This window comes from Micromys minutus (assembly GCF_963924665.1).
Source record: "Micromys minutus genome assembly, chromosome: 14".
Classification (NCBI taxonomy): domain Eukaryota; kingdom Metazoa; phylum Chordata; class Mammalia; order Rodentia; family Muridae; genus Micromys; species Micromys minutus.
In genome coordinates, this window is record NC_137983.1 from 45232905 (window position 1) to 45377083 (window position 144179).

At 45.3% G+C, this 144179-nt stretch overlaps 1 protein-coding gene and 1 pseudogene across 2 annotated transcripts; both read right to left on the reverse strand.

Annotated features, from left to right (window-relative positions):
* Positions 1-30312: 30312 nt before the first annotated feature.
* LOC308429641 (large ribosomal subunit protein uL14-like) lies at positions 30313-30710 on the reverse strand (annotated as a pseudogene). Its single transcript has one exon. The product of its transcript is annotated as a large ribosomal subunit protein uL14-like (transcript).
* Positions 30711-36610: 5900 nt separating this feature from the next.
* On the reverse strand, positions 36611-74962 carry SFRP1 (secreted frizzled related protein 1). The gene is made up of 3 exons (XM_080928396.1): positions 74167-74962; positions 69445-69522; positions 36611-39929 (listed from the first exon to the last, which is right to left on the reverse strand). Exons 1-3 carry the CDS (start codon positions 74708-74710, stop codon positions 39607-39609), a joined length of 945 nt encoding a protein of 314 aa, XP_080784522.1. The 5' UTR covers positions 74711-74962; the 3' UTR covers positions 36611-39606.
* Between the last annotated feature and the right edge of the window lie 69217 nt (positions 74963-144179).

Consider the following 144179-nt stretch of genomic DNA (forward strand, 5'->3'; position numbering starts at 1 on the left):
TAATTACCAACATCATAAATGAGCAGCCACATCTCGAGAATGAGAGTCCCAGAGCACCCATCAAAGAAGAATCCATGTCCCTTAATGGCAGGGGTGGAGCCAGGTGAACTTATGATGTAAACTCGTGTCCTGTTAGCAGGAAACCCAGCCCAGGCCAGGCCTGCCAGACCATCTGCCAGAGCTTGCCCCAGTTAGTCACCATATCTCCTCCCTCAGGGCTGCTTTGCAGAGCTCACACAGGCCGACTGCTGACTCAGACAGTTCTACAGCTGACAGATGCACCAGAACTTCTGTATGGATGTTTGTGAAAGCATGCTCTGTGCGAAATCCCTTTTCTGTACCCTGACGGCGCTTACCTTCAGGTAGGGTTCCTCTTTACTGTCTCCTGTGACCTAAGACCTCAGAATGGTAGGCAGCTGACCCTTCCTCAGCTGAATTGACACCAGATCCTCCAGGCCCAGGTAGCTCCAGCATTCCAACCAGCTTCCTTCCTGATATACCCCTTCAGGCCACATTCTAAGAAGAGGCTCTGTTTCCCTGAAACAGTGTTAGCTTTCCTCTGCAGAAGCGGCTAGGTCTAGGTTCTCTAGAACCACTCACTGGGAAGTATACAGTTCTTCCTATACCCAATGCCCCAGGCTCAACCTGACGGGAGGTCTAAAGGGAGGGAAGGAATGGGTCCTGTAACTAGAAGAATGGCTCATTCTGTCCTGGATGTGTGGTGGCAAGCAAGCGATTCTCTCTGGCCCCAGTTCTCAGCTTGTCCAAGGAAAGCAGCCACGCTTACGTCACAGCCTCGCTCACTCATTTATACTCTTATTAGGAACTGAGTGGGTGCCGGGTGCTCCGCTAGGGATTTGGGGAGCTGCTAGAACATATGAGGCACACACACATAGGCTCTGCCTATGAGCTTCCCATATAGTTCTCAGAGAAAACTAGTCCCCCAGTTGGATATGGCACCTGGAACCCACGAAGTCACCTCTCATTATTGTCTGTGGACTCGGCCTGCTCTCTTGTGCCAGGGTGTTATGAACAGCTTGTTAGGACAGAGCAGGCCATTTTGTGGAGAATATTGGGATAATAGAAATGTCAGGGCAGATTTCATTGTGGCCTGAATTGGAGACAGACCTACTATGCATGTCCTGAGTAGAAATGTAGAGTATTTCACCACTCCCAGTCTCAAGACCACTAATGTGTGACAGCGAGAAGGTTCTTGCTGAGGAGAGCCCAGAAGCAAGGGGACGCCATTCAGGGCTCTCAGCCTTAGAGAAGTTCTGCCCTTGATCCAGACTGAGCAGGCTTGCTGACATAGGACACACAGCTTATGGTAAAGAAGCCAGAAGCTGTGAGGTGACTGAACAGGCAAAAGTGTTTTCCAGGTAAGCCTGATGGCCTCTGTTGGATACCTGGTTCCCATGGTGGAAGGAGAGAACCAACTCCACAGGGCTCCAGTCTTAGAAGAAAGGCAAGAGGGCTTAGGTAGCTTTCAAGGGGCAGGCAGACAGGGTCCCCGGTCTCTTGTCAACTGCCCAGGCAGTGACAGCACCAGTGGCAGAGGTAGCAGCAGTGACATGAGTCTGATGTCTTAGTTTGGGTATTACTGCTGTGAACAGACACCATGACCATGACAACTCTTATAAAGAACAACATTTAATTGGGACTGACTTACAGCTTCAGAGGTTCAGCTTATTATTATGGCTGGCGCTGGAGGAGCTGGAAACTCTACCTCTTGTTCTGAAGTTTGCTAAAAGACTGACTCCCACATGGCTAAGAGGAAGGTCTGTCTCAAAGCCCACCTCCACAGTGACACACTTCCTCCAACAAAGCCACACCTACTGATAGTGCCACTCCCTGAGCCAAGCATATTAAAATCACCATAGCTGGCCAGCCAGGTGGGTTCAAGATCTAGTGGTGAATGCTTTAGGAGAGAGAACTCCTTCCCAAGTGTTAAAGCTCAGTAAAGACAATCACTCTCAGACGATCCTCGGTGAAATAACTTGTGTGCTTTATTTCATGTGAACAGGGACTATATAAACATTGAGGAAAGGGGTGGGGTTTAGGATAGATGTTTTCTATTGGCTCAATTTGAGATGCCAGTGATTCTCCATTAGCATGGGAAAGGACAGACTCCACCCATTAAGTGACTACCCATGGTCCTCTTAATGGGGTGTCTTGGGTAGGAAGAGACTAGACTCCTGCCAATCTCAAGTCTCGGAGATTCCTAGGATCTGAGCCCACTCAACCTTACCAGTTCTGTCTGGTGGCATGGCTCACTTGCCCTACAGCACACGACAGACAGAATAAAATGAAACCTTTAAAAAGAAAGAAACAAACCTAACCGGACTCCCAAGGAACAGCTTACCCAAGAGCGACAGCCTTCGGCTTGCCTGTTGCCCACACGCCTGACTCTGTCGTAGATGCATGGGTCACCTGTAGCATGGTTTTCATTTCATGGAACCCAAAGCCTGTCAGCTTTCCATCCACTGCCCCAAGGAAAAGTTTTCATCAGTTTCTAAAAGGTCAGCATTTCCAAACTTGGCTATTGTACAAGCTCTATGACTGTTGCCCTCTCCTCCACTAAGGGAGTTGCAGTCTTTCACGCTGAATTCTTTCTATTCTGTGGAGTTTCCTATCTGGGAGTTTAGGCACTTTTCTTTTCTTTTTCTTTTTTTTTATGTCTCATGCAAACTTTTGTGATACATCTTGGATGGCTGGATGATCACTGGATCAACTTGAGGTCACTTCTGATGTTTTGCTCCCAATCCTAAGATTGCTGAGTTAGACTACAAACTAGCTTTGAAGGGTAAAGAACGGGGACGCAGGTCTCAGACTGCCTTACAGGCACACGCAGGGGTAGAGCTGGTTCTAATGGGAGATAGAGCTGGTCGTGCCAACTTTTCTAGACACATGAAGAAAACAACTGGTTGAGCTGGCAGGAATTGTGGGCAGATTCTCAGACAATCAGTTTCCTAGACCCACCTGGTCTTCGAGAGCCTTGAATATGTCACTGACCTCCTTGGTCTTATCATTCATCCCCGCTAGTAAATCACAATGAAATTCAAGAATCATTTTCATTCAGTTGTGAAAGTCTATGGCTCAAATACAAAAGACCCGGATCTCTCGAGTGGAAAGAATTACTGACTGCCACATGATCTGGTTGAAAGCCATAAAGAGAGAATTAAAATTCCATTCTCCAAGGCATATAAAGGTCAGAGGTCTCTAGCCCATGACCCCCCTCTCCAGCACCTTTCACAGACTCCTGCTAGTACTGGAAGGCCCTCCTCTAGCCTGGGACTCTGACACAAAACATTTGGCTTTGCTGGGATTGCTTAATGCATAAGTTACAGGAAACAATGATTAATAGTAGTCATTTTGTGTGTAGACTCATCAGTTTTAGAATGGGCCTCCTAAGGCCTATATGGAAACCACTGAAATAGATAAAATGGATAAGTTCTGCTCTTCTTCACCAAGGCTTGGTCCTACCTGGTGAGAGCTACCATCCAAGCTCAGTGGGAGCTGAAGAGCTTAGTCCGGTTCATGCGAATGACGGCTCCCAGGAGAGGTATGGATTGGCAATGTTCCCCCATTAGCTCAGGAAGTCAGCCCTGTCAATCTACTGCCTAGCTTCAAGACGCATAATCAGGAGCAGATGGCTTATTCTTTGACATGGGGGTTAAAATCAGGGCCCTCTTGTCTACTACCACTTTTCTCTTGGGATGAGAAGAGGAATGTAACAGAGTTCAGTCTGTTCCCAGCAGAACCCCAGCCTAGATGAGGGAGAGGCAAGCTGTACACAGACTGACACTGGAGAGGAAGGCCTGGAGCAAAACTGGCTGGTATAAAGGTCCAGCATTCACAGCTAGCTGAGGTCTTGGGTCAGAAGAAGCATACTCTCTGCAGCTGACTCCAAAGCATCCTACCACAGGTTTGTTAGTCTAGATGGAACAATATGGATGTGCAAGAGGCAGTCTATATATAGAGTTACTTGAAGGAGTTTGGGGAAGTGGTGGACCTTTCCAAGTTGGCCTAGGATTAGTGAGATTTTCTGGCTTGATCTTGGGGCAAGCTCAGGGATTGGTGGGTCTGGATGTCATCTGGCAAGGAAAGACAGCTTATCAGAAGCTCGATTACTCAAGGTCTTCTAGAAATTGCTAAAATTAAAATACAACCTTGCTCCCCAACCCAACAGTGGTCAGAAGTGAACTTGGCAAAATGTAAGAAATGAAAGACCTTGCTCGACGCTAAGAAACAGCCAGCCATTGGCAGCGAAAGGGAGTAGAAGCAGGCACTGGCCTTTTTCACTTCTGCCCTGGTCATTGTTGGAGACTTAGTTGTGCTTCTGATCAAGACAGTCCTTCCTTGACCCCATGGAAAAGCTACAATGGTTTAGAGAAAGAGAAACTTGACAAAATCCAAGATCACTAACTCGAAGATTGCATTTTCTACTGGGTTTTCCAAAACTCAGGGCTTCCATGGAGAAGATGGAGGTGAAAGCAATCTGGAAAACTTTTCTCCTTCCATGGTGCTGGTTTGCAATGAAAACTTATGTGGCTTTCCAACAGAATACATTCCACCAGTGCCCTTGGATCAAAGGCTCCAGAGTATGTCTTCTGTCACCCGGCATGAGAACAATTCTTGTTTGCAGGCTTTAAAAGCTCCACACATTCCCACATCCAGGCCAAGGTCACATGCTCACAGCCCTCCATCTCTTACCCTACATATCACAAGTAGGAACTCTGTTGCCTTCACCTCCCTGCTCATCTGTTCCAATCTTCCAATTAGTCCATGAAGACCCACCTCTTTCAGAAGAATGACAGCTGACACTGCTGTCCATCTACTCTGTGTCTCAGTGTTGGTTGTTCTTAGGAGAACAAAAAGTCCTACAGCAGCCCATAACTCAGTTTTACGATGCCAAGGAGTCCATAGGCTCTGAAGTAACAAGTCAGTCCACCCCATAAATTTTCTAGAATAGATTTCATATGAACGAGTGGATTCCAGACTTAGGAGTCAAAGGTTGAGCGGCCTTTCTAGGAGGAAATTGCCACCTGGGTGGAATATAGTAAGGTAGGCAGTGTTGTACAGTGAGGCTCCTACCTAAGAGTTCTTGCTTGTTTTGCTTTGGCAGACCCTAGCCACAGCCTTATCCAGCTCTCTAGAAGGAGCTGCCTAAATGGTTTCTGAGTCTATGGCTAATTTGTATCAGTGCAAACTGCACAGCACATCACTCAGACTATGAAATGATAGTCATTCATCCGAGGCATCCAGTACATAACCTTTTCAACTCGTGTTCTAGTGCCATCCAGCTTCTAGACATCCGTCTCTTGTAGACACCCATCTATGGCCAGCAGAAGATGAGCTGAGCTTAGCTTTCAGATGAGAATTCTGCCTGTGGCCTGGGAAAAACGCCAGCAATGTTCCTTTCCATTCTGAGCCATGTGCTAACAGTGAGGCTGAAATACCCCCTGGCATCTCGCTTCCACCTCATGATGAAGAAACCCTGGGCAAGACTTTGAACCAAGCCAAAGGACGAACCTTTGGTTCTGTTGCCTGGGATTCTAAAATCCATTCCAGACACAAGTCTCAGAAGCCCATGAATGCCAAATGGCTTCTCAGCATCACATCCATCTTCATTTTCCTTGACCCGAACGAGTACCCTGACCTCATGGGCTGCCCACACACTTGTGGAGAGCCCATCATTGAGGAACTGAGCCCTTACTCATGCCATTAAGAGTTTCCAGACAGTGCGTAAGCGTGGGTAATTCCTGCAGCAAGCAGGGAAGCCTCAGTAGGAGTGGAAGTGACAGGGTGTTTAGCAAATGCTAAACTCAGGAAGCTTGAAAGGTCTCCCAGCATTGTTCAGTAAACATTGTGGATGACGGAGATGGTTGAGTATGAGATGAAGAGAAAGTTTAAGCACTCTCTGTGGGTAGGAGAGCCTTTGCCATTCTGTCCTCTTCTGCCCACAAGCTGGGAGGACACGGAGTACCCAAACCATCAAACCAGAATTGACAGCCATCACCAACCCTTCCTGAGGCCAAGTACTAATAAGGAGCCCCTTCTTTGCTCACTCCAGCAGGCTGACTGTCTCTGCCACTGTCGCTCTGAGATAGTAAGGAGCACCTGTAGCTACTTTTCTGTTGCTGTGATGAAACTCCATGACCAGAAACAACTTATACAAGTAAAGGATGATGTGGATGGGCAGTTCCAGAGAGTCCACCATGATAGGGAGACAGAGCAGCAAACAGCAGGCATGGTAGCAGGAGCAGGAAGTTAGGAGATCACACCCTTGACCTCATGCACAAAGTCAGGAGGATGAACTGAAAGGAGTGTGATGCTTTTAATCTTACAGCCAGAGTCTATGAAGGGCATAACTCACGCAAACAATGGCAGTACCCCAGGCTCAAAATGACTGCAGGGCACACTTGACTCGAGTCCTGCCTTCCAAGATACCTAAGCTGAACTCATGTTGAGCAAACCAGCACAGAAACCACACACCCCCAAGTGAGCACCAAACTTCTTAATGATACCACAAAGTTACCTGTGTGCCTTACAAAGGGGCAATGAAGCCTAGAAAAAGTCAAGTCACAGAGTTTACCTCTGGTAGAGCCAGAGGGGTGAAGAATGGGAGCAAAGGAGACACGTTATGGTACAAAGCACGTTGGGAAGACCACAAGCTCCACTGCTTTACCCAGCCCAGCATCTGCCCCATTCGCCTCTCTAAGTGTCCCTGTTGCTCATGTGCAGCTAATTTCTTATGAGGCTCCACTGTGACCAGGAGAAGAAATGAGGAGTGAACCTTTCTCCAAAGAAGGGAAGCCAACCAGCCAGTTTGGAGCTAATCCTGGCAGAGTTACCTCTGCCTGAGAGTTTGGAAGACTTTCTTCATTTTTGGCTTCATGGGATGCGCATTGGCTAACAATCTTGTCAATGCTTCCTTTATTCCTGACTTCCACGAGCAGAAGGCTAATAGGCATGTCTTGTTAGGATAACCTATGCCCTAAATACCACACTCGAACACAACACAACACACACACACACACACACACACACACACACACACACCCCACACAACACCAGGAATAAAACATCACACACACACACACACACACACACACACACACACACACACACACCATGCATAAAACATCTCACACACATACCTCACACACCAGAGCACACAAACCACACACACCACCCCCCCACACACACACTTGTATTACTATTTCTCCAAACAACTGAATGGCTAAATACCAGGGTTCATCACAGGCCCACCTCCCACAGAAGACCTTCAGCTGTCCCTTCTAGCACTGGCATCTAGAACTTAATGCCCAGGAGAGTAAATAAAGAATCGGCCAATAAATGTACAGAAAACAAGAGAACCAGATATGGCAGCAGCATGGGGCTGGGCCATTGTTTCCTCTGCTTACAAACTCATTCTACATTCCTGGCTATTTTGCCACCTCTGTCCCAAGAGTCACCCTCAGGCTCCCCATTAAGCAAATCAGAAGTGGCTGCCAGCACCCACAGGGCCCTTCTGTGAGGCATCAGAGCCAGCCAGCATCCTGCACTTTGCTCCTTCTCCTCCAAGATTTGCCAAGCTCCAGGCTTTCTCCCCAAGTTGGCCTTTGCAAACCATCCCACCCTTCAATGGTCTACTCCTCTCTTGCCTCCTCCAGCCCCAAGGCATTTCTGTCCTCCGACACCTCCTGGCATTTTCAAGTCTCCAGCAGGGTTTTATCCTCTTGTGCCCAATCAGATCCATCACTTAGACCCTTGATCCGGGATGCAGAGACCACAGCTGTTCTTTTTTGCCACCCCGCACGCAGTGAGTTAGCTGGCCAGCAAGGGAACATGTGTCCTTTGACAATAAAGTCAGACGCAGAAATCACTACCAGTGGGTTGGCAGTGTTTGGCTCTTTCTGGAAGGGCTGTTCCAAACCTGTACTGAATGTATCCCAGAGGCCCAGAGACCTCCACTGAACCCCAGAACCTGCCTGAGTCTGCAACAGATTCAACTCAAACCTCACAAGTCAGACTGCCCTCCTTGTTGTGTTAAAGTAAATCCCAGGGACATGGGAAGGAGGGATTAGCAAGCAAGCAAGCCTCAGCCTCACTGTTACACACTCAACCAGTTAGGGACGTCCACAAACTAGGCTCAGTCTTCTCCACATTGAAGTTATTTTTATAGTATATTTTTTTAAAAAATCACCATTTGTGCAACTGCAGCTGCTGGCAGGGCCTATCTGAAGCCTCCACATGTGGGTTTGCTTGCATGGGCTAAGCGATTTTAATTCTGTTTTGTTGTAATTTCACATTTTATGTGTGCTCCTTCTTTCATAGGACTCTTTTTTCAATATTCAGAAGTTTCTGTGAGGGAAACTGAATTCTAAAAAGCCCCAGAGAGGGGGGAATGTAAGGAGACAGCAAGAGCAGCCATGACACGCTCCCATCCACCACTGGGCTCTGCAGGTAGCAAGTGTCCCTAGAGCAACATGTAGACTGAAGCTCCAAGCCTGTCACCATATTGTCAGCTCTGATAACAAAATATCAGAGATAGTGAAAAGACTGTCTTATTTAGTCAGGCTTTCTATTGCTGTGGTAGATCACCATGACTGAATAGCAAGTTGGTTTATATTTGGTTTACACCTCCACAACACCAGTCATTATCAAAGGAAGTCAGGACAGGAACTCAACCCGAACAGGAACGTGGAGGCAGGATCTAATGTGGAGGCCATAGAGAGGAGCCATTTTACTGGCTTGCTCCATGTGGCTTGCATAGCCTGCTTTTTTATAGAACCAAGACTACCAGCCCAACAATGGGCCAAGCCCTTCCAGAACTATCCATCACCAATTAAGAAAATACTTTACCAGCTTGCCTATAGCTCCATCATATTGATCAAGGCTCTGTCATATTGAAGCATTTTCTCAATCAAGGGACACCCCCCTCCAGTGACTCTGGTTTGTGTCAAGTTGACATAAAACTGTCCAGCACAAAGAGGAAAGATTTGTTTGGCCCACGGTCTTGAAGGTTTTAGTCTGTGGTCAGCTGCTTCTGTTGCTTTAGGGTCTGTGGAGACCCTACTGCTTACCTGACACTGGAACTTAGGAAGAAAAGAAGAGAATGGAAAGAGAGAGAAAAGGCGTGTTCCCTCTGATGGCCTTAAACATCTGTATAGACCCCTTCACAATGTCCCCACTCACTCACAATTGTGCCACCCTGGGAACCTCAGGCACATCCAAGGTCCAAAGCACAGTGAGCTCTTAGGCAGGTGATGGGATTTTTGGAGAAAGGCCTGTTTTTTAGCTGTTGTATATTAAGTCTCTGTTTCCGGAGTTTCATGTTAATACATGCACAGATCATGTAATACTTAAATTGGGCTGAACACATCAATCTACTCACTGTTTCCTTATGGTGAAAACATCTGTAATCCTTTCCTCTGGCTCTCAATATTTGGAGAACATGCTCCTCGAGTTGGGAGATGGCTCAGTTGCTGGGCACGGCCGTCACGCAGAAGGGGAGGACGGGAGAAGTGATAGTGGGTAGTCCCACAGGCCTGGCCACTTCTCCACTGCCGCTCTCAAGCCCACAGTGCAAACCCCAAAGCAACTCTGTTTGGGGGGAAAAAAAGGAAATGGCTTTTCCACTTGCTGCAGAAGAGCCAAGTTCTTCTTCCTTGAGCTGAACCTACTGTCATGGCGCCAACAATTCAATGGTCCCGGGCTCAGCTGATGGGTGGGGAGCAGCTTGTTGCATCGAGTCCAACCAGAATTTAGCTACACTGGTCCCCACTGTAATGTCACCAGGTGAGTCAAGTGTGCTTATCTTGACTGAACACTGGCATGTCACGACAAGTACCAGGCGTGTGAGCCAGGCAAAGGTGCGTTAGAATTTGTGCTGTATCTCAGAACAGTCACTTTCACAAGGGACAGTGAAAATGAGACACTCACACACATGCCACCCCACACCTTCCCACACCAAAAACCTGTGCCTAAAAATCAGCTCTCTCCAGCGCGGGTGTTCACATCATCCCTCGGCCGCTGGTTATGAGTCTTTGGGATTTGCCATGTTCTTGGTTTACAAGCAGCTGTTGTAATGAGCTATACGAGCCGTTGCTGGTTCTGCACTTTCTCAATCAAGCATAATCCCAGATAGCAAAATGGCCCTTATTCCTAATAAGAGTCTTTAAACATATACAAAATAAATCAATGAGCCCAAGTCCTCAGATCAGATCTCTTATGTGCCTTTTCCTCTTTGGGACAGAGCTTGTGCTAATCTGTTGTTACATCCCGTCATCCTCAGGGTCGGTAAGAACCTAGGGAAACCATACTGGTGAAGTCAGTTTGTTTGTCTGTTTGATTATTTACATATTTGCGGTGCTGAAGATTGAAGGCAGAGCTTCGTGTATGTGAAGCAAGCATGCTGTCACCAAGTGAAATGTTCAGCCTTTGGAGAGCCCCATCAGAAGTTTTAACAAGTGGACCAGTGAGATGGCTCATCAGGTAAAGATGCTTGCCTTGCAACCTGGTAGCCTGAGTCTGATCCCTGGAAAGAGAGAACCAACTCCACAAAGATGTTTTCTGAGCTCTGCGTGTGTACTAAGGGGCCACTCGAATACACACGCTTACACATACACACATAAGTCATTTATTCACATATCACAGATGCTACTAATAATAGCAATAATGAATACTTTTTCATTTTGTTAATTTGTTAAAGTTTAAACAAATATCCTAGGTTTTTGTATGGTCTAATAGCTCATCTTGATTATCAACGGAACTGATTTAGAATCCCGTGAGAGATTAGCTAGACATACCTCAGGTATGGCTGTGAGGAAATTTCTAGAACGGGTTGACTGAAGATGGGGAAGACATTCCAAGGATAGAATAAAAAGAGAAAGAAGGGTTCTGTAGGCTGACTTGCTCCTCATGACTTCCTCAGCCTGCTTTCTAATAGAACCCAGGACCACCAGCCCAGGAATAGCACCATTCACAATGGTCTAGGTCCTCCCCCTATCAGTTACTAATTAATTGATTGATTAACTAATTAGTTTAATTTTCTTAATAAATTAATTAATTAAGAAAATGCCGTGCAACTGGATCTTATGGTGGCATCTTCACAATTGAGGCCCCTTCCTTTCAGATAAGGACAGCTTGTATCAGGTTGACATAAGACTAGTCAACACATCAAGTAACCATAAACTGAAGACTCCAAAACCAAGAACCTGAGTAAATCCTTTCTTAGGTTGTTTCTGCCATGTTTTATTGTAGAAGAGGAAACAAAGCAAGCAATAAGCACCAGAATCAGGCAAAATTCAGAAAAACCTAGGTGTGACCTACATGTGGGAAGACACAGGAAGGCTGATCTCCAGTCCACAATCCACAGCTCAGCCTTGCACTGATTAGAGACTTATTGACTGATGCCTAGGCCACAGCAACCGTGCAGAACAGGGAAGTGTTGTTCCCTCTGTGCTGGCTTCAAAAAGCATTGTCTTCACCAAGACTGGAAGAAACACATTTGTTAGCAAGGCTCCTCAGCATCTTGAGTATAGCTGCGTGCAATACAACAAAAGGCCATGGAAATTGTTTCAGTCAAACTGGGCTCCTTGGACCCATGCTGGTGGGCTGGTAGACCTGGATTCTATAAGAAAACAAGCTGAGCAAGCCAGGGGAAGCAAGCCAGTAAGTAACATCCCTCCATGGCCTCTGTATCAGCTCCTGCTTCCTGACCTGCTTGAGTTCCAGTCCTGACTTCCTTTGGTAATGAACAGCAATGTGGAAGTGTCAGCTGAATAAACCCTTTCCTTCCCAACTTGCTTCTTGGTTGTGGTGTTTGTGTAGGAATAGAACCCTGAGTAAGATACTCACCAAGCTGTGTATTGTACACAGAGATCACAATGATCAGAAAATCAACAGAATTTTATGTCAAAGCTTTCTTACAATGGACCAGTTGGGTCACCAAAACCCCAAAGTTCTGTGAAGCTATTTCCCTAAGTTAGGAATTAGGATACCTATATCTATACATATTCACAACTAGAAAATTTCTATATTCCTATATTCACCCATAGAGTGAAGGCTATTATAGCAGGGAAAGCTAAGGAGAAGCCAACATACCTACCTACCTCTGCCTCCTGAAACACTAAATTGGAGGTGGTATCATTTCCAGAGGGCACAAAGAGACCCATACCATAGCATAGATCTGAAAATGTAAAGGTGTGGTTGCCACACACTTCTCTTTAACTGAATTATTTGATCCATACAAAAGGAAGATAGTTTTTAGAAAAATGATAGATTATCATATACCTAATTAGATGGCAATGTTAATATTTGTTTCATTGACAGAATAAGTTAACATCTCCCACAGAGTCTGTATATAGCCATCCCAACTCTCAGTAGACTTTCCCTTACTGGTTGGCATGGTATGCCCCCAGCATTGTGTTCTACCATATGTGGTGGTTAATTATGGTTGTCAACTTGACTAAATTGGAAGAGATTTAGAAAATGGGTAAAGTACACTTCTAGGCATGTCTTTTCAGTGTTTCTTAGAAAAGATTGGCTTGTTGGTCAGCATGGGCTAGAAGCCAGGATATAGTGGGGAAAAGTAGGAATTGAGCTGGAGAGGTGGTTCAGTGGTTAGAGCACATGCTGCTATTGCAAAAGACCCAGGGTCAAGTTCCCAGCACATACATGGAGACTAAAAAACACCTGTAACTCCAGCTTCAAGGGGATCTGGTAACTTCTTCTGGCCTCTGTAGGCACATGGACACATGAGATGTTCAGGTAGACAAGTAGGCATACATAAAACAGGAAAGGAAGGGAAGGAGCGAGAAGGGGAGAGAAAGGGAGAGGAGGGGAAGAAAGAAAGGAGGAGAAAAAGCAGAAGCTCAAAGGCCCAACCCTTACTGAGCAGGTGAGTTTCTTTGTGAAGATCACCTGTGGACATCAGACTCCAGGCTCACCCGCCTTTGAACACAGCCTGGTATCAGCAACTTTCAGCTTTGCCGTGGAACTGCGCCATCGGTCCCTCCGTTCTGGTGATTCCAGCTAAACAGTAACTGGTTTCCTAGCTCTCCAGACTGCAGATGGCCTTTTCGGGGAGGGGGATCATTCAGATTCTGGTCACATAACAATGTGCTATGTGAACCATGGTTAGAACCTGAGAACTAGTCTGGCAGCAAAGTCCCTCACGCAATAAAGTCAGCATGCGTTCCCACAATGCTGTTGTGGCCGCCCTGATATATAATGGAGTAGCCCTTTCCTAGCTCAGGAACCAAAGGCAGCTGAAAGTCACACCCTGTGGAGCTACAGTCCTGTCCTCCAAAGGGAAAGCATTCTCCAAGAAGGCGGTAGAGTCAGAGTCAGGAACAAAGGCAAAGGGGTGAGAATGAGAACAGGGGTGGAGCTCCAAAGCACCACCAGAGAAAACCTGCTTTCTGTTCCTGCCTCTTCCAGAACAGCTGGTCTGGGAGTGTTAATCCCCTAGAGCAAATGTGACAGAACTCCAGTGAACTGCAAATGGAGGAGGAGACCTCGCTTTGCTGACTCCCCCTGACAGTAAGTCAGTCAGTAGATATCTCACGGAAGAGATAACAACTCGATGTGGGATGCTCTAAGAGGCAGGCAGTCAGTGCGGGCTGCAGCTGGCAAGCATGGCTTCCCGTCTGTCTTCATAGGCTCTGCTGCCCTTACCTCCCCTGCATCATACACCGTGTCTCGTGGCTGAAGCCCAGGTGCTGACCTTCGGCTGCAACGGAAGTTAGAGAGGCAATACAAATTCTCCTCAGACCTGTTAATCAACGCTTATGAGTGCTTAGCTTCACAAAGCCACAGCGCAGAGCTCAGTACACACCCTGGCAATCCTGCCCCTCTGACAGATGCTCCCTGTGATACTGCTGCCCCAAACCCCTGACCTGTCAGTCCAAATAGGCACAATGGGCTGTCTTGGTCCAGCTGGAAGCTCTGGTTGGCGTCAAACCTGCAAACATCAGCAAGTTGGATCTGAAACAACGTGGCCCGCGCTCACTGCATATTCATGCAAAAACTTGCTTGCTAATGTTCCCTTTAGGTGTACTCAAGTATATTTCCCTAAGAACCAACTGAATTTTGCACCATGCCCTATGATTACAAACCATCAGCATTGCTTATCATCCAATAAAGCCAAAACGCCATCCAGCCATGAAACAACATATACAAACCAAAAGCCGAAGGGCCCACAGTTCGAAGTCACAAAAGAAGAAGAGTTGTCGAATCTTTAAATGGAATCGTGTCGGCCTACAGGTGAGGATTCATGAGGAATGTCTCATTGTGCAACAGGAAGCAGAGGCAGGCTACTTGAGGAGGAAGGAGACTAATGAGGGCCGGTGTGAGCAAGGAAGGAAACGCGTGTGTGCGTGGAAATGACGTGATAAAACCGACCGAAAGTCAGAAGATTTCACTGTTGTTAAGTTTGCAGCCTAAATGAGTTAGTTCCCATGTTGAAATGGAAGCACACTGAGCCCAGAGAGTCTCTAGGAGTGATGTCGTGTGTCCATCAAGGTCCTGAAGGACAAAAGGCCTGAGCAACCTCGGAAGTTTAATTCATCATGCCTACAGGGTCACCAACAGCACTTGGCTTGAATGAAAAATAACCTTTACTATGCTCAACTCATAAAATGGTAGGATCACGTCAACATTGCTAGAATGGATGGCTAACAACCCCCAGAAACCTGTGTTCATAATCAACTGAGTCCCCAGTTCCTTTTTTAAAAAAATTTTTTTTCTTCTTGGCTTAGATTTGTCTTTAAAAACAATACCATGTAAAACAGATTGGTTAGATAGTTTCCTCCTTTTACAAATGAAGACTAGGAATTGTGAAAGGAAAGAGGAAAGGAGGAAGGGGGAAAAGGAAGGGAAGAAGGAAGGGAGGGAGGAGATAATGCCACACTAGTTATAACCAATGTAACCACTAGATCCCATCAGTCTGTCCCAACCAGTCACCCCAGAAGCTCCCAGAACACAAGACTGTAGAACTTGAAAAAAATTTTAACTAGGGTCATACTAGCTACATTCTAAACCTAGAGTCACAAAAGTTATGGTTAGCATTCTTGACCGCAATAGCAGAGTAGCGAGGTACATGCTCTGGAGGACTTGGTTCACATAGATCTCCACCCTACAACACTATGACCTAATCCAGAAATACATACAGCAGTTGGTCCAATACAAGGGAGCCTCACCCTTCCACTGGGAACAGGCAAGTTCAGAACTCAGTGTCTGGGGTTCAGGTAACGCTTCCTGCCTGGCCAGTGGAAAGTGCCAACAAAGCACACCTGCCAGGAAAGAGCAAGGCCACAGTCCCACTAGTTGGGTCCCTGTGAGCTTCTTGCAGAGTGTAGAGTGAGAGAAAGACAGGGAAAGGGTGGCAGTGAGGAGGAGAGATGACCATTAACTTGTCCTTTGTCTATGCAAGCAGTGACACCTCCTACTAAAACTGCTTGTGTTACTGTACAGAAGTCAGAGGAAGAAGTGGGGTTACAAATTTAACAGAGAAAACCACCGATGCCCAAGGTCTCTTCTCCCCCAGAGAACCTCTAAGACATTTTCAATGTCCCCTTTCATGCCTCCTTTGACCTATAAATGCAGGTTGGTTTTTTTTTTTTTTTTTTTAAATCCAGACCAAGTGTTATGTTTATTGGTCTGATTTGTCCCCTGAACATTTTGTAACAAGCTTATTGGGCTCTAATGCTCTTTCCAAACACTGTATTTATTGCTGGCTGATTGTCCGTTGGACATTTGGGCCATTTGTCCCATCTCATCGTTATAATACCACAATGGGCATGTGTAAGTGTCACTCTCGAGGGCCCAGCTAGTTCAGTCAACAGAAATGAGACTCTTCAGTAAGACTCTTTTCTATCACATTTTGAATTTCTTGTCTTTTCGTGGTTTCTTTAAACGTGATAGCATCGTGATAAATGACATGTACATTTTAAAGAAAAGTCTTCCTAATGAGTTATTTACAATGTCAGACAAAGTTATGTTCCTGTCAACAGTGTGGGCAGAGCATTGCAAAAGCTAGCCCACGTTTTAAAGCATTTTTCCGATTAATGGGAGAAAATGGCATCTGGTGATTTTGGCTCCTGTCTCTTGGCTGACAGCTCTGCCCACACTGTTGGCCAGTTTTTTGGGTCTCTTGGTTATAAGCAGCTTCTCATTTTAGTTGGTCTTTTTTCAGCTGAGGTGTTAGTGCATTTATTAACTTGATACAGTTAAGGCTGTGTGTTCTTTGCCATGTTTTAATTTCAGGCTTTATCAGAAGGGAACTTTAAAACACAGATGCTTGGGGGTTCGTTTGTTTAGCTGTATCTCTAAGTCTAAGGGCAGCTGCCTTTGCATTTATCTACCGTTGGCTTCTGGGTTATATTATTTACTTTGTCAAATACTTGATTCAGGAAGTAGCTGTCTTCAAAATAACCAGGAGGCTCCATTTCCCAGTCCCCAGGAGGTTGCTGTTGGCAAAAGTCTGATCATATCTACAAACTGAGCTGGGTGCGGCACCTGACTTCCTGAGTATCTACACCTTCAACCTCAGAAGTCCTGGCTACCTCTGAGGTTCTTGTTTCTTGACTATTGTTAGATTCAGCAACACCACCATCCTATTTGGTAACTGGCCTCAGCCTGTCTGTCCTCTCCTTGGAAGTTAACCAGCTTGACCAAGACTCCATTAAGAGAGCCACTCCCTGATGCTTCAGCCTGCATACAATTTAAGGTGTGACGTCACAGTGCTGCTAGGCTGAATGGAGGGCCATGTTTCCAACCTGGAGTAGTATAAACATGTGCAGGTATAATGGGGTGGGAAATACTAAACTTGGGGTGGAGGCTGACTGACTTGGGACCAAATTATGTGGACAAATTGTCTATAAAGGAGCCACACTGGCTTAATCACATCAGGAATCTGGGAGATTTATCCATTCTATATTTGCCAGAGCCGCTGTGTCAGACCCTATTAGAGACACTGTATATGCATTTGTGCACAGAAGGCCCCATGTCACTTGAGTTCTTGTTGTTCTGCAGCCCTGAGGCAGAAGAGTGTGTTTTCCAGAAGTCCAGACAACAGCTGGCCAGGACCAGGGCCTATGGTACAGGATGAAACTGTGGGACAGGTTGTATCAAACACGTCAATGAGGCCCAAGGCTGGGGTCCCCTGCCTGAAAATAAGACTGTAGGACAAGAAAAAAAGGAAAAAAACTCCTGCCCTGTGCCCAGCTCCAGGGCACAGACCAAACTCTGTGAAACAGACAGCATGTTCCCTGCCCCCAAGGAGCTCACAAATGAGTTCTGACAACCATTCACCCAGTGGCTCATTCAGCAAACACTCCCTGAATGGGTGTGTGGAAATCACCTCAGCTAGCTTTTCATCCTAGCAAGCTGGTGCAAACGGGATGCCTAGCCTCGGCAGGAGCAGAGCAGGAGGAGGCCTGGGGCGCAGCCAAGACGTCCGCCCTGCCTAGGCTGGCCTAGATAAACAGGAGAGTTATGACCACACTTGTCTCTTCAGTCCAAGGTCTGCACTACATTCTCTTAAACACTGTTAATTCCCCAGGTCCTGGCCCTGTGGCTGGCCCAGGCCCCAGGCCAGCAGGCCTTGGCCATAACTTTCCAAACTCAAAACATCCACTCAGGGCAGATAAATCTCTGCTTCAGAAGCCTGGCGAGGAGTATGAGGAAGGTTCACTTGACTCATCCTGTGGATGGTTATGGTTTGATAAAGCAGAAAGTGCCTCTCAGTGAGTCAGAGACCTGGTATCTCAGCTCTGCTGCTAAATCACTCGGTGACCTTATAAAGCCACTTGTCCCTGTGAGACTCCCTTTCTTCAAGGGCATGGGTACAGGTTTGACTCTCTTGGGGGGGGGGTGGCTCTAGCTGTCCCTGACATTGCCATATTCAGTTTTCTAGAGTTCAAAGATTAAGTGCCCAAAACTTGGTGTCTTGGACTACAGGAATGTATTGTCTTCCCCACAGGCTACAGGGAAGAATCTGGTACAGGCTTCTCTTAGCTTCCACTGGTTTGCTCCTAGCCCCTGCCTTCTCTCTCTCTCTCTCTCTCTCTCTCTCTCTCTCTCTCTCTCTCTCTCTCTCTCTCTCTCTCTCTCTCTCTCTCTCTCCCTCCCTCCCCCCCTCTCTCTCTGTATCCTCTCCTCCCTCTCTATCCTCCCCCCCGACTCTCTCCCTCTCTCCCTTCTCTCCTTCCCTCCCTCCCTCTCTCCGTGTCTCTGTGTGTGCATGTCTATCTGTCCCTGTCTGTGTGTCCCAAGAATTTCCCTGTGTCTCACCCTCCTTCTTTTCCCTCATCCCCCCTCCCTTCTTCTTCTTTCCTTTCTGAATGGTTGTTTTATCCTGTGACAAGTTCTTACTATGTGGTCCAGGTGGCCTCTCTCAATCCTCCTCTCTCAGACTCCAGAAAACCAGGGTAAGTGACATGTGACGCCTCAGTCAGCAAAACATTCTCCCCACAGGCTCTGGTTCACATTGGATCAGGGACTCATCCTATTGTAGCACAACTCGACCACAAATAATCATCACTACAATGACCCTATCTCCAATGAGGCCCTGTTAAGGAACCAGGGGCTTAGCACTTCGATGTATGAATCTCAGGAGAGAATAACACAATATAATGGCTGATCAAGACCTCCAGCTTCCCAGGTAGCCTTAACTATAGCCATCATCAAAGCCACAGTAGCACTGACCGAGAGATAACGGGCTGGGTGAGGCAAACTCAGGAGGCCAACACAGGGCTGGAAAGCAGGACTCTGGCTGCCTCCCACCAGATCATGCCTCCAGGATGAATACCCCGTCCTATCTCAAGGAAAGAAGTGGGCACAGAGAGAGATGTAGAGAGGAAGGGAGGGAAGGTACCAAGGAGACCCTGAGGTACTTAGGTGCTTGTTGAAAGGCTAGTTGGAGAAAAGACTAAGCTTGTCTAACTACTATCCAGAGCCGAGTTGAAATGGAAGGATGTGTGTGGAGTTGCACTGTATGGAATCCTGCCTCAGTGGTCATGTGATGGCTCACGTATGGTATTCAGTATTATAGGGTTCTGCACAGAAGCCAAAGTTCAGGCAGCGGCTCAAAGCATTCCAGAGAGAAGGGGAGACAGAGACCGGCTAAACAGCCACTGAGGTCAGCCGACTGAGGCCCAGTGGTCCCACAGCTAACTGATACAGGCCTTTCTGTTTGCCCTGTTTTTGTTGGACTGCAATCATTTCTCTGTTAAAAGTTGGTCACGTTCTTGAGAGCCATCTGAGCCTTGGGTATTATTCATAGAAAGGGTTAGAATTGTAAATTTAATATTTCATTTTAAAAATTAGTTTCATAATTTGGATGTCACAATTTCTAGTCAGGTTTAGACGATTTTCACTATTGAGTGTCACTTTGGCTTAGTTTTTCACGTATCTGGAATATACTGTGAATGCTCTATAATTGATGTCTTGGCGATCCTTGTCTTTTTTCTTATATTCCTGACCCAGACCACAGCATATCAGCAACCACCGGGCTGAGCAAAGAACTGGCCCTGGGAATTAACGGCAGTTCACCAAACTCCACCCCCCGGGTCACCGATGGTCTTTATCATTTTCTCATTCTACTTAGTTTAATTTTCTCTTTCCCAGATTCATAAGGCAGAAATCTACAGCACTGATTTTCTGTCTCTTTTCATAGAAATACTTAAAACTATAGCCTTCTCTCTAAGTCACACACTATAGATGCATTCTTGAAATTCTGTTTTTTCCAGGACTTATGAATTCGGTTCATCCCCCTACCCCCGCCACCACCACCCCTGTTTCTCTGGTGTACAGTGCTGCTGGTTCCCAAGGTGTGACCACGCCTATGTTCTCCTCTGAGCCTTTAGAGACAGTTCACACTGACTGTGATTAAAATTCTCACTAATGGATGATCCTCTGGCTGGCTTTACTCCCTCCACTCAGCGTTTTTGGACCCTTCTCCCTGCCTTCTTCTTAGACAGCTCATTACTTTGAATAATCCCTCTTATTACCTCTGCTTAGCCTCCCCTGAGGTACCTCTTTGTTTAAGGCTTACAGAGGCCTACCTTCATGTGACATGGCACATGACGAAAAGTTAGAGGCTTTCCGAGGCACGTGTAAAGTTGTGCTGCTGTGGTCATATACAGTCCACACACACGTGCTGTATGTTTCACAGTGCTTTATTAGGAAAGTGCTGAAAATCTTAAAAGAAAGTTTAGAAAGAAGACGATGGCTTGTATGTGTAACGGAGCATTTCCAATCCTGCTACCTCCCACTTCCAGGCACATCTGATCCCAGTCTGCGATCAGATTCCTTCTGCATTTAGAGATTCTGCTAACGTTCCATGCAGAGCAAGTCTCTTAGAGAAATTCCTTTTTTTGTCTGAAAAGTCTGACTTCACTTTCTATCGAAAGATTCTTCTATGTGGAGAAGTGTCCTAGGCTAGCATGCTCCTCCACACCTCCCACATGTCAAAGGTATCTTCTGACTTGCGATTCCTGACAATTAAATAGCCTTAAGTTGCTGTCTGATCCTTGACACAGGGCGTGCCATCTTGCCTCGCTATGTGGAGACACATCTTGATTACATTCATCTTGTTACATTCTCTTGTTCGCTTCTGACTCCTACTCTCTTCCTATCTGAAACTAGTTCCCCTTCCACTTTTACAGTGTGTGTGTGTGTGTGTGTGTGTGTGTGTGTGTGTGTGTGCGTGTGTGTATGACCCAATCAGCTTAATTTGGATGGCATACAATACAGAACATTGCTTAGGGGTTATTTATAGGAGATGAGTAACTTGGCAGCCTACCCACTGAAGAAAATGCCTTCATCTCTCTTAGCAAACATTAGCTACCTAAAGGTTCTCAGAAAAGGGTTGGTATACATACCACGTGGATAATCTTCATGATCCATGAGTCAACGGACATTGAGGTTGACTTCGTCTCCTAGCTATTGTGACTAAAACAGTGAGCATGTATGTGCGTGTATCGTTGTAAGAGGGTGTGGAGTCCTTTGGGTATAGCTAGGTCATATAATAGTTCTGCTTTTTTTTTGAGAACCTTGTTATGAATGACTGTCTTCCCTCTTGAGTAGTTCAGCAGCCCGCCTCCTTGAAACATGATGGATTTGTTTACACTCCCTATTAGAAGCAAGGAGTCGGGCATCAGATTGTCACCTCCATATCTAGCTGCTCCCTACCACCTGGCAACTCTGCAAGTGGCTGGAGGGAGGGGCTAGAGGGAAGACTAGAGCTGGAGCTAGTGGCTACAGGGAGGCCCTCATCCCTTCCGAGCTAAGGCTTTTCAAGTGCTGCAGACTCCGATGAGCAGTGTCCACACCCTGTAAGCAACCCCTCCCCGAGGCTCTGTAAGGAAGCCTAATGAATGAATTGGTTCTCCAGAGAGAACTTCAGTGGGCTGGTGCCTCAGTCTGTCCTTAGGACCTTGAGAGGAGCAATAGATGCTGCACTTCTAGATGAGTCTTAAGACTGATCTTCCCGTTTCTGTAGAGAGCGGCTTTAGATTAGGATCTTGACAGAGATTGCACGGAAGCCACAGATTGCTTTTGGGAAGATAGACACTTTCAGATACTTGCAGCCCACAAGCAGAAGAGACCTTTTCTGGCGTCTTCCATTTCTTGTGTGTTTTACAGTTTCCTTTATGGTGTTCTTCAAATTCCTAGGTTTATTCTGAGGTATTTTATTTTGCTTTTTTTGTGCCAATTTTCAATGAGATTATTCCTCTGACATTTTCTCAGCAGGTTTGTCATTGGTTTGTTGTCGTGGTGGTTTTCCTGCCCTTGAATCCATTTATGTGATGAGTTCTAATGACTGATTTAATTTGATTTACATCCTGCATCTCAGGAATTAAACTAAGTAGATCACAGAGAACAATCATATTGATGCATTCCTTTAACGTTAGCTTGAAAGTATTTTGTTGAAGTTTTTTACATCTATATTAATCAGGGACTCTTGGTCTACAGTTTTATTTTTTGTTGTGGATTTATCTGGTTTGGATATCAGGGTATTGCTAACTTCATAAGGGGTGTTTTACGGTCTTTCTTCTTTCCTATTTTATAGACTATCTTGAGAAGAATTGGCATTAGTTTTTGAGGGTCTGATAACATCACTAGTGAATCCACCTGTGCCTGGGAACTTTTTAGTCAGGAGTCTGTTACTGATTCAATCTCCCTGCTTGTCATAAATCTGTTAGGCTCACTTATCACAGTTTGTTTTCATTTTGTTAGGTCACATGTATCTAAGACTCCACCCACTTCTTTTAGATTACAGATTTGCTAGACTGTGTGTTGTTTGTTCTGGATTCTATTGGTGTCCTTACCAACGCTTCCCCTTCCTCCTTGAGTTGCATTAACTTAGGTGAGCCGTCTGTCTCTTTCATAGTTCAGTTTGTCTAGGATTTGTTGGATTTTATGTCTTCAAAGACACAGTTTTTTGTTTTGTTTTGTTTTGTCGGTTCTTGTGTTTCCAGTTCATCCATTTCTACCTCCTCTCAATTATTTTTTCCAACCACCGATTTTTATTCTGGCTTCCTCTTGTTTTTCCATGGCCCTAAGGTGCATCATGAAATTATTTATTTAACTTTTTAAATTATTTCTTAATGTAGGCACTTAGAGTTATAGACTTCCCTCTTGGGACTGATTTCATTGAGTTCCATATGTTTTGGTGTTTATTTTTCTGCTTTCTGCTTTTCTCAGTGACCTTCAAGGATTCTTTTTAATCTATAGTGTTATTCTCCATGTGTTTTTACCCACATTATAGCTTCTCTTGCTGTTACTCTAGTTTTGTCCTGTTGTGATCAGATTAGATGGGTACAAGGAATTATTTCAGTTTTCCTGTATTTGTGAGAGCCTGCTTTGTACTCAAATACATGATCAACTTATGAGTCTAGTCCCTGGACTGGTCAGAAGGATTCATATTCTGCCGTGTGTGGGTGGGAAGTTCTGCAGATATCTGTCATTGGTCTACACTGTCATTTCATCTGCTGGTTTTTTTTTTTTTTTTTTTAATTTAGAGTTAAGGTTGAAAGATGTATGTTAATTCCTATACATTTTGTTGGTTTATAGTGTTCAGTGTCTCTCTGTTTTTCCCTGTCTTGAGTATCGTCATGGACAGTTTATGAAGCCTTTTCTGCAGCCTCATGAATGCTCTTTTCTCTTCCCCTTCCTTTTCTGCCCAGGGTTCTCCTTCAGGTGTGCACTGTAGAACAAGATTAGTGCTTGTGACTTGGAACATTGTCCTTTCTCCTTCTATTATGACAGACAGCTTTGCCCAGGTATAGAAATCTGGGTTGGCAGTGGCTGCTTCCAGAACGTGAAGTTCATCATTCCAAGGCCCCCTGGCTCTCGAAGTCAAATGTGCTGTTCTGATGGCCCTGCCTTTACGCATGACTTGGTGCTTTCCCTCTTGTTTACTTTCTTTATTCTCTATATTTAGTCGCTTAATTATAATTTAACCAAAGGGAGAGTTTTTTTTTTTTTTTCTAGTTTTGTGTTTGATCTTCTGGATGGCTTTTCCCCTGATTTGGGGGAAATTTCTTCTATGATTTGGGCACAAAGCAGGTCCTAACAGATTTGTCAAATTATACCTGTAGAATAAAATTTGACTCCTGTTCCTGTACTCCTAGTTTATAGTCTCCATTCTAAGTGCCGCCATAGGTCTTGAAAGCTTGCGCTCTACAGAACAGCAGGATGTATATTTTCATCTCTCTGCTTTTAGACAGTAAAGGAAGGATGAAGGCGCTGAACGCAGAGTTCTCCTCCATCCACTGCGAAGTACAGGACTGACTGGGGTCAAGAGTCCTTCTTCTCCAGGTTGAGGGAGCTCCACTAAAGTCCCAGAAGAGGAGCCTGTCCTTCCTGACTTTCTCCTGAGAAAGGTGCCTTGTTAGGGGGAGCTGGTTCATATTTCAAAAGGTTCTCTTTGTTCCTTATTTTTGGTCACATTTTTAAATTGCTGTAGCAAAATGCCTGACAGGAGTAAGGAGAGAGGATTTCTTTCATCCATGGATAGACCTGCTCCAGCCCACCGTAGCTAGAGCAGACTTAGAAACTAGAAGTCACACTTTTCCTTTCTGATACTGTTGAGTTGCTGTTGTTGTTGTAGAAAGTCAATTTAGCTCTTTTTATGTCTGAACCCCTTCATCATCTTCACATTCGCCAAGGTCTCTGAGAATACTTAACACATTGATAGATGGAGCCTCCTTCCTTATTGCCCCTTTCTATTAAGAATGTCATAGATACATATAATGTATTTTGATCAAGTTAACCCCCGTTTCCCCATTACAGTTTTCCTCTATCATGGCGACCATTTTCTCCTCCCAACCTCATCTTCTCTCTTTCTTTTTTTTAATCCACTAAGTCTGCTTAGCGCTGCCAGAATGTGAATGGGTATGTGATCAGCTACTGAAGCATGGTTGGCATCTCATGTTTCATTCCTAAGGAAAACTGACTCCCTCCCCCAACAGCCGTCAACTGGGATGGGACCCCATGGCCACCTTCTCCCTTCCTGTTAGGATTATGTCTGCCATGTCTTGCAGATGCTGTCACGACCTCTGCGGGCTCATCTACGCAACTGCTCTGCCGTGTCCAGGAAACACTGTCTCTCTGTAAACGGTTTTTCTGATTTTCATGTTGAGGTTTAAAGTCACCAAGCTAACACAAACTCTGTGACTATCACTCTCCTGGTGTCCGTTGTGTGTTAACCATGTCACATTTCCTAAAATTAAGTGTCACGGGTTGAACAAAGTTTCCCCAAAGAGACACACTCAAGTCCTTGGTGCTTGTAAACATGACCCTGTTTGGAAATGGAATCTCTGCAGATGTAATTAGGTTACGATGAAGTCATATTGGAATGCAGTGGACCCTGACTCCAGTATAGCTGGAGACCTTATACAAGAATCAGAAAAAGAACGGCGCATTGCGAGGGAGGAAAAGACTGGCTCTCTGCCTCCACATGTCTTCCTGCTGGCCACCAGCAGGTAAGATGTGGAACAAGGGAGAGTTTCTCCTTTATACAGTCCCTAAAAAGCACATCCCTGACAGCATCTTGCTTTCAAGACCGCTAGCTTTCAAAGTCATGAGTCAACAGATTTCTAGTGGTGTGAGTGGTGTAAACCACCCGGACTGTGGTTCTTCATACCACAGCCTTAGACAATCGGTACGCTCCAGGCTAGATTCAAACTTCACCACTTTTTCCATTAATTCTTTTTTATTGTTCCAGAATCCAATCCAGGATAGTGCCCTGGTGTCAGGCCTTCTATTTCTCCCAGTCTTTTATGGATAGCTGCACAGTCCAAGTTGTCCTTGTTCTTCATGATCTCCAAAGGACTTCTCAGTCTTTTGTAAATGTTCCTTGGGGAGTCTTTCTCCATCGTTTGCCTCATGGAATCCTGTACTTGGATGACATGTTGGCCATGAAAGTGAAATGTGGTCTTGTGATGTGGTTTTGGTGGATGATTGAGGTTAATGTCCTGGCAGCATTAAGCTTAAGACTTTGCTGAGGCAGTGTGTGAGCTTCTCTCTGTATTTCCCCACTATTCCCTTACACACCCTATCTTCTGGGAGTAAGTTACCCAATCCAGATAGCACCAAAGAGGAGAGAAAGAAGAACATTTTTAATTTTTCTGATCTTGTCATGTCTGTCATTTCTTGGAACCTGTTTTCTAAGTTGTGGGTCATATTTCCTTGCTTTGTAAACCCAGTAATATCATGAATTCTATCTTCCTGAGTGTTAAAAGTTATGTTGCATTACTTTGAAGAGTGTTGAATTTCATACTGGCATTGTGTAAGATCTTTTGTGCACCAAAAACTGTTTAATCTTTGTGACATTTTTTTAAAATCTATTTTTCTGGGTTGTTTTGGAGATGTTAGCCACTGTTCATGTAATCACCTTCACAGGATGGAACAGGGTTTCTCTGCAATGTCTGCAGTAATTGTGCCTTAGTTACTTCTCAGACACGGTGGTAAAACAGCATGGCCAAGTCAAGTTAAAGTTTATTGGGGTTTATGGTTTCACAGGGATCTGAGTTTATGATGGTAGTGTGGAGGAGTCAATAGCAAACCAGGAGCTCACATCTTTGACTTGCAAGTAGGAAACAGAGAGCAGCAGGAAATGGCACAGGCCTTTCAACTCTCAACCCCACCTCCAAAATGGCATACTTCTTCCAACAAGGCCACACCTCCTAATCCTTCCTAAACAGTGCCACCAACTGAAGATCAAACATTCAAATGAATGAGCTTGTCAGAGACATTTTTTTTCTACCCACAATGAATGGATGGCTCCCTTGACCTTCATGAACCAACAGCTCCTCAATGTTGTTCTTTTTCCTTATGAGTTAGTTTTTGCTGGTCTCCAGTGTCATCCTACACATCCTATCACTTAAGGTGACTTCTATGTATACTCCTGGGGTTTCCTCCAACTGTTACTCATGTCCAGTCTCTGCCTCAAAAATCTCAGTGACATCAGCCTCTAGAATCTCAGCCTCTGTTTCCTGAACTACTTGGGCCAGCTGGGATCCACCTCCAGTCCACTCTGCCTGAACATGGCTTCCAGGAGCCAGAGCAACCAGGCACTCTCTCCTTTCCTTCTCTCTTGGGCTGCCTGTACCAAGTGTCTGACAATATGTACATGTTTTCTCCATGTTTCAGTTATTTGTGGCAGAAGAACAATTGCAGACACTGTTAGCATTTGCTGGGCAGGGGTCCAAGTTTTCCTAATCTCAGTTTTCCTCTGCTCTTTGAGAGGGTACCTACTTGCTATAATTCATAGTCAGACTTAGGCAGCCTGTAGCGTCTTCTCGCTTCTCACACATGTTTGGAGCCTTGTGTTGTTCACAATTATTTAGATTCTCCCTGTTAAGATAATGTGTATTTTCCATCTCCTGTCAGGACAGGTCATTTTTCTCCAATTCGGGGGTGGGGGAGCTAAACAGAGAGGGCTATAAGAAAGTCCTTCTTAGAAAGAGACTTAATAGAAGTTTGTATGCATGTCTGTCTTTCTTAACACATTAAAGGAAAGGGGGCACTGGCACCAGGGCAGAGGCAAGGAAAAGAGGTCCCAATGGGTCCCAAGAGATAGTCCTAGAGCTGGAAGATGAGCACACACCAGTGGGACAGCCATAGGGCAGAGTATAGGCAGTTACTTAGAAGACCCAATGAGGAAGGCCTGCTCTAGGAGGCTGCAGGAGGAGTTATGGGGCCGGAAACAGCAGCTAGGCTGAGCCAATCTGAAGAGCCACATGCATGGACACTCCTTCTGGGAACAGTGACTCTAAAAGGCAGATGTAAGCAGAAACCTTCAGAGCAGAAACTGAAGGGACACTTTCATGTCCCCTGTATAAGAGAATTACCCAGGCAGTGGATAGGTGTTCAAAATTCACAGACATCTCAAAGGCAAGAGGCTGTGAGTTCTAGCACATCAGAGGGTGTCCACTGGGATGAATTCAGGTCAGGTAGGGTGGAGAGTTTCAGATAATCCCCCTCATTCACACCTTCCCATCTTCCTTGCAACCCCCAACCTTACCAGCATGGGAGAGAAACATTGGGGGAAGAGACAGGATGAAGGCAGAGGCATCCATCCACTCTTTCCCACTGCAGCTTTCTGAGCCACTGGAGCTGGGAAGTTTGTCTTGAGTAAGAACTTTTTCTTTTAAATATTTTAAAAGGGTTAGTCTGAAATATTCGGTCCACAAATATGAGAATGATTCTTAGTGACTGGAAGGGACCACAAAGCAACTAAAGACATGACATCCTTCCCCTATTTCAGTCTGGGTCGAGTTCATTCAATGAGCCATTTGCACAGCACACATGGGTAAATAGTTGGTACAGAAGAGATGGGACCCAACATGGTCACAAGAGCAAGATGCTGCGTGGCCTCTCCCAAGTCCTCTTATGGCTTTACCTCAAGGCTGGTGCCAGGATACAGCTCTGGATGGCCCTGCTTCCCAAGGGTGTTCAATGGGCACCATGAGATCTGTGTCCTTGTACCACCAAGGAAACCCTACACAGGTTTGTAGACATGACATCTGTCCTTTTCCATCTCCATGAAGAGAAGTGCATATCTATGCACTACATGCATGCTTGGTACCTGAAGAGAGCAGAAGAGAGCACCAAATTCTATAGAACTTTATAAACAGTTGACATGTGGGTGCTAGGAATCAAGCCCAGGTCCCCTGAAAGAGCAGTCAATGCTCTTAACTACTGAGTTATCTCTCCAGCTCCTCAGTCTGGATTTACACTTCCCCAGTGACTCATGATGTTAGGCATCTTTCCACATGTCTATTTGTATGGAGAAATGCCTATTCAAGTCCTTTGCCCATTTTATAATTCAATTATCCAATCATTTTGTTGTTGTTGAAGTTTTTTATACAGTTTGAACAATACCATCTTACCAGGCATATATATGATTTGCAAATTCTTTCATTCTGTGGGTTGACTATTTCTAGCAATTTTTTTTCTCCTTAAATTCACAGACACTTTAAAGATTTGATGTAATCCAATTTTGCTTTTTTCTTTTGTCACTTATAAGAAACAATACTTTCAGCCAATTCTGTGACTCTTCTCAAAGATGCTCCTGAGAGCAAAAGGAGATACAGTCCTGTTCTGATTATCATGACTTGGTTGGGTCTGACTTGGTTTCTTAGCCTTGTTTCTGCTGAGCATACTCCAACAGGCTAAGAGCTAGGCCTCCAGCCAGTCATTTGTCCTGGCAGAGTCTGTTCATAGGATTCACAGAAATCCTCTCTTTGCATATGTGTGCTACCGGAGGGAGGGATGTCTTTCTGTATTTTTATTTATTTTACTTCTGTCTGGCTGAGCTTTATTTTGATGGTGGTCAATGTGTTTTGTCTGTTTCCTGCCTTCTGAGTATGATTGTTCAAGTCACATGGTGAGAAACCTTGGAAATGATCTTCACATGCAGTATCTGAAATGAACCAATCAGCCACTTATTCAGAAGAAAGCCTCCCAGTGTTGTCAGACAGCTCAGATTTTGACTTCTCAAATGAGAAAAGATCTTACTTAAAAAGCAAGTGGCATGGCCGAGGGAGGGAGTCAAGAGCAGACATTTTGGTCTGTTTTTCAGACAAGCAGGTATGAGCACCTCTATGAGCATTGGTATCCATAGTCTCAACTCTGTTTTATAAGCCTGAGTTCTGGTTCAATTCATTTACTGAGACTTCTGCTAGAGAAATGCTGAAATGAGCCCTCCTCTCATTTCATTGGTAAATCAGCAGCTGATGGACATCATCTGTGAAACAGAATAATCCTCAGGATACATATCTACTGAATGAATTCACCATTTTCCTTTTGTAATGGAAAAACAGATCTAGTTTAATGAAAGATGACATCAACCACTGACTTCAGACACCAGGATGTGAGGAAGAGATCCTAGGCAGGCACAGAAAAGCTATGGATGTTGTCCAAGTTCTCCACCCTTCCATAAGAGTTTTCCTTTCCTTAAGGCCTTACCATGGCTAAGATCCACCAGCTTGAACCCTTCCCTTCACATATGTCAGGTAGGAGGCTGAAAGCAATGGCTATGATGGGGGGTTAGTTAGTATATTATGATTGTGATATCTACAAACAACCAAAGTAATTGTGCGACATACTGAAACAAGGTGACCAATGCACAGTAGACTTTGTACCCCATGTAAAATGAGTACTCCCAGAAGATGAGGAAAGACCTCAGGACAGTCACATTGCACAGTGACACCAACGTAAAGCGAGGATCTTAAATCCTAATGCCTACACACACCGATACAGATAGTTATCAACAACCCCCACATATATACATACAGACTAGACACACACCATGCTAGCTGGTTTTATGCCAACTTGACACAAGCTAGAGTCCTTTGGGATGAAGGGTTCTCAATTGAGAAATGCTTCAGCAAGATTTCCCTGTAGGAAAATTTGTAGGTACTATTTAAAAGAAAATCTGTGATCCGTGAGGGAGGACCCAGCCCCTGTGTGTTGTGCTACTCATGAGCTGTTGGTCCTGGGTGTTTAGAACAGCTGGATGAGCAAGCCAGGAGAGAACAAGTCAGAAAAGAGTGATCGTCCACAGTCTCTGCTCCTTCAGGTTCTTGCCCTGTGTCCCTCAGTGATGAACTTACAGGCTGTAAGATGGTACAAATCTTTTCCTTCCCAAGTTACTTTTGATCAGTGTTTTATCATAGCAATAGAAACCTCATACACACACACACACACACACACACACACATTTTATTTTATTTTATTTTTCAGAGCAAAGACTTTTTAATGAATATATTTTACAAATTCACTGGAGAATCATGCAATGCTTCCAGCATTGGATGCAATCCTGGGCCACAAGTCTGCACACTCCTTTGCAACTGGACCTGTGATAGCAGAACCTTTCATCTCGCCTTTATTGTTTACTATGACCCCCACATTATCTTCAAAATAAAGAAACACCCCATCTTTTCTTCTATATGACTTTCGTTGTCGAATTACCACTGCCGGGTGAACCTTTTTCCTTAGCTCTAGTTTGCCTTTCTTAACTGTGGCCATCACCATGTCACCCACACCAGCAGCAGGAAGTCTGTTCAGGCGTCCCTTGATTCCCTCACAGAGATGATGTACAAGTTTTTGGCTCCTGTGTTGTCAGGAAGACCCAGGGAAATCCGGAATTTCGCTCCGGAGGACCCACCACGTCCTTGCTTCGACATCTTGAGCATCCGGAAAGAGTCAGAAAAAGCACACACACATTTTAATACCACCCATCCACCCTCACACATTCTGATTATATACACATACTGATACCAAAATAAGCTCTGATGCTAATACACAAACACACACACACACATTGATGCCAACACAAGCTCTGATGCGAATACACAAACACAAACACACACACAAACACATTGATACCAACAAGATTCTGATGCTACATATAAACACCCCTGATACGATTACTAAACCACACACACACATTGATACCAACACAAGCTCTGATGCTAACACCCACACAAACACGTTGATACCAAGATTCTGATGTTACATATAATCAACCCCTGATCCCCCCCACACACACACCCTGATACCACCCACTCATAATAACAAGAGACTCGTTCTTTTTATTCCAGTTTAGGGCTTCCCACCCCCCTCCTAACATTCTCCTCCTTAAAAATAAAAATGAGAAATGGGGAAAAGAATCTCAAGACTCCCTAAAGAATTTAGCTGCTCAATTTATGATCGACCACTCTTCCCATTACAAACAAGTTTCATATCTACCGTGCAAGCAAATGCACCCTCAGATCCCAGGAGGAAACCGGTGCTCACAGGAGAAGCTGATGGGATCTCAGCTGCAGCTCAGCCAAGCCAGGCTTGGCGTGTTTATTGCAGAATCTGCGTGCTCCCGAGACCTACGTTCATTCTGGAAAGTGGACACGAGTCTTCCTTTTTCATGTAGCCTGGCTCATTTTCAGCACAGGTCAAGTTCAAATGCTTCCTACAGCCTGGACAATGACTGGGCCTTGAAGAACACCAGGTGGTTCTGATTAGGTCTCCTCCAGCAGAGAACCCAATCAATTCCAAGGTCGAAGTTCCTGTCCCTGCCTTCCAGGCCCAAGTTCCAATACAGATGGAATGCAACTGCCCTGGTTGGGAAGCAAAATCTTCATTTCTTCTTTTTGCCTACCCTTTCACAACAAGAAAAAGAAAAGAAAAGGAGATAGAGAGAGGGGTGGAAGGAGAGAGAGGTGGGGGCAGAGGGAGAGAGAATGAGAGAAAAGAAAGGAAAAGACTGGCTCAAAAATGAGGCCCCAGAGATTAGTTTGGACAACGCCACCATCTGTAAATCAGCATTTCAATGAGTTAAGTGCACGTGAATCAGAAACACAAGGGTCACATTTCCTCTCAAATATTTGAGGGTGGGGGTGTGCAACACACTCCAAATTTGGCCTAATCCAAAATCAGGAAGCAGGCCAGACCCTTGTCAAGCCTCCCTTGTCCTGATGTTTGGCTCAGCAACCAGGAGTGGTTCCCTCACATCCCTGAACCCTGCAGTACGGCAGCAGAAGGTGCCCATGACGAACCCCAGCAACCCAAGTCAGTCCACCGCAAGGATGTCAGCGGCCGGGCAAAGGGCAAAAACAAAACAAAACAAACTACAAAAAGAAAGGAGGACAATGGAACAGTCCGCTGTGGAAATTTCAGTAGGAAATGGGCAATTACAGGATATCAAAACAGGTGACAGCAGTCATTTCCAGGGAGCAGAAGAGTTAAGCCAGGGCAGCCCTTTCCCTGGAGAAAAGAAGGGTGGGAGGTTCTGGTGGCAGAACTGTGACCTTCTCTAAGCTCAAGAGTGTTCTTCGTATCTTGATTTTAGAAGCTGAACCTATCCCCTACGCCCTAGTCTACTTCTCTTGCACACACTTTTCCTTTGCATCCACCCAGCACAGAGGACTAGACGTCAGATGAGGAATCACACCTGCTCGGCACCCAACTGGCGGCTCAGCCTGAGGACCCCAGAGATGAGTAGGTTGGGAGCAAAGTACCTCAGGGCAGAACTCTGACCTCTGACTCAGGGCTAAGAAGGAGTCCCAGTAAGGGAGGCCTAGGATAGAAGATTCCTGCTAGGAGCCAGATTGCCCGGCAATACACCAGCCACCCTTTTCCTTCATGGTGTCCTGACACAGCCAAACTAGTGCAATTTCCTCACCTAGGAAGATGCATTCTTTCCTTCCAATTAGCTAATGAACACAAACATGGATGTCTTGTCCTGATGAACATCAGACCTGACCATCTTCAGTCTCCAGCAGAGAACGTCATCCTCACCATTATCCAGCTCCTTGTTTATTAATAACTTCTGGCACTGTAGAGAGAAGGAGGCCTTCGAGACTCCTGGGAGGCTGCAGGACACTTGTACTTCAGAGGTGACCAAGTTGAAGACAGGGCTAAGGTTTTGTGCTGACCTGAACTACAATTTCTTGAGTGATACTTATTTTTTTTCTGTAGCCAATAACTTGTCAACTTTTCCTCCACCTCCTCATCTTCCTCCTCCTCTTCTACCTCTTCCTCTTCTTCCTCCTCCTCAGGAATCTCAGTGCCTCCCCTAAGCCTGACCCAAGTCAAAAGCTGATGAACAGCTGTAGCCATTGAGTATCTTGGAATGGTAGTTGCTAAACCAGGTTCCCAGTAACCTCAGGTGCTAGACTTTGTGGGGAATGTCATGGAACAGCATAAAACAGTCCCTTGTGTTTTGGCATGCAATTGTTAATAATAACTTGGATGATGAATTTATTATCCAGGCAAAGAGAAAAACTACCCACATATGTGTAGTCCCTTCAGAGTCTGAAGCAGCAAAGTGGAAGCTAAGAGCCTTATGCCTTCTTCCCCCTTTCTCAGAATCTTTCCCCAAATCTGAACAGTATCAGTGAGTCTTAGAGGGCATCATTAAAGGGCAGCAGAGATGCATATGCAGATGTTTCTGTGAGATCTACTGCTCTTTCTGACTCTGGGGAGAAGAAATCAAATGTTCTACACTTGGATCACTTTCTGCCTGCCCTGATACCCAGGGATTCTCCAAGAAGCTCTGGCCCTGGGCCTCACTGGCACTCAATAACAGGCTTCCTGAAGGACCACAGATACTAAAGGCCCTGACACAGGCGTTTGCAAGGATGGAGGCAGAAACTTTCCCTAGAGCTCTCCCTGAAACCCCCAGGACCAGGCTATGTGAATTCTGATCCTTTCCCAACACCCAGACTGGCTCATTTTGGTGGTCAGGTGATGGGAAGGTCATCCTAATTAAAAGCACCTGGTGGTGGTGGGGTGGGTTACTGTTTAAGACGGCTGGCTCCTCTCCCCTCCTTCCCACCTCCTTTCTCCCCTTAAACACACACACACAACGCTCCCTCCCTCTATTTAAGCAAACAACTCTCTCCATGATTAAATGCAGCCCCTTCTTATCTAAATACTACACAGATGTATGAAGACATTGGCGCTTTCTGCTCCTATACAGAGCTTGCTCTGAGACCCATCTTCTCCAAACTGACACAGAGCAGCCTTCCTTGGCCTCCGCTGACAGAGAGTCTAATGCCTGCGACCTAGTAAATCAGCCGTGCTTGGCACGCTGTCCTCCATTTGTCAGAGAGGATTTTCCCGCCGAAGACTTCAGTCGCCCTTCCCATCTGGGCTTGCCCCACTACAAGGGCTTGAAACTGCCCAGATGTGAGCAAATGGAACTCGAAAAGTCCCACCTCTGTTGGCAACTTCCTGTATTACTTCAGCTGTGCAGATAACACCTCCAGGCGGTTAGCTCCAACAGCCACAGCAGTGAGAACCAGGACTGTTAAGGACAGCTTGAAAGGCTAATAGAGTGCCAAGAGGGGGGTTGGGGTGGGATGGGGCAAAAGATGGGATCATTGAGTGTCCCAGGAATTAGAGGAGACAACCCCAAAGGGTTGGCAGTCTAGGGCTGAGAGTACAGGCAGGACTGGTGAGCTTGCCTCCCATATGCAAGGCCTTGAGTCTAGCTCCCAACACTGGAAGGAAAGAGGAGTGAATACAGATTAGCCCTAGATAGTCTGGGCTTATAATCAGTTCTTACTTCAGTTGCTTTTGTTCTCAATTCCAAGTTCTGTTCATATCTTCAGTTCTGGGGGATTCCATAGTGAAGTGATCCAAGACAGGATGGTTCCAACACATGCAAGGACACTGTGGAGCCCCCAAGAGTGCCCTTACCCAAAGAGGCAAGACCCCAGTTCCCATCACCCTTAGAGGTGTGAGGTCCTCAGAAACGTTGAGATTTCCATCTCAGCTCTACAGAAGCTCATTCTGCACGTGTCCTGTGTGGCTTGTGCTTAGTAAGTTTTAGAAGCACTCTTTAAAGAGCCAGACGCACCCAGCTGTAAAGGAAAAACCAAAGTCTCATCCCCTTTCTCTGAGCCACTTTTATTAGTATTAACGTCACCCACAGTACCTGCAGGAGGCGTTGCAGCAATCTGTTTTTGTAGCAAATAACTACCTCTCATTCCTAAGCCATGCTTGTGCTATTAGGATGTTTTTTTTTTTTTTTTTTTTTTTTTTTTTTTTTGCAACGATGCAATGAGCCAGGCTCTTACAACTTGAACCAACTGTAATGTGCCTAGGAGGAATAACTAGATCATGAAGACTCTGACCCAGTGAATAGTTCAATCCATTGATGAATTCAAGTTTTGAAAGAACTGTTAGGAGGTTAACTGCAGAAGGTGAGGTCTAGCTACAGAAAATAGATCACGGGGTAAGTGTCCCCGGAGGCTGCATCTTTGTCAGCCTGGCCCCTTCTTATTATGACTCTTATGTTTACTGTATGTCATGGGTATCTGCCCCAGTGAAGAGAAGACAAACTACCATATAAGACCCCATTACCATCCTTCCTAATCAAGATTTCTGGGGGGAAGCCAGAAACTAGATAAAGGCATGCCATTTCCCATGACCATTCTATGCGCCAACAATAAAGAATGTCCCCTCCTCTCTTGTGATTTTCACCAGATGACTGACCCATTTTTATTCCTCAGAAGCAAATGTAGATTTGTTGGCATGTCTGGCTCCCACATGGAAAGATGGTGAAGTCAACCTAACTCAGACCCATCTCTTGCTGCCCTCTGATGGGGGGGTTGAATTCCCCAGCACCCCACAAAACAGAAGTACATTTCTTCATACCTGTCTTCACGGCTGTGCTAATTTGTTAGAAAGAGAACAATTTGAAGCACCATGACATGGTATGGGTCGTGGCAGTATGGCTTCTGCAGGGGTGGCACCAAGCCTAAAGGAAATCCTCCCCTTAAACCACAGGACTAGAAGTAAGTGCTGATATTCTATTTAGCCATCATACACTTCACCAGAATAAGACAGTATGTGAAAATCCTCATTTCTTGCCTTTAAAAAAATGGTGTTGTTGTGCCTGGGTCAAGTTTTGATGCCTTGGGCACATTTGGAGAAAAACTACTAGTTGTTCTGGTGTGGAAGTGCTTTTTGACCAGAGGACACAATCCAATGGAGCTATCATTACAATAGAAGAGGCCCAGTGCCAAAATAAACAGCCTGGGGTCAGCAAAATGTGTCCCTGTGGGTACAAAGGCAGGCCCAGCAGAGAACTCAGCCTATACAGCTGGGGTGCCAGGACTGTGGGTTCTAATTCTAGCTGCACCAGGGACCCAAAGCCTTCTGGGAAGTCCCAGCCACATCACATCATATTCTTCATCTGCAAAGTCCCAAATGGGGACCACAGCACCAAATATAAGCCTTAAGTTCTCGCTGGTAATTTGAATGTGAACTAAATTGGACCAGTCAGGAGAGGGCATCTGGAACATGGAGCAGAAATGTTTGGCAGAGTTAGAACCCACATAGTCAGATACCGGAGATGTTTATACGGAGATAGTTAGTGGGAAAGGAGGGCAGGGAATGCCCATGGTCCTTCCCAGGTTTCTTCCGCCCCATCCCACCCAGCTACCACTTGAAGGTGATGGGCCAGGACCAGAAAACACCATTGAACCAACTCAAGGGAACATGCAGAGTGGGGGGCGTGGAGAGTGGATGACGGGGAGTTGGGTCAATTACAACTCACGCTGTTATTGATCGAGTGATTTTAGTGAAGTGAATACATGGCAGGGAAAGCATGAAACAAAACACATCTGGGAATTACTATTAACATAAGTGATAACATCAAAACATCTGGTCAAATGTAGTTTAAAAAAAAAAAACAACACAAACGAAATGGAATGTAAAACATCTTCACAGTATTCAAAGCTTTTGTATAAAAGGTTTAGGCTATAAAGTGGAGTCCTTACAGAGGGAACTAGGGCAACAGGAATTCTGCCTGTGTGCTTAGGACCCGCAGTGCCAGGTCAGAGCAGCTAGCATGCCATCATGGAGATGTGGCCTCAGGTTTGCTTCTGAAGCTCATCTTGAAACACTTCCAGCTATGAAGGTGCTAGGGGGCATCTAGTTACACAGAGGCTAACAAGAAAAACGGGTTCTAGCTTTGGGAAATGAGATTTCTGTAATTTACACATTCATAGGAAGCCTGGAGCTGGGCTTAGACTGCCCCAGGGTGAACATACTGCTAACCCACCAACCAAGAGTTTTGAAGACTGATACAGAATGTCTTTAAAGTAAAAACATTTTTACAATTCTTGCCTCCGAGTCTATTTTCTAAGATAACTACTGATAGTTTCCAAAAGTTTGGAGGGTTTAGCTTTCCCTGACTCCCAGGAATGACTATTTTAAAGCTTTCTGAATCTGACCCTTTCACTGGCAACACCAATCAGAGCGCACATGGGCCTTCTCCATTGGAAGCCAGGGACAAAGCCAATGAGTCTGCACATTGGTTTGTTATTCCTTTTGTTGAAAAGACAAAAGCTGCTGATCATGCAGCACTGAGCCCATAGATAGCCTTCCTTTTTGTCTGGAACTGCTGATCTAGTATAGACAGAACTGGTCTCTGTGTGTCTAAAGTCCTCAGGGGTCCACAGCGGAACTCTAAAGCCGGGGATTCTGAACTGGGAGGACAGTCACTGCAGTTCACTGTGAGTCCTTTCTGAGAATGTTGCCTCCTAACTGAGGGTTCCTAGTCTGGAGCTGCCCAGCACAGGCCTCCACTTTTATTCTGTGAAACTGCTAACATCCCCAGAAAAATCCATGTAGGCAGTCCTCTGCCACTCCGAGAGGGCCCTTCATCACGATACACCTTGCCAAAATGAACAGACCCCCGCTAAACACTGTGTGGCTGGAGGCCCAGATCTACACACTCATGAAATTTTGCATTTCAGTTGGACAGTAAAAAAGGTAGACTATTTCTAATTACTAATTAAATCATGCACAATTATCGGTAAACCATTTAAGGTTCCTAATAACATTATGATTAAGGTTGGGAGAATTCTTAAAGGTGTTAAGATGGCAGAATTGGTAAACATAAAGTTAATTAGGTTACCACCTCACTCAGATCGGTAACTAGGATGGTATAGTGATTTCTAGACTGGAGTCTTTCAGAAGTAACCAGAATTTTCCTGTTTCTGTGTCAATCCAAGGCCACAAGATGACATGACTCCTCACAATCAATGCTGCCTCTGGATTGAGTCTGCCAAAGGCACAGCCACTATAGCCCTTGAGATGTTGTGGGGAGTGAATGAATAATCAGACTTTGGCGGAAGAAATTAACTTTTTTTTTTTAAAAAGGACTACTCGGACAACAAGAGTAAGGCTGCCTAAGAGAACTGGAATATTTACATCACTTATTAAGCATACCAACCTCGAGAAATACCTTCGGGCACTTGGGAAAACTGCCGATGGTTAGCCTTTGAAACCATCTCCTTGGATAGGGCCCTTAGCCTCAAAAAAAAGTGAGTGGAAAAATACAAAAGGTGAAGGGCTCAGGCACGCAGCGATTCCAAATTTGTTTGAATTATAGGCAATCAAGTTTAAGAAAAAGGGTTCTCCTTGCAGAGTTTGGGGCATGCTATGGATACTGTCTTTTTCCACAGATATGGCAGCAAGGCACAGCCATGATACCATGCCCATTTCCTCCACAGCACATGCGCAAACAGAGTTGCCTTCCACTGCACATGCGCAGACAGTATGCTCTTTTTTTAGAGAGTGCCGCCAGCGACGACGTTAGTCTTGGTTATCTTTGAAATGCTCAATGTGGACTTTTATCCAAGCCTTGGAGGGTGTATGGGGCATTATAACTGCTTATGTTGCTGTTCTTTTTGAAATGTGACAGACGGAATTACAATGCAAGGCCCTTCACACAGGATCCCCAATCATCCTGACCAGTGACCTGCTTGACATTCCACATCTGTCCTTTTCTTTCACTGTATTTTTGAAAACTAGTAGCTGTTGGGGTCTCAGCCTGAAACACCTCATGTCTCTTCATGCCCATGTTCCTCCTCATACAAAAGCAGATCCCTGTCCTTGTATCCCGATGAACTGGTGGAAATGTCCATCTGAGACCTACAGTTTCCAGCCCCTTATCTATTCCATTCCCCCCCTTCTCTCTCTCTCTCTCTCTCTCTCTCTCTCTCTCTCTCTCTCTCTGTGTGTGTGTGTGTGTGTGTGTGTGTGTGTGTATGTGTGTGTAAGGTGACGATGGTCTTGTTTCTAAGGCAGAAAGAGGGGGATCTACCAAACTGAAAGCAAGCTGGCTTGGCAGTGATCAAAATCTTCTATCTGCAAAGGCTTAGACTCCACAAGTAACTGGTAATGATGTCCAGAACACTGTCGAGCTGAGCAGATGTCCTGCACTTCTGTACAATCCTTTTATTTTTTTCCAAACCGGCAAACATTTTCTGTTTTGTGCCCGAGGCTCAGTGAAAAAAATTCTGCATCTCCTTTTGCACAGTGCCTGCTGGCCCTGCTGTAGCCCTTAAAAAAAAAAAAGCCATCCTAATAATCTAAAGGGCTGTGACCTTAGCTGGATGTGGCTATGGAGGGAAGGAAGAGGGATCACTGTAGGAACAGAGCCAGGTCGATGCAAAAGCCACAACTGTAATGGGTGAGAGCAATATGTGAACCCCAAGAGCCAGGGTCATCCTCGCGCCCCCACCCTCACCTCAAGCCACACTCCCTCCCCAGTCCACCCCAGTATCACTTAAAAACAGACTGGAAAGTGGGACACTCGTGGTTTTTCATTTTCTTCATGAAGTTTTTGAATTCCTTGTTTTTCTTGTCCCACTTGTGAATGGCTGTCAGCAGGTACTGGCTCTTCACCTTGCGGCCCATGATGAGAAAGTTGTGGCTGAGGTTGTCCAGCTGGTGGCAGGGACAGTCGGCACCATTTTTTAGGAACAGCACAAGCCGCTTCAACTCCTTCTTCTTGATGGGCCCCAACTTCAAGGGTTTCTTCTTCTTGGGGACAATCTTCTTGTCACCGTTTTCCTTCTTCACTTCTTTAATTTTCATCCTCAGAGCTAGGATGAGAAAGGGAGGCAGAGGGGCGAGAGGCAAGGAAGAGAAGGCATTAGGACAAAGTGCCTAATATTCAAGTACATCCCACCAGGTCCTACAGAGCTGCACCCCAGGGATTGCTATGGGGCACCAGGACCTGTCTCAAATCAGGACAGGTTAGGTTTCAGCATGCTGAGTAGGATGATTCAGAATTGAAAAACTAAATAACCATGTTTTCTGTCCTGTGCAGAATATAGATGGGTGTGTGCATGCATGCGTGCGTGTGTGTGTGTGTGTGTGCGTGCGTGCGTGCGTGCGTGCGTGCGTGTGTGTGTGTGTGTGTGTGTGTGTGCATGTGTGTGTGCATGTGTGTGCATGTGTTCCTGGGGCAGGGGAAAGGAAGGCAGCTTGTGCTGAGGAAAAGGGGTAATAGTAAGGAAAAAGGAGAACAAGAGACAACAATGGAAAACAAGGTAAGCAAAGTTAAGATGCACCTGCACGAAAATATGCCAATGAACCCCATTCTTTATTCGCCAAAGCCTAGAAAAAGAGGTGAGGCCATATAACTCAACTTAATCTACATAGTCTAATGTTATTAGACTTATTTAAAGAATTGTTTAAAGAAAAACATTTAAAGAAAAAAATTATTCTAAAATGTTTTTAGAAGAAAGTGTTGGGTTTTATTTTATTTTTCTGATTTTTCGAGACAAGGTTTCTTTGGGTAGCCTTGGCTGTCCTGAAACTAGCTCTGTAGACCAGGCTGGTCTTAAATTTACAGAGTTCCTCCTGCCTTTGCCTCCTGCGTGCTGGGATTAAAGGCGTGTGCTACCACTACCATAATATCTAAATTTCATAATATCTAAAACAAACCAAGGCAGACGGAATCTGTGTGTATATTCAGCAAGGACGATTCAGAGAGCAGTTCAAACTATATGCCACGGTGCACTCGACATCAATGTCCAACTCTAGCACAGAGTCAGAATTCCTTTAACTTTATGTTCAGGGAAGTCTGGTGGTGGGTAATGCCCACAGATCAATAAGCCACAGACAGGTGCCGCTGAGGTCTTGTCTACTAAAAGGACCCATGCAGAATTAATCTCTGCTCTGACTCCCTGGCAGCTGAGAAACAGTCCTAGGAAATGCACCCAGGGGATGAATGCTTATCACATCCAATATGGAATAAAAGCTATTTATGTCCTCAGAACAGGAGAGAAGAAAAACCTACCCATCAACCCTACTTCCTCTTTGCTTTGTGCCCACTGATCCTGTGTCACTTTCTATATGGGGGATGGAACACAGGGTGTCACTGTATGCTAGGCAAGCACTATAGCAGCTCCTTTTATGGTGGCTATACAGGGCCCAGTGATTAAAGATGTTCATTAAGCACACATTGCTGTCATACTCCTTTAAAACTAGCCAAAACCAGATATTAGAAATTAGGAAGCATCAGGTACCAGGTAATCTGTACGGCCTCTGAATCCTTTTGAGTTAACAGTTACAAAGACCCCCCTCACCATTTTCTAATAGCTCAAGACTTCCGCTGCATTCCATGAAGAAAGCCTTAGTTTTGAACGACATTCTGTAGCTAATGATTTTGAAAGTGTGAGATCAACCTGTAAAAACACTGAGTATTTATTATTATTATTATTATTATTATTATTATTATTATTATTATTATTTCTCTAATGGATGGCTTATAAGAACTCTAAGAAGAAAGGACAGTGACTTTCCCCATATAAGAGATGAGAACACTGACTCTGGCCAGCCGATTGGCTTGCTCATTTGTTCATTTTAAATTCCAGTCTATGTGTATTACTCAACTGTCCATTATGCAAACAAATACCGAGCAAAATCAGCTGAGAAGGAACAAAGGTCCTTTTTGTTGGAGCTACAGTTTTCAACCATCACTATTGTCCCACGGGCCTATGGCAAGACAGCACATCATAGTGAAACCACATAACAGGAAAAAGCAACAAGCCCCATGACAGCTAAAAAGCAAAGCAAAGCAAAACAAACAAACAAACAAAACGGGGGTACCCTCAAGACATGCCAACAATAACTCATTTCTACTAGGCCCCGCCTTCTGAATGTTCTACCAGCTCCCTGAGTGCCATGGGCTGTGGGCAGAGACTGTCCCACATAGGGCGGGGTGTGGGGTAGGGTCTATAACCACAGTGCCATTAGTTACTGCACACTTCCAGTCGTAGGGCTGTGCCCATTGCCTTCGAAATCCTTCATAATGAACCCGAAACTTTGACTGCTCATTAATTGGATCAAGAAAAGGAAGGACTCAGATGGGATCCTAAATGGCACAAGAGGCCTTCTGGCTGAAAGAGAGACCACTCAAGAGTAGAGAATTTACTACTGATTGTTCTGTTGGTTACAAAGCCAAACCTTGGCTGCCTTACAAGTAAAAAGGAAAGGCAAAGAGTCTTGGGAGTCAATCTTCAATGACTAAAGTCTAAGTCTGTGAATTCAAAATACTCCCCTGTCGCTTTCTTTTTCTGGTGAACAAACATCCAGATCTTGAGGCCTAGTTAAGTCCCATATAATACCTCAGGCTTGAGAAACACCTCATGCCAAGGCTAGTAGGAAGGTCCCAGTGGACCCTTAAGAGCAGACTTCACTACCTGTTTACTTCCTAGCTCTTCTGGAGCTCCCAGACTCAGTAGGATGAGCCACAGTTTCTCAATGAATTCAAAGTATCAACACCCCCACTTCAGGGGGTCACTGCCCACTGCTTTTGATTTGCTTCAGTCTCACACCCATGATGAACAGAACAATTGGAAGCCAGCAGCTGGGTCTGCAATGAAGACACTGCAAGGACTATCCCTCCAAGGCCTGCCTCACCTCAGACAGGCACAAACTGGCCCACAACTTACCTCAACTCCCACAGTTGGCTTACAGACCTTGAACCTGGGAGTTGACTTGAAAAAAAAAAATTCACTTGTTCCATGCAAAACTTGTTGAATGAGAGAAGTTGTTGGAGGAGGTTGAGTGGGGAGATCAGCCAGAACAGACTCACCACCTGGGCCAAAGCCAACCCAATCTCCTCTCTGCCCCCTTCTGCCAAATAGAGCCATAGGGAATGGAAAAAAAATCAGCACCCAACATTTCCTATTGTTTTCATCCTAGCGACCTGAGTTAAACACTTAGCCCTTAGCAGAGCTGTTCAGAAGTGGTGGAATGTTCTCGGGATAGGTGGGAAGTCCTTAGGTCACTGATGTGTATCTTTTGAGAGGGACAGTAAGACCTCCTCCCTACACCTTCTTCCAGTCTTTGGGACTTTCTAGCCATGAAGAAAGTGGCTTTAGACCAAGATGTGTTCTAGTCATAAGTTACTGACTAACATAAGTTAACGATCATGCACTAGCCTCTCCGGTATAAATTGGTTCTATGAGGTATTTGCTGTAGCAGGAAGCTAATCCACTACTTATTAAAGAAAGGCTGCAAAGAATTACACAGTAGCAAGACAGTAAGAACAATGCCAGCCCTTCACAGGGCATCACCAGCCCAGGTAGTTAGATGATGGCCCAAGCCCAGTGTGTAGAACCAAACTATACTCTAGAAGTGGCCAAGTATCACTTAGATCACTGAAAGAGACTAATGCACAAACCAGCAACCAACAGGGGACCTTCTTTTCTGCAGTGAAATAGGTCATCATTTACTGAATACCCAGCATGCACTGTACTCTCAGACCAGGTGCTCCATTTACTATTATGGTTGTCAACCTGCGGATTGTGAGCACCATGGGGGAGGTCACATACCAGATATCTTCTATTAGATATTGACATCACAGTTCATAACAGTAGTAAAGTTACAGTTTTGATGCAGCAAGGAAATGATTTTATGGTCAGGGATCACCAACCACAGCATGAAGAACTGTCGCGGTGTTAGGAAGGTTGAGAGCCGCTGCTCCACTAGCTCCACTGCTCAGCGACCGTGGAGCAGCCATTTTGAGTGCTGCATTACAATCAAGAAGAACCGGGGGCCACACAATGGCAGCACAAGGCTGCAATCCGCAAGAGAAGCAAATCAGGATTAGAACCCACAGCCAAGCCCACAGACCTCGTGCCCTCCCACCAGCCGTTATTAAGTTTAAAGCGCTATTGCTTCAGTGGAAACTATTTCTTGATTGCGCTGCTTTTAATCACAACTTAAAAAAAAAAAGCGCTCCTTTGTCATGACCATGTAAAGGAATTTAGTTTACATAGGTGGGGGAGCAGTGAAGGGAGGGGGGAAATTGATGGAAATGTGGTACGCATTAGGCTCTCTAGTTCTTGGCTATTTGGCTCACTCTTTCTCAAGGTGGAGAAAGTAAGGAAGAAGGCACATATGGCCAGAATTGCTAACATCTTTCCACCTTCCCAGGGTTTGCTTTTGCCATGCAGATTACCAGCGGTGTTTGATAGGCAATTATCCATCCAAAGTTAATTCCTTCTCATCTCTAAATGCCCTGGCAAATTCCCCCACCATCACGCCATGCCCATGGCACAAAGGCAGAAGTTGGTAAGGGCCCAGAAGAGCCAGGACTTGATCACCATTGCTTTCCATTTCCATCAAGCTTACTGTCAGGGCTTGAGGAAATTCATCCATGGATGAGTTCCCGGTGTAAATGGTGGTGGCCTTAAAAACCCAGGGGGCCCATCTACAGGATACAACAGTGTATGGACTTAAAGCCTGGTTGCCGATGCCTTGGGTCTCCACTTTTTTTCTGTAAGATGCACTGCATAGTGGCTGGCATGGCTTAGGTCACTTCCGGCGTTCTGCTCACCTGCCCTGTTAGGCAAACACTACTTTGTAACTAACCCTTGGGTTCCAGATTTCAGCCACCTTAAAACAAAAGAAGGAAAAACCTGGGCAAGTAAAATGACATTTTTTTCCCTCCTTAGCAACAATTTAACAACCCCCAAGGATAAAGTGTTACTCTTATCTATAATTTACTGCCAGCCAACAATTCAGACATTCCGAAACTTTTGAAAAACTTAAAATGTGAGGTTGCAATTTGTACTGTTTTGAGTCTTTCACAGAAATCTTAAAACAAACCATCTCTTCAGACTGAGTACATCTGAGCACATTTCAGTAGACCATGGAAGCTTCGTTCCACACTCAGTCACTCAAACCATGTTCTCTGCACACACATTACACTTTTCTTGACAGCCTCCCACAAGCTTCAGCCATATTTCGGAGGCCAAAACAAGAATCAGAAAAGTCCTGACACACACCCCAAGCCTGCACTTTCTTCCAAATCATCTCTTCCCCTTGACCTCCTAGTCTCCTAAAGGTGTCTGTCCTTCTAGCCCCCGCCAGCTATAGCCACTGAACAAACGGTAGCCACCAGCCAAGGGCCATGCCTGTAAATACCTAATAATCTGCTATTGCCGTAGGAATCTAAGAGGGAGAAGAATAATCCAGGAAAGTAGGGGTGAGTGTGGCTGAGGGAGAAAACACATTTGAAGTGTAACGGGTACAGTGAAGGGTAAAATATAGAGAAAAAAAATGGAGAACCCCAAAGAAGCAACTTTCCTGGGGTGCAGGGAGAAGAGTTATTAGAGAAGTGTCAGAGGCAAAGATTAAAAATGAACAAAACAACCTAGGCAGCTGTTTCAAATGGAGGGGACACCTCCCATCCCATGCTCTGAAGAATGTGTCTAAAACCGGACTGCCTGGTGATGCAGGTCACTGTTCCGGGCCAGGATCTGTGCCAGTGGAGGTTCTTCCAGAGAGCTGACAGCCAAGGGAAAGGAGAGACCAAAGCATTCCCCGCAGACAAGCTCTGAATTCCTGGAATGTCTGAGAAGAGCAACAACCACTTGGGACCACGAGCCAAACACTAGATGAGGCACACACAGGACTCTGCTTCCTCCTGACGTGAACTGAAAATTAGCTTTAAAAAAAAAAAAAAGCTGTAGGAACTGCAGAAACAGACTGCTCAGTGCTTAAGACCACTTGTTGCTCTTGCACAGGGCCTGGGTTTGATTCCCAGCACCCACATCTTGGCTCACAATGATCTGTAACTACAATTCCAGGGGATCCAGCATCCCTTTATGATATCTGTGGGTACTAGACATGCACATGGTGCACAAACACATACATACATACACACACACATACATATGCATAAATAAAATAATAGACCTTTAAAAATTAAAAATAAATCAAACCCATGCAAGAAAATGGTAAAGACAAGCATGCATAAAGAGCGTTCTGGTTAGTAGAATGCAAAAGAAGGTCAGACTTGGCTTGACAGAGAAGAAAAGCTGAAACAAGCTACTTACAGAAAAAGATTGCTCATGCTAGTAAGAGCAACCTGGTCCCATAGCCAGGGTCACAGATGCTAATGGGCTGGGCCATAGGACACAGCTTTGAATTCAAGTGAGTAATCTCACCACCTACCACAACATCAGCCAAGGGAATTACTCAAGATGGCAGGCTTGTGTCAGATAGACAAAAGGGATGGAGTACTGGAGGTGGTACAGCATTAGGTGAGAGCCTGTGTGGTAAAAATTGGGACCCTCGGATCTTGGAACATGGAATTGCCCGACAGGGTAGATGGCTCAGCAGGCAAAGGTGCTTGCTGCCAAGTCTAATAACTTGATTTCACTCCCTGGATACCAAATCATGAAAAAAAAAAAAAAAAAAAAAAAAAAGAACTCCTACAAGTTGTCCTCTGACCTCCCCATATACTCAAATAAATAAATGCATACATAAATAAAATGTGATAGCAATGTTTAAAAAGAAGACTGACTTCCATTTCAAAGTGAGAGGGTTGACTAGTCTCGCTCTTGCTCTCTCTTTTCGAGAAATCTAGTAGCTCAAACAAACAGACCATGTTTTGCTTTGTCTTCTCTTCTTAAAAGTCTCAATGAGACTCACAACTGCAGACTTACTATACAAAGAGCTCTCGGCTCCAAACTTCTAAAATCAAACGTCCAAAGAATTGATGGGATTTCGAGGTAAGTCTAAATGTAAGTGATAGAGACCAAATATCAAAAATAAATGGGAAAGGGGATTTTGGGGATAATAGAGAATGTAGAAAAGCTTACGCAATTTTTAAAATATGATAGCATGATGTCTGTTACTATATTATATAATAAGAACAGAAAACTATTAAAGAAAAGGTTCACAAAACGGGACTGTGTTCAATACATGTGTTTTAAGGCAGGTTTAAAGACATTTCCTGAAATCATAAACCAAGTGGCAGAGAGAAAGGAGACAGAAAAAAAAAAAAAGATAAAAAATAGACTATCAAGCCAAGAGTTTCTACATTCGAATAAAGGGACTTATAGAAAACATAACAAAGTGGGGGACATCAAGAAAATTATACAAGTCAGTTTTTTCAGATGAAGAAAATAAACTCTCAGGTTACACAGTTCCCAGCTCAAAGAATTATGACATTTAGAAACATAAGAAATGAAAAAAAAAAGACATTTTTAAATACACAGAGAAGACTATATCCATCTAAGCCAAAGGATCCGGCATCAGGATGGTACTGGATTTTGCAACCACAATCTTAAGAGCTATAGGACAATGAAAGAAAACCTTTAAAATCCCCAGATAGGATCCTGAGCCAAACCACCAGTCAGCACTTGTCAACGGGATATAGACACCTTCAGACGTTAAAGGGTTAAACAGTAATTCCCTATGCATCTTTCATGAGAAACCTAATTTTTTAAAATAAAGAAATTAATGAAAAGAAGTAGTAGATTCAGGAAAATGAAGAGCTAACATATCAAGAAGCCCCAAAAAGAAGGCTTCCAGGGGCTTCTCCGGAACACTTGGCACTGCCTCACGGTTTCAGTCCGCCCAGACTGAAGCGAGAGGCAAGGGAGAGCTCTGGAGATAGACTGATGTACAGCTAACAGGAAACAAGGAACAAAGAAAAGAAAAACGAGGCGATTACTATCTCAAAGGAAAATGGAAGGATAAAGGAAAGGAGACACAGCGGGGGTACACTTTATTGCTAGGTTGCAAATAATGTCTACAGAGTGCCAAGAAATTAAACTACACACACATTAAGCCAAGAGTGCTGTGTGGCTGCATTAGGAAAGATGAGGACGTAAAAGAGACTGTCTTCCACTTTAATTGCAGAAACGACAATAAATACTCAGAACAAGGGGACAAAGACACCAACCCCTGCAGGCCCCATACTTGCTGCCTTCTGCTAACCACCTCCAGAATCTGTTACAAGGGAAACCAGCCACTTCTGGTTTGTGACCTTGGGGTGGAAGGGCAAGGGGGGTAGGGCTTTTGGTTTGTTGATTCTTCAACTGTATTTTGAAACGCAAAATGCATACATTTTTAGGAGCATATGATCTCATGCGGAACTGGAATGAAGTCAGGAAAAGTGAGCTGGTAAAGGAAACGGAGCTTATACATTTCAAATTTAAATGAAGCGGCTTAGATTTAGTTGGGGTTCCTTGAATTAAAAACTTTGCCTTTCAATCTGTTTGTTTGCTTTCTCTTCTTGTGGACACTGATTTGTTGTCTTGTCTTTTAAGCGGTGAAAGAGAGACAACCCCCACGTCTTGTGAGCTCCCACCATTCCCAGATGTGAGATCCCTTAGGTCAGAGCATGGTCTGTTTACTTCGAACTGGAGTTCAACTTACTCCCGAGTCAGTCGTGAAGCTGGAAACCCTTAGAGCCGTGACTATCAGCTTTCCCAGTCTCTGCCCAGAGCTGCAGTGGCTCCTGGAGCAAGAATGGGTGGATGGGGACCACTGACCCAACATCTGCACACACTCCCAGAGCACAAGTTCGCTACCAGGGACAGACAACAGGGTACACAGCCTGTGTGATGGTTTGCATATGCTTGGTCCAGGGAGTGGCACTACTAGAAGGTGTGGCCTTGTTGGAGAAGTGTGTCACTGTGGGGGTCAGCTTGGAGACCTTTCTCCTAACAGCCTGAGCAGTTCTCCTAAGCAGTTCCTGGCTTCCTTCATATGAAGATGTAGAACTCTCAGCTCCTCCCGCACCATGCCTGCCTGGATGCTGCCATGCTCCTGCCTTGATGATAATGGACCGAACCTCTGAACCTGTAAGCCAGCCCAATCAAATGTTGTCCTTATCAGAGTTGCCTTGGTCACGGTGTCTGTTCACAGCAGTAAAACCCTAAGACAGACCGACTCCTGAGAGCTTTGCTTTATCCTTAATTACTTTCTGTTTCAGAGAGGTTTGATGTTCCCAAACAGATGATCTGGGGAGCAAGGACAAGCTGGTTCTGGAAGCTGACAACCTCCTGCACCATAGCCTTTCACCTGCAGAGATGGTTAACCAGTGGTTTAGGTAGATGGTCACAGAAGGGCAACCCCATGCAACAGCCACACTGACAGCCTACACAGCTCCTACAGATCTTCCCTGGAAAACAGTGTGCTTAAATAACAGCGCTCCACTCAGCTATGAGGACTGGAGTCAGCCTGCTGTATCCTCCTCTCAGTTCATAAATCTCCCAAGGCCTGAGGCAAGAACACACCCCCTCCCCCATACAACTACACAAGTGAGATTTGTTAACAGGTTGGTGGTAAGAGCTGCAGGCACCTTCGAGGGCAGCAGAAGGCCTGGTCAACATGGAAGGTTGGCTCTGAGACACAGGGTCCCCAATGTGTCCTACTAACAAAGGTCTCCCAATGGCAGCTTGAGAGAGTTCAGTGTTCATACCAGTAGCCAGGATCTAACTTGGTTGATTTGTTTAGCAAAGAAAAGAACTGGCACAACTCGGTCACAGTGACTCGGACTCTAGTCCCTGAACACAAATCTACACACTACATACGTCTAGGCATGTAGTGTAGTATTTCCTGGAATACTACATGACATACATTATACAAAATAGATAAACGGACAGACAGACAGCTAGATATGATTAAAAGACCTGTCTACCTACCTACAAAGAACAACTGGTATTGAAGTTTTTTCAGGTGATTTATTTGAACCAATTATTTAATTGAAGTTGTCCTGTTTTCTGGATCTCAGATAATCTAGAATTTAGGGAGCTGACCATAGAAAAGTTTGCCCCACTAAACACACGCACACAAATGCACTCATGCACAAACACACACACACCAGTAGTTTCAGAGTTAGCCATCTGGAAGCCCACTGCTAACCTGACAGACTCCACAGACCTTCCTGCTCCCTCCCCACCCCCCATCCCCACCCCCCTCCGCTAACTTAGGTTGCTGCAGCAAACTGGAACTCTCACCTGGAGAACAAAGTCATGAACGCTGTGATTTTGATCTCAGAAGCATGGCTCTGGCACTACTTGAACCCCTAAGGAGAACTAAGAGATCCGGGGCTTTCTCCTCCCGGGGCCAGCATAGCCACCCCCATCTCCCTACCACTCAGGAGGTTGAGAAGTTTCACTTAAAGTCAATCATTAGGACTGACTGAATCTTGGCTCCAGTCCAGGCAAATGTGCCAAAGTAAACAGCTGTTCCCACCGTGAGGTCACTGAACCTCCAGCCCTCTTCATCCCGCCTCCTCCTCGTGTTCACAGGAGTGGCAGTCACAATGTCCCACAGTCTCTTGGAAGGAAGAAAGATGAAGAGTGAAGTGTGGGATTGCGAGTCCATGAACTGGATACGCCATGAGCGCTCAGCAGTGACTGCAAACACAGCTCTCAACCCTGAACATTAGAATCACTTGGAAGGCACCTCAAGGTAGAGACTCCTAAGACACCCCCCTGCACTCACCCCATTCCCCTCCCCCACCCACCTCCCCCAGTTTCTGACTCAGCAGTAATGGATTAGAACCGAATAATTCACACTCCTGATAAATCCCAGAAAAGTGCTGCTGGTGCTGGTGGTGGTGGTGCTGGTGCTGAAGGTGGTGGTGATGGTGGTGGTGGTGGTGATGGTGGTGGTGGTGGTGGTGGTGGTGGTGGTGGTGATGGTGGTGGTGGTGGTGGTGGTGATGGTGGTGGTGGTGATGGTGGTGCTGGTGGTGATGGTGGTGGTGGTGATGGTGGTGGTGGTGATGGTGGTGGTGGTGGTGATGGTGGTGGTGGTGGTGGTGGTGGTGATGATGGTGGTGGTGGTGATGGTGGTGGTGGTGGTGGTGATGGTGGTGGTGGTGGTGGTGATGGTGGTGGTGGTGGTGATGGTGGTGGTGATGGTGGTGGTGGTGGTGGTGGTGCTGGTGCTGGTGCTGGTGTTGATGGTGGTGGTGATAGTGATGGTGGTGGTGGTGGTGGTGCTGCTGCTGCTGCTGCTGCTGCTGCTGCTGCTGCTGCTGCTGCTGCTGCTGCTGCTGCTAGATCTGCAACAACCCAAGGGGTTTGCAGTAAAGCAGTAAATACTGTTTGGATCTAGCAGCATCAAATGTCAGTGAAGTCCTTAGGGCTTCTGTCGCTCAGCTGTGACACTAGAAAGCTAGAAAACAAAGGCTTTTCTAGCAAGAGACAGCACACTCTGGAAGAAAATGGGCCCGCACCCAGAGTTAGCAGACCTTAGCGGATTCCTATGAAAAGGTGGGTAGCAAGCATTTCGCCTCCCAGCTCTCGATAAACACTTGCAGAATGAGGGAGCTAGACAGTTGGGAGTTCCAGGCCTGCCGTCTAAATCTAAATCTTCCAGTTTTCCCCTCACTGGCTTGGAAATCCAGTACTGAATCCCAGGCCACCCAGGATGTAGATACTCCAGATACCCCAGGTGGCCCTCACTGTGCACACCGCCCAGGGATGTCGCCTGCATTTACCGAAACTGAGCCTTACACTGACAAACAGCAGACTAAGAGTGTGGCCTTAGTCCAAACTCAAGGATGACCCCAGAGCAGGAGCAGAGTGACACACTCAAGCATGGCAACTAGCAGGGCTTCATGTCATCTCATTAAAAGATGGCAAGAGAGAGGCCCAGGACAGGTATTACGCTATTTGCCGAAGAAGCCAAGAGTCCTGAGCAATGGCAGCCACAGACACACTCTTGCTGTCTCCTCTCTGTTTTCGCACGGAATTACAGAGGCAGTATACATGCTTTTCCTATTTAAGTCCACAAAAAAAAAAAAAAAAAAAAAAAAAAATCACTAAAAGCACAGCCATTGCCTTGCCCCGAAGTTCGAATCCTCGTTCAAGAGACTGTGGTTCTTTCCACAAACACATCCTTTCATCCTTCTCCATGCATTCCCCAGGCCGCTAACTTCCCGGAGAAGACACTCTGGCTGCAGAAAGACTCTCGATAACACGCAGGAAAAAAGGTAACTCGTTTGTCCAGGTCCCAGGTAGACAATAGCGGAGCTCAAATTTGAACCCAGGAAGTCAAGCTCACATATGTTTATATCCAGGATGCCCGAGTCCTGAACAGAGCTCTCCCGGCCTGGCATCAGGACAGAGCTCACTCAAGTCTCACTGGCCCCTTTCTTTTCCTTCCAAGCACATTATATACACCAAAGGATTTAGAGGATACTACCTCTCTTACTCGATGCAGACTTGTGTTAAGAAGACCAAGAACAAAGATGATACCCAAATCCTTCATTTAAGCCATCATTAATTCTGTCCCCACACCCACAACACACTTCCTTGGTACCCTCTAAGCTCTATTCCCTACCCACCTACATTTGAACGGACTGTTTCCAGCCCTAAGGGTCTGTGCTCACAGCAGGGAGACTCTGGCAGATAGCAGGGACTCTGACCCTCAGCCTGTGTTTAAGATCAATCTGAGCCCAGGCCTTCAAAATACACCTTGCCGCCCATGGGATCCCAGCTCTACAGAGTTTGTGGGGATGAGCTTAGTAAGAAGTGAAGGAAACACACGTCTCTCTTTCACCCAATCTAGAGGCCCATGAGGTATGTATCCAGGGACAGGACAATGTATACCTAATAGGAATTCTGGTCTCTCTCTCCAAGGCAAAACTAGTCCTGACCTGGTGTGAGTTAAGTTGAAGTCAAGAGTATAAATGTAAATCAGAGTTGGCACCCAGCCTATGTCAAGGCCGGCCTCCTCTCTATCCCCAAAATTTATCATGATGCTCCAGCTGTTCCTAAGCTGGCCCTCACCCAGGGTAGCAGCAGATGTCAGCCTGGAGCTGAGGTCCTGGTTCCTGCCTTCCAGTCCTCTTGATCGTTCGTCTACAGGTACAAACAGCAGAGGAGGTCTAGGAGCCCCGGAAGCAGGAAGTCTAGAGCGTGGGTTCTTGCCTTTTACATGACACACAACCTTTCTCCCCTCTGGCCATGGAGAGTTCAACGTTGTATTTACTGAGCTTCAGGACATCTTCCCTTGGCTATGATTAAACGTAAGCTCCCCTGGAAGCTGCTCTGAGAGACTGCTGAGCAGATGTCACATCCTTCTGCAGAGACCCCTATGCAATGGGAGCAAACAGTATCAGGCCCTACATAGACCTAGAGGTTTTGTGGGACACCCAGTGAAATCATATTTGGGAAAAATACCTGACAGGCATATTGGTTTTGTAGCTATCCCCAAGATGAACTGAGAGATGCCCCTTTCTCTTAGCAAGACACATCAAAAACGGGAAATGAGCTGATAAAAGACTCTCAGATGCATATGTGTGTGGTGTGTAGTCACATGTGTGTATGCATATGTAGTTCATGTGTGAGTGCATGTGGGTGTGCGAAATCTGAGGTTGTGTATTTGGAAGCACCTTTAGCAGTCACTCTCAACCATATATATGTATATGTATACATATGCATGTGTATGCATATATATATATATAAAGATTTATTTATTTTAAGTATGTGAGTACATTGTTGCTGTCTTAAGACACACCAGAAGAGGGCATCAGAAACTGTTATAGGTGGTTGTGAGCCACCCTGTGTTTGCCGGGAATTGAACTTAAGACCTTTGGAAGAGCAGTCAGTGCTCTTAATTGCTGAGCCATCTCTCCAGACCTCGACCATACATATTAAGGGGAGGTCTCTCGTTAAAGCTAGAGTTTGCTGGTCCAAACTAGCCAGTTTACTCCCAAGGTTTCTCATCTCTGCACCCCACACGCTAAGATTCCAAGCAGGCTGCCATGTTCACCCAGCTTTTGCATGAAGTTCTTGGGGATCTGAATGCAGTCCTCACACATACACAGTGACCACTTTATCCACGGGGCCATCACCCCAGTCCCAACACTCATTTCTGTAGAAGTAAAAATACAACCTACTTCCTTCAATTTTGCTGTCTCTTTTCAGCAGTTCGAGCAACCCATGGAACTAAAGAGAACTCGTCCCCTTGCTTAGGCTAACAGCTCACACCAGCCCAACACTATCCAGCTCCCTCAGCTGAGCCAGAGGTGCACTTCGTTTGAGCAACTGGGCATCAGTCCCTAACCACATGCTCACTACCTGTTTGCAACCGAGTGTGTGAGTACTAAAGCAAACCAGGCGACCAGGATACCAGGCAGTGGGCCCTACACATCAACAAGTACATCTAGACAGGACATAAAACACACTGGAAAAATCTGAGACTGGGGATGACTAGTTTATCAGCCCAGCCTTGAAAGGAAGGCCTGATGGGAAAAAGAAACTGTGACCCCAGGTCCAGTTCAGAAGAGCTCTAACGTAGACAGGCCACACAGAGAGAAAGCGCTGTCTTCCCAGAGGTGGTGACACAGCTGGACAACTCAACCTGCCAATGCCCTTCTACAGCCACCGTACCCAGGCTCAAGGCATGGCACCTGTGCTCTGTGACAGCCAAGCATGAATAGGGACCTTCAGTCACTCCGTGTGGCTGCAGCTCAACAAGCTTCATCTAGCAAGAGAAGCGGATGCTCCGGCCGGACAGCCGAACCGGCAAGCAACTCCAGGAGCCATGGCCAACTGCACAGAGGCAGTTCAAGATAAGAGAACCTGGAAAAGATGTCACAGGAATCAATCAACGCCTTGGAGGCTGCAGAGCCCTTGGCAAAGCAGTTGGAGAGCTCAGGTGAACACAGAGAAGCATGCCCATGATGTGACTGAGTGTCTTACCCCCACTGTCTTCGAGGCAGGAACTTCTGGCCTGAGCCCTAAGGTCCGACCCCAAGAAAGAAGCCATGTTTCTCACTAACTGGATTCTCCTTCCACAAATCCCACAGATGCCCCAAAGTAACCATGGCTTTTACAGCTCGCCTTCTATCCTCTCCTACCTACCTAGTGGCTCACGCTGACTGTTTTTCTACTAGGGAGTATGGCCACAATTTTCCTTGAAGGAAAAGATGCTGCTTCAAAGGCAGGTGAGTGTGTTTTGGAAATGTTCTTTCCTCTTACTGTGCTGGGAGTGGAAGCTAGGATTTTATACACATTAGGCATGTACGCTACAGCTGAACTGCACCTCGGACCCTTGCATGTGTTTAAGGAAGACAGGGCATAGGCACAAATCCTTAGAGCAAAAGTCTCCTTGTGATTTTAGAAGCCATGTAACCAGACCTCAATTTACAAATCAGGAAACTACCTGGGGAGGCCACAGGGCCAGCACTGCTTAGACGTAGACGGTTGCTATGACTAACGTCGCCCTACTCCCCTTGGTCTCCACACACTTCTCCCTCATTTTTCCTTCTATATAGCCAGGCTTAGAAGCCCCACAGGTTCTAGCCCCCTAAGCCCAAGCTACACCCCCACAAATGAACAGCCCTCTATTCACAGTCTAGTGCCAAAATAAAGTGCCAACCTAGAAACTAAGAGTCACTCTGCCCCTAAATTCACATCAAGTCATTTTCTGAAAGTGGTGAGGTTGCAGCACAGAGAGCTGCTCCAGGCCAGTGGCCCCTCTCTCAGCCCTCTGCTCCTTGAGTGAAGAAAGACCAGGAGAGAACTGTCTCTTCCCATCCCTGGACCACTGAGCATCTTCCCATCCCTGGACCACTGAGCATCTTCCCATCCTTGGACCACTGAGCATCTTCCCATCCCTGGACCACTGAGCATCTTCCCATCCCTGGACCACTGAGCATCTTCCCATCCCTGGACCACTGAGCATCTTCCCATCCCTGGACCACTGAGCATCTTCCCATCCCTGGACCACTGAGCATCTTCCCATCCCTGGACCACTGAGCAGATACAGAACTAACTGGACCAAAGACTGGAGGAGGGTGCCATGATTTTCCAGGCTGAAAGACTTTGCAGGCCCTGGCCTAGCTTTCTCATTTTAGGAATCTAGGTGGCACAGGCAAGTCTGTGACCGTGTCTCCAAGTCATCTGACCACTGTAGAGCAGGAAAAGGGAGACCACCTTGATGGGACAAGGAGAAGAAAGCTTTCTCCAGCTTGCCTACTCTTGCTTTGGAGCAATCACTGCAAACAAGAAAATGTGCCAGCAGATACATTAATTCTGTAAGAAAAGAAGGCTCTAGGCAAATAGCTGTCAGTCAAGGCAAAAAGCAAAACAATCTATTGATTCTACTCCTTGCTCAATGAAGGGCAGCCCCACGCATATCCCTCCTTCCCATTTCCCTACCACATCCATCCACAGCGGTGCAACTGTAAAGGCAGACAAAAAAAAAAAAAAGGCTTTTAAAAAATTACCAGGAAAACTGATACTAAGAGGGGCCTTGGGAGAGGGAAGCAGAACCAAATACTCCGCCTTACAAGGAAGTGGGCTGGAGGAGGGGAGAGGCTCCCCAGGGCCAGAGCTTCAGTACGTGTCTGCTGGACCACTTTTCTGGCAACTGGACAACTGTTTCAGGATCTGAAACAGCCTCAGCTGTCTGGTCTCCATCTGCAAGACTCAGGACCCCAGGTGCTTGCAGACGCTCCTTTCCCTCCACCAGCATTCCTTATACTGGGTCTGTCTTCCAGGGCTGCAACTAGAGAGAAACAGGGTTCTGGTGGGGTCTATTCAACTCCTTAATGAAACCATCATGGTGGTTTGAATGGGGTGTCCCTCAAAAGTCATGGGCATTCAGTCATTCAGACCCAATTAGCATGAATGAAAGTCAACTGGTGCCCAGTTGGTACCTGTTTGGAGAAGATATAGGAGGTGTGGCCTTGCTGGAGGAAGTATGTTACTGGGAGAAGTTTCAAAAAGCATTTTGTGTTTGCTTTCTGTTTACGGTGTCTGGCTTGAAATATGCATTCTCCGCTATGGCTACGGCCACCCTTCCTGCTCCCTCCTCTCTGTCACCATGGACTCAACGCTGGAACTGTAAGCCCCAAATGTGACCCTTCCTTCCAAGAGTTTCCTTGGTCATGATGTTTTACCATAGCAATAGAAAAGAAAGTCATCTTCGTCCCCATAAAAAACGAGGCAGGGTCATCTGCCGCTTTGCATCTCCTTCTGGAAGACACACAGAGGTACTTCAGGGCAACCTGTTCCAAGATGGAAATCTCACTTATGAGATGCTTCAATTTGCTTAAGGAAGTAAATGCAGAGACTTATCGGCTAGCTCGAGTCACAATTACTCGCTTGTTCAATACCAATCTAGAATCAGCTCCAATGACTGCAAAATTAATGTTGTTTTCTCTCACATCTTATTTTTATCTCTTAACACCAAAACATTTATTTTTGGGTTTGGGGCAGATGAATAAACTGAGGCACAGGCGGAGCAAGTGTACTCTGTACCAAGCTGGTAATTGGAAGAGCCAAACGTTGAATTCAGGCTTTTTGACTTCGAATCCCACACAAACTTTTTCCAACATACCCTTCATGAAATCCCTGTCAGCTGCTGGAATCTTCTCACAGAGATCTTGCCCCCGGAATCAGCAAGCACTAAGCCTGCACAGGATGTACTGGCACTTGGAGTAACCAGTGCCCAGACTGTAAACACATGCACATGTCCCGTGCACACACACATGCACGTGTCCCGTGCACACACACATGCACATGTCCCGTGCACACACACTACATGCATCCCATCTTCACCCCTTATGATAGCTGTGACCTCTCTCTCGCTCTCCTCCAGAGAAACCAAGACACCTGAGCTGACCCAGTCCCTCAACCATAAGCAGTCATTACCAGTTCAGCCTTTACATGGTAGCTGTAGAAACTCTCTTTGTTTTCCACTGGAATGACTCATAAGCTCAGGAAAGGACGAGGCGCTGGAACAGTTTCAAATGACAGCTGCTCTTACTAAGACCCAGCTCCGTGGTGTCCTGTGCATGAAATAGCTCTGGCCTGCCTGGCATACCCAGCACAAAGCTTTTCCTGGATCCAGCTACAGCAGGTGATTCTTCCCTGAGCCCACGTTCCTGCCTGCCGTGTTCTACCCCTGCCCTACTGACTGATCATTTCTGTGAGCCTTTCTCTTCATCAGAGGAACACTTGCTCCCCTACTTTACGGCCCCAACTCTTGGCTACTCTTACAATGCAAGCCTTTAGAGAGGCATTATCCTATATGCCTTTCTGCTCTCTGGGTTACGAGGCTGCAGAAGGGGCAGGAATTGCATCCCCATCACATTGAACAACCATGTCATGTGACCAACCAGGGGAAGTCTGTCTTACAATACATCAATACAATCCCGCAGTCCCCAGTAAGTCTCCATCAAGGTGCTTGCTCCTCCCAAACAGAACTAACATATGGAGAAACATCGAGACAGGTCCTATGGCCTGGGAGGCCGAATCTCGAGAGGAGTCAAAGCATTGCCTCAAGCTGGCCCAGGTGCAGACAGAGGTGAGCCCACCACTTGCAAGGTTCCACCTCACTTCCAAGTCTCACCAGTGCCAATCTGCCCAGTGCCCACTGTCAAGACAGGTCTCCCCAGGGCCTCTCGGTCCTTACACAGATGAAAGAACAACACCAAATGGGAAAGAGTTATCTCACTGCAAGCTCTGCAACCTCTGCTCATATATGAAGGTAAGAGCTGGCTTTTTGGACAACAGAGATTTCCCCTCCCTCACCAAGAATCTGACTGTGGTTGCTTTCAGAGCCCCTGGAGAAAGGAAAAGACCCAGACCTTATCCATCAGCGAGGCTGGGTCTCTAGCTGCCCGTGTACTTAGAGGGACCCCACCTCTTCCCACATCCTCCAGAAAAGCAACACAGACACCTCCATCTGCACAACCAAATATCTTGAGAGGATGAGTCCAAACTCAGCAGATCTGGAAAGATCTTTGAAAGAGATACTGGACCCAGTACACTGTACACAGACATGGACCCCAGCCATGGATGCTTAGATTTGCATAAGAAACCCCAGCTACCCTGTGCCTGTATTAAACGGATACCTGTTAAGTGAAGAACTTGTGATCTGAAAGGCACTGAAAAAAGCAATGCCTGGCTCTGGGAAGAGCTTCCTTGCACCTTCCTGGTACCTGCAGGGGAAGGGGAGGGCCAAAGCCCCTTCCTTACAGGAACCTCGGTGGGTCCCTTAGAGGCTGGAGACTACCTGCAGAGTTTCAGTCTCTCAAAACCATGTTTAGAGTTAACAAACACCTGCTTGGTGTCTCTCCTGCCTCCAAATGTCACCTGGGTGGCATTTCCACTTGGGCCATGGCTAACATTTTGGAGCTGGGACCAGAGGAAGTGCAAGAAGGGTGGGTGTAGTCTGTGAGCATGGTGGCCACCCGTGACAGGGACACCTCAAAAAAATGGATGTGCAGGGTGAAAATGGCTGTGTGTGGGGGTGGGGGGTTAAAAGCACATGCATCCGGCCCATTCTCATTCCAAGGCTCCAGACTCTGAGATTTCCTCCATCCAAACCACTTCCCAAAATCGAAAGGCTAGCCAGTGGAAAACACCCATACGGATTAATTCCAAACATGCACACAAAGAGACACCCCCGAGACAGTCCCAAGAGGAAATGTTGTGAGGAGGCGGCTGATGGAAAGAGGAGGGATAGCAAGAGAAATCCCCTAATCCTGCCTGAGTGAGAAAGAATTCTGTTTCGGAAAACCAACTCCTCATTTTTTTTCACCAGGACCAAAGTACTCTCTTGGCACCTCTTCCCAGCGCACAACATCCTTTCGAAATTTGGAAATAATTTCCCTAATTCCTGCCTGCCCTAAAGAAAATGATCCTTTATTCTCCTAAATGTAAATAAATGTCTCTTACCCAAGAATCAGCCCTAAGAAACAGCCTCTTCTCACAGGGTCTGTAGCCCCTGCTAAAGCCCCTTAAGGGATCAAGGCCATAGTGTCTCAAATGTAAGCACCAATGTTGTTCACATGAGCCTAGACCTTACCCCCAAAGTCCTCATTAAACAGACGATTGCTCTCTCTCAAGCCTCTTGAAGGAGTCAGTTGGAGCCCAAGTTAAAGGACAGACTCACCCCAGTTCTCAAACTGGTCCTTTCAAAGCCAGGGTGACCCGAAGGCTCAGCATCTTAGGCTGCCACTGAATGAGCGGGTTCCACCTCAAGCCCCCCGACTTAAGCTACTGTTATCAAGGGCACCACACCCCCTGCAGATTCCTGTCTGAAAGCAAGGTCCTAACTCCTGGTGCTGCTTTGAAGGCCGTGGGAACCTCGGGAGGTGGAAACAGGTTATGGGGTGCAGGTCCTTGGAGGCACTTTGACCCTAATTCCCTCCTCTCTTGATATTTGATTCTGGTTTGCCATGAAGTATCTTCCTTGGCCCCATATTCTCACCACCATGATGCTCTGCAGAAGTGCATGGAACCAAGCAATCATGGACTAAACCCTCATACCACCAGGCTAAACAACCCTTTTTTCCCCTCCCTTACATTGTTTCTCTCAGGCCTTTGGTCACAGAGGGAGAAAAAGTGGCTAATACAACTGCATACACAGTTAAGGTGACATCTTTTCTGGAAAGAACTTCCAGGCTTCCCTTCCAATCCTCCGTTCACTCACTCTGTCATTCCAACATATCTTGGGTACCAGCTTCTGTGCCTCTATGTCCCTAAGCAGATCCCTTAAAATCACCAGGCAGCAAAGGAAGAAACCTCAGTATCTGCCTTGTTTTTCCCCCACTAGAATTCAAACTCGACAGAATGCAGAAAATGTTTTCAACACGCACTCCCATGCACTGGCCCCAGCTTCCAAAGCATTCAATACAACCAGCCCCCTACTCATTTGACTCAACAAATGCCTATTTTCAAAGAAACCTAAGCTGGCTGCTTCTGCTTCATTTCCCTCACAGGAGGCCATCCCGAGGCCTGCCCCTCCCAGAACCAGGAAGTCCCAAGTGCCAGCACTAAGTGGCACTCAGACCGGGCCGATGTGGCTGAGGCAGCTCCTTCAGACATCAAGACAACGGCAGAGCCAGGTCTTCTAAGGCAAGCCAGAGTGACAGCGTTAGTGACAGGCAGGGCCCCTTACACGGCAAAGCCATAGTTCAAATATTTATCGTATGTGTCTGGCTTTCACACAGAATGTGCGACCTGCCAGTTACCACTGTTTACCTTGGTAGAAATTCACGGGAAATCTTAGTCTGAGCAGGCCCAGAGTTTATTTTACTGCCAGAGAGACAACTTTCTTTGATAAATCATCCGTGTGACAGTGTTCCTGAAAGACTAAACAAAGATCTCAAACATAATCTACAGCCTTTGAGAAACCTTGCAAAGCTAATGCGTGTTTAATTGGCTGCTCTAAGCAGGTTGGGGCAGGGCAAGGGTCTGACATTTCTTTGGCCATTTGTTCTCCTTTTTTTTTAAGAGAAAAAAAATACAGATTGAAGCTTTTGGCTCGTTTCTGCAAAACTGGATGAAACCTACCAATATCTCAAGGCTCCTTTCTTCTGAGTGTAGCCTATTTGTGGGGCTGAGTGGCACAAGGAACCGGTTTGAAAAGGAACCCCGGACTGGAATAGTGCTTGAGAAAAAAGGGGAGGGAGAGGGAGGTGCCCCAACACAAAAGGGGCTCTCAAATCTCTCTGAAACAGACCCCAATAAATTATGAGTGGAATATATTACGGATAAGATTTCTCAAAAGCACACGGACACAAAAGACAACTTCGGTGGGCGTGTCCTGGACCTGCTGTAGATTGGGTGATAATTGTCTGGCTGCTTCCAGCTGCATGACTGAAAGGTGTCATCGAATGCAAGCCCCGGATCTCACTTCTAGAATGGAGGGGGTCTGAGGCTTGGGGGAGGGGCAGCTGCCTGCTCCTGTTTGGTTTGTTAACTGTGGCATCTTGTACAAGGCAATCCCTGAAGTTTTCCAAACTACCTCGTAAAAACCTTCTGCTAGCCGGAGAATCACCTAGATATTCCTTTGTATTTCTTAATCTTTCACTTTTTTTAAAAAAGTTTTCTCTTTTTGCCCAACAAGATGAGAATTCTCCTCCCTAGATTGAGTTCCATCCTAAAATGGCTCTTTGCACTGAGTGAATATGGCTATGGCTTCCATAGTCCAGGAAATGGAATTAATTAATCCACTTGATTAATTCAGTTCTCTGAACAACATAATGTTGTAATTACCATTTGAGAAGCAGGCCCAGGGAGGTTGAGAGTGTTCCTCGTGGTGGCCCAGCTTAAAGGGTTTAGATTTAACCCAAGTCTGTCTGGCTCAGTCAGCTTGGCCTCTCCCACCAAGAAGAAAGCCAACGATGGTTAAGCGCCTTCTCTGTGTAAGGCACGGGGCATTTAAAGTCCACATTCTGAGACCAAAGGAGCACTCCATCTCCCTGTCAGGGAGCTCCTCCACCATCTCAGCAGGATAGGAGGTGATGGGTAAGCCAGGGCGAAGGTGAGACCAGAAAGTATCATCTATCTTGCTGCCCAGCAAGTACTAGCAAAGAAAAGCTGTCAGGGATCCAGGCCAGGCAGCCTGTCTCTTGCTTGTTAGTCTATAAAGGGAGGGCACAGAACTGGCTGGCCTTTGAGGTTCCACCCAGCTCAGACTACCTTTACAGTGACAAACTGGTCCCCGTGAGCCACCCAGGACTTAGGCTTCCCTGAATCCCAGGTTTTCCCCTACCTGTCCCCCCCCATCACCCACCAGAAAGGCTTCCAAAGGGTGACACCTGGGGGCAAATCCTCCTCGGTCACCTTACCCATGACTGTCACATCATACCGTGAGAGGAGAGGACGTCAGACTTTGTAAGGTTAGGCCAAATGTGCAGACAAACACTGTCTGATCCACTCCCCTGAGGTCCTCTGAGTAGCCCCATTTGTCAGGAAAGCATAGAGAATCAATGGTGTTGGTCAGGGGCCGAAGGGGAAGGGGAGCGATTATTATCAGGCACAAAGTTTCAGTGCAGGTAATGAAAACGCCAGAGACAGACCCGGTGATGTCCTCTCCACGGTGTACTTAACACCACTGACTGAGCACTTAGCAACACCTGAAATGGAAAGGTGTCTGTTAGGTGGTCACGGCAAAAGGAGGAAGATCGGCAAGCGGGAGTTCTCAAGGCCAGGGCATCTCGGCATTCAGAGGAAGGTATTTCCCAAAGATTCTAGGTGGTGCCGCAAGGAAAGGACTGGTCCTAGGGAATAACCTGGTCAGAACTAGATTTAACTAGAGAATAGGCATTATCTGGTTCTAATGTGCACATACCTCAATCTGTAAGGCAAGCCACACATCCCAGCTTGAAGAAGGTAAAGTGTTCGAGAGAGCACTGGGTTTGGTTTAAAAAATTTAAAACAAACAAACAAAAAAACCAACAGAGGTGTTAGAGCTTCTAAAAAATCAGCACTCACTAACTCGAGTAAAAGCCATTAAGGCCCCACTCACTCAAGACACATCTACATTAAATAAATAAATGAATAAATAAATAAATAAGCAACAAAATAAGCTTGAGTCTAGCCTGTGGGCTTCTCACCAAATCTGCACCTATCAGCTGCCATCTCACTAGGGGAAACTGAGGCACGAAGAGTTGGAGAGACTTGCTCAGCATGGCAGGGCCCCCACACAGCGGAAGAGCTACTCAAAGGACGTGACTCTGCGTCAGAGGGTACATCAGCCCCATCCTGGGGTTTTAAGGTGCTGACGTCATGCTCGAGAACTTTTGTCCTAACATCTTCTGCCAACCACAAATCAGTGAGAGGGAAAGGTACGCCTTGCTCACTGGATGAGAACATTGGTTCTTTACAGCTTTTCCTCCTGGTTCCTCAATGGCTGACCTCAACCAGGCTACTCCTCTGCCTAGGCCCTGGTTCTCAAACCAGTCCCTTGGGTCTCAAACCTTTACAGGAACCCTCCAGTTTGTGATCACGGACAAGTCGGTGATTGTATCAGCTGCATTGATCCCACACAGCGTTCCAGGCTTTGAGTTCAGCGCGGGTTCAGCATAGATTCCCAACCCACCCCTAGGAAACCTGGTTGAGATGAGAGGCAGGCTGTGAACCATAGTACGCCATGTAGTGCTTGGATCTAAAGGCCAAACACAATTCCCTGCACTCGGGAGACTTGACAACTGCCCCACGCTCAGAGAGTGTGGATGAGACCCCTGTTCTAGGTGCCCTGAGTTGTTTGTCCTCCTGTGTGTTTGGTTTTACTTTGAATGAACTGGACCAGGTCACTCCAAACCAAGCATGTAGCTTCCATCAAGTAAACAGCACACTGCACACATCCACTTGGAAGGGATGCTGCCCTTTACTGTGTGCCCGGTGTGTGTGAGACATTGTCCGGGGCTGGTGAAAAGCATAAAGGGACCTTTTTGTTCTAAGACTTGTGTTTTCTTCACATTTTAGCAATGAGGTTAATGCATTCTTTGTCAGTGGTACAAGCAGAAAGAGAGAGACAGACAGACAGACAGAGACAGAGAGACCGAGACAGAGAGAAACCGAGACAGAGATACAGAGAGGATGAGAGAGAGAGAAAACATCTATTAATCATGCAGAAGGTAAATATGGATCCAGACACAGAGCCTGCTCTCAAACATGCCCCGCTTTTATAACTGGCACGCTGGCAGCTGGTCTCCCCCATATCCAAGAGGAAACCTAAAGTTTAGTTTGGAACATCTGAGCTGACTTTTTGCAAGAGAGCAAACTGCCTTTCCGTGAAGCTCTGACACCGGCTCAGCCAACATAGCTTGAGAGGTGGAGCAAGAACAGATCCACGGAGGCGCAGGGACCACAGGAAATACTTCTAGGAAACATTTCCGGTGCTGGCTCAGAGAAGATTTTCTTTTCCTTTCCTGTTTGACTAATCTTACTTGTTGTCAGGTATGGGTTTTTCTCTTTGAGGAAACATATAAACAAAGGAAGGGTGGATAGTCTCTCAGGGGGCAAGGAAAATATAGGGGAGGGAGCAAAGAAACCTTTTTTTTTTTTCTGTGAAAGGAAAAGATGGGGGTGAACAAGAACTGTCAGGCTCCAAGTGTAAAGGTAAGTACAAGGTAAGCACCCCACTTTCTTGGGAAAGGACTGTAATGTCCCAGGGGTGCTGCAGAAGAGAAAGGCCTGAGGGCTGGAAGTAGAATAAAAACCCCATGGTGGCTCCGAATCAGATTAGCATCTCTCTGAGATAAAGGAATCTAGAGAGGGAGAGAGGCCTTGGCTTCCAGCTTTCAACACTAAGGTTGTCCATGTGGAAGCTTGCAAATGCTACACAGACTGACCTCTTTAAGAACTAAGCACAGCACCCGTCACTGAGTCCTCACTGTGACATCAGGCAGGGCGACCACCATTTTGAGACCAAAAAGGCTTTTCATCGGTTAGGCTAACCGTGGGCTCCCCACATCTGCTGCCTGATCCAGGCTGATCTGGCTGCATTCCTGAGCATCAGCACACACACTTTCTACTGTTGTTTTTGCTGTTGGGGGGGGGGGGGGATGTGCTCTGAGCTTCGAGGGTAGAGCTCAAGAACAGAGAATATAGAAAGGCAGACAGGCCATAGGGTCAAAAAAATTCATCATTCAGTGGGGAAGGTAGCAGGCTCGGCATGTCCGGCTCCACACTGGCGGTGAGTGTAGTAGGAAGCAAAGGGAGAGCCAGTGAGTGTGTGTGTGCTCACGTCTAAGGAGCACACTGCAAGCACAATGCTTTCCAGCAACTGATATCGTCCCACTGGGGACACCAGGGCCACTTAATACAAAGCTTGATCCCTGGAGTGGGGAGTCAAACATTCTTTGCCTTGTGTTAGCTTGCGTTGTCAAATGCTTTTGTTCTCTAACTGAATCCCATCAGTGTGGCTGACTGACTCTCTTCCTTGAAATGAACCGACCTAGGCAACAAGTTTCTCAACAAGGCTGAATTCTGCAGGGCGCTAAAAAGGGCAGGGCTAAGCTTAGTCCCCACTGAGAGAGAGGAGAGAGGGGGGAAGAGAGAGGAGAGAGAGAGGGTGGGAGAGGGAGGAGAGGGGGAGGAGAGGGGAGGAAAGAGAGAAAGAGGAAAGGAGAGGAGAGAGGGAGGGGGAGGAGAGGGGAGGAAAAAGAGGGGAGGAGAGAGAGGGGAGGAGAGAGGGAGAGAGAAAGAGAGAGAGAGAGAGGAGAGAGAGAGGAGGAGGAGAGGGGAGGAAAGAGAGGGGAGGAGAGGGAGAGAGAGAGAGAGAGAGAGAGAGAGAGAGAGAGAGAGAGAGAGAGAGAGAGAGAAAGAGAGAGGGGGGGGGAGGAGAGGAGAGAGAGAATATGAATATATCCATATAGTCTATTTATCATTTTCTAAGAAACTTACAAACAAAAAGGCCAAGAAATGCTCTCCTCTCCCTCAGAAAAGCCTGACACACCCGATCCTCACCACACACACACACACACACACACACACACACACGCACACACACACACAGGACCTGTGTGCCATAGTCACAGTGCGGTTCTCCATCAGCCAGGAGAGGAGGAGGCCCCTTGGTGAGTCAGAATACTCCAAAGGAGAAAGGCAGCTAGCTCCTTCCACAGCATTGTGAGGATTTCATAAAATGAACCATATGCAAGGTCTTGGAGGACCCCATGAACCTAAGAAGAAAATACTTTTAGGGTTACAGGACCGCAATCTTAAGTAGCCCATCACTCTGGACCACCGAACATGCATACTTATTGATAAGAGGCAGTCCTTTAAGTAGCATTATCCTGGGGACTGTTGGCTTGGCAGGAAAAGACTTCGGTGGGGAGTGACTGACAAAGGTAAGTTGAGGCACAACCACTGGACTTCTGCCTTTGTTAGAAAGCCAACCTTTCCATGTCAGGTTCTCCGGAAGGCTTGCCTCTTCAGTCCTTGACTTCCAAATGTATCTGTTAGCTGCCATGAAACCCCCAGGGGACAGAATTAGGGCCCAGGAGTGAGAAATTGGGGGGAGAATTAATGACAATTTGGGGTTGGTAAATTCCAGGCAAAGGTTCTGGACCTATATCCACTTTCTCAACCAGGCTGCCCTGATGTTGGTCTTTTAAGTCCTAGAAACTCTGCTCTAAAGGAAAAACCTCTGCTCTAGAAAATCAGCGATTGGTGTCTAGGTGGGATTTGGAATGGCATCTGGTACAATTCATTGTACTCAATAAATGTTAAGTGAAAAGGGATATAAAAGCAGATAAAGACTCGGACTCACACGCCCTGGGTTGGGAGCTTCCGTAATAGGAATTCATGCCTTGCCAATCACCTCCATACCTTCAGTCCTGGGGCTTCCACTGCATGTCCCTGAACCTGATAAAATCCCACAAACATGTCATCCAGCAGAGCATGACTCTCCGGGCTCCATCTGAGATTGGTCCCCCAGACTCACGAAATGTCAGGGCAACCGGTAAACATGAGCATGGTTCGCCATCTCTAAGATGGATGACTTAGGAAGAACAACCTCTTCTTTAGGCCTCCTGGGGAGCCTTTGGGATTCTTCCAGCCGTCCACATGGAACAAAAGGCTTCCTGTCAGGGTTCCTCTGAGACTCTATTCACTCTCTTGTTTCCTTTCCTTCCAGGTTTATCTTTGGGAAGGACCCGTGTGCATCTTTGTGGATAAAAGTTGGGCAGCTGCAGCAATATGGGGCTGTGTACCCACATACTGTATGAGGGAGACCCACCAGTCTGAGCCCAGTTTGGGGCACCTCCTGAGGCAAGAAAAGAGACTTAACATCAAGATGGGAGTGGAAGAGTCATCTGACTTTGTGTGTATTCCTATACATGTCATCCATTGTTGACACAGGACCTGGCTATGTAGCCCAGACTGGTCTCAAACTCAAGATTCTCCTGCCTCCTCCACCCCTAAGTGGGATTAGATGTATGCACCACCAGACCCAGTTTCTTTCTAACATTTTAAAGGAACTCAAAATAAAACTCTAGATGTATGGTATGGTAGCCTGTACCTATATTCTCAATATAGGGAAGTAGATGTAAAAAGATATAGAGTCGGAAACTAGCCTGTGCTACATAGCCAGTGAAAGGCTATCCTGTGCTACATCCAAAACTGTTTAAAAAAAAAAAGAAACTGTCTTAAAAACTTTTAAGAGACAATAAGAAAAAAAAAAGAGTATGACTCATACAGGCAAAAAAAATGTAGCAGAAACTGTGTTTTTCTTACACATATTTGTCCCCTCGAATGCTTGATAACAAAATTAAAGCCATCAGAAATAAATATAACTTTTAAAGAATGGTTGGGCAATAGGAATAGGTTCAGTGAGGGACAGCGCCTGTCACCAAGTCTGACAACCCGAGTTCATCCCCAGCACCACACAAACGGAAGGAGAGAGCCAACTCAACAGGAGAGAGCTGTTTTCTGACCTCCTCATGCACGAGCACACACGCCCAGGTTAGAAAACTCAATTAGCATCTACCTCCATTAAGGTGTCTGTGACAAATAGTGAAACCAATCAGCTTCACCTGCAAGCACAGAGAATATGTGTGTGCCATGATGCACAAACTCCCTGGGCTTGTGAGTGTTCGCACATGCGTGTGGAGCTCACTGGAGCACAGCGCAGCATGTCAGGTTCATGAAAACTCAGTGGCTCTGACGTGAAGACTCACGTCAAGCCTCAGTCCGAATCTGTCCTTCAACAAAATGGCCCTCCTCGATGTTCCACGTCTGGCAGTGGAGACCCAAGGGAGGGAGGGAGCAGGGTCCAAAAGGTCACAGCTCATATTTATGTTCTCAGAGGCCATCCTGGAAGGGTCCTGGATTTGTTCCCTAGTCCAGGCTAGCCCTGTTTTGTCAGCTGCAGGTGCTGATTGAGAATTCTCTCTCAACCCAGAGTAACGTAGGAAGTAGGGACAGAAATCACACTCCTGCGACAATGCCAATGTTCTTTGCCTGGAAGACTCAGACTAGGGCCCCAGGTCAATCCTGAGGCAAAAATCTCCCCATCCTGGGAAGGCGCCCCACCTACCCTGGGCCATTTCAGTCCAGGATAGAGTAGTGCTGACACCTAGGGGTGGGTATAAAAAAATCAAACCATAGTGAAAGAGCCAAGCCAGGGCTGCTTCTGCAGCGGGGTGAAGAGAATTTTAGAGTCTAGCACCTCAGCCCCTGGCTTCATCCCTGTCCCTAAGTCTGCATCCCTCTGCCATTGAAGAAGGTTCTCCAGAATCTGAAACACAGAGGCATACACAGTCTAACTTTAAGAGTACATAGTGGTACAGACACCTTTAATCCCAGCACTCAGGAGGCAGAGGCAGGTGGATCTCTAAGTTTGAGGCCAGCCTGGTCTACAGAGTGAGTTCCAGGACAGCAAAGGACAAAAGATAGTTCATGCTTACTCCGCCTAGACAGACTTCCTTTTGCCTAAAAGTGAAAATGAGAGGGGGTGGAGACAGAAGACGTGAAGCTCAAACACAATGTTCCCATGAGCTCATGCCCACAGGAGTGAGGGCTGGGTAGGACGTGGGACAGGGAAAGGCAGGGATCCCAAACCCCACATGAGGCTGGAACTCTGTCTTACCAAACTCGCTTGCACAGAGATGTTCAATGATGGCCTCCGATTTCAACTCATTGTCACATGGGGGACACACTGGTGTACCTAGCAAGGGAAAACAAGCAGAAACAGATGCTGTAAGTCACGGTGATGGGGACCTTTGGACAACAGACTAGGCAGGAGTTAGGCAAACAAGAGCTAGAGGTCTTTTGGGGATCCTGAAAGACTTCCTGTGAGGGATGGTGAAGGGCTCCTGAACTCAGAACCAAACTCATAAGCAGATGAACATTTCCATCAGACATTTCGGCCTAGGTACGCTAAATATGATGGTTATTTAATCAACTGCTCTGTGAGGTAGGTAGGAGAGGGTCCAGGCTGTTGTGAGTACCTAAAAAAACAAAAGCAAAAAAGAAAAAAGGAAAAAAGAAAAAAGCTGGCTTATAAGCCAAAACAGATCTTCTCATGAATTGTTTCTAGTTCTTCCCCCTCCCCTTTATCTAGCTCCACTCCCCCTGATTCTGGCCCCTCCCTATCTGCAGACTCTGAACATGACAGCCCATCAGTTCGAGCAGGTCTCTAGGACCAAGAGAACAGTAATCCTCAAATATTCAAGACCAGGGCCCTGAGGTGTCATAGAGACTCCAAAAAACAGGCTGTGATGTGGGGGAGGGGAGGAACTAGCAAGACCCACCAAATGGAGGACAGAGCTGGCCAGGGTGGAAACCCTTTGGATGATCTTTCATGAAGTGCTTTGAAGAGATGCATGTGTGCGTACATGCGTGGCAAGCCACTGGGAGGCTATTAAACTCCCTTAGGAAGAGGCTTCAGAGGCCTCTATGGAAGGATGGAATACTATGTTTATAGGAGAATCCTTCAAGAGTGGAATTCCTCCTCGTTGCTCATTGTCTATCAAATAGCGTCCAGCTTCCTGATGGCCTAGACAACCTAAGCCTAGTCCACTCCCAACACCCTAGACACTGGAGACCAGAGCCTGGCTGGGGCCGAAAGGATGTCACCCTGAGACAGAAACCAAAGGGACCTCTGCTACACCTCTGCTCTCTGGCTTTCTTTTCCCATCCCGTATGGCTTCACCAACACCACCAGCTCCCATCCCTCCTCCCCCTCCCTCAGGGCTCAGGCCGTGAAATGGGCATCCCTAGGGACCTGCTGCTGCTCCCCAGCCCTCTCCCTCCAAGGCTGAGAACACATCTCCGGTCTGTATCCACCAGTTTCTCTCCCACATGTACCACACTCTGGCAGCCACCTTTCAGATTTTGGGAGCAAAAGAAACTCAGTGCAAGCAGAAGCTAAGCAAGCCTCTTTGGGCCTGAGGTTGAAAATATGCCTGCTTCACTCCCAGAGCTTGTGATTGGCTTCTGGAAGTAAAGTTTCTGAATACAAACAGACAAACAGACCTCTTTCCCAGAATTCTCCATCATGACATCTGCTTTCTACGTAAAGTTCGAAAAAACAAGCAAAGGAAGGTGTAGACAGAACCACGTGACCTATAATAGGAACATGACCTGTGTGTTTGGGTTTCCTCTCTGCTTTTGGGGTTGGTTTTTCTTTTCTTTGTTTTTAAGTAAAAGTTGTTACATTGCAATGATCAGGGTATAAAATGTTGAACAAGGCATTATAGGCCTCCTTCAGACACCCCCCAAAAACTCTGCTGGCATTTCCAGCCTCTGCACTCCAACAGGACAAGTTTCAGTTTGGGGACTGAGCCCGGCCTGCAAGAATTCTCAGTGGCTTCTTGAGGCATGGGGATGAGGGTGTGCAGGGGGAAGGGTGGATCACCATGTATTTTCTATGTGGCCTTCCCTCCTCTCAGTACTTCTAGCAAAGAGCTGAACAGCTCTCGATCGAGAGAGAAGAGTGTGTAATGCAATATTAATCTTTGCCCCTAGTGTGTCTTTGGGGCCCTGCAAGGCTGCCTCACAGGAGCAACGGAGACTTCTATTGGACAGGTAAACCGAATCATGGCAGTAAAAGTGTGACGCAAATGAATGAAACACTGAAAGGTTCTGTACTTCCTTAATGTTATGAGGAAGTGAAGGGGAAAGGCCAGAGTCAGAACTAAGATTACTTTGCAAAATCAATGTGTATAGGGAGAGAGTGGGGGAGAGGAGCAGGGACAGAGGTGAGGGAAGGGAAAGGCCGGGGCAGGGAGACTGATTTTCCTTGGGCAGCTAGTTCACTAAGGGGACAGGAGGAAGTACCATAACAGAGTCCGGGAGGAGTGGCCTCTCCAGTCTGTGACTTAACCTGGCTGATTTAATGCACAACATGCCTAAACAACACGGCCTAACAAGACGAGTTCCTTCTCACAACTCGGTAGAACCTGGCAGGGAAGGAGAAGGACAATCTATTAAATTAGTGTACTGTATGCCCGAGACTTAGAAGTCAGTTTCCCGGGATAGACAACATAATTGCTTTTCCAGACAGAAGCTAAGGTACCACGAGCAGCCACTGTTAGAAAGAGGAAAAAGAAAGTCTTTCATTCTTTGGCTTGCTTCTCACATAAATAAGGGGCTTTCCAATACTCCCAAAACCTGTGTCCAAGCATCTTCAGATTTCTTTACATTTCGGTATTAGGAATACAGGATAGATAATGGAACACCTGTCCCAAAGTCCCAGGGCTTGTTCCAGAGCCACCAGCCTAAGGTTCTGAGGACCAGTACTGTAATCTGTCTTAACCTTTCCCCTAAACAGCTTAGCACTCAACTGACAGTCAGACAGCCCTGGGGGGCAAAAGTGGGTATCCATCCCTCCCATGGGATACCCTCCTCATGATGTCTCTCTGCAGGCACTGGTGCCTTTTAAAAAAATCAAAAATCACTTAAGAAAAAGCCAGCCATCCACACTCCTGCCAGACAACACACACACACACACCCTACACACACACCTACCTTGATTCAGCAAAGCATTCCTCCATTTGAACACCAAACAAGGAGGAACCAGAGACATGGGACACGGAACCACGCAGAGGCATCCATAAATGGGTGAGGGTGAGTGTGCCTTTGCCATGCCTGTCTCTTGGAGGTACTTGTTTGCCTGGACTCTCCCTCAGAAACAGCACCACCCCGATCTGGTCCTCTTTTCTTGCCCCCAAACATCAGACCCTTCACACAAAAGCTGTTTCTCACAGGCTTCCACTTTAAGCCGACCAACAGCCTCAGCAAAGAGCAATCAATCAGTGGCCATGGGGAATGGACAGGATTTAAGCAAAGTTGGCCACAGGCTCTCCTGGCAGGCAGAAGCTAGAAAGAAAACTGTGGTCTGCAGGGGGCTGTGGGGGTGGGGGGACTCAATGGGGTTAGAAGGCACAGTGCTCTGGTCTAGGGAAATGCTCAACCCCCAGTGAGCCACTTCAAATGGTTACACATACCAGCCCTGAGGACAGGGGTGCCCAGGGCTACCATTTACCTTAGAGGCTGGGGCCCATGCCAGACAAGGGCAATCACTTTGGACCTACCTTCCTCCCTAGAATGAATAGGAGCCTTCAAACTTTCCTCATGTCTACCCCAGTCCTCACTCTGAGGCAGCTAACAGAGGCACCAACAAGAGGCACTTGGCAGTGAGTGCATGCCTGTAATCCTAGAACGGAGGAGATTGAAACAGGAGGAATTTGTGTTCAAGACCAGCCTGGGCTGTACACCAAGAGACTAAGAGACCCTGCTTTAGAAAGCCAAGACACTCAACACTTCAAGATACGCTAAAGTCTCCTCTGCAGAAATGGCCGGGAGGTGCCAGCCTCTGTGACAAGAGCTGGACAAGAATCTGCTCTATATTCCCGAGGCTCATGCCCCAGGACTGAACTCGGTCGGGCTTCAGGCCACCAGCTGTGGTGCAGGGATGGGTTCTGTGCGTCTCTGGTTTTGTTTTGTTTTGAGTCTCCGGATTTTCTTTTTTCTTCTCACGTGAAAATCTCCCCTTCAAATACCGGGTTCCCAAGAGAAATTCTGGTTCCCCAGGGTTCAGTATTTGCAGCGCCCAATTTGCAGGTCCTCACCCGCCCCCCAGGAGGAGATAAACAATGAGCTAATTACATTTTTATCTTTCTAATTACCTAAGGATTTGTGTGAAGGAGAGAGGCAGGGGGTATGAAAGGCGGAGAGGTTTTTGCATCCCCCTAGGTTTGGTTAAACTCAAGGTTGCTGCCTGAATCTAGAGGCAAAGAAACAGAAGTTGCGCTTTTTAAACAACTTTCCTCAGCCAGTTCTGCAACACGACTGGAAGATGAGCTAAGCAAAGAGGATTTCTTTTTATTGCTTTTTTAGAAAAAAAAAGTTTACCAACTTATGAAAATAAATCCCTCATTCTGGAGTTTTGGGGTTGTGTTGTTTGTTTGTTTGTTTTTTGTAGTTTGAGCGAGTGGTTTTCCAAGGGAGCGGTGTCTGTCTCGGATGTTAACAGTTTTGGATGAGGACCCCGCGCTCTCCCTGAAGAGACGACGGACGTCCTCCTTTTATTTAAAACCTAGGCTTTGCTTTGTTTCAGGTATGGAAAACGCCAGACTGGAGCTTAGGAAGGGGCTCCACGCTTCCCGGGGCAGAGGCTCTTTAGCAATCACGGAGTACCTGGGGCAGGAGAAGCGCCAAGCGATGCCTGGGCCTCCCAGAAGCTTTCGGGATCGGGTCTGCACACCTTGCGGGTGGCTGTGCGCGGCTCCCGGGCTTTCCCCTCTACAGCCCGGGGCCAGTGCGGCAAGGCGCGGGGCTCCGCGGGCATGGGAAGGCGTACCCTTACCTTGGGGCTTGGAGGCTTCGGTGGCATTGGGCGGGGTCATGGCGATGCAGACGTCGCCCTCGGGGAACTTGTCACATTTGAGCATCTCGGGCCAGTAGAAGCCGAAGAACTGCATGACCGGTTCGCAAGAGTCGCGCACGGCCTCGCAGAGCCAGCGACAAGGGTAGATGGGCCGGTCCAGACAGACGGGCGCGAAGAGCGAGCAGAGGAAGACCTGGGTGCCCATGTGGCAGTTCTTGTTGAGCAGCGGCACCCAGCTGCTGGCCTGCTGCTTCACCTCTGCCATGGTCTCATGCTCCAGCAGGTTGGGTAACACCATCTTCTTGTAGCCCACGTTGTGGCATAGCCGCAGGTCCACCGGGATGTCCACGCACTGCGGGGGCTTGGTGTAGAAGCGCCCGCTCTGATACGAGCCGATGTCCGACTGGAAGCTCACGTAGTCGTACTCGCTGGCCGAACCCGCGGCCAGCAGCGCGGCGGCCAACGCCAGCAGCACGCCGGAGGCGGCCCCGCCGCGACCCCGCGCGTTGCGCCCGACGCCCATGCTGCTCGGCGACGTCGGGGCTGCCCACGCTGCCTTCACGCGCGCGTCCCGCTGCAAACTTCCCGGAGCCTCCGGGGACAAAGGCGCAGCGCCTGGCCCCGTCCGGCTCGCGGCCGCGCGCTGCTCCCGGGGTCTCCGATCGATGGGGTCCTCGGCTTGCCGCAGGTCGCCGCGGCGGGGCTGGCGCGGGGCGGGGCGGGGAGCGCGCGGGACCGAATGCCGTCCCGGCTCGCGGAGGCGCGGCGGGCTGCGGGCTGCTGCACCTACTTGCGACGCTGCAGCTCGAGTGCGCGGTGTGCGGGTGGCCGAGCCCTGGATCTCCCGCGCGCAGCCAATCAGCTCCGCGCTGCCGGGAGCCGCTCGCCACACCGCGTCAGTCAGCCGCGCAGTTAACCAATCGCCGCGCCGGCCAGAGGGATCGGTTTACTAGAACTAGACCCAGGTCAACACCCCTTAAAAAGCAAAAGCAAAAACTAAGCAAGTACTTCGAAGGAGGCAGATGCAAAGGGAGGAGAGCAGTTAGAAGTGTGGGGTGGGTGGACACGGTGTTGGACGCTGAAGTTAAACGTTAGTCGGTTTGTTTATTTGTTTGTCTTTTAAAAGGACTCTTCATAATACTTGCAAATTGATGCAGTTGGGAGGACCTTTTTCTACTTGTTTTCCTAGTTCCAAGGAACAACGCAACAAACCAGCAGCCCTTCGCTCCACGGTTTTAATCATATGTACTGAGGCAGGCTGCATCCCAGCTGCTCAGATGGGCAAGCTGAACTTAGGAAGCTCGTTTAAATCCCCCAGGAGTCTGGGCTTTTGCAAAAACTAAAAGAAGATGGTGTTTGTGGCTGTGTTCAAAATGCAGCCTCTTTCCAGGTGACCGAAGGCAGAAAGGGAAAGGGTTGAGGCAAACACTGGTCAGGTAGGTGTTAGCTCCAGAGGACAGCTTACATTTTTAAACGCTGTTTTTAAGATCCAGTTCAAGTCCCTGCTCTGCAGACAACACATCTGTTCGAAAACACACACACACACACACACACACACACACACACACACACACCAACACGTTTGTAGATTAGAAAGCCAAAGCACTAAAAATACCGGCGTGACTGGGTGGAACTCTAACGGTCAGATACACATGCTAATTCAGAGGTCAAAAAACAAAGGTGTGTCGCCCCCTCCCCCTATAACGGAGAAGTCGGACAAACAGGAATAGCTGAGTCTTCCTCGAGCCACACACACACACCCACTACTCACTCCCTGGGAATTGCTGACTGTTCCAAATGCTCCCCTTAAAATCAGAGAGCAAGAATAGGGAAGAAACCGCATAAGCAGTCTGTGAAGTCCTCTGGATCTCCACATTCTATGTCCCCCAGAGTGTGTGGAAGGGTAAGCGGAGGGTGCAGTGTGTTGCCACACTGGGTGGCAAATGGGCTGCCAGCCCTAGATGCAAGGCCCAACACAGTTGGAGATGCTACTAGCCCAGGCAGCTTGTTTATAAAGCTCTGGGGGACCCTTGCTTTCAACTCTAGAGACCCGATTTCTCCATTCCAAGTAAAAACCCTGGAGCTTGCAAAGATGCAGGGATATCTTCTTAAAGCGCAAGCGCGCTCACACACACACACACACACACACACGCACATGCACACACGCACACACTGGTGCTGTGTCTCTACTGTGGGAAGCAGCTGCAGCTCCAGCAGGTGGTCAACATGCCTGTCCTTCCTAGGTCAATGAAAGATGCCCAAAGCCAAACAAGCAGGTTTGGATAACGGGGGAAAGTGGTGCATGGCCCGGAGTTAATCAAGAAACAGCCTGCAGTGGTCTTAGCCCTGAGGAACTGAGGAACCAAGTTCTTCAGAGAGCATAAAGGGCAGGAGACTAGGCAACTGTGTCTCAGTTCAGTGCAGTCAGGGCTGAAACTGCTTGCCAGAGGGTCCTTGTTCTCTCTCCAACCTCTTTCCGGGTTCAAATGTCTGCTCGCTTATTCATTGGAAAGATTGGTGTTGGTAGATAAACAGCCTTTGCCCTCTGCTTTAACCCAGTCTTGAGATTTAACCCACGAAGCTCTCGCTCACCTGTGTACAAGACTCCTAAACAGCTGGAGGATTCCCGTCTACCCTCTGTTACAGTGCTGGGAATGCCTGCAGGTGAATCGGCCTCTGGTGGCCTTGGAAGCCTTCATAAATCCACTTCGAGGAAGAACTAAGCAGCCTTGTTGACTGAGATGCTCCCATGTTCCCCAGTATGCTTTGTCCTCTGGGACTAAGCTATGGGCACAGCTATCTGATTGGATAGGGAATGTCAGTAGTTGGATCTTTCTGAATCTGTCTGAGGTCCAGCCAGGAAGAGAAGCTTCTGAGTCTTGATCTCACTGATAGATGTCCACCCCATTGAGATGACAATATCACTGCAGGCCATACTATGGGACAGTGTCAGCCAAGGCAGTCAGCACCTACTTCCTAGTTTTCACCTCAGCCGATCTCACATCTTAACATCTATCTAATCTCCCTTTCTCTGATAAGGTATACACAAGGGAAAATTCTAGAACAAAGGGTGTTTAAAATGCCATTGTCCTAGCACTGCTCCCAGAAACCTTGGTTGCTGAGTTTGAGCAATGGCTTCTTCCTGCCCAAAGAGTTTAAGTGAGCAGGGACAAAATGAAGATTTATACCCTGCCTTTCCTTCCTCTAGGGAAAGCTCTGGTGTGTGTGTGTGTGTGTGTGTGTGTGTGTGTGTGTTTCTCTGTCTGTCTGCCTGTCGCTTCTCTCTCTCTCTCTCTCTCTCTCTCTCTCTCTCTCTCTCTGTGTGTGTGTGTGTGTGTGTGTGTGTGTATGTGTGTGTGTATATGTGTGTGTGTGTTTCACACAACAAGGTGCCTGTAAACAAAAATTGTAAAGACCTTTTCCATTGCTTCATGTCAGCTTAAGAGGCCACAGAGAAGCCTCCCAGTACCTTGCTGGTCACCCTTTTCCACACAGAGAGCTTAAAACTGGGAGAGGAGGAAGCTCCCTGGGCCGTGGCTCCTCTTTCATTCCCCTATGGGTTCACCGGTAACTTTCATCCTCTCCAGGAGGAAGATCAGCATTCACTAACCAGCTTGCAGAGCTGCTGCAGACAGAGGGCTCCTGCCTCGGCCAGGTAATAGTGGCTCTAACATAAGACAAAAAGGAGTAGTGTGAGCCTCAGAGTCCAGAAACATGCTATAGGACCTCAGCTACACCCCAAATATGCTCGCAGCTCCCAGAAGTATACCCTGCATCTCTGGACAGAACCTGTTTGTCGTGCAAAGATACACATGTTTATTCTGCTGCTTGTGACCAGCTCTGCTACTTAGAAAGCACAGATGTGAACGCTCAGCCTGGCCTCATGGTACCAAAACTTAAAGGCAAAGACAGACAGATCTCCGAAAGTTTGAGGCTAGCCAGGACTACACAGTAAAACCCTGCCCCCGTCCCCTGCTCTTCCCAAAATTTACTGAATTATCAGTATCCAGGATGATATGAGGTATACTTCCAGTCACATGGAAATGCCTTAACATACTACTCAGTGTGAGACATCATGAAACACAGGACTGTGTCCTGAGACAGACTTCTCCAGTTCACCTTTCAAGTGAGTAACTGAATCTCCTGACTCCTTTACCAAGTGACTTGCCCATCAGTACGTGTAGGGAAGTCTGGAAATAATCTTAAAACCTTAGAGTCAGGCCCAGTTCTGTGAAGCTATAAAAAGACCATGATGGAGAGGTCAAAGGCCCTAAAAGGAACCTACTACTGTTATTTTGCATTGTCGTAGTCAGGGTTTTACTGTTGTGAACAGCACCATGACCAAGGCAAGTCTTATAAAGGACATTTAATTGTGGCTGGCTTACAGGTTCAGAGGTTCAGTCCATTATCATCAAGATGGGAACATGGCAGCATCCAGGCAGGCATGGTTCAGGAGGAGCTGAGAGTTCTACATCTTCATCTAGAGGCTGCTAGGAGAAGAATGACTTCCAGGCAGCTAGGATGAGGGTCTTAAAGCCCACACCCACAGTGACACACTTCCTGCAACAAGGCCACACCTATTCCAAAAAGGCCACACCTCCTAATAGTGCTACTCCCTGGGCCAACCACATTCAAATCACCACAAATTCGAGTCACAATGCCAAACTAGTCTCTAAATACTCGTGTTTATAGCCATGAATTAGTCCTGCTCTCAGCTTTTGTCAGAAACATGTCTTATGCAGCAGGTAGCGGTTAGTACAAAGACTCACAGCTGCTCAAGATGTGACTATGCAGTGCTTGGCCCTGAATGGGACAGCTGTATGTCCTCCTCCAGGTCTCAGGGAGCATCTCAGAAGAGGGAGCAGAAAGAATGTAAGAGCCAAAGCATGGGGAGACAGACACACAGCAAACAAACAACACCAGCGTCTTTTGGACATGGCATGCCCATTGCACTGGTGAGCTCACCCAAGTCTAACTGCCCAAGACTGGGCCCATCGACATGTCATCACGATGGGGGAGGGGTCCATGACTTCTGTCTCCTCTCCAAGGCTCTATGGGCAGCTGAAGTTTACTAAAGTAGAGGCATCATCTCCTTTGGTGTTATAGCTGTTTGTAAGTGCTCCAGTAAATGAATTCCCATATGTGTGCATGCAAGTAATTCTGATGGATGCCAGGGGTCACACACAGAGGCCTGAAGGTAGGAAGGGGACTTACTGCACAAAAGGGTTTCAGTGGAAGGGAGATAAGAGAGGGGAAGAGGGGTCAGGACCAAAGGCCATCCCGATGTATACATCCCTTGGCACCATTCTTAGCTGGGGCAGCTGCAAATCTTACTGCTACCATCAGACTGTCTTACATCTTTAGTACACAGCCACCCTGTTAATGCAGTCCACTAGAAAGAAGGAACGAAAGATTGTCAACTATTTCTAGGATTTAAATCCTCAGAGACCCTTGGATGAAGTTGACTTCATGTTCTGCAGGATGGAGTCCAGCTGTATTAGGAGGACATCCTTCAAAGTGCTGCCCTGTTTTCACTTCCTGCCACCCTCTGCCCCTCCCCACCTCTCAGGGTTGTTGCTTGTATACACATTTTTCTCTGTGCTCCACACACTTACCAAGTAAAAGCAGGATGCCCAGTCAGATTTGAAATGTAGATTAGCTAGCTGTAAGTCACCTGCAGTGCAAGTGTGCCACTTGTAGTATTTGCGGTATACTCTTACTTTTTTTTTTTTTTAATGAAAATGCACTTCTTGTTTATCCAAAATCTGGATTTTACTGGGTGGGTGTCCAGTGTCTTGTCTGGCAACCCCGCCCATCCCTCTTTCCAGTGGTAATTCCTATAGGCTGCTCTGCCTGACCTTTTTCTCCATCAAGGCCTTCCTCCATGGCACTCTAATCCTAGTCAGATTAATCCCTTTTTTTCTCCCTCCCCTTACCCATCTCCCTCTTCCCCATCTCTTTCTCTCCCTTTCCTCTCCTTTCTTTCCCTTCCTTCCCCTCTCCTTCCTTCCTCTCTTCTCTCTCCTCCCTCCCCTTCTCTCCCTCTCTCCCTCTTCTTTCCTTTCTCCCCTCCTCTTCTCTCCCCTCCCTCTCCTCTTTCCCTCTCCCCCTATTCTCTTCTTTCTCTCCCCCCCTTTTTCTTCCTCCCTCCCTTTCCCTCCCTCTTTCTTCCTCCCTCTCCCTCCTCCTCTCTCCCCCTTCCTCCCTCCTATTTCCCCCTTACCCTTCTCTCTTCCTCCCTCCTCCTCACTCCCCTCTCTCCCCCTCCCTCCCTTCCCCTCCTTCTCCCCCACCCTCCCCCTCTCTCTTAGGCACCCAAGGCATCCACTTATCTCACAGTAGCTCTCATGGCTGCTGGCTTCTGGAGAATTTGCTGTGTGTCTCTGAGTCTGTGGAGGGCAGGACCTTGGTATGCCTTGCCAGCAGCTTCCCAGCCCCTAACACTGTACCAAGTACACACGCTGAACGTCCAGGCCCTGCATCTTGGTAAGAACCCACAAAGGTGGCAAAAGGCACAGGCTTGGCAGAGCACTGCCTTTGAGCACTGGTTTTACACTAAAATTTCTAAGAACCAAGGAAGTAATCATGAGTAAGTAGCTCGTGTGGTTGTTTGTTGGCTATAAATCTCCCAGGTATGAATCCTATGGTGACTGGTTGTTGGTGTCTTATGAAGACATTAGAACAGAAGCCTTTTGTACAGGTCTTTTCCCTCCAGAGCCTCCTGGGTGCAGCCATTTTACTCCCATTACCACTTTCTGCCCCAAAGAAGAGGTTGCTCAGTAGAAGATGGGAGGTGGGTGGTCATGGGGAGAGCAACTGGTTCTGCGCAAAGAGAAGAGCTTCCTGGACACTAATCCTGCCTGAGCCCTTGGCACATAGACCCCAAAGCAGCATCATATGCAACAGGAGCTAGTACACAGATGGCAGAGGGAAGGGAGGTGGGTGTCCTGGGAGCTTCTAGCAGCAAGAAAAAGAGCCAAGGGAAGGGGATTCGCTGATGTGACATCTAGCTTCAGGTCATAGCTTCAGGACTCAGGGATGTCATGGAGCAGGAGAAACTAGCTTTAAGGAAATGGGGCTGTCCGTCCTGCTCTTGGCAGGGAGTGAAAGTAGAGGTAGGGAGGGCATAAATCTCCTCACACTGCACCATAGGGACAGGCCAACTCCAGAGAACATGCCTCAAGGCCATTTACATTATATAACCCTTACTCAAGGCTGGCAGATGTTGCCACCCTCAGGAAGGGCTTGATCAGCTCCCCCATCCCCTGGAATATAGATGAGGTGCCAGAAAGGAAGAGCCTCAGGAAAGTCCTCCAGGGTCCCCTGGGAATGCACTTGTCCCTACTGTCTGTAACTCTAGCCCCACCTGGCTGGTCAGTGCCTCAGTCCTCCAGGATTTGAGAGGCATGGCTAACCTGGGGTAAGTAAGCCCCTTTTCCTGGCAAGCTGACTTTTTATGCGTATCCCCGACTTCCTTTGATGTGTGTTATCACATGGGAGGGGGCTCGAAATCTTCTGAATGCTGAGGATTCGGTGTTTCTATCTAACAGAAGCAAATACACAGATTCAAAGTGGGGTGGGGGGACCCTTGCCAGTAGCCCATTCCCCAATGTAGTACTGGAATACAAGCCTCTGGGCTTGCAAGTCTGATGGCTTTTGCTAATTCCTGGAGAGGGAGGGGCCTGAGCACTTTAAACCGGAGTTAGTTAGTGACCTGTTACTGTGAAATCATATACCAGACTTTTTCAAGAGTCTGGGAGGGGAAAGAGAAAGACAGGTCCTACGTGAAGCAATCATGTGAGGTGCCTTGCCACTGTGTCTGGAACAGGAGGAGGGTAGGGTTAGCCATGAACACTACAGGACATAGAGTGAATAATTGGTGGCCATAGGAAAGAGCTAAGCCTGCATCTTCTTAGCATGCAGGCTGCTGCCAAGAAGACAACATAGGCAACCTGCTGGCACGAGGTGCCCCAGAAGAAATCTTCTGGATAAAAAGGCTGAGGGGGCTCAGGATATGCCCATGAGAAAAAGAACGGGTATGAGGCTGTTGTCTGCTGGAGTTGTATGAATCTTCTGAGGCCAATAGTGAACGGAATCTAAGCCTAACCAGGCACTAGCCAAGAAAAGTGCACACAGAGAAAACCAGCTGTACAGTACTGGGCAGTTTTGGGGCAGCTCTGGGGCAGCTCCACGAAGGACAGAGGCAGACATTTAGGTCTCATGTCCATGGCTGAGCTCAAGCTACCCCATAAGCAGGACTATGCTCCCCACCAGGACCAAGAAACCGGCACCTCCCCAGCATCCTGACTCCTACAGCATTTAACTAGACTCACTTGTCTGGAGGTCTTACAGAAAGGTCCTTGAGAACAGAAACCTTATATTTTTTATCATATCCTGTGTATGTGTCTGTGCATGTGTGTGCATGCCTGTGAATATGCGTATGTGTGTGTATGTGTGTGTTTGCATGTGTGTATATGTATGTGCATTTATGTGTATGTGGGTATGTATGTGTTCATATATGTTTGTATATGTACATGTATGTGCATGCTTGCTTGTATGTGTATGTGTGTCAAGATGCTCCTTTGGAGGTTAGAAGACACCTTTCAGGAATAGCTTCTCCCCTTACACCATATTTAGTCCTGGGCCATCGGACTTGGTGGCAAGTAAGTGCCTATACCCAGTGAGCTATCTTGCTGACTACCTTCTTGAAATCAGTCTTACAACCCAACTCTGACCAGTGACCAGTAACTAGATGCTGGTATGTGGCAACAGCCTTAGAGGTCACGTACCTTGGTTCTTCCTCTTTCTCCTGTCTGAAATTCAGATACAACACCAGGAGGTAAAGTACAAGGGTGCTGGAACCAAAAAAGCAGAAGGAGCCCAGAGCTGCCCACCCTGAACACTTTTAGGCAAGACTCACGTTATCCCAATCACACTTCATCCAGACTCAATGACTTTTCTATTTTAGGCAACTGAAAGCAAACTAAATGTCACAGGTCATTAACCCAGGGCTTTTTTAGGGCAGTTAGAAAATGTAAAGGCTGAAAGATCCATTTTCCACTATCTCCTAGCAATCCTCTACTCAAAACACATCCCTAGACCAGCAGCAGCAGCTGCTGCATCCAGAACTGCTCCATCAGAATGTGCTGAGGAAATTCCATGGGGATTTAAGACTGAGATGCCCCAACTTGGGAGCCTCTCCCCTGCACCTGGTGGTGGGTTCCTGCTTCTGCCACATGATGTGAGTCTATCTGGTGTAGCTGGATATGTCAGCCTGTGAGCACACATTGCACAGTATCCCTGTGTCCTGCAGCCCTCCAGGGAGTCCTCGAAGGCCCATTTTTCCAAGGACTAGATTGAACACGAGGGTCCATCAGTCTCCTCTCGGAGAGAATTCAGAGGAAGGCATAAAATTACACTCTTGGGTGGGAAGAGGAACCAGAGAGTGAAGACTTCTGGGATCGCCTAGCATTTTCTCACCTTAGAACATTCAGGGTCTGTCTCTATGCAAGGACAGCCTTTTATCAGATCCTTCAAACAGTTACAGTGTTACAGGAAAAGCCACAGTGTCCCACAAGAAAACTATAATTTGCTCTTTAATTTTAATTATAGTCAGACCACTGAATTGTTTAACAGACAGTCTAAAACTACACAAATAACAACTTCCAATAGAGTCACTCGGCCAACATACGCTTTCCAAGTTCAGCATTTGGTGTGAAGGGGTTTACAACAGTTTGGGTCCCTCAAGTGTATATATATAGATATGTGTGTGTGTGTGTGTGTGTGTGTGTGTGTGTGTGTGTGTGTGTGTATGTATGTATGTATGTATGTATGTATGTATGTATGTATGTATGTATAGTTATTCCTTAAAGTCCTCATGTGCTTTACCCTGCAGGGCCGCTTTGCTCCTGTTGTCGTGTCCTCCGAAAGGAAAATATGTTCTCTGTGGAGGATGAAATGTTTCACATCCTGCATGGCCTCAACTCATTTAAATTCCCAGCTTTGAGTTTTATTTCCATCCCCCTCCCATGGAATTTGTCTCCAACAGTTAATGGGGATTTCACATGGGAGTCTAGTTTCCCTGTCTCTTCGGATGCAGCTCAGCCTGTGGCTGGGGCTCTCTAAGTCTGCTCCCCAGATTCAAGAAGTCAGTGGCCAGCAAGCACGGGTGGACCGTCTACACATAGTGCCTCAGGGTTTGAGCCGGGTCCTGTTGAGAAGAGAAAACCCGGAGATGTTTTCTCCAGATCCCTAACCCCAGAAGGCCTCCAAGTGAGGAGGAGAGATGCACTGCAAAGACAGCAAGGCAAACAGAGCTCACAGCATTATGGCATGGGGCATGTAGAGATGGGAAGCTGAGCCCACAGTCAGCTCTATAGTTTGTATCTTAAATGCCCCAACGCCTATGGGCACAATGCTTGGTCAGCAGCCTCTACTGAGAAAGAAAAGAACCTTTAGGAAATAGGTAGACTAGAAGGAAATGAGGTCACTGTATGTGAGCCTATGAGGATGATATTGGGCGCCTCCCTCCTCTCTCACACACAGACACACATGAACATTTGCATATATATACATACCCATGCCTATAGGCACACACATACACATGCATACTACACACATGCAAATCATACACACACATGCATATACACACACAGGAACATACATACACATGAATATGCACACATGACATGCACACACTCATGCATACATGTGCACACATATACATGCATACATACACTCACATATGCACATACATGCACACACATAGATACACACATGCACACACACATACATTCACACATATGCACATGTATATACACACATGAATTCACACATTCACACACATATACATGCACACATGCACACACAAACATGCTCTCTCTCTCTCTCTCTCACACACACACACACACATATGCACACACTTGCATGGTTTGTTTGTTCCTCACCAAACTCTTCTAAAAAGTAGGTTTTCATTCTGGTTCTTTATAAGACCTATAAGCAAAAGTTCACTGATTATGAAGGAGAGGACAGAGGACAGAAATAACCAGGTAGTGCTGATGTCCAGCAAAGGAGAGCAAGCTCTGAGGACTGAACTTATCCAGCCGAGGAGCCAGGAAAGCCACATTTCCAACCCAGGGTCCTGTTTGGAAAGACACCGCAGCCAGCCTAACCCTCCAGCTTTCTTTCCTCTTTTGGCATAGTGTTCCACCAACGAAGGTTCTGGATGTGGCCCTAGGTTTGCAAAGCTGAACAATAGAGGCAATGGCTCACACAGCCTCATTTGTTGTCCTTAAGACCCTATGTGACAAACCAGACGCCCACCCTGAAGCCTCGCCGTTTTCTTCTCCCCTTCATGTTTCTCCCGGTCTGGACATGACTGGCCTTAGAAAAAAGATGTGCACTGTCTCTGTCCCTGTGTCTCCAGGCAGAGTAGTGTGTCTGGTGGGTAGGAACTGAAGAAGAGGGGTTCATGGGCTAGGCTGTGTAGGTGGTGGCTGTACTCTGAAGAGATGGGGTATAAAAAAACGCCAGGGCACAGGCAAGAACCATATGTCCCATTGCATGGAAGCCACCAGCTACCTTCAGCATCCACTTGTCTTCATCCCACAGGCTTCCCTGCTCTCTTGTCAGGACTTCAGTCACTCTCCTCTTTCTGTGCCTACTCTAAGGTCCTACCAGCATTGCTGCCCCTAGCCATTTTCAGGGCTCCTCTCTAGCGCTGGAGGGGGGTCTGTTCAGGGCTGGAGCAGGAGTTGGGGGAGGGGGCTGGAGGAATGCAGCCCTCACCCCAGCACCCAGAGAGAGCTCTATGCATAATAGAATACATTAGGCCCCACTATTCAGCTCTGCCTACTTAAGAACAATGGTGACAACTGAGCTGATTTTTGCCAAATGACTGGCTTCCTTCCATTCCAAGCAGAGTGGAGCTGGCCAGACAAAGTCCATCCTCAGTTCCTTCTACGAGTCTTGGCTGCTGGGGACCAGGGCATGGGTTCTTTCCTGGACCCTTGCGCTTGAGGCGGACACTAGCCATTAGGCTTCCCATGGCAGAGACATAGGGGTCTAGAGGTGGGGAAGGGCTGCCACTCAGAAAATGGGCAGAAAGAGAGCACATACTTAATTAACACCAGTGGTGGGCTCCAGTGAGCTTTATTATCTGGGGCTTGGGGGGGGTCCATGTGGCTACTAGGGGGAAACATGCTGTCACATGTCAGTCAACAAGGCACCTGCCTCTTGGAAGAACACTGTGCTGGGTAAAGAGTTCAGCTTCTAGCTGTGGGGACCGGCATGTCCATTGGCAATCTCCTCACCCCTCTCTAATCCCAGGTTCTTCATGTGGGAGGAAACTTGGCTCTGATGGTAAAAGAGCGGTTTTTTTATCCTCTGTTTCCTTTACCGTCCTAACTGAAAACCATTTGAAAACGGAAAGCCCCAAGCAAAGCGAATGTTAGTGATTCCTATAAGATGACTGTGAACAGAGGTGAGCTGGTGTCAGAAACAGAGCTATCCTGGTGGAACTTAAAAGAAAAAAACATTCCCATAGCTCCATAGCTCGCAAGTTAAAACTGAAGTCAGGCAGGCGGGTTACCAGGTAGGCACAGTTGTGAGGAGAGGCTGTAAGTCCTCTGCCTTCCCATACAGAGCCCACTACCCTTTGACTTTCTTTTCTGCCTTGGGTACAATTAGCACCTTATAAACTAAACCAGGACTCGCAGTCCTAGGCTTTTAGCACCTACCTTCCCTCCTGCTCCCTCCATCCCTGCCTCCCTCCCCTCTTCTTCCTTATAGTCTTCTCTTCTACTTCCCAGAACTGGGGAAAACAGCCCCCACCCCCACCCCACCACCATTCACATATACTAAGCAAGTGCCCCATTGCTCCCAGACCTTACATAAACAGCATCTCTACTTTTAAGAGTTTCTCCCTGTTTTTGTTTTGTTTTGTTTTGGTGACCCTGAGAAAGTCATCTCAAGCCCTTAAAGATCTGACATGAAAAGCAGGGCATCCTTGGAAAGAAACTCTCCCTGCTTCTCCTCAGACACCCCTACTCAGGGAGGCCTTTCCTGTCTCCATCGTGGCTTCACACTCTTCCTTGCTTCTCTTCCCACCTTTTCTGATTCCCTTGGGTACCACAGGTTTGCTCTCTTATTCACAGTCTAACTTCCAACACTGCAGACACAGAACAAATGCTTACTAAGGCCAGGGATTACCTTGAGCTATTCCTCTAGCCCATAAAACAGTGCTCTAGCATATAGGAAACCAGGAATAACATGGCAGAAAGAATAAAGAAATAAGTAGGTGATTTCACAAATGTTGTTCGGAGAGTGTGCTATAGACATGCACGGCATGTGATTTGGACACTTTCAAAAATAACGCTGAGAGGAGAATGTGAAAAGAAGAAAAAGTGTCACCTAAGGTATTGGGAAGGGTCCCTAAAGTGTTTACTACTTCTGGACACTAAAGTCATCTTTAAATTTCTTCATTTTCTATAGTGTCTGCAATGACTATATAGGCTATTTTTATAAATAAGGTAAAAGAGGAAATCCTAATTGTTGAAGAAGAAGATGGATTGGCGGCACAGAATCAACCCAGGGCACAGAGAATAATGTGAGGCTCTTAGTTTCAATTACACAGCTTCTTAAAAATCCTACTTCATTCTAAGCATTGGGTGGTTATTGCAAAAGATCTAGGCTTCTCATTTTCTGGATAAGTGCCCCCATTGTCCGCTCCATGATGGAATTGTATACTCCATCTTCCTTCCAGACCACACAGAAGCAAGTAAGAGAAGGGGGAACCCTCAGGCCAACAATCAATCAACAGGTGGTTAATGAGCTCCTACTATGTGCAAGGTTGGTACAAGTTTGTATGTTCTCTCACAGTCTCTGGCTCACTTTCCTGCTCATGTACCTACTCTTCCCCCTTGCCTTTCACCCCCACCCCTGCTCTTTTGGACTTCCTGCACTGTCCTTGGGCATCTAGTCACTGAACTATTAATGCCTTCTTTAAAAAAAAAAAAAGAGAGACAGAGCCCTCCAAATGTCTTCCACCTGTTCCGCATCGGGACAGGGGAGCACCAGAGTGCAAAGGCTGACTCATGGATGTGTGTTGCCTGCTGCTTGAGGCACAGAGTAAGCTGTCAAGGTAACCAAGTCTCTGATCTCCCTCCTGGCATGATTAGGTCAGGCCTCTCCACACTCCTGTCCTTCCTCTGGTACAGTGCTACCAGAGACATCCTGCCACAGGGAGACCGTGGCAAGAGGGAGACCCTGAGGGTCATAGACCCGCCACACCCAGGAGTATACTGGAAGATGTGTTTTTCCAGACTACAGGAATTCATCTTGTAACAACTTGCCATACCAAACACCTTTCCCATTTGGACTGGATCCTGTACCAGGAAGGCAGGAAGGGGAAAGCCTGCTTTGGGTGTTGCAAAGAATATCTGGGTTTTCTGCAGAGTCAAGAGGCATTCATTCCCTCAGGGGAAAGTCTGTGGGATCTATGTGTCCCTTGAACAGAGAAGGAAACAGAGTCTGGAGACTCAGATATCTGAAGCACGTCTAGGTAGGAACCAGGAGCCAGAAAGGTTTATGAAGATTTCCCACAAAGCCCACAAAGCCTGAGCAGAAGGAAGCGTATTAATCCCCAGGATCCAACTTGGCTTCTCTAGTGGGAATCCACATGTGGCATCCAGCCTGGTTCTCTATCCAAGCACACTTGACCCGTCCCAGCCACCCAGGTCATATCTGTCCCTTCTGCTTCTCCAGTCAATATCCCTCACCAAGAACATCTCTGCAGGTCTGAGATCCCTTTTTTCGTACAGTCTACCCATGTGCCGCATCTCTCACTCAATGTCTGTGTTACCTTCCTTGAGGCTCGCTACGGAGAACTCAAACCACAAATACTACCTCCTTCCTCCACCCCCAGCTCTCCTATAAGAAGGAGAAAATCCCCAAAGCAGAAGAACAAGCAGAGGTCCCAGGAAACCCTAGCTGGAGCTTCGGGGTCAGCGTACACTCTCTGAGAATAAGAAAAGCCCTCCCCCCCCCCACCCGCCTTTCCAAGGTTCAGAATCTCATCTGGATCAAGTGCTGCTAGTACCGGACGTTGATTCAGCCACAGTGTGCAGAACCCAGAAATCAGGGTCCACCAGACAGGTCCTTTCTCCAAGGTCGCCTGGTCTCAAGCCCCAGGTGAGTATCAGGTTCTACCTGGAGATTTCCTGGAGCCTGCCTTGTGTGAAATAAACACCTCCATGATTGGTTTTGTAAGCCTGATGTCCCCTTCCCAGCAAGTCAAGGAGCTTGGTAAGTTACAAGAAACTGTAGGGAGTAGACATCAAGAAATTTTTCCAGAGCCTGTTATCTAACAAAGAGAGGATCTGAGACCCCGGCCTCCTACCTTTGCCTCCTCTCTCTCTCCCCTCCTACTTTCTTACTTTCCTCCTTCCTTCCTTGTCTTACCATGCAACCAAAGCAGGCCTAGAACTCTCAAGTGTTGGAAACGACACTTATAAGCCACATTGCCCAGCTTTGTCAGAACATCACTCCTAGTCATGGTAGTAGTGGCTGAGAGGGCAAGGAGCTCCAAAGTCCAAAAATGGACAAACTGTGTTTAGAACGACTTCGTGTATCGGGTGCTGTGTCACTGACCAGAGCCCTCCTACAAGCTGAGCTGTAGTATGCCCAGGGAACAGGCTTTGCCTGGCTGGATGCCAAAGTCCTCGCTACTTGTGGGGGCCGTTCCACATCTGACCCTCCTCCTGTCCTCGCCAGCAGAGGACCACAGTGCCCTCTGCCCTTTGTATACAGCTGTGGCTGCACAGTGGGGTGACTCTTTATAGGGGGCATTGGAGGTGGATTCTTGGAACTGTTTCCCAATCTGCATGGTTTTTTCCCCTTTCTGTCTGTCTTTCATTCCTGGCTTTTAAAAGGAAAGCAAGGTCTCCATTGTGTCCTATTGTGCACCGGCCGCCTGGCCACTGGGGTTTTTCACCCTGTCTCATTAAGATGGATGGGGCTATGGCCTTATTAATAATTGGGAAAGTTTCTCTTTGTTCCCTCCTTGGCTCTTCATTAGCCATGCTGCTCTTTAGGGGCTCTATATACGGCCTCACAGTATCCAGCTACCAGGGACCGCTTCTGCCAAAGCGGCCCCTCTAGAGCTAGAGTTCCCAAAAGGACTGGAATACTAGACAAGGAACAAGCCCAGATCCTAGCCCAAGGTCTGCCATCTCCCTCTGTACTGGCCCAGGCTTGTTCTCTACACAGTGCCCGCACTTCTTCCAAAGAGATACTTAGCCGACCATTCAGCATGTACTGGGTCTGCTTCTGGACGACAAGACGCCCAGTTCTCCATGGTCAGGATACATGGCAGTGTCCACGTTACGGCTTCACCCGTCATCCACAGTGAGCAAAGCAGGCACATTTACTGCTCCTCCTCACACTCAGTTTCTGGCAGAGCAAATCAAGAGAGCCCAGACACACACGGATGTGTGTGAGAAAGTAGGCAGTGCTATAGGACGGTTACATCTGGAAGGGCTTCCCAAAAATGGTGACACTTAGCTTGAGATCTGAGTGGCCAGTGAGTATCTGTCAGTTCCCCAGGGACTGTCTACCAGGATGCTCTGCCCCTTGAACGGCCAGAAACAGGCAGATGCTATGTTTGCAAGACTGGCCCTCAGGGGAACTGACAAGAGATTTCTTGGGGTCAGTGGGACAAGAGGCTGCTGGTGCTCCCAGTGAGACCAGTTGGTACACAGGGAGCTAATGGGGCTGTTCAGAGTCCCAGCACTCTGTGTGTGTGACAACAGCTGGCCTCTGTGCTGAATCTGTACCTGCTGCACCTCGGTGCTCCTCACTTTCAATCTTGCTGTTATCAAGCCAGGGGCAGGAAAGGTTAGAAAAGATGTAACCCCATTCTGGGGCAAGGGACCTTGGAACTCTCTGGCTTCTGGCTTAGCCCTGGAGCTGCAAACCCAGGCAAACAGAGAATGGCACAGCTCGGAGCACCAAAATAAATAAAATAAAATAAAATAAAATAAAATAAAATAAAATAAAATGCGAACAAAACAAAAACCCAGCATAAAGCCAGCAGCAGCTCTGCCAGCCTGTCTGTAGTAGTAGTAGTGTGCATGTGTGTCAGTGTCACCATCTCTGTCTGTGTGTCTGTGTGTCTCTGTGTTGGGATTGGGGAGAAGAGGGAGAGAGGAAAAGAGAGAAGGAAGGAGGGAAGGGAGGAGGGAAGGGAGGAGGGAAGGGAGGAGGGGAGGGAGAGGGGAGGGAGGAGGGAAGGGAGGAGGGAATGGAGAAGGGAAGGGAGGAGGGAAGGGAGGAGGGAAGGGAGGAGGGAAGGGAGAGGGGAGGGCAAGCCTATAGTTTGTAAACTTCTTTGGATGTATCACCTCCATGCCCCTGCCCTCAGGTTGGGCTTCACCAGGACTGCCCTGCCTTCTCAGTAGCACTGGATGTCCTCAAAAAATACTTCAGGGTTTCTTTGTGGGCACAGAATCCCTTCAAACTGTCCCTGCCCCCACTTACAGGAATAAAATATAAAATTTGTTTTCTGTTACGCTACTTGATTTTCTTTAAGCCCAAATGACTGACTGTTTTTTTAATTGCCCCGGACTTATAAACCAAGGCTTATTTGCACAGCCAAATCAGACAAGACTCTTTCTGCTCCCAGTTTAAAGGATTCCAGCCCAAATTTCCCTCCCCCACCATTGCCCTGTCAAGAAGATTAATGCTCTTTCTCCAGTCTGTGAATGGGAGGCTGGGCCACCACTGACCTTCTAAGGAAAATGTTCCATGTTTGCTTGCATGGAAGCAAGAGAGCCTGGTGGAGTAGAAACATGTACACACGTACACACACACACACACACACACACACACACACACACTTCCCAGAACCACCAAAGGGAGGCTTCTATTCTCAACCCAGTTTTATAACTGCATTAAACCTTATCATAGGATCTAAGTGAAAGAATCAGGTTTAGCGTCTGCTATATTGGGGAGCTGCCAGAAGTAGGGAGAGACCAAAGTTCAATCTAACAGAGTTATTCCCACAATTTTTAGTGAGCCTCCACACAATTACTTTTCTTGTTCCTTATCTTGAAATTTACTGATGAGAAAGCAAGATGAATTTGGTGGGCATCTGCTAAGTGCATCACATGCACCAAGCCTGTGCCCCTTAAGAATGCCAAGGTGCTTGAGACATGATCCTCCCGTAGCCAGCCATGTTTCCACACCCACTCAGGGCTCGTCTGGCCTCCTCAGACTTTTCTTTCCCAACTCCCAGCCTGACTAGCTTTCTTCCTTACTCGGGTGGTTTCTTATAGGAACTTTCCCTCCTCATACCCAAAGCTACAGAGAAGTTAGAGGCTACCTTTGTCTACACTGAGTCCCTACCCGGCCTCCCAATTCCTCCTCCATCAGATTCCTAATACATTTATATATGTTTCCAAGCATGTTTCTGTAGACTAAGATTCTCTGAGCTCTTTTATAACGGGTGCTATGAATGGTATTAAATGAGACTAAGGTCTAAAGGTGGCATGGTGAGTTCAACTCACAGATGTTCACCTTTGTTATCCTGTCCCAGTTTAGCATCAGCAAAGGTACTGCCACACAGAAGATATCTGTTGATTAAATGTTTATCAAACTTACTCAAAGGCTATTCTGTTCAGGGTATTGATCTCTAAGGAGCTGGAAGCTCTGGTAAGCCCAGGAATTCATTTGTAAAGAGATACTAAAGGTTCAACAGATCTCAGTGTTGGCATGATTTGCAAATTGGCAGCCTCATGGTCTATAAACAACAACAAAAACATCTATTAAGATGGCAACTTAAGGGTTAGAGAGATGGCTCAGTGGTTAAGAGCACTGACTGATCTTCCAAAGGTCCTGAGTTCAAATCCCAGCAAGCACATGGTGGCTCACAAACATCTGTAATGGGATCCGATGCCCTCTTCTGGTGTGTCTGAAGACAGCTACAGTGTACTCATATAAATAAAAAAATTTTAAATAAAAAAGATGGCCACTCAAGGCACAGGCTGCAATGGAAAAAGCTATTATTATGGAAAATCCCTTTAAATATACAAAAGTACCACTTGATGACTGGGACATTTACATTCACCAACCTGTGAGTCTTTGTGCCACTGACAAAATTAATTGGTTCGAGGCAGACACACCTTTGGTCTCTGCTACCCGGAAGGCTGCAGAAGAAGGCCCAGGAGTTCAAGAGCAGTCTGGGTAATGCAACACTGCATTTCCTTGAATAAGTGTACTCATGAATAAATAAAATGAATGAATAGGTGTTTATACAAATGGAGTTTTAAAAAGGTTTAATCACCTCAAAAACTTCAAAAAATGTTTATAAGGTTCTTCTGACCACTGCATTTCTTCCTTCAAGTTATCCGGCCATTTCGGCTGTGGCTTTCATGTGTAATCCAATCTTACTATGTGTGATTCTGAGTGGTCTCTGTCCGAAGTGCTTGATCAGAAATGGCAGGACCTAACTGAGTTATCTTGTCAGCTTCTCGGGGCTGAGGGGTGAGGATGTGTGGGAGTGCCCGCGGGCATGTAAGAAAAGCTTGAGGTGTCAGCCTGGAGTTGCCACCTCAGCTCAGCTTGCACAGGGGTCCCAAGCTCAACCCCACACATTCCACACCTGCCCAGACTCGAGTGGGTCCAGCCTGCCTCCTGCAGCTGCTTCTGATCTCAGAACCCCCTGCAGTTTGGTTCCAACCCTCCCTCCAGTGTCGCCTTCTCTGCTCTACTGCCTCATCGAGTTCATCTCGTCCTGAGCAGCCTTGGCTTCCACTGTCCATTGCCTTCCTCTACCCAAAAAGCTGGACACTGAACCTTCAGTGGAAATCCTTTCACCTTCTTCTCCAGGTTCAAATCCTCCACCCCCTCTTCCTGACCCTTAGAAAGAATTGCACTTGACCATCTGTCCCCCACGGTGTGGTCTTGTGGTCTTCCAGCTTTGCTGTATAAGTGCGTTTAGCTTAAGCCCCACTCCTAGACTTGAAATGCATAAAGAATAAGAAAAGAATATGTACCCACAGTCTTACACAGTACTGTTTGCAGATGCGTAGGTGCATGAGGGGGGGGCAGGAAGAGTTAGCGAGTAATCAAGGAAGAGATAAACACAGAGCTGCGATGAGATGCTGCCAGTATCCCAGTTAGTAACTAGAGAGGGCTGGGCCTCCAAAGACGGTAAAAGAGTAGCTTCTCCTGCTCCTCCTTCCCACCCTGGGCCTCCTTCAGACTATTCAACACACAGGCCTGAGCTGATTGAAGAAACAGTATGCAAAGGCCAACTGAGGTGGCCTGCCTAGAGAAATCCTCTTGTTTGAGAGCCACTGGCCTATAGCAGTGAGTCGGGGGGAAAAATCAGCCTGCTGCACCCCTTCCTTCATGACACCCCAGAAGCTGGATGCAGCCACACACAGTCCCCTCAGCCAGGGCGCCAATGGTTGTCACCATCAGTGACAAATCCTCTAAGCCACAGAGAGTCACTGAAGCCTGGCCTTCAGCAAGAGCCAGGCAAGAAAAGCCACTCAGCTGGGCAGAACCAGCTTAGAGGAGCAGGGCTTCCTTGAAGGGTGGTTACTGGATTTATGTTTTGTTTGTTCGTTTGTTTGTTTGTTCATCTCACTGTTTCTTTTAATCTCACAGTTCTTCGAATTAAAAAGAGAAGCAGGAAACAGACCGAGAAACTGACGTTAGGAAGAGTTCTGAGAAGAACAAGGGCAACTAGTATTTGGGTGACAATTTTAGAAAATTCAACACAAGTCACTTTGTCTGCCACCAAGAGACACTTCTGCCTCTCAGCGGCTCTGAACCCAGGCTTGCAAGCCAGGAAGTCTCCCACGATTGCCCATTGGTTTACAAGATTCACAAAACCCCACACCAAAGGATCCAAGTGATTGAAGTCCCCCTTCCTTGTCACAGAATGTGTGGGTGGTGTGGCAACTGAGGCCTCCCAAGATCTTGGTGCTGCTCTGAACACAGTACCAGTCCCTTGGCATTTTGTGACCTCAATAAGTCACAGAATAGCTTGGCCTCAGGTTCCATATCTGTAAAGTGGGGATAATAGTAACCGGGGTCAGGTTGCTACAGGAACTAACAGAGGGTCTCTGAGGAAGCAAGAAAGTGCATAGCACATCCCCCTGAAGACCTGTGTGGTTAAACAAGCATGGGACAAAAAGGTGTCTTCCTTCCAGACCATCTGACTTATCCCAGGCTTTGGTCCATTCTCCTGAATGATTCTCTCCCAAGCTCCCCCAGATCTCCCACAGTTGCGTTGCCCCGAAGTCATGAACTGTGTATCCGTCCATTGCTCCCTGGGTCTACAGCACATCCATACGCGTTCCTTTGCCCTCTGGTTGAGATCAGCCACCTCAGAAGTACTCAGGACGTCTAGAGCTGCCTGTGCAGAGTTGTCACTCCATCCCGAACGCCTGGCCCCTCTAATCACCCTTTTACCCTGGCACAATGCCAGCTCTATCACATGCCTGAAATGTCTCATTTAATCCTCATAGCGGGTCTGTGTTACAGGAACTATTACTGTTTCCTACAGATAAGGGACGGGAGCCCATGAAAGTAATATTCTCAAGGTCATGCATCTAGGAAGTGGAGGAATGGCCTGTGCCCAGGGGTCTGGAACCAAGGCCTGTTCCTCTCCCCGAACTGGTGTGCCTCAAGAGTGAGGACAGGAGGAGCAGCTCACAGTAGCATCTTGTTGGGTGCTGGGATACAGGGAGACTACAGTGGTGATACTGTTTCTAACAGCAAGCATGTATGTATACATACGGGGCATAGGATCATTTTCACACACTTCGTTTTTCAGATGAAAACTACGTAATGCGATCAGTTCATCGAGCTTCTTGGAGGTAAATTCAGACTCAACTGATTCTAAAATTCTGGATCTGCAACCCCCTTGGGAAAGACTAGCATCCTGAGACCATCGTCAGACACACTTGGGTAGTCAGATCTGCCACCTTCATGATGGTGCTTTCTGAGAGGTAATAAGACCCCATTTACTCAAGGACCTCCCCATGACCTCCCATGTCCATTGGAGTTCAGCCGGGCTGTGTTATCTCTGACAGCACCACATGAGCTGGCAGGCAGATAAGTGGGGCTGCCGTTATCTAGGCTCAACTGTCTGTTGGGAAAGAACAGAGGTTGCAAGGATTATGTAGAGGCTGAGGATGACGATTTAGGGCAGGAGATATTGATGTTCAAGGGGCTGTCAAGGGTGGGTAGAAAAAACCGGCAGAAAGGAGGGAAAGCCCGGGAAGTAGAGCGCTGGAGGTCAGAGCTGAAGTCTGAGCTCCACCTCTCCACCTGGGGAGCTACTAATGCTTTGACTGCAGCGGTGGCACTCGTGAGACACTGTTAAGAACATAAGAACTGGGAGGTAGAAATATCTGCAGAGCTTTTAGCATCTAATGACTGCAAAACGGATGCCATCTAGTAACCAGAGCTGCACAGTGGGAAACTCTCTGTCGGTTACTCACTGACAAACAGCTCGGGCCAGAGAGATGGCTCAGAGGACAAAGATGCCTGCCTCCAAACCTGATGACCTAAGTTCAATATCCCGGATGCACAAGGTAGAAACAAAGAAACAGTTATTATCCTTTAACTTCCACACATGCTCGCTAAACAAACAAACAGACAAACAAATAAGTGACAACAAACAAACTCTGAGACTTAATGACATCACTCACTTGCCGGGCTGCAGCCAGAAGGATACATCACATCTCTTCCTGCTAGAAGCAGCTCAGACTATTTCACCTGGTGACAGTTACAGGACTCTGAGGACAAAGCAGACGGGCGGTAGTCAAACTATTTGTGTCACACCACCAAAACAAGGGACCCAGCAGAGCCCTGTCACAGAGGTGAAGAGGACAGAAATCCAAGGAGAGGATGGGTTGTGACTTTTCTCGCCACCACAGCAGCTGTTAGCTGACCTTCATGAAGGCTGTCTCAGCCCATTCCCTTTAGCAGAATCAAGAGCATCCCATTCCTCTTCTGCCTGACTTACAATAGACGCTCAACAAATGTTTCATTGGATGCCTGGGGGGGGGGGGTGGTAAATACACACTGAGCAAAAGACAGGATGCCTGCATGGGTGGGCAGACAGATGGATGGATGGATGGATGGATGGATGGATGGATGGATGGAAGGAAGGAAGGAAGGATGGATGGATAGATGGATGGATGGATGGGTGGGTGGGTGGGTGGATGGATGGATGGGTGGGTGGGTGGGTGATCTGATGGATAGATGGGGTGTGGGGGTGAAAGGGTCAATGAGCATGTCCGAATGTGGATATTCAAATACCTTGTGAATCCTGGAAATCTGGGACATACAAGAAAGACGTAAGTCTTCACAATGCAACATCAAGCTGAGGAGACAGATCCGTCAGGAAAGCACTTGTTCTGTGAGCACAAGGAGGTCTAAGTGTGATTTCCAGAACCCACACAGGAAAGAAAATGCAAGTGAATTGCCAGGAAGGCCCAGGGGATGAAGGCACTTGCTGCCAAGCCTGACACCCTCACCCTGAAACCCACACGGAGAAGGATAAATCCAGCTCCCAGACATTACCCTCCAAGTTACATGCGTATGCCATGGCTCGGGCACACAAACTCACACATGCTAAATAAATAAATAAACAAACAAATAAATAAACAAAAAGTCATTTTTTATTAACACAGATACAATTGGTCAACATGTAGACTAAAAGCTCATCCTCAGCCCTAAATGGGATGTCTACATCACACCCACCATAATGCCCTCCCAAGGCTCGGGGGTCACTATGGAAGATGGGAAGAGAAGACGAAGGGCCTGAGGCAGTCGATGACTACAGCCAGGCAGTGTCCCCAGACTTAGCGGGGCAGTTACACACACTACAGCCAGGCAGTGTTCCCAGACTTAGCGGGGCAGTTACACACACTACAGCCAGGCAGTGTTCCCAGACTTAGCGGGGCAGTTACACACACTACAGCCAGGCAGGGTTCCCCAGACTTAGCGGGGCAGTTACACACACGAACCCCCACCAGCTCTGTGCTGCAGGCACTGAACTCAAGATCAAGGCAAACAAAACCCCCACATGAAGGTGACAGGGACACATCAAGTCCCACCCACAGCTGAGGAGCACTTGGAGACTGAAGGCTGCTGAGAGCCAGTCAACTTCTTTAAAGCACCTCCAGTAGCTGGCTCTACCCCATCGCAGGCACTGGCAACATTCGGTGGGTTTAAAAAAAAAAATGGTGCATGAAATGTGGTGAGGATGCTAGCGTGGGTGAGGTGGAGTGGGAGTAATAGCAAGGAAAGGTCTTGATCAAAACATAGGATAATGCATGTATAGAATTCTCAAATTGAAAAACAAAACAGTTAATGATGGAGCGCACCTGAGATCCTAACCCTGGGAGGGAGGGGGGATGGTTTCTGTCCCGCCCACCTAACCCATGTCACAAGCCCTAGACCAGTAGAAGATCCTTTCTCTGCAGCCTACAGCCATGTCTGTGGAACAACACAACTAAAATCTGTTTCACTGCACCAAAGTTTTCAAGCAGGCCTATCCCCCTCACTACTGGAGCTATATAAGCAGCCTGCCCATAGTCCTGGCTGCCCCACCCCCACCCTAGTTCAGCCACTGAGCTCATGTCTTCCAGCCTAATTCGTTTTTTTTTTTTTCTAGATAGATGGAGCAAAGAGCTAGCAAATATTATTTATGACTTTGTGATAAATAAGCCTTTTACAGGAGTGATTCCAGGAGCTCTGGTGAATTTCAAGGATGACTTTCAGCAAGTTTCAAAGGTCGGGTCAGCCTGGGATAGTAAGCCCATAGTATTTGCCACGCCGTTCATCTGTTTCGAATTATTGGTGTTACCCACTTTCGGCCGCCTCTCAATGGACTAGCTGTACTTTAGCTAACTCTCTGGCTGTATTTTTCTTTCCATAGTGGGAATGGGCTTTAATAATTATTTGTGCTGGACTGACAGTGGGAAGAGTAAAAAAGACCATCATCAAACTCAAGCTCCTAAAGATGTCAAGGCAAGATGGTTCCACCGGCCCAGCCCCCATTTCACCCATCCCCCACACACGAAGCACCTCCTCCTGCAGCCCAGAGAGGGCACAATTCAGAGCCTGGCCACACAGGGGCAGGTCATAAAGGCCAGACCATTCCCAGAAAGCCAGGAAATCCTGCGCTCGGTTCAGCCTTTCTCTGCCTGTGTATGCATGCATGGCTGACCCCGTACAGATACTACCAACTTAGACACTCAGGAGCTGGGCCCGGGGTTCACTCTGTCCCATGTGCTCAGCCTAAGACCCCCTCCACGAATGACTACGCACTGAACTGAATGGGCTGGAGTTGACTTGAGTTGAATCAAAAGCCAGATTGCATGCTCCTCTGCTCTAAGCGTGGCGACGTTCCACTATAGTTTCCCCTTCTCTGTTTTCTTGCTTTTGTGGTTGGTGACTTGTGTTTTGTTCGGAAATTTGGATTCGGTCTGGATGTGCCTCAAGAACGTTAAACTTAATGTAAACGTTGGCCCAGATTTGTTCACCTCTGCTGTTTGTTTTCTCCCTCTTGGGAAATTGCTCAAGGAGAATAGGACACATTTGGCCTAGTCTACAGAATGAATTCCAGGACAGCCTGGACTACACAAAGAAACGAAAAAAAATTCAAAATCAAAACACAAAACAAAAGATAAAAAAATAACCCAATGAGTTATAAACTCTTATATATCTGTTCCCAATCTGTTCTGGGTTAGGATCTCTTGTGGATTATAAGCAAGTAGGTAGAGGCAGAAGCTTGGACCACACTAGTCAACTGGAAAGATTCATTCACAAGGCATAGTGACTATAAACAAGTTGTCTACCTTCAACCAAATATCTGTGTGTCTCTCTGCATTTCTCTGTCTCTCTGTCTCTCTGTCTCTCTGTCTCTCTCTCTGTCTCTCTCTCTCTCTCTCTCTCTCTCTCACACACACACACACACACACACACACACACACACACACACACACACACACACACACCAAGGTGGCTGGGTCTTAGATAGGAACCTTTCAAGAAGTCACAAAACTGCTAATACCTATCTTTCAAAGTCCCTAAAAATCATTTCCACTCTTTTTGGTCAGGCAAAACATGAGAGCAAACATACATTCAAGGAAATCAGACTGCCTTCTGGATGGGTAGGAGGTATACAAATAAGGCCAGTGGGTATTCAATAGCAATCATGATGTTTGAAGACTATGACTTCATGTTATACCTTGCTTTTTCATTTCCAAATGAAATCACTCTAACACAATTTTATTTATTTATTTCTAATGAGAAGCTACCTCTACTCCCCTTCCCTCCTATGATAGTTTGAACTGGGATGGCTCCCATAGGCTCACATATTTGAGTGTTTAGTTACGAGGGAGTGGAGCTATTTGAAAAGATTAAAAGGATTGGGAGGTGTGGCCTTACGGAAAGTGTGTCACTGTGGGTGGGCTTGAGGTTTCAAAAACCCAATCAGGTACAGGTCCTCTTCTCTTCCTGATATCTGTAGATTGGGATGTAGAACTCTTAGCTACTTCTTCAGCACCATGTCTGCTTATGTGCCACAGTGCCCCCTGCCATGATTATAATGAACTAAACTTCTGAACTCTAAGCCAGCCCCCAATTAAATGCTCTCTTTTATTAAAGTTGCCTTGGTCATGGTGTTTCTTCACAGCAATAGAGCACTGGCTAAGACACTTCTGCTCATAATAACCCTAATACCAAAGAGACTTGACAGTTCTCTTTGCCCTCTTTTTTTTTCCATTAATCTATTTTTATATTCACGTTATAACCTAGCTGCACCCCCTACTTCCTCTCCTCCCTGTCTCAACCTTACACATTCCTCTCTGCATTACTCCTTTCCCTTCTCTGAGGGAACCCCCCTTTGGGTGTCCACCCACCCTAGGACTTCAAGTCAAAAAAGAACTGAGTGCATCCTCTCCCACTGAGGCTTGAGCAATCTGCCCAGCTAGGGGAAGGAAATCCAATGACAGAGAACAATCAGAGACAGACCCACTCCAACTGTTAGGGGACTACATGAAAACCAAGCTGCACATCTGCTACAAGTGTGTAGGGGGGCCTAGGTCTTGGTAAAACCAATGAACTGAGAATTCGGAGAATGGCTCCATACTGGAGAGATCTTGTCTGCCTGCCTGCCTGTCTGTCTGTCTGTCTGTCTCTCTCTCTCTCTCTCTCTCTCTCTCTCTCTCTCTCTCTCTCATTCTTTTTTGGTTGTTTGTTTTGGGATTTTTTTGTTGTTGTTTCTGTGTTTTCCTTTTAGGGTTTTATAAACAGTTGATAGAAATCCACAGAACCCAACTGTGTCACACATTCTTCAGACAGTTTCAAACTTCGGTTTTCTCTAGCCTCCCAGCCTTCTCATAAGAGCATAGAGTTAGAAAAAACATTAGCATACTGCTTCCTGAAGTTTTCATCTTGGCTTACAGTCAAAATGAAAGGAAGCCCAATGAAGAGGGGGAAATGTAGAAGGAAGGAGAAATTTTAACCATGAGATAGCTCTTGAAAGTTTGGAAACGTTGGAAGCCTTATGTCTGAAAGGAATGTGGCTCTTGCAAAGCATTAAAGCTTAGGACAGAGTGACTAAGGCTTATGCTAAAAGCTTCATACCCTTGCTGACCACTCCTAACCCCCCCAGCCCCATGCTGGCTTGTAGGTGGGGCCAAATAGAGAGAGAAACACCCTCTTATTCTTCTCCTCCTCCTTCTTCTCCATCAGTGTGAAAATCTGCCTTGGGCCCCTTCCTGTTCCAACAGGAATGTCTTTAATTCTTTCTCTCCTCAGAAACATCTCCAACCTTCTCTTCCTAGTACCTTAAAGGAGGGCAAGAAGACAGAGGAGAGCCATTACTGTCTATTTTCTTGCTGGAGCCCAGGGAAAGATTGGCATCCAGTTGCCACCCTATGTGCATGATGCTGTACCCCCAGGACCAGCTGTCCAGAAGGATCACTTGACTTCAATGATTTGAGACCAGCCTGGGCAGTACAATAAGACCCCCATCAGGAAAGAAAGAAAGAAAGAAAGAAAGAAAGAAAGAAAGAAAGAAAGAAAGAAAGAAAGGAAGGAAGGAAGGAAGAAAGAAATGAAGAAAACAGTTCAGGGGGAGGGGTTTAAAAGTCTATAATCCTAGCACTTAGGAGTCAAAGGCTAGCCAGGGCTACAGAGCTGGACCTTGTCTCAACAAAACAACAAAAACAAAATTCTATAAACATGAACATATTATATATCTATATATAACATCAGTGTAAATGTGTGGAGGTTGTTTCCAGGTATATAAGGCTACACACCAGTTAAAGAAATCAGGTAAGTAGAGGGTGTGTTGTTGTATTACATGCTTAGTACTTCTGTTCCTAAATGTCTTCCAAGAAGTTTAGGGGAATGGGCCTACAAGAAGTAGCTCATACTTTTTCACTCTTCAGAGACTGACAGTCTTCTGGGGCTTATAGGTCCTCAACTGGAAAGGAAGCTGGATCTATTATTCAATCATCTTTAGGTTTCTTCAAACCCCACTAGTTGTCACTGATGAACCAAGGTCAGAAAAAGCTGACAGAGACATCCTTCCTATGTGGGCAGGCTATCCTGAGGGGTGACTGGGTGTGGAACTGGAACATAACTGTACCCATAATTTTTGCTGGAGGCCTAGGCTGGATCTCCAGCATCTCAACAAAAAAGAGGCGATTGGGTGCACCCATCCCCCCAGCTACTTTCAGTGCCTTGGTGGTCCACAGCCACATCCCTTGCCTGAGCCCAGTTCAGGCCACCAGGGTACCAGTTTGCAAAAGGTCCGCTCTTCTCTGAAGCAAGCCTCAAATGGGTAAGAGGGAGCAAGTTGGGCTTCGTTTCTAGAGGCCTTTCTCCGCCTTAGACCCAATCCTTAGATCAGAAAGGGGGAGGGGAAGGGGCAGGAACAGAGGGAGGGGAGGGGAGGGAAAAGAAAGAGAAAAGGGAACAACAAAAAGAAAGACAGCCTAGACCTGCGATCCTTTGGGACGGAGAACTCCATTCAGAGTTTTCAGAAAGTAGGGTCAGGCATGTCTTATGACCTGAGACCCCAGAGTCCTCTGTTCCCCATAATTATCTAATACAGCACTCTCCCTGCCAAATACAATGAGACAATTTGTCACTCCAATTATCTGTCAGTCAGCAGCGAGGCTTTTCAGCCAGCCAGCACATGTGCTGGGAGAGTCTGTCAGCAAGGCTGTCTCGCCAGACCCATAACCATGGAAAATGGAACCTTTGTTGATGCTGCTCTCAGAGAAGGAAGCCCATTCAGTCTCCCTCTGCTGCCCCCTCTTCCCTAAATGCCTTGGGACAGCCTTCTTCCTCCTCTGAGCATTGAGTGACTAGCTGCAGGCTTTGCATGAGGAAGCAGAAATATGTTATTCTTAACAGGCTCTTTCCCCCAGTCTCCACAATTCTGTGTGTAGACTTCGAGATCACTCAGTGTGTTACCTACCACCCCGTGGGTGAAGGGGAGGGAAGTGGAGACACTCAGGATGGCCCAGGGCTGTCTGCATAGATCCTATTCAGGTCAGTCCCAAGATACTTTCTCAGCCCCCACTGCCTAGGGCCCCCCTAGCCAAGGTGGCCTCCCTCTGGAAGAGGTGCAGAGTTTGTTTGCTTTAAAGAAGTAAAGAAAAAAATGAAGAGAGGAAAGAAGGAAGGAAAGAAGGAAACCTTGGTTGCTACTTGAGAGGTGTCGAAAGGCTTCTGAGTGGAAACAGGGACACCCTTCCCTGTGTAGGAACACAGACTTCCTCTACGTGTGGGTACACGAACAATTTTTGATGTGAAAGGACAGGATCGCCTCCATGTGTGAGTAACAGGGACCCCTAACGTGGGTGATAACGGAGAATGGAGAATCCCTTCGTGGAGGAGATAAGGACTCTCTGTTGCCAGTCTTTGCTACTTTGTGGGTTCTTCTCTTTCCTGCCCTTTATCCCCCAGTTTCATTCCCTGTCACTAAATAGAAGGAAAAGGACAGAGGAGAGAGAGAGCAAGAAAGAGCCTTGAATCTAATTTCTTTCTTCTTTGAGCACAACTACTAACAAACTGCAGCCAACACCCTGAACAAGCAACAACCACACCTCTCGGGACCCAGCATTTATACACCCTCTGAAAAGTACCCAGAATTCCAAATGTCACACAATCGAAGAAACTGTCTGCAGATGGCAAAACCATGCCTCTGCCAAAACACAAGGCACACCATGGTCAGTTGCTGGGGACAGTAGGAAGCAGCCCCATGTCCCCACACTTGGGATTAAATGAAAGCTCATTCTTATATTTCTGTGTTTTTAAAGAAACCAAAATTCCAAAGTTGTCACTACACTCTTTACGTTGGGGGAAAAAGACCCACTTCATGTGAGACCAGCACTTACTGCAGCCATGTGAAGGGACTGAGTCCCTCGAGGTGTGGAAATGGAGACATCCATGTGGAAGGATGGCAGGATCCTCTAAGTTAGGAAACAGGACCTCCTACCTGGGAGGATGAAGCCTACATCCATTTATGGGCTCAGAACTTCCACATTTGTAGAGATAAGACCTCTCTTTGAGTATAAGGAAGGCAGAGACTTCTGTGTGTGGGTTAGAGTTGCCATCCCTGTGACAAAGCCTGAGAAAAATCAATACAAGGAAGGAGATACTTACTCTGACTCAGCTTCAGAAATTCAGTCCATGATCTCTGGTTCCATGTTTCTGGACCTGTTACCATGGTACCACAGTAGCCTGCTCGTGGCAGAAGGGTGTCATAGTCAGTTTATGTCACTGTCAACTGGACATAATCCTAGACATAACTGGGAAGTGGGGCTTTCAGCTAAAGAACTGGCTTCACCAGACTGATTTGAAGACACATCTCTGGAACTTTATAAAATTCTCATTCTATTATATTATGTGTATGACTGTTTGCCTACATGTGTATCTACGTACCATGTTCACTCCTGGCCCTTTTTGGAGGCCACAAGAGCGCAATAGATCTCCTAGGATTGAGTCACAGATGTGTGAGCCACCAATGGAATCAAGACCCTACCCTCTGGAAAAGCAGCCAATGCTTATAACCACTTCTCTGGGCCCTGTAAAGACATTTTCTCAATTGCTAATTAATGTAAGGGGAGCTAAGACTACTCTGAGCAGTTCTATCCTTAGGCAACTGAGCCTGAATTATATAAGATAGATAATCAATCCAGAAGAAACAGCCAGTAAGTAGCATTCTTCCATGGTCTTAGCTCTATATCCAAGCACATAGAGGTTAGCTTTGGTTTGGTTTTTGGTTTTTGTAAACTTGACCCAAGCTAGAGTCATTGGGAGGAGGAAACTCAACTGAGAAAATGCCCCGATGAGCTCAGCTTATGAGCAAGTCCGTAAATGCATTTTCTTGATTGATGATTTGCATTAGAGATCCCAGTCCACTGTGGGGTGCATTAGAGGTGCCAGTCCTGATGCTATAAGAAAGCAGGCTGAGTAAGCCAATGAGCAGCATCCTCTGTTGCTTCTGCATCAGTTCCTGTCTCCGGGTTCCTGCCTTGAGTTCCTACTCTAACTTTCTTGGGTGATGGCCTGGGTTGTGCAAGTGTACTGGCTGGTTTTCTGTCAACTTGACATAAGCTGGAGTCATCACAGAGAAAGGAGCTTCCCTTGAGGAAATGTCTTCATGAGATCCAGTGTAAGGCATTTTCTCAACTAGTGATCAAGGTGGGAGGGCCCAGCCCATTGTGGGTAGTGCCATACCTGGGCTGGTAAACCTGGGTTCTATAAGAAAGTCAGCTGAGCAAGTCAGTATGTAACAGCCCTCCATGGCTTCTGTATGAGCTCCTGTTTCCTGACCTGCTTGGGTTCCAGTCCTGACTTTCTTTGGTGATGAACAATATATAAGTGTGAGCTGAATAAACCCTTTCTTCCCTAACTTGCTTCTTGGTCATAATATTTTGTGCAGGAATAGAAACCCTGACGAAGACACACTTGTTAACCAAATGTGAAGGTTTGTTGTACATGCTTGGCCCAGGGAGTAGCACTGTTGGAAGGTGTGGCCTTGTTGGAGTAGGTGTGTCACTGTGGCTTTAAGACCCTTGTCCTAGCTGCCTGGGAGCCAGTATTCTGTTAGAAGCCTTCAGATGAAGATGTAGAACTTTCAGCTCCTCCTGCACCATGCCTGCCTAGATGCTGCCATGCTTCCCACCTTGATAATAATGGACTGAACCTCTGAACCTGTAAGCCAACCCCATTTAAATGTTGTTCTTATAAGAGTTGCCTTGATCATGGTTTTGGTTCACAGCAGTAAAACCCTAACTAAGACACCAAATAAATTATTTCCTCCCCAAACTGCTTGTGGTGATAGTGTTTATCACAGCGACACAAAGCAAACCAGAACAGAGTGTGGTAAGAGAGGTTTATCTCATGTGGCTAAAAGGTGGGGGCGGGGAGTAGCCTGGGACAAGCTATACTCTTAGGGGCTTACTCCTAATGGTGAGGACAAAAGATCAATGATGGGCAGGTAGTTTAAGGATCAGAACCTCAAATCTGTATTCTTGGCCAGAAGTGCCGTTGGTTCTGTTCTGGCTAGAGGCCAGAAAAACCAGAAGTATTTGAGATGAGATACTATGACAGCTATTCCTAGTTGTCAACTTGACTATATCTGGAATGAACTACAGTCCAGATATAGGGGGCACACCTATAATCTGGATCTTGAGGCTGAAAGACTTGGGCTTTTGATCTGGATCTTGAGACATAGTGGCCATGAAAAGCTTAGGCCCAGGAAAAGTGGTACACACCTTTAATCTCAGAAGACAGGCAAGCAGATCTTAAGATCAAAGCCAGCCTGGGTCAGAGCAATTTCCAAGTAAAAAACAGCTTAGATCCAAGCATGGTGGGCTATACCTTCTACTGGAGGCCTCCATAAGGACAATGGAAAAAGAAGGTTTCCTTCTCTAATGGCTTGCACTTACCTACCATCACATCTGTGTAGGTTTATGTTAAGGCACTACATGATTGGACAGTGGAGAAGTAGGCGGGAAAAGAAGCTGGAGGAGTAAAAGAGGTAGGCAAAGATTGAGGGAGGAGAGATTCCTAAGGCAACATGAAAGCCAGTGTCTCTCAGCACATCTCTAGCTTGATAATGTTAGAATTATTTCTGAGGGTTTCTATGGGTCTAATTTATCTTTTCTGGATGGGCAGTTTATATCCTTGTCTTCTGGCTGTAAGCTTATTGTGTAGAGGGTTTGTGGATTGAGAATTTAACATATAAACCTGCTTGACAAGTTAATGGATGTGAGTCATGTTTGTACCAGGCATTGGAGGAAAGGAAGATGCAGGGGTGACTGTATCCACCCAGGATAGAAGCAGCAGGGGTGGTGGAGTGAACTGTGCCTGAGTTCTTAGAGGCAGCATGGAGTGCCACGTTAGAGATTCCCACAGTGTCTGATGGCCCCGTGGGAGCCTGGCAAAGTAGGGGGGAGGGGTTAAGCCACTTTTTAATATTTACCACAACACATCTGTTGGAACCTACTTCTTCAGGATTCCAGCTTATACAGAAGACCAGCTGAAACACCTAGCCTCGTGGGACTGAGCATCTACTAGATTCTTGGACTTCCATTCACAGCTGCTCATTGTTGGGTTAGTTGGACTGCAGTAATTTCAATAATGTCCGTTAATACGTAGAGACGTTTCATAAATTCTGTGACTCTAGAGAGAACTGACTAATACAGATACCTTTCCTACACATATTCAGATGGTTCATTTTTCATGAGTCATACCTTCATTTTCTACCTTTTCCCAGCTTTTATTCTGACTGACTTGGGGCATTTCCCAGAATTCAGGCCTACTCTGAGCATAGGAAAATTCATTGAGGGAAAATAAAATAATAATCCATGAAGATAGAAAGACTAGCAACATTAGGGTGTATGAGCAAACTGTACCCCTATACTGAAAGAAATTCCAAAAGCCAAGCTTTCCAGAGAAACCAAATCACATTAAGATCAGGAGCGTTAGAGTACAGCGTCTGTGACAGTCCTGTGTGTGCGGCTGTGGACTGGAGATAAACGGCCACGTGGAAACTGGAAGAGATGGAGTCTGATCCCTGAACCCCACACAGATGCAGGGGCCAACATGGAGCAGAGGCCAACAACCCCCTATAGTTTCTCTCTCCGAACCCAGTGTACCAGGGCTCTCACTGTCTGCTCCCTAGCCTTTGGACCTTCCTCCCCCCAAGAGTGACCTCATTTATTGACACCAGTGTTTAACTTTTCACCTCTCTAGTAACCTCCACTGTTTGCTCCTTCAGAAAGGCAGTGATACCATTTCTCTATCTCCTGGCCACTCCCCAAAGAAAGGTGCAGAATGAGCCAAGGCAATTAGAACTGGGCAGGAGCCACAGTCAGTGGGGCTGTCCAATCCCGGCAAGCCCGGCACAGTTGGAAAGCATTTTCCCAGAAACCCTCGCAGCAACACTCTGTCCTCTTCTCAGGAACATATTTGGATAGCCCCAGCATTCCAGTCCATGATCAATGTCCTGCTAAGCCCAGAGAAGAATCTCCAGTGGCATCAAGCGCTGGTTAATAGCTGCAGTTAGCTCAGGGACCACAACCTATCTGTCAAGATCTTCCAGCCAGAAGGAAATGCAATGGAAGCTGCAGAGAAGACTGGGTCCGGCCTTGGACAAGAGTTCTGCTGTCTCTCAGATGTTCCTGGGATCCAGAGGATTTGCTTTGCTGTCCAGCCTGGATGCCTTCATGTCGCTTTTCACTCCCCTAGACGCTACTCCACGGAGTTTCTCGATCTCCAATCATAAAACGTCCAAAACTTGGACGGTGTGCCATTTCTCTCCGGTAACGCCATAGAATAAATACTTTGTACGCAGTTTCCCAGAAACTCGGAGGTGAACTAAAGGGAACAACGCAGATGCAAATCCACACACCCCTACCCGCCCCCCCGCCTTCCCCCCTCCCGCCAAAGCCACAAGCAGAGCTGGTGAGACTGTGACACAAATCCGCTTCCAAAGCAGCAATGCACAGTTTAAAAACGTGTGCAACCTCATAGAACTCAGACAGTTTAAGCCAGTGTGAACTATTTGTACATCAATATTAGAAAGCACTGCCAAAAAGGTAATTATCCAGGGATAGCTGTTTAGCTATAAACAGTTGAACCAGCAACCCAGCTTGGTTTGCTGAAGCAGGTTCTGGGGTTCTGGTGACCGTCCAGGAAACAAAACCGTAGGGTAGCGAAGTAAATCTGCTTAAGAAGCAGGAATACACAGTTCAGAAACATGGATCCCCAGACTCGGCTAAAACAAGTTCTTTAAACTATTCCTAATCCAAGATTACAAGGATTGCCGGGCGGGGGGGGGGGGGGATGCTAATCAAGGGAACCTTACAGCACAGGTCCTTCAAATCGCACACCCTTGTCCGTGAACGCGCAGCTGAACAAGATGCAGGGCCTCGGAAACGAAGGACATCTATTAGATAGCAGGGGTCGCAGTGCCTTTACCAAAGGGAGTTTACTTTCTATGAAAATGAAAGGAAAACAAAAGATAATCGTTGAAACAGAGCTGGAGACAGAACCTGGGGTTAAATTACCAGTTCTGGACAAAAAGAAAAAGGTGGAACAAACTATAAACTTAGTTTCTAAGTTGCGAGATCAGACAGTTAAAACCGGCATCTCGGTGATAGGCTTGAAGCAGTTGTAGAAGAGAGAGCAGGTAGAAATCTGACTTTTCCTGATCTGCAGCCCGAGTGTTACACTTTCTAAAGTACAGGTTGAGATGACTCTGCTGAAGTCTATACGATTTTTCAAGTTTCAATTCACAGAACTTTAGTCCGGGGCAGAGATCGGCTTTAGTTTCTCTCCACAATCACCCTTAACTTATCTTAACAAAGACAATCATAGGGAGACAAAATTTGTAACAAAATATGCTCCCTCCCATTAAATTTGGCCTAATTCAACTATTCTTTTATTTTTATTTTTTATTATATACATTTATTTATATTTATGTATTACATACATTACACACACATTTTTAGAAATTTTTTTCAAAGTTTGCTTTTGCTGAATTTTCCTCTCGGAATCTCAGACACCGTCTCTCAGGGCTGTGAAGACAAATGAAGGGCTCACTTGGTCTGGTGGGCATTGCCCTGGCAACAATGCAGATCACAAGAAATTGCTTCATCAGAAGAATCAGTGGGTCTAGGTGAGTTTTCTTTTTAAGGTTTCCCAAATATTCCGAGTTTCTTGAGCCTGCAAGAAAACATCATACTGTAGTTATGTGTAAGGTTGAGTACCCTCCAGCCTAAATTTTTTTTGGGGGGAGGTGACAGTTTCAGAAAGCCATTCTTAGGTCTTGAAAGCTGTCTGGTCAAATCTGACAATATGACATAATATGTCAACCCACAGGCTCAGTGACGGAGCCAGCATTCCAATCATACATAGATTTTTATTGACCCTATCTGAGTACCTATATTTCCATAAGATTAAGGATATCCATGACTAGTGTTCAAATTCTTCAGGGGTCAAGAAGGGAAAAAAAAAGAACACATTTTAACTTTGGGACAAAAGAATGTATATTCTCAACCAAGCTACTGGAAGCTCTGTTTAAAAGTGAACAGCTTCCTTCATTCTGGTGAACACTCAGAGAAGCAGCGATGTTTCTAAACGAATCATGAAAACATTGTCTGCAAGTTCATTCAGGCTCATTGAATTAATTCTCTGTTACTTTATCACAGGACAGCAGTTCCAGGAACTCATCAGTGTCACTAAAGTTCTAGAAATTCTTCCCCGGTCCAATGTCTTATCTTAAAATCACCAGAACCCACACAATGTCAAGGATCTTTCTCTGAGTCTCCTTGAAGACACAGCTCTGGGTACAGCTACTCGAAGGGAAAGGCTCCCATGAAGATGTCACAACAAAGCAACAAAGGAGGCAAAGCCGCAGGTCTTAGTGGCTCAGGACACTTATCTTGAAAATGACGCAATTCCGTGGGAGGTTCCCTTGTTCCTGTGTTACAGGACACACTTCAGCATCACTGAAACTGTATCATCCAGAGCACTCAGCTTTGAGATACCACCACAGTTCTGAAACATTCTATCAATAAGATATCAATAACTACAGCTTGCAGGGGCTCTGTCATCAACACTGGATGGAAGCTCACCGTAATTAATTTAGCATGAGAGAGAAGCCTCAAAAGGTTGAAAGGGGATTTCATAAAGGTGAAAGAAATACGTTTTGAGGATTTCCAGTGGCCCAATTAGGAAAGTTAGTTAAAAACTAAATATATTTTATTGAGAATTTAACTTGGGAATGTTTGTCAAAAATATCCAAGGTTTGATGGAGACATCCATTTTAGACTGAGTGCTCCAAGGTATCTCAGTCTCTGCAGATTGTCTGGAGTTCTGTATGTGTTCTTATTTATGTAGGAAGCTTCCCTGATGGTGGCTGAGGGAGGCACTGGTTTATGGGTATAGCATAATGTCATTAAGAGACATTTTATGAGTTTGTTCCTTTAACAGAATAGTAATGTTTGACTTTCCTTTAGGTCTCTTGCCTATATTTAGTCTTAAGCTCTTGTCTACCCAAGCAGTGTTGAGGATGGGTAGAACTCAGGGAAAGAGAAGGATCTAACTGGGAAGAGGAAATAGAATACAGAGTTATGAACAGACAAGTGGAAGAGCAACCACCCTGTTCTTAAATTCAGTTGGGAAGTGGTTGGTTACTCCCATAAGCTTTGGACCACTATAGCACTAGTGGATCTTGTGGGCTCTATTGTAGACCGAAGTGTTTGTAGCTCAGTTGCTGCTTATCTTTCTCCTTTGAGAGCATGCAGAGTGCTTTCAAATACCATGAACACAAGTCTGTATGGGTGAAGGCTCTAGGTAACCACCAGGTCAACTTCTGTGTGTTCAGTGAGTTTTCTAGGTGTTGTCTTTAGCAATGAGACCTTATTTTACCATATAGCCTAGGTTATTTGGGAGTTCCAATGGGGCCCCTTTGGCCAACTACTCTATTGGATAGATATAATCCACTATATCTATATCTATGGATAGATATAATCCATCCCTAACATTGGAAGCTTTACTTGGTGAAGAGAAACGTTCAGTTGGGGCTTTGACTTCCCCATTATTTGGTAATTTCATTTAGATCACCTTTATATGTGTATATATTTGAGAAAGCTTCTACTGTATTAGATTTCCATATGACATTCCAAATGGCCTTTAGCTTTGGCTGTCCATCACTGTCCTCTCTCCCTCAGCCCTCAGCTCTCTCTTCTCCCCTCCCTGTTTGATCATCCTGTTTTTGCCCCTCCAGTTGTCTGTCCTTAACTATCTATCCTATTGGCTCTTCCTAGGGAGATCTCTCACTCCCCCCCCCCCCAGTCCTTTATTCTATATTTAACCTCTGTGGTTATATAAATTATAGATTTCTTATCAGTGATTTAACAGATAACATGCACATATAAGCAAATATATACTATGTTTGTCTTTTAGGTCTGTGTTACTTCACCTATTTTTTGGTTTTTGTTAGTTTTGTTGTTGTTGTAGTTGTTATTTGTTTTTTGGTTTTGTTTTGTTTGTTTGTTTGTTGGATTTTTTTTTCACTCCATCAATTTACTTGTGAATTTTGTGATTGCATTTTTATAACAGTTAAGTAATAGTCCGCTGTGTAAACATACCACATTTTCAATTTCTGGCTATTATGAATAGAACATCAATGAAAATGGATGAGCCAGTATCTCAGTAGTAGAATAAAACATCTGCTGAGTCTTATCAAATCCCTCTTATCAAATCTCAGGGGACCCTTGGGACAGGGAGACAGAAAGACTATAAGAGATAGAGAGGAATGGGAGGGTGGAGAACCCTAAGAAAACATCAGGACTGACACACATGTGATCTCACAGAGACTGTGCCAGCATGCACAATCCTACATGGGTCTATTCCAGGCAGGGACCCAGCACTGAACGGTGAAATGGACACAAGCCCACAACCCTATCCCAGAAGCTGTCTCCAGTTGCTAACCACTCAAATCAAAAATCATTTCTCTCCAATGGAGTCTCACTGGGGATATAAACCAATCTTAAAACTAAGCATCGTGCCCACTGGTAGATGGCCAACAAAAAGTAAACTCAGTGGCACTTTCAGAGGAACTTTATCTTATAAGGTTTCAATGGGGGTATTTAATTGCTTTAATTATTTCTTCATTTTACCTTATAGGTCCTTTGCACATACACTATGGCTTCCAGTTTTTAGGGGATTACTGGTTTCAAGTACCATGCATAAATCCTATCCTGTTGGATAGACTTTAAGTATAACTACGGAGCCATTAGTTACTGCCAAGAGGTGAGTGCCACTACTGCACCTGTAGAAATAGCTTGTTATGCTGGTCGTTGCTGAGGTCATAGTCTTCACAGCCATGGGTGTGGGTCTCTGAAAATACCATGGCCAGCAGAGTATAGATCAATCCTCATGAGGCAAGAAGGAAAATTGATTCAACATGACTCAATAGCCAGTGTTGAGAGTCTGGCACCAGGTGGTCTATTTCAGGTATTTAAGGACAGCACAATTTGGAAAAAGTTCCTAGGTGATGACTAACTCAATCCCATGTACACAATAAAGATCAAATTTCACCAGGCTATAAACCTTCGACGTTCCCAGCCTTCTTAGCAGAACATAGGTTAGATGTTCTTCTTTTGACAAGACATCAAGACATGCTCTGGTTTCCCTAATGTGTGTCTTCGAATTTAAGGATCTCATGATCTCTGCACAGCTGGGAAGGAGTGTTGGTTGTTTCTCTCCCTTGGAAGCTCCCACAGCTCCTCTGTCACTATGAAAGCTAGTCCACAGTGAGAAGGCTTTCAGGTCAGGTCCAGCTCTGATCCTCCTAGGCCTGTATCTAAGTGCATGCTGTCTTCAGGAATAGGGACTTGTCTCTAGCCTCTGGAAGGTAACCAAAGGCAACAGCAGTAACCTATATTCTCTGGGGAGTTTCTTGGATTCCCTTGACCAATAGACCAATGATGGATTTCTCAGGACTTGTACTGGAGGTTATGTTATCTAGTCTGTAGTTCTTGGGAGGAGTTATTTGCAACCTAAGTGTGATAACTAAATTTAAAATATATGTATACTTGCATGTATTATATATTTAGTTTTAGGGAAAAATGATTCCTTGTGGCTTTTCAGTTGTCCTTAGTGTTATTTTCCCCTTTCTCTTCATATCTCCTCCTGCATTAAAGTCCCCCCCCCTCCACAATTAAGGCTATTTAATGGGCTCTAAGCTCCTCTGGGTCTCATTCTAAATAAAAGGCAGACACAACTCAGACCAGGCCAGCCCAGAGACAAGAATACATCATATTCAATGCTGACAGCTCTGAAGACAGCCTTATTTTATTTTTGCCAACAATTTTAAACTAGCTTTTATTTGCCAAAGATTGTTCTAAATATTTTGGTCATTTTTTTATTATTCTGAAACTTTCATAAGTACTTAGCTCATTTGTCTCTAAGACAATTTGGGAATGTTTTAAATCTCACTGGAAGTGGAAAATGTATTCAGTAGTTCTCCTTTGCCAAAAAATAGAGGGGGCTGTTTAGAGACCCTGGAGTAAGCCTAAGACTGTGGGTAGCCCTGATGCCTACAGAATGGGAGTCAGTGACAGTAGCTGACTTAGAGGATAAGAGGAAACAGCAGTCATAAGGAAGTCTGGGCCCATCACTATGACAACATACCTTGAATAATCAATTTACAAGGTCCATGCTGCCTCTGTTTTTGAGATCTAGAATCAGTTGTTTTAAGCTTGTAGCTAGTAACATAACATGATGGGGACATGCTGTAGAGTAGAGCCCTCCTTATTCATGGCGACTGGAAAGAAAAGGAGATGGAGAGGTGAGATTTAAATATCCCTTTCAAGTTGAGTGTGGCACATATATTTAACCCTAGCATGGGGAGGCAGAGCAGGCAGACAGATAGAAGCCAGTGTGGTCTACATGATGAGTTTAGCCAGTCGAAGCTACATGGTAAAACTCTGTGTGGTAGTTCGGATGTACTTAGCACTATTTGGAGGTGTGGCCTTATTGGAGGAAATGTGTCACTGTGGGTACGGGCTTTAAGACCCTCCTCCTAACCACATAGGAGCTAGTCTTCTCCTAGCAGCCTTCAGATGAAGATGTACAACTCTCAGTTCTGCCTGTGCCATGCCTGCCTGGATGAAGCCATGCCCCTGCCTTGATGATAATGAACTGAACCTCAGAACCTGTAAGCCAGCCCCAATTAACTGTTGTCTTTATAAGACTTGCCTTGGTCATGGTGTCTGTTCACAGCAGTAAAACCCTAATTAAGACAGAAGTTGGTACCAGGGACTGGGGTATCACTGTGATAGGCCTGACCATGCTTTTCTTTGGAAGAATGTGGAGTTTAGAACTTTGGATTTGGAAAGCAGTGGAATGCTTTAAGTGGGGCTTAATGGACTATCCTAGAAGGAATATGGAAGACTTTGTTGCTGAGAGTGATTTGAACTGTGCAGTCCTGGCCCAAGAGGTTTTAGTGGAGAAAGATTTCAGTACGTGGCCTAGAGACTGTTTTTGTGGTATTTTGGTAAAGAATGTGGCTGCTTTTCCCCTTGTGTAAAGAGTCTATCTGAGGCTAAGATAAAGAGATTTATATTAATTGCACTGTCAAAGGACATCTCAAAAGAGCTCAGGAGAGAATTTGTTCCCTGGTTAAGTCTCATGAAGAGCATTTTGAACAAATGTAGCAAGCTTAGAAAGGAAAAATGTAAAAATGTGATTCAAATAATAAGAGGCACCAGAAATGAAATGGAACTGAATCCTATGTTTAAGGAGATAAAGAGACTAAGGGAGTGGTGATATTGGAGCAAGATCCCACCCAGCTAAGCTTATTGTTTGTGTTTACAGTTGAAAAAGAAATTGTTTGAATTTTTAATCTGGAATTAACTATAATCCAGAAATAGAGGGCACAGTTGTGATGTAGATCTTGAGGCTGGAAGACACAGGTTTTTGATCTCAGTCTTGAGGCACAGTGGCCATAAAAAGCTTAGGCCCAGGCATGGTGGAATACACCTTTAATTTCAGGAGACAAAGTCAAGCATATCTCTGAGTTCAAGGCCAGCCTGGGACAAAGCAAGTTCTAGGTGAAGAAAAGCTTAAAACCAGGTGTAGTGGTACACGCCTTTAATCCCAGCATTCATGAGACAGAGCCATACAGATCTCTAAATTCAAGGTCAATCCTCAGAGCAAGTTTCAGGACAGCCAAGCTTAGGCAATGAGGGAGTTGGAAAACAGAAAGTGGGTAATGGAATAAGGCGATGTTACAGCCTCAACAAACAGCAGAACTTAGCAGCTTTGGCCATGCTATCACTGTCTTTAGAGTCAAGAATCAAAATGACCACTAGGACAATTGATGCTGATTAGGTGGTGCTAGGAAATTAGCAGTGACTAAGAAGAGACCAGCATCACTGAGGTGAAATCTGGGAAGTGTTTTCTGAGAGCACAAAGAAGCTGTGTTCCAGAGGTAGCCAAGATTGTACCTGTGCTGCTGCAGCTGTACTTGGTAATGTGTAAGGGTCACTCAGGTGGTACTGGTTGTGAAGGCATGAAGGGGTCATGAAGAACAGCTGAAGCTTGGCACTGTGAGAAGCCAGGGAAGGCCATTGCTGAAGGTGCAGCCTCAGCTGCAGTTGATGACCCAGGATAAAGAGGTCATGCAAAAAATCTGAGGCTTGGCACCATGAACAAATCCCATGAGAGGCTATTAGTAAAGCCTGGTTGCAGCAGAAAGCCCCAGGGTGCTGGAGATGCCAGTACCATGGGATGATCATCAGGAACAGCAGCAGCAGTAGAGTGCAGTCAACCAGAACATAGAGTGCTACAGAGGGCAGAGCTGGAGATATGACCTAAGCCCTTTGGAGAAGCCCAGAAGATCACGTATGGATACCAGACACTAGAATAAGAAGCTGTGAAGTTGAAGTTCAATTGGAGATCCCAAGCTATTGAGGCTAGCTACTGAGAAAAGCTGCTAACAGGAAGTAGAGCCAGCCCAGGAGAAAGAAGTTTGTTACAGTCAACAGATATAAAGAAGGACTGGAGATCTGAAGACATCAGACATGGCAATGCAGAGTTTGAACCAAATGACCTACAGGCCTCACCTCTTTTTTTTAATCTTTAATTATTTTTACTTTTGAGATTATAATTTAATTACAATTTCTTCCTTCTTTTCCTCCCTGTAAATCTTCCCATGTACTGCTCCCCATTCTTATTCAAATTCATGACCTCTTTATTCACTTGTTACTGCATTCATATATGCATATATTTATATATTCCAAATATAGCCTATCCAGTCTATATCATGTTACTTGTGCATATGTTTTCAGGGCTGAACATATCAGGACTGAACTTGAGCAATTCCACCTTTCCTGCTCTCCTCCTCCTTCTTCCTTCTTCTCCTCCTCTTCTTCTTCTTTAAATACCATTTCTTCTTTCTGTTGAAAACAGCCAAATAGTGGTGACACATATCTTTAATCCCAACAATCAGGAGACAGAGGCAGGTGGATTTCTGTGAGTTCAAGGCCAGTCTAGTCTACAGAGTGAGTTCCAGGACAAAGCTACACAGAAAAACCCTGTCTCAAAAAACAAAAGCAAAAAGTGTTTTTTTCCATATATATATATATCAAAATTGAACAAAACAAACAAGCAGAAGAAAAGGGCCCAAGAGGAAGCACAGAAACAGATTGACTTGTTCAGCCACTCAGGAATCCCATAAAAACTCTCATCACTGTCTGCTTCTAATTTGTTTACTGTTTTGCTATTGTTATTGGTGTTGTTTAAGATGAGGTCTCACTGTTTAACCTAGGCTGGCCTGGAACTTTCAATTCTCCTGCCTCAGCCTCCTAACATACTAGAATTCAGGCATGTGCCATCATGCCTGGCTAAACTATGTTCTTGATTGTATGAGTATTCTGTCTTCATGTACACCTGCATACCAAAAGAGATCATCAGACGCCTTTGTGTATGGTTGTAAGTTACCATGCATGTGCTGGGATTTGAACTCAGTACCTCTGGAAGAGCTGCTAGTGCTCCTAACCACTCAGCCATCTCACCAGCCCAAGCTATTGAAAATTTTAAAGTAAGTTATTAATGATAACAAGTCACTAACTTATGCACAAAACCACACCTTTATTTTGATTGACATAGGATGTTTATTCTGGCCCAGATTTGAGTGACATGACTCAGGAACATGTTCAGTAGAAAAGTAGTTTTGTGGACTTTACAGTTACAGGATGAAAGAAAGTCATAAATCACGATATTTTCCCAGCATCTTGGTGGGAGTGTCAGATCATTATGTTATAGCAAGCAGGAGCATCTCTGCCTTAGGTCCCAGATGTTGGTCACTGTCTTAGCTTTGGGTCAGCAGAAGATAGTAGCTCACTGAGTTTCTAAGGTTTTACCTGATCATTGAAAGTGTGAGGTTAGTCAGGTGACCCATGAACGTCTTCCAAAAGAACTAACGTTAGCCCATCACAACGTTGACTCTGAATCTGCAACATACTAATTCTTCATAGCTATGAAATTCTAGTCAGTGGCCCATTCTTATGGGACCTTTATTATAAGTATGGCTTTTCTTTTTTCTGGAAACTTTAGCTCACAAATAATAATTCATAACACAAAAATGAAAAATAACAATATGAAATAATTGGACAACAGTGGTTTGTTGGGTTTGTTTGTTTCAGTGGGTGGTTTTGGTGGTTGTGTATTTGGGTTTATTTGAGTTTTACATAAGTGCAGGCCTACTGAGTCAGAATAATCTATGGAACAATGCTTACCAGAATGTATTTATTTATTTCTCATTTATTACATCCTGACCACAATTTTCCCCCTTTCTCCATCCCCTGCCCCGTTCTCTTCCCCTCCCCTCTACCCCAAATCCACTCCTCCTCTGTTTTCTTTTAAAAAGAAAAAAAAATTAAAAGAGCCTCCTCCCAGGGATATCAACCGAACATGGCATAACAGGTTACAACATGACTAGACACAAACTCTCACATCAAGGCTGAACCAGGCAACCTTGTAGGAAGAAAAGGATCCTAAATGCAGGCAAAAGAGTCAGAGACTCACCCACTCTCACTGTTGGGAATTCCACAAAACCACCAAGCTACACAATCATTATATATATGCAGAAGACCTAGTTCAGACACACACATACACACACACACACAGAGAGAGAGAGAGAGAGAGAGAGAGAGAGAGAGAGAGAGAGAGAGAGAGATTGTTGTTTCAGTCTCTGTGAACCCCCTATGAGCCCTGCTTAGCTGATTCTATGGGCCATGTTCTCATGGTGTCCTCGATCCCTCTGGCTCCTACAGTCCTTCCCCCCTCCCCACTTCTGAGGAGTCCCCTTGGCTCCTTCATATGTAAAAACAAAAACAAACAAACAAAAAAAAAAAACAACAACAAAACTCAGGATAGCTACAAACAATAAAAACAACAGGAGGTATAGCCATCTCTGATTTCAAGCTATACTACAAAGCTATGGTAATAAAAACTGCATGATATTGGTGTATGTTGTGGGTTGCCCTGATGCTGCTTATTTTTTATGTTAATTCTGCTTCCTCAAGAGGAGCTGCCCCCAACAAGGAGCAGATCACATACTCAGGTGATCTCACTGGGCCCACATAGCCTGGAGGGGCCACAGGTAACAAGGGATCTCATAGCTGGAAAATAGACTGGTACAAAGATAGATCCTTCCAATCTAGACATATGGCTTATACATATAATAACTGGGTTATATTGTGCTTTTTATACAGGCTTATTGGGGTAAGAAATGACCACAACAGGTGTAAAAACAGGTTGATCAACCAAAAAGAATTGAAGACCCAGACATAAATTCACATACCTATGGACACCTGATTTTGGATAAAGAAGCCAGATATATATACAACTGGGGGTGGGGGAGTACATATTCAACAAATGGTGCTCACTGGATGTCAGCACATAGAAAAATAAATCCATACCTCTCACCCTGCCCAAAGCTCAAGTCCAAGTGGATTATAGACCTCAGAATAAATCAAATACACTGAACCTAATAGAAGAGAAAATGGGGAATAACTTTGAATATATTGACACAGGAGACAACTTCCTGAACAGAGACCACTGATCGTCCAGGCACTAAGAACAATAATCAATAAGTAGGACCTAAAACTGAAAAGCTTCTGTAAAAGCAAAGGCCACATCAGCAGGACAAAGCTGCAGCCTCCTGAGTGGGAAAAAGATCTTCACCAATTCTACATCCAACAGAGGGCTAATATCCAAAATGTATGAATAACTCAAGGATCTAAATATCAGCAAACTAAATAACCTAATTAAAAATGAGATACAGATCTAAACAGAGAATTCTCAACAGAGGAATCTCAAATGGCTGAAAAACAAAGAAATACTCATCATCCTTAGCCATCAGAAAAAAATGTAAATCAAAACAACTTTGAGATTCCATCTTTTTTTAAATTGAACAACTTTATTTTAAAAAACAAAGATAAACGTACAGATTTTAAGCATTTTTGCATAAAAGTATATGAATACATTTTTGTCAGTACTTGATTTTTTTTTAAAGGTTTGATAGTATGCATTAAAATCTTACTAGTTACAATGAGCATAAAGTACATGTAAAACAAGATATAACCTGGAAATGGTCAAAGTTTTCTTGGTGTGTAAAGATTAAGCATAATGATTTTTAATTTTTTTTTTTTTGGCCTTTGTTTTTCTTGAAATTCATATAGTCTGTGAGTTGTTTCTGGGGTGTTCAGAGCTTTCTAGGCTTAGTATCCAATTAGCAGTGACTGCATATTATGTCTGTTCTTTTGTGACTGGGTTACCTCACTCAGGATGATATTCTCTAGATGCATCCATTTTCTTAAGAATTTCATAAAGTCATTGTTTCTGATAGCTGAGTAGTACTCCATTGTTTAAATATACCACAATTTTTGTACCCATTCACCTATGAAGGACATCTGTGTTCTTTCCAACTTCTGGCTATTATAAATAGGGCTGCTATGAACATTGTGGTGCATGTGTCTTTGTTGTATGTTGGAGCTTCTCTGGGGTATATGCCCAGAAGTGGAATGACTGGGTCTTCAGGTAGTACTATGTCCAATTTTCTGAGGAATCGCCAGACTGATTTCCAGAGTGGTTGTACCAGTTTACAACCCCACCAACAGTGGAGGAGTGTTCCTCTTTCTCAGCATCCTTGCCAGCATCTGTTGTCATCTGAATTTTTTATCTTAGCCATTCTGGTTGGTGTGAGGTGAAATTGAGATTCCATCTTAACGTCTGTCAGAATGGGTAAGATCAAAAACACAAGGGACATTTTATACTGGCGAGGATGTGGAGCAAGGGACACATTCCTTCATTGCTGGTGGGAATGCAAACTTGTGCCACCACTATCAAAATCAGTATGGCAGTTCCGCAGAAAATTGGAAATCAATCTACCTCAAGACCCAGCTAGTCCATCCTTGGGCATGTATGCAAAGGGTACTGCATCCTACCACAGGACACTTGTTCAACTATGTTCATTGAAGCTTTATTCATATAAGCCAGAACCTGGAAACCTAGATGTCCCTAAACCAAAGAGTGGGTAAAGAAAATGTGGTACATTAAAAATAAATATCATGAGACTTGCAGGCAAATTGATAGACTCAGAAAAAAAATTATCCTGAGTGAGGTAACCAAGACCAGAATGGCAAGCATGGTGTGTGCTCATTTATAAGTGGCTATTAGCTGTGAGATAAATCCACAGACCCAGAGACACTAAGTAAGAAGGATTTAAGGGGAGATGCATGGATCGCCCTGGGTTGGGAAAATAAAATAGATCTTTAATACTGACTCCAAGTTCAGATTAGAAAGATGCAAACACATAGTCTTTACTACAAAGAAGTGATTATAAGTATGGACATAGTCAAACATTTGGAGCACATGAATATATTATACATAAGTACTTAGAAACAGCTTTTGCTAAAAGACTCCAACTACTTCTTGGGCCCCAGCATATATAAAGGAAGGATGAACTCCTGGCATCTCTGCCCTGTACTTTGGCTGAAGGCACAGAGGTGTTTGCATCTTTAACTTTTTCTTTTTCAGTCACCTTGAATTCCAGGGGAGCACAGTCTCACCCCCCACCCCCAACCCACCCTCACATCCCCAAAACCCAGGAAGAACACCCATCCTATCTCAGCCTCCCATTCCCACCACCCCTGGTCCAGATGAGGATGCTTAGCCCTCAGTGATTGACAGATGACAACTCAACATCCCACCACCACCTCTCAGGACCCTAATGATGGCTGGAGCCTTGGGCTACTGTCTTCCATTTTCCAAGTGACCTTTCTACTCTCTCTTTAATTGGATGTGGCCAAGGCTAGCCTGCTGGGGCTGGCATAACCTGGGCTTTTCCTTAAAAGGCACCTCACATATACATAGAACAAACTTAGGAAACAGATACATCCTTGCCCAACTCCGCAGCTAGTGGACTCAGGCCTGCGGTACTGCAGAGGAAACATTTGAAGTAGATGTGCTTGCGTTTTAGGTGTTGGTTGTTTTTGTCCTTCAGTTTTGTCTGAGGTTTTCCTGGGAGCTGTTCATTTGCTTTGTTGCACTGCAGGGGTTCAAATCCAGGGCCTTGTGCTTGCTGGGCAAAGGCTCTCTCTCACTGAGCTATTGAAGAAGAGTTTAATTACTTTTTTTCTTAATGGTCAAATCTGAAATGCTGTTTTTTTTTTTTTTTTTTTTTTTTTTAAATACTGTCTGTAATTTCTTTGTGTTGTTGTTGTTGTTCAAATGTGTCTTTAATTAATTTTTAACTTATTAACAAGGGAGGCAACCTTTTGCCAAATCTCTTCTGACAGTGCCTCTTTGGAAATAAAATATAATTATATCGTCTCGTTTTCATAGGTATGTGTGTTTTTTTCTAAATATATAAATACTACTTGCTCTTAACCCCAGAAAACCTTTGAACTTCTTGAAAAGAGAAAGAAGCAAATACATAGTATATCATTCAGGGATCCAATCTCCATCACTCTCAGATGCGGAGGAAAGGAAGCACCTGTTGCCTGTGACAGTGACCGCTGGGAATTCCATCAAAAGGGACATCAGAGCATTTCTCAGCCACAGCCTGGCCAGTGGAGCCTCAGGCCTGCTACTCAGGATTCCGAGGAAACTAACAGGTACTTTAGAACATCCCTGGCAGGGAGGGCTGAGCGCCTGATTGGGGCGGTTCTGAAGAACAATGCAGCCTTTGCCTGGAGCCCTAGTTGGGGCCCTAGGCTGTGAAAGACCCCTGATAGACATGCAAATAGGAAGGGGCCTGAATAGCCAGCCATCCCGGCCTGAGAGATAGCACAGCACATGCCCCAGCCAAAAATAACGGTTGCTGTAAGGATCTGTAGGTCAGGCTGAAATGTGCCATTGAACACTTCTCTTTAAAGCGCCTCTGCGATTCTGAAAGACAAGCGCACTCAGTAGTTTGCCTTAGTTAATTGGGCCAAGGCCTCATCAGCTAAGCAGAGAGCGCCTGGAAACTATTATTGGCTACTACCTTTTTTTAAAAGGTCTTTACGGATAAAAATGGGTTTTTAGCATTGTTTATATCTTTGGAGAAAAAAAGTTACGATAGCTCAAACTTCTGAATTCACAACCTAGGGAGAGGAAATGGGAAAGATTTTATAATGACTTCAATAATTCACCTGAGCAGAGTTCAACGGTCAGGCTTGGTGGTTAATTTTATGAAACGAAAGTGTTAGGAGCCCTCCCTGAGGGGCTCTCTCACACAGGATGGCCACTGTCCCTTGCTCCTTCAATAGGCTGAGCCTTGAGAAACTGCAACAAAAGCCCACTGATGGGCCTGGTCACAGTCCGCAGGAATCGCTTCTCAGAGAGCAAGGTAGTTGGCTGTGCCAAGCCTCCCTCCTCTCTTGAAGGCTTCTGTCTGGGGCTGCGACTGTCCATTCAGAACGTTAGCACAAGAAAAACACATAATAGCCCCATTTCTTATCACTAGCTAGAGGTATACTTGCTTCATTGCTCCAGTGCTTTGTTGGATACAAAGTAGTTATCTGAGAACTGTATCAGTTCCTGACTTAAATACAGATATAAAAGCAACTGTCCCCTACAAAGAGGGGAAACAGAAGTGACTCATAGGAGCCAGGTTAGTTTAAGGATAGCCCCAGAAACTGGGGGCAACCTGGGATAACCTGGGCCAAGTCCACCTTCCCAGTAAGGCAATGCGCTGAGGGGGGTGGGGGTGTGACCTCGTGAGGAAGTACCTCTCGTGTACCATATCTGCCTTTGTGTGGCCATGTTCCCCACAATACTGATCTTCTAATGGACTAAACCTCTGAAACTGTAAGCAAGACCCAATTAAATGTTTTCCTTTATAAGCGTTGCTGTGGTCATGGTGTCTCTTCACAGCAATAAAACCCTGACTAAGACACTATGTTTTCTTCTAGAAATTTCAGTGTTACAGGTTTGGGGTTTAGGTCTTCGATTCATTTGGAGTTTCCAAGTTAGTTTTTGTCCACAGTGATAGAAACGGGTCTAATTTCATTCTTCTGCTTATGGACATCCAATTTTCTTTTTCAAATATTAAGTGGCCATAGTTAGATGTTTGGGTCTTTGCTTTTGTCCCATAGGTGGTTGACATGTCTGTTTTTATGTCAGTATTACTGGCTGTGGTTACTGTTGTTGTTTGAGGTTTTTATTTTTTTTAAACATAGCTTGAAATGTGGGATGATAGTTCCCTCTTGCTCTGTTGTTTTTGCTTGAGACTACCTCAGCTATTAGGATCTTTTGTGCTTCCAAATGAGTTTGGGGATAGTTTTTCCCTTACTTCTATGAAGAATGAGATGGGAGTTCTCATTAGGATTGTATTAAATCTGTAAAGAGCATTTGGTAAGATAGTCACTTTCATAATACCAATCCTGTCAATCTGTTTGCAATGTATATCCTTTCATTCTTCCTGAATCTCTTAGTTCAGAAACTTACAGTTTCCACCATAGATGTCTTTCATGTCCTTGGTTAGGTTTATTCCTAGACATTTTTACTTTTTTTGATGTTGCTTGTAAACGGGAGTGTGTCCATTATTTTTGCTGTGATGTTTGTTGTTAATGTATAGAAAAGCTATGGCCTTTTCTAAGCTGGTTCTGTGTCCTGACACTTTGATAAAACTGTTGGTAGCATCTAAAAGTTTTCTGGTGGAATTCTAGAACCTCTTGTGTGTAATGTCATGTTGTCTGCAGATAGTGGTAGATTGATTTTCTTTTTCCTATTTGTATCCCTGAGTTTTCATCCCTTGTCTTATGCTGGTGGATAGATAAAGTTAAACTTGGGAAACCTGTGAGTTTGTTGTGCTTTAGGAGTGTGGGTTACACCAATGCAAATGTGCTACCAGAAAATCTTAGTTCAGTGTGGATGATGGCTTCTCCATAGCCACACAGATGGAGTTTCTTCATCCATATGCTCTAGAATCTCCAGTGAGAAATTAGGAAAGCACCACATATAAACGTCGGGAAGGAGCAGGATCTCAGGTGAGCCTCCAGTGGTCCTTTGTTCCATCCTTCTGTGAGGGGGCATCAGCTGTCAGTCTGATCTCCTGGGTCTACTGCAAATAGTCACAGCTGTTCTGATAAAGCTGGCAGATATTACACTTGGAAGGTATCATTCTGCAACACACATCTGAAAGCATTTCCTTTTTCTTTAGTGCAAAAAAGGAGCAGAGACGAATTTTTGCCCAAGATATGTTGTAAAAGATAAATTATAATTATGATATAATAAAATGCATTCAAATCATCTCCAAAACTCAAGGTGTCTTTACATGCATTTAAAAAGGTTAAATCGAGATTTCAGTAAGTTTTTCCCTTTGTTTCAGATTTTATCAGTTGTATTTTATCAAGGTTTAGTGAAGATAAGGATTGTAAAAAACTCATTTTCCAAAAGAGTCAGTAGCAATCCACAGAGCTTTCCTCAAGTGTTTATATTTTTACACACACACACACACACAGAGAGAGAGAGAGAGAGAGAGAGATATTTTAAACGGGCATGCCAAAAAAGTTTTAATTTTATGAAGTGGCCACAGATTTTCTTAGTCATGTTTTAGGAATTTCAGGGATAGATTGAGTTTTGTCCCACATAAAAACAAGTACACAGTCTTTTATTTTATTGCTTTGAATTCTGTTTAGTATGCAGAACAAATTTATAAATGTTCATCATTTAGAGAAGCATAAAACCTAGTTATCCTTAGTTAGATTTTTCTTTTTAACATTTACAATATTTGAAAGTTGGGTTAACATAATTATTATTAGCCATAAGACTAGCTGGACAACCAAATGGGCATTTTTTTTAAACATCGACTCCTTCCTTGAGTTAGATATTGTAGGAGTGGAAAAGGAAAAAGCCAAATGTTAACAAATTAACAACCCAAACAGTCTAAAAAAGAAGAAAAAAATAAACAGAATGTTCTAAAACCCAAAGGGATATCCAAACAAATAGAATTTTAATGACTTGTTCAAATTAAACCCGTGGACCATTGACCAAACAAAGGGAGATCTGATTCCCAGAAAATACTCATAGATCTGCCCAAGGAGGCAACACTAGATGTTTGGGTCTAAGTGGTCTATAATGGTAACTGGCACCAATTTTTTTTAAAAAGATTTATATATTTATGTATATGACTACTCTATTTGCATGTGTGCCTGCATGACAGAAGAGGGCATCAGATCCCACTACAGATGGTTGTAAGCCACCATGTGGTTGCTGGGATTTGAACTCAGGACCTCTGGAAGAGCAGCCAGTGCTCTTAACCACTGAGCCATCTCTCCAGCCCAACTGGCTCCAATCTCAATGATTCCTCCAGTAAGGTTATCCCTGAGGCTCCATGTTTATATGTAAAAACCATAGGTGTACGTACAGTTCTTATCAAAGGAGAAGATATGATAACTCATTCTGCAGCCAAATATGTATGATTGTGGCCCAGAAACACAGATCTAGGTTATTCCAGACTCTATATGAAATCCCCGCCATTATGAGCAAAAGGAAGAAAGTGACATTTTTAATACATTGATGGAAACATATAGACAGGGTATGACAGAGTAGAGAAACTTCCATTATAGATCTCAGGTGCTACCTGCTGATACTCTTGCCCTTTTATCCAGAGAAGTACTGTGGGAGAATGGCAAGTGATCCCTCCTAAGGGATATGTGAACCTCTCAAAAATGGATCATTTATAATGTTGAGATAGGGGCTGGAGCACCCTTTCGCTATGAGTTTCAGATGGGTCCTGGTAGAGACCATGAATCCCCGTATACAAGGGATTTCAGTCTATTTTCTTTGTCATTTATACAAAAGGCTTAACTGGAACATGGTGCTATAACTGAAATGCCTTCTAAAAGTCCTCTTTCAATATCTCAGACTGTGTTGGAGCCAGGTAGTATTACAGTAAAATGCCATATGCCAAGGTTGTACAAGGCAAACATATCAATAGCTAAGGACACACCCAAGGGGAAGTTCAGTAGAAAAGAAAGGGAGTTTCCAATGATGACATTCAATGAAGAAATAGGAGAAAATGAAGAACTGCTAACCTGGTTTCCTCAAAAGGCATCTCATGGCAGAGATTGTTTGTAGATTCTCAGAGTACCCCCTTAGAAGGCTGTTAGTAGTTTCTGTTTCCTTAGCCTTAACACTGAGTTTCTCCATAATCTGTTATCTTTTAAATGTTCTCTTATCTTTTAAATTGAAAGTGGACTTACTTTACACAGTATATTCTGATTACAGTCCCCACCCCCCATATCTCCCAGTTCCTTCCCACCTCCCCACCTATCCTGAGCCACATCTTTTCATCCCAGTCAGTCTCCTTAGGAAACAAACAGGCATCAGAAAGAATATTAAATTAAAACACAACACTAGATGAAATAAATATAAGCAAATCATAGTAGGATCAAATAATCAGAAAAGAAAAAGAGATGGGGCTGATGAGATGGCTCAGTGGCTGAGAGCACTTCCAGAGGACCTGGGTTCAATCTTCAGTGTCCACATGGCAGCTCACACATGTTTATGAACTGGGCTTCAGGGGACCCCAACACTCTCACAAAGACCTACATGCAGGCAAAGCACCAACACACATAAAAGCTCAAGAAATGCGTATAGACACAAGAATCCCATAAAAACACAAAACAGGATTGAATATATATGACCAGAAAAGAAACTTCTCTGAACACATAATAGTCAAAACACCAAATGTTCAAAACAAAGAAAGAATACTAAAAACAGTAGGGAAAAGGGACAATACCTATCAGAATTAATCCAGACTTCTCCACAGAGATTATGAAAGCTAGAAGATTCTGGACAGACATCATACAGACCCTAAAAGAACACAAATGCCAGCCCAGGTTACTATATCCAACAAAATTCTCAATTACCATAGATGGAGAAACAAAGATATTCTAGGACAAAGCCAAATTTACACAATATCTTTCCACAAACCTACCCCTACAAAAAGATAATCGATGAAAAACTCCAACACAAGGAGGGAAACTACATCCTAGAAAAAGCAAGAAAATAATCTTCCTGTAATAAAACCAAAAGAAGAAAAGCACACAAACAATTCTACCTCTAACAACAACAACAAAAAAAAAAAAAAAAAAAAAAAAACAGGAAACAACAATTACTATTCCTTAATATCTCTTAACATCAGTGGACTCAATTCCCCAATAAAAAAGACATAGACTATCAGACTAGATATGTAAACAGGATCCAGCTTTTTGCTGCATACAGGAAACTCATCTCAGACACAAACATAGACACTACCTCAGTGTAAAAGGCTGGGAAAAAACTTCCCAAGAAACAAGAAACAAGCTGAAGTAGCCATCACAGGAAAAATCTATTAAGATAAACTCTCAATCCTCAACATCTATGCTCCCACATTAAAAAGAAAGAAAGAAAGAAAGAAAAAACCTCTACTGAAGCTCAAAGCATAGATTATACCACACACAATAATAGTGGGAGACTTCAACACCCCACCACTCTCATCGATGGACAGATCATGGATGCAGAAACTAAACAGCAATAGATGAGATAAACTAATCTACAGAAACCCTTAAAAATATTTATATCTACCTTTAAAATATTCATATCTACCTATCACCAATTACAACCACCTGGATCTAGATCGTCCTTCTCCAGCTCCATCTTGATTCCCCTCGAATCTCCTCTCTGCCTCCTGCCTCCACTTCTGCTCTTCGACCTCTTTCCAACTATTTCTCTCCTGTCCAATTATGTATCACCTTAACATAAATCTGCACATCCCTTTCTGTTTACAGAAAAAAAAACCTTTACCTTTAAATGTAAGCTGTGTCAACTAATACTACTTGAAATTATTCTAAATGACTGTGTTTTCTCAAAGTTAATTAATTATCTTGAGTAGGCTATAAAACTAAATTAGTCTTCAATTCCATCAGAAATTTGAAAATAGCCAAATACCTAAACCATAGGAAGCCTAACACAGTTTCCAGAGCTGAGAGAGGTTGTAGAGACAAATCTCCACTAGAAGTCCCCTATTAGCAAAATGTGAAAGTAGGTCTTCAGCCTTCTCACCCAGGATACTGACAGACTTTGAAATGCAGAAATATTGAAGGGCTGATAATTTTGGCTCTGCAAATATTATCATTTGACTATCTGCAGGAAAGAGCTTAGAACACATAAGCACAGGGGAAATTTTCCTGAACAGAATACCAATCACTTATGCTCTAAGATCAAGAATCAACAAATGAGACCTCATGAAACTGCAGTTTCTGTGGGGCTAAGGACACTGTCAAGAGGACAAAATAGCAACCAACAGATTGGGAAAATATCTTTACAATCCCACATCTGATAGAGGGCTAATATCCAATTTAAACAAACAAACAAACAACAAAAAAAAAAATCCAAAAAAACCTCAAGAAGTTAGACTCCAGAGAATCAAATAATCCTATTTTAAAATGGGGCACAGAGCTAACCAAAGAATTTTCCACTGAGGAATACCGAATGTGTGAGAAGCACCTAAAGAAATGCTAGTTATCAGGGAAATGCAAATCAAAACAACCCTGAGATTCCACCTCAAACCAGTCAGAATGGCTAAGATCAAAAACTCAGGAGACAGCAGATGCTGGCGGAGATGTGGAGAAAGAGAAACACTCTTATTGTTGGTGAGACTGCAAGCTGGTACAACCACTCTGGAAATCAGTCCGGAGGTTCCTCAGAAAATTGGACATAGTACTACCTGAAGACCCAGCTATACCACTCCTGGGCATATGCCCAAAAGATGCTCCAACATATAACAAGGACACATGCTCCACTATGTTCATAGCAGCTTTGTTTATCATAGCCAGAGCTGGAAAGAACCCAGATGTCCTTCAACAGAGGAGTGGATACATACAGAAATTGTCATATATTTATACAATAGAGTACTACTCAGCTATAAGAAACGACATTATGAAATTCCTAGTTAAATAGATGAAACTAGAAGCTATCATCCCAAGTGAGGTAGCCCAGTCACAAAAGAACACTCATGGTATGCACTCACTGATAAGTGGATACTAACCACAAAAGCTCTGAGTACCCAAGAAACAATTCACAGACCTTATGAAGCTCAAAAAGAAGGAAGGTCAGAATGTGGATGCCTCAGTCCTTCTTAGAAGGGAGAACAAACAAAGGTGGAAATACAGGGACAAGTAGAGGAGAAGGGATTGAAGAAAAGATTATTCAGAGACTTCCTCACCTCGGGATCCACTCCAAACCCAAGCACTAATGCTGATGCCACAAAGTACTTACTGGCAGGAGCCAGATATGGACGCCCCCCTCAGAGGCTCTGCCAGAGTCATACAGATACAGTTGAGGATGTTTGCAGCTAACCATTGGACTGAACACAAGGACCCCAATAAAAGAGCTAGAGAAAGGACTGAAGGAACTGAAAGGGTTTGCCACCCCATGGGAAGAACAACATTATCAACGAACCAAACCCTCCAGAACTCTCAGGTATTAACACACCAACCAATGAGCACAAATGGAGAGACCCATGATTCCAGTTGCATATGTAGCAGAGAATAGCATTGTCTGGCATCAGTGGGAGAAGATGCCTTTGGTCCAGCAAAGGTACATTTTCACAGTGTAGGGGAATGCCAAGGCACAGAGGTGGAGAGGGTGGTTGGAAGAGGGAGCACCTTCATGGAAGCAAGTGGAGGGGGAGGGGGATGAACTTGGGGAAAAGGGGGATAACATTTGAAATGTAAATACAGAGAATATTCAATAAAAAATAAAGTGTGTGTAGCTTTATTTAAAGGTAGTGGTGTTTATCTTTCTTCCTTGATAGCACACAGAGTACCACTAAGTACCATGAACACTAATCTATAGGGGCAAAGGCTCTAGGTAACAACCAGCTCAACTTCTCTGTGTTCAGTGAATTGTCTAGGTGTTATCTTCAGCAATGGGACCTTACTTTACCATCACTTTGTGGATAATCACCAATAGTCTTGGCAACAGCCTGGGTTGTTTGGGGGTTCCAATGAGACCCCTTTGGGCAACTCGATTAGCTATAATCCATCCCTAACCTTGGAAGCTTTATTTGGTAAAGAGAAATGTCCAGTTGGGGCTTTGGCTTCTCCATTATTTGGTAATTTCACTTAGACACTTTTACAGTGTATGTATATGAGGAAGCTTCTACTGTATTAGGTTTCCGTATGACATTCCAAATGGCCTTTGGCTTTAGCTGTCCCTCCCCATTCTCCCTCCCTCAGCCCTCAGCTCTCTCTTCTCCCCTCCCTGTTTGATCATCCTGTTCTTGCCCCTCCCCTTGTCTGTCCATAACTAACCTATACCCTCTTCCTAGAAAGATCTCTCTCTCTCCCTCTGGGTCCCTTACTCTATATTTAAGCTCTGTGGTTATATAAACTATAGATTGTTAATCAGTGACTTAACAAGTGACATGCACATATAAGCAAATATATACTATATTTGTCTTTCTGGGTCTGTGTTACTTCACTTGGGATTCTTTTTTAAACTTCATAAAATTCACGAATTTTATTATTATGATTTTATAATGAGTAAGTAATAGCCCACTGTGTAAACATAGCATATCCATTCACTTGTTGACAGATATCTAGACTGTTTTCAATTTCTGGCTATTGTGAATAGAATAACACTGAATATAATTGAGCAAGTATTTCTGTGGTAGGATGAAATATTTGTTGAGTCTCATCAAATTCTCCCCCTCAAAGCTCAGGGAACCCTTGGGACAGGAAGACAGAAAGACTGTAAGAGCCACAGTCTACAAACCAATATAAAACTACACATCTAGATACCACTTCTTCCCAGCAAAGCATAAGTACTGTCTGACATTCTCCACACTGAAGAGTTCCTTCCACCCTTGTTCTTCAGGGTTATTCCATATGATATGTTATCTAGTACTTGGTGGTACCTGCATAGCTTGCATCAGAAGCATTTATATAACAGACCCTCATCTTTTCTTCCTCAGGCAACTGATCATAACATACATCTATGAAGCCATAGATACTTAAGGACAGAAGTTATTGTAATGTAAGTAGAAGCAATAGGCTTTTGGGCAACCTCTTCGTGTAAGTTACTTATACCTTCAGGAATGGCTCAGGCCCAATCATTTATTTATACAGCATTTCTGTTGGATGGGTTACATTCAACTTCATGACTTAGTAAGATAACACCAACCTCATGATGGGCAGCTTAAGAATTATGGTAATTTGTGGCCTGTGGTCACATACTCAGTTTATCCTGAGGCCCTATCACAAGTCAAGAACTGTCTTAACTAATATAAAAGGGTCAAACTACTCTCTTATATGTTATCAGATCACAGTGGAGTAAAAGTAATCACTAGTAAATAAGAAAGTAGAGAAACTATGTAAACAAGGAGATAAAAATATTACCAAATCGCCATTAAGAAACTAGAGAGAAAAGTTCCTACAATAGGACCAGCAGTCCCAATTAACCTGGACTCCTGAGAAGTCTCAGACACTGGATCACCAACCAGGCAGCACACACCAGGTGATATGAGGCCCCCCAACATACACCACAGAGGACTCTCAGGTCTGGGTTCAATCAGAGAAGATGAACCTAACCCTCAAAGACTGGAGACCCCAGGGAGTTTAGAGGTGTGGTGGGGTGGGTAGAGTGGGAATATCCTCATGGAGACGGGGATGGGGGGAGGTATGGGATGTGGAACAGTAGGAGGGTGGACTGGGAGAAGAATAAAATCTTGAGTGTAAAAGTAAAATAAAACGGGGAAAAAAAATAAAAGCATGAAAATGAAAGCACAGCATACTGGAATCTTGAAGCTACAACCAAGGCAGTACCCAGAGAAAAGCTATGGCTTGGTTGATTGTACTGTATAATGAAAACTGAAACCCACACGATTACTAAGGAGTTGTTTAGAAACATACATTCCAGAAAAGCTAAAACTGAGTATATAGTTTAGTGGATAAAGTATTTGCTTTGCAAGCGTAAAGACCTGGGTCCAGATGCCCCGGCATCCACATAACCTCTGGATACAGAAGTGCTCGTCTGTAAGCACAGTGCTGAGGAGATAGAGACAGGCAGATCCTGGTCAACTTGCTGGCCATCTATCTAACCAACACAGTGAAATCACTGAGAGAACCAATAATCAAACAGTAAGGCAGAGGGCAATCGAGAATGACGCCCAAAGCTAACATCTGACCTGTGCACATAGACTCTATGTGTGCACACACAGGAATATGTTCCATATATACACAGCAAGGAAAGAAGCCGAAGAAATGATTTCACCATCAAAATTCAAGGTCTCAGGAAACGAAGAAATTGCCAAATTCAAAAGCAGTAGATAGAAGGACATCGTAAGGATCAAGGCAGAAATGAATGTCACGGAGACGAAGAACAATACAAAGAATCGGGGAAGCCAAGAGGTGGCTCAGAGCAAAGATGAGATTGATAAGCTCTTAGCAAACTAACCACAAGAAAAGAAGAGATCTAAATACATAAAACTCAAGGTGAAGGATGTTATAACACATATTAATGAAATCCAGAAGATCATTAAGGAGGAGTTTAAAATTGTATTTTCCAAAAATATGAATAATCTAGGGGAAAAAATCAGACAAACATGACCCTACAAAATTAAATCCGGCATATAAACAACTTAAACAGATCTATTTAAAAAGCAACAAAACTGAGCAATTAGCAAAGAAAAGCCCAGAACTTGGCAGATTCACTGTGAAGTTCTAACCATCCTTTGAATTAAAGCTAACAAGGTTTCTCTCAACACAGTCCATAAAGTGTAAAGGAAGAAAACATGTGAGATTCATTACATGGTATCAGTATTACTCCCAACACCAAAACCAGATAAAGTCACAACAACAAGAACAACAAAACAATTGTTGAGACCCAATGGTCTTCAATAAAATAATTGCCAGTCAGATTTAACAACACATTAAAAACAGTATCACAATCAAGCTAGCCCCGTTCTAGCAATGGCTCAACATATGCAAATCAGAAAGTATAATGCAACAGATTAAGAGAATTGGGTACAGAAATCACTCGATCGTCTCTGTTAGGACTTTTGTGATGAAATCTCTGAAGGAACTAGGAATAGAAGGACCATAATAAAGACTATGTACAGAAGAAAAATCCCAATAAGATAAAATAAACCCCCTGCCTAGATTAAACTAAAAGGGGGATAAACTCAAGATGTTTCCTCTAAAATCAGGAATGAGGTAACAGTGTCCACTTTTACTCAGCATACTACCTCTTAGCCAGTGCAATCAAGAAAGAAAAGAGAGATTTAGAAGACCGAAGTTCAATCCCTATCTCTCACCAGACATGACAATCAATTCAGATGGATCAGATGTGTGCACATGATCTGAGACTCTGACAAAGGGAGAGAAAATAGGGAAAGCAAATCGAGATGTGTACAGGCAGTGATCTCCGGAAAAGGACTCCAGATGCTTAGCAAATAAGGGTAGGAACTGACAAATGGGATTGCATACAATCTTTTTTTTTTTAAATTAAGAACCTTCTATACGGTAAAAACAAACAATATGGGGAATAGGCAGACCTTTGCCAACCACACATCTGACAAGAGATCAATATATTAATCTACAAAGAACTCAAGCTATAAAAGAATCAAACAGCTGGAGCTGAAGAGATAACTCAGTGGGAAAAGTGTCTGCTGTACAAGCATGAGGTCCAGAGTTCAGATCCCACCCCAGCCTTGTATCTGAAAAAGAAAAAAAAGTGTGTGCAAAGGCACATTCCTTGCCCTCAACTCTGACAGGCAGAGACAGGAGGATCCTGTGGGCACAAGAAACAGTCAGTCTAGCCAACTGGTGAGCTCCAGGATCAGTGAAAGATGCCAGCTGATAAATGTTTGGTGTGTTTTCTACACACCTATGCATACACATGCACACTCACAGACACAAATACACACACATAAAACACACACACACACACACACACACACACACACACACACACACACAAAAGAGAACTGTAAGGAGCCAACAAATAATAAATATTTGAAAAATTATTCCACATTAGCCAACAAAGAAATGTGTATCCAAACTGTATAGAGATTCCATCCTCACCCCGTCAGAATGACTATTCACAACAAAATAGATGACTCTCATTTTTGTTGTTCTTGTTGTTAGCCTGTTCTTTAATGGCTGCTGCAAAGATCTCCCCAAGAGAGGGAAATAGCATAGATTTCACAGGTGGACTGGTGGTAGGTGGGAACAGGCGGGATCAGGAGGGTGGATGGAGGGAGAGAATCCTGGGAGAGACAACTGAAACTGTGGGGAATTTGAGGAGCAAAGTACATACCTAGTGCCATAAAGACTCCTTGGAATCTACAAGGTAAAGACTCTTAGTAATGGGGGACACGGAGCCTAAACCAGCCATCCTCTGTAACTAGGTAAGGCCTCAAGGGGGAGGATTAGAACATCAACCCAGTCACAAAACTTACCCTGCAGGATGTTCTGGGGCAGTGGGACAGGAGCCTAGCATAATTGCTATCTTACTTAGGGTTCCCATTGCTGTGAAGAGACATTATGAAGTAAGGTGACTCTTAAAAAGGACAATATTTACTCGGGGCTGGCTCACAGGTTCTGAGATTTAGTTAATTCTTATCATGGCAGGAAGCATGGCAGTTTCTAAGCAGGCATGGTGCTGGAGGGGCTGAGAGTTCTACCTCTTATTCTGAAGGCAAGCAAGAGAGAAGGCTGTCTATCTCACAGGCAGCTAGGAGGAGGGACTCAAAGCCAACCCCCACAGTGACACACCTACTCCAGTAAGGCCACACCTCCTAATGGTGCCACTCTCTGGGCCAAGCATAATTAATCCACCACAAGCTTTTTATGTCATATTCAGTTGTTGTCCCTGGGAGAACTGCTCTTTTCTGAGGGGAGATGTGTGTGTAGGGGGGATGGATATGGGGGAAAGGAGGGGGGGGTAGAGACTGAGGGACGGAAAAAAGGAGAACTGAGTCAGGATGTAATACATGAGAGAAGAATAAATAAAAAGGGGAAAATTAAAAAGAAAGGAAGAAAGGAAGGAAGGAGGGAGGAAGGGAGGGAGAGAGGTAGGAGGGAAGGAGAAAGAGAGATGACAAAAGATATTGGTGAGTATATGAAGGAAAATTAACATTTGTACAGCTGGAGGGAGGGTAAACATGAGAAGCCACTATGGAAATCACAGAGAACCCTGTATCACAGTTTGCACCAGTGTCCTCTTTGGGTGTCTCCAGATATCCAATGTCAGCGTTTTGTATTGTTCAGCATTCCTACCTTGGCCCATGATAAATGTCAGTACCACATTGTTCAAACATAAACCAATCTGCAAGGCCTCTGTTCCCTCTAGAGTAATGTTGCCCACAATGATCAATTAAAATCAAAACATTCCTCCAAAGACATACATACATGTCAACCTGTTCTAGATCATTTGACATTAAAGCTCAATTCCTCATTAAGGCTTTCTTTCCGGGGTTTGGGGGATGGGGTGGTCTCCGTTCTGTCAAGTTGACAAAGTTAATGAGCCCAGTAAGCAGCTTTACCAGCTGCATGGACTAGAGCTATGGCTGGTACACTGCTTCCCTAGCATGTGAAAAACCCTGGATCTGGTCCATAACACCACATAACCCAAGCAAACGGCACTGTCTTATGATGTTCCTGTTGCCCAGGCTTCTGGTTAACCTTGCTTTCCCCTCTATCAAGTATGGGGTTTTGCTTAGTGTTTACGTACTAATTACTTGTTTTGAGATTTTTATTCTATTTGGTAGCTTCTTGCCCAATACTTGCTGTCCATGCTGTCCTCAGTTTGGCCAGTAGGATTCCCTTCAAGCTCCCCTGTGTCCTTTTGAGGCACCAGCCAAGTTCTTTGAGCATGATGCTACTTTCTACCATAAGATGCTCTAGGCTCATCTACTTCTTTGCTCCTGTCTATATTTGGTTCTTTCCCCAAGGAGGGCATACATGGTTTGATGACTAGCATTAACTGTCACCTTACTAAAAATCAAGAGTCACCTGCAAGACAGCCTCTGAGCATGCTTCAGAGGAATTAGCTTCATTGCTTTAGTTTAGACAGAAAAACCTGCCCACTACCACTGTACTTACTATTCCCTAGGCAGGTATCTGAAGTGTAATAAAGGAGAGAGGAAGGGGGAAAGGGGAAAAGGAGGAAGGGAAGGAGATAGATAGATAGATAGATAGATAGATAGATAGATAGATAGATAGATACATAGATAGATACATAGATAGATGATAGACAGACAGATAGAAATAGAGATAGATAGAGACAGACAGATAGAAATATAGATAGATAAGATAGATCAATAGATAGAGATAGATCTATAGATAGAGATAGAGATAGATCTGTAGGTAGATAGATATAGATCTATAGGTAGAGATAGATCTATAGATAGAGATCTAGATAGATATATAGATAGATATATAGATAGATATAGATCTATAGATAGATACAGAGAGAGATAGAGACACAGAAAGAGACAAAAAGAGGGAGGGAGAGTGAAAGAGAGGGGGAGGAAGGGAGAGAGGGAAAGAGAAGAGGACCAGAGAGACAGGAAGAGGGAGAGAGAGCAGAGATGCTGTATTTGATGCTCTTTTCTGCCTGTGGACAGACTGACCAGTTGCTGCTGCAGGCTCCTGCTGTCATGACTTCCCTGCATGGCAATAAGCCTTGAACTACAGCCAAAATAAACCTTTCCTCCCTTTTGGGGGGCAAGGATTAGGGGGCCAGACTATTTTCTCACAGAAACTGGAAAAGAAACTCAGACACGCATGTCAGCGTATCGGTGTTTAGCTTTAACAGAGGGAGTTCCACACCCTAAGAGTTCCTGACAGGCAACCTTCTGATTCTAACCTGGTCCCTGGAGTTTTCACTCTCAGGTCTCCTTCCCCCACTTGCAGCTCCTCCTCACCCTCATCCTGGCCACTTTATCTGCTTTGTTCTCTCCGCTCCCTCTCTGTTTCTGAGAACAGACTGAGCAAAAGCTGAGGAAAGGACCGGAGGGCAGGCTGAGCCTGTGAGATAGTTTGCTGTTCTGAAAATGATTCCCTAACATGTTTATTCCTCTCAGGTGAACGCAAGCACAAAGGGAAGAGTAAAAGAAGAAAAGATTGTGAAAGAAGGTGGAAAAATGTGAATAAAAGACTTTTTATAAAGAACCCAAAAGTCTGTCTTTGAACCAAGTCAACATTTAGATGGAAAAATCAGTGAAGCAACATCGAGAGAAACTGAAAACTATTTGTCTCTGGAGTGGACCCCATTGAAGATCAAGTCATCAAGTGCCTGTAATATAAATTAGGTATTGAGACTAAAGATTAAAATTAATTCTCATGAAAAATAGAAACAGTAACTGAACAACCTTGTAATTGGCTATGCATCATTTATGACCACGATGCACTCAGGGAGATGTGCCTCTGTGGGGCTTCCGATCAAACTCATAGCCGGGTGTGCGTCCACAGGCTGATATGGCATGACACCACTGGGTCATGTCATCTCCAACTGCGTCCATTGTCCATGTGGCTCATGACTGTCCAGAGTGTCACTGCATTATGTATGATGGTCTATTTTGAAGTGGAAATTTCTGGCTGTGTCATGTGATGTTTTGCTGAAGCAAACCCGTGAGAGGAGTCATAATGTTTGGAGAGAGTATAAGTAGGACCCCAACAGCCAGTGACAGGGCGCTTCAATTGCTGGCTTTCTTGGTCTCCAGTCTTCACTGATCTTCCTGTTGTTGAGAGGCACAACTCAGAACTTCTCCAGGTGTTCCAACTGGTTCTGGTTGCTCATGCCAACTGGGCGTTTCTGCTGGACCATGCCACTGCTGCTGATTTGTGTTTGGTGACACTCTTGATCTGGACTGTTGGTATCTTGACAATGAAGCTTGGAATCGTCCCAAAGAACTACTTCTAAACAGGACCACATCCCCTTGTTCTAATTACCATCATTTCTTTCCTACCCTTAGACAAGTGGGCTAGAAGGGAGTAGGGGAAATCACCTTCTGTGTGAACACAGGAGCAAAGGAGTCTGAAGCTGCAGGGTCTTCCTACGCCAGGAGCATCAGCGAAGCGAAAGCTCCAGGACCTGATCACAGTTGGGGAAGGTGACTGACGAAGAACAGCTACCCTGGATGAACGGTTTAAGTACGAATGATTTGTGACTGCTAACCATCGCTTCCGAAATGCTGATACTTGATGAGAACCAGTTTAGAAACAAGGAATTTTGGTTCACTGATGAGTCCTTCCAAACGTTGGCGAACAGACGATCCCCATGGTGTTTTAGCCTTCTCAGATCATAGCGAAAGACGGCTTCCCAGTTAATGTTTAAAAGCTTGCATATCTCTCAAACGAAAACTTCAGGTAAGTACAAAAAGCATAAAAAGGAAAACTAAAAACTAATACCACTTGTTATTTTAATCTATCTCTCTAGCTAAAATAATAGCAATAGAACCCAGCAGTGTATTAAAAGAATAATATTCCATGACCAAATAAGGCTTGTTCCAGGAATGAAGCAGGGCTCAATCTTCTTAAATCAATACACGTTAACACAGAAATAAGCCAAAACATATGAGTATCTTGAGGGAAACTAGATGGATAAAAAAATTTCAACAGTCATTTCTTACTTGTTTTAAACTGGAAACAAAAACATACTCCCCTAACCAAATCTGGAATATTTATCCTGGATCAAATTTGAATACTTAGTTTGGATCAAGTTTCAAATTGAACAGAAAGACAGTAGATCAGTCTCTTTAAAAACTCATAGGATACAATGATGAATAGTCATTTTTATTAATATATGGTCATCCTATACTATGCAGTAAATTAAAGGAAATTATAGAAATCATGAAACAGGGTAATTCATGTAATTTCAAACAATTACATTATTTGAAAATTATGATCTTTTACCTACAAAGGCAGCTTTAAAATAAACAGCTAATTAGGGGAAAAGGCATGTAACTGCAAATCAGACTCCCAGATCAACATCCTCTAAGCCATGATGAATACAGAGGTAGAAGAGATCTTTCTAAAAAGATGCGGCAGATGCAGCACAGCAATAAAATAACCTTTGAGATTCCAGCCCACCAAAGCTGTCAGTGACAGAGAAGATACAAAACAGAATACTAGAAACTATAGCTAGTACAAAAACAAGAGTGACTGAAGACCAGAAAGTGAAATCAAAACTGCTGATAAGCTGCTAGCCCTGCCCCTCTGCTGCTAACTCCACCCCTCTGCTGCTAGCCCCACCCCTCTGCTGCTAACTCCACCCCTCTGCTGCTAACTCCACCCCTCTGCTGCTAGCCCCACCCCTCTGCTGCTAACTCCACCCCTCTGCTGCTAACCCCACCCCTCTGCTGCTAACTCCACCTCTCTGCTGCTAACTCCACCCCTCTGCTGCTAGCTCCACTTCTCTGTAGGTGAGTCAAGAGTTGTAGTAAAACCAATCTATGCTTATCCCCAGTTAGCTTACAAATAAATGAGACTCACACTGTGGCTATTTAATTTGGTTTGACAGTTTCTAATGAGTAACCCCCTAATCTACTTTTCTAACTGCTGACCTGGCTACTTCACCAGTGGTGTACCCCAAATACTTGCTGTTTCTCCTGGCCTTACATTCGTGGTATATCTCCCCTCAAAGAAGCTTCCTCTTCTCCTCTTTCTTCTTCCTTTCCTCCTGGTCTCACCTCACTCCTCTCTCTTTTCCACCTCCAAACAGGTAATTCAAAGCCCACCTACTTCTAATTCCTCCAAAAATTGGCTGTAGCCAATTTCATTTGAGCAATAGTTTTAAATCAAGGAATAGGGTTTACCCAAGCTTTTGTTCCTGAATATGTATTTTATTGGTATATATTAATTGTCCTTAACATTGACTTTCATAATGACAATTTTGTTTTTTAAGATTTATTTTTGTTTTTGTTTTCAGTTATATATGTGTGTGTGCACATGTGTGTCCATATGTGCACATGAGTATTGGTGCCTGATCTACCAAGGTATCAGGTTCTTCTATAGCTGGTGTTACAGCAGTTGTGAGCTACCCAGCATGGGTGCTTAAGATACATCACTCCATGTCTCCCTGACTACTAGAGTTTCTGCTGAGAAATATGTCATTATTCAGATCCATCTACCTTTATTTGATTTGATGTCTCCACAACTTTCAATGTATCTCCTTTGACTACAATGTGACACAGAGGCCCTTCTCTGGTCTTGCATGCTTTGTGTTTTAAAGGTCTCCTGAACCTGGGTGACCATTTTCTTTACTTAGATTTGAGAAAGTGTCTTGAATGTTTTCTCTCTGCTTTTAGTCCAAAAATTCTCCCTTTTTTTATGCCCATGATTGACAGGGTTGGCTTTTCATAGTGTCTCACAGAGGTCACATGTTCTCTCCAGACTTTCTTATTGTTTCATCTTTGTATTGTCTGACTTTCCAACTCATCTGATTTATCTTCCAGATCCGATGCTCTGTCCTCTATGCATCCTGTGAGTGATAATTTCCACTGAGTGTTTCGGACTTCTCATCTCCAGTATTTCAGCTTGATCTTCTGCAGTAAAACTATTTATTAAATTCCATATTCCTATCCTATATTGGCTTCTCTTTTTTCATTCAGTTGTGTTCTATTTTAATTTATTCAGAAATTCATGTTCTCCTTCATTTGTTTGAAAAATATTCTTTCCAGTTATTCATCTGGGATTTCACAAAATTCATCCTTATTGGAGGCCATTACTGTGGGATTAGTCCATTTTTGAGAAGTCATGTTGTCCTGGGCTTTCATGTTTCTTGTGTTTTTGCATTGGGACTTGCACAATTGGAATTAGCTTGCTGCTTGTATTTCCTTACTTAATCACCCACATTTATTTAGTGGATATGTTTGCAATGTAGAAATGAGACTAAGTCATAATAGGATTAAGATGTTGTTCCGTTCCGATAGGTCAGGGGTTCAGTAGTTCAACTTTCAAGCCACATGCTCAAGAGCATCAAATTCAACCTTCAGGACTACTCAGAGAGTAGAGCACTTTCTGGAGAAACTGTTACCACAAAGGGACAGGCCCACTATGAAAACACAGTGACAATCACACAACAGTCACCCCTCCAACTTCAGTAGTTTTAGGAAGTAAAAGACCCAAATAGGACTGTGTGCACCAAGATATTAGATAGTGAGGATTCAAACAATAAGGAAATGTGCAAAATAAGACTAACAATAACAATTAGGATGACAGAGAAAAATATAAAGAGGGACAACAAGGGGCATGGGGAGATGAAACAACTGTAAAGTTAGAGGAGAAGGGAAAAGGTAAAGGAAAACAACCTCAAACAGCCCCAGCTCTCAGGAGACCCCAGGCTAGCCTGTGTTCTTTGGGAAAGCCTGTTGCAAAGCAGGATGGGAATGGAAAGAGAAAGAATGAGAAACAAAGCTGGCCCACTAAAATCATGTTAGACATCAAACAAGGGAAGAAAACCGGTAAAGAAACAAGAACCGGTTGGAGATGCAGAGTCCGAATGTAGCCTTTTGCCTGGGTGCTGGTTCCAGCTGTTTCGGGACATTCTCTTCACAGACTCCCAAGATGCCAGTCTTAGCTCTGGGTGTTCTTTGGTGTTCAGTAGCAGATGCTGGTCTTGCCTCTGAATGCATGTGTCACATTATGAATGTTGGTTACATGCCCAGGTTGTCTTTTCCAAGGTCAGGCCGCTTGCCCAGAACCTGTGTCTATGAGAAAATAAGTCAGCCTATTAATACTTTAGTGTTTCATCCAGGAATAGCTTTTTAGACCGTTGGGACAATCTGTGTATTTGGTACGTAAGTGGTTATTGGCTTTTTGCGTTTGGGAAAAATGAGAAAATGTGAAATATTAGAGCTGTGATTTCACGTTACAGCACTCAATGAACTATGTGATACAAGTTGACAGGTATTAAAGGCGCAGAGTTTTTCAGCAACCCTAGACCTTCACTAAACCTTTGTTGCATTTCTCAGAACTTTTCAAGCATCTGGAAGGCTGTGTCTGTTCAAGTTTGAAGTGCTGAAAAGAAAATTAGTTTTCCTAAGATCATAAATACTGTATTAATGATTGGAGAAATTTCATTAACTGAGCGGTAAGTGAAAATGACTGTTCAGACATTCGTCTTGTATTAATTAAGCTTGAATCAGAGAAAAAGTGGCATTTCTTGTCCGCATTTCACTAATTTTATAACTAGGTTTATAATGATCTTAAAAGATTAAGGGAAAGCTCGGTTTTCTATCCATATTCTTAATAAACAAACAAACAAGGAAACTGATAAACTAATGTTAACATCTTTAAAATAACCTTTGTAGGAGCTGGGGTGGTGGTTCTATTGTAAAGTACTTGCTATGCAAGCATGAAGACCTGAGTTCAACC

Bases quoted from the DNA above. Each gene is read 5' to 3' on its own strand.
- SFRP1 (XM_080928396.1), bottom strand. From the start codon at position 74,710: ATGGGCGTCGGGCGCAACGCGCGGGGTCGCGGCGGGGCCGCCTCCGGC. The intron at 69,523-74,166 runs GTAAGGGTACGC...TTCCCTTGCTAG, and splicing joins CGAAGCCTCCAAGCCCCAAG to GTACACCAGTGTGTCCCCCA. The intron at 39,930-69,444 runs GTAAGACAGAGT...TTCTCATCCTAG, and splicing joins TCTCTGTGCAAGCGAGTTTG to CTCTGAGGATGAAAATTAAA.